Source organism: Danio aesculapii, chromosome 23 (genome assembly GCF_903798145.1).
Source record: "Danio aesculapii chromosome 23, fDanAes4.1, whole genome shotgun sequence".
NCBI classification, from domain to species: Eukaryota; Metazoa; Chordata; class Actinopteri; order Cypriniformes; family Danionidae; genus Danio; species Danio aesculapii.
In genome coordinates, this window is record NC_079457.1 from 36379755 (window position 1) to 36523933 (window position 144179).

General features: G+C 37.5%; 1 protein-coding gene, 1 long non-coding RNA gene and 2 other non-coding genes across 4 annotated transcripts; 1 reads left to right on the top strand and 3 right to left on the bottom strand.

Annotated features, from left to right (window-relative positions):
• Positions 1-3095: 3095 nt before the first annotated feature.
• On the bottom strand, positions 3096-90634 carry ntsr1 (neurotensin receptor 1 (high affinity)). The gene is made up of 4 exons (XM_056449991.1): positions 89862-90634; positions 50484-50685; positions 17097-17181; positions 3096-4222 (listed from the first exon to the last, which is right to left on the bottom strand). Exons 1-4 carry the CDS (start codon positions 90525-90527, stop codon positions 3973-3975), a joined length of 1203 nt encoding a protein of 400 aa, XP_056305966.1. The 5' UTR covers positions 90528-90634; the 3' UTR covers positions 3096-3972.
• trnav-cac (transfer RNA valine (anticodon CAC)) lies at positions 60945-61017 on the bottom strand. Its single transcript has one exon. It is a non-coding gene; the product is annotated as a tRNA-Val (tRNA).
• trnav-cac (transfer RNA valine (anticodon CAC)) lies at positions 62172-62244 on the bottom strand. Its single transcript has one exon. It is a non-coding gene; the product is annotated as a tRNA-Val (tRNA).
• A 42756-nt stretch (positions 90635-133390) lies between the features above and the next one.
• LOC130216902 (uncharacterized) lies at positions 133391-134008 on the top strand. The gene is made up of 3 exons (XR_008835838.1): positions 133391-133536; positions 133636-133702; positions 133925-134008. It is a non-coding gene; the product is annotated as an uncharacterized LOC130216902 (long non-coding RNA).
• Positions 134009-144179: the final 10171 nt, after the last annotated feature.

The window sequence follows — 144179 nt, forward strand, 5'->3', positions numbered from 1 at the left end:
AATGAGGACAGAAGGCCTTCTCCTGTCATCCACAGTCATTGCTCATTCTCTTAACCTTCATTTGTGGTGTTCAGGAATGGTGTAGCAGTAGCACACCATGACATATAGTAAAACACCACCTGTCCTCACATCTCCCACAACTATCTGCCTTGCTTCACTCATCACAGTCAGATTGAAAATCAGGAAAGTGCAACACACCCAGCAGTTGACCCTCCTCAAGAGTATCCAAATTTAGTCCTGGAAAGCCCCATTCTTGCGTAGTTTTAACCGTTCTAATGCTTTGTTCAGACCACAAAATTGTGATTGTCAGTTACAACAGACCCATGGCATTGGTGTGGTACAGGTATTACAATGAAATTGTGAATTATGAGGACATTGCTGATATATATATATATATATATATATATATATATATATATATATATATATATATATATATATATATATATATATATATATATATATATATATATATATATATATATATATATATATATATATATATATATTTCCTGTTGTGGTCGACGTGTTCAACATGCAAAGAAATATGGATAAGACCAAGGAAGCACTTTTTGAAGGCAAGTTTCAGTATAAACAATTAATGTCTCATTACCAGGCTCTCCAGCGTTTTCTCCAGAGTTTCATCTAATTTTGCGCGTTTAATTTTTAACTTTCGACTTCTGTTTTAATGGAATTTGATACCGCATGGCAAACGGAAAGAAAAACCTCCACATTTCCTGACTCTAAGGTCCTTTAAGGTAATCAAAAATCGCTTCTTACATGGTAGACTCTTAATAAGAGTATTATCTTAATCATATTAAAATCGGAGTATTGGTGTCCATGTAAATGTACTCAGAAAGTGCCAGATGAAGTCGCGAGCTGTCAAAGACAAAACCTTTCAGCATGCGCCCTCCAATGTTTTAAGTTTGGTGTGTTTCCCCCTTAAATGCAACTTTTGTAAAGTTTTTACAAAAGCGTCTGCTTCGCGTTGTCGTGTCAGAATCCTTTTAAAATACAGCCATATTTTAGAACGCTTAGTTTAAGAAAATTTGATGAACGCAATTATGCGTGTTGAATCCGAAGGGAGTTGCTCCGGCTGCTCTTTCCTGCGAGCGTTGTCTGTGTCTGCGCACGTGCGCGCGTTTCTTAGCAACTACCCAGCCTAAACCTGCCTAAACGTCACTGTTCGTAGCCACTAAATCAAAAAGTTATGAATTGTTGAGAGATTGCGTTGCACTCTCAGCTCACATCATTCAAAAGAAAAGGTCCACATTGTCCCCCGATAATGTCAACAGACTGGACTGTCTTAGCAACTGGCTGATTGAAAGGAGGACTAAGCAAAATTGTTTCTACTTTATAATTAATGTTCTCAACTCACAGCAATACAACTTTACAATGAGTACAATTGTATTCAATACTTTATTGTTATTATAATTTTCCATATCTGCAATGCCAATATTTTGGCATTTTTTTGCAGTCCATTTAGAATCCAACAAGGAAATATATTTTTTTATTGTTGGCATTGATTGTTTTAAAATTCAAATGGCATTAACATGCCTCTGTTTTAATTTCTGTAATAAATATGGCTGTCAAGCCAGGATCTTGATGGTTTATTGTGGGTATGTTGTTTACATAAAGAAATCTGTGTTACAAGTTAAACAAACCTCCTGCTCTCCCTCGGGAAGCCAATACGGAAGTAACTGAAACTGCAATTCATCAAAATTCCGCTAGTCCTGGCTCCATAATAGAGCAAATTGCAATTGAGCCCACTGTTAGAATTGCCAACTTTACAGCAGAAAGTGACGTGCGAACAAAATGGCGACGGTTGGCCAGGCCTACTTGTAGCTTCTTTTGCAGTGTTTAGAAACCTATGGGTGACATCACGGATACTACGTCCATATATTTTACAGTCTATGGTGTGGACGCTACTGCACTACTTCACTAATAAAATAGCTTCGCTACTGAAAAGCAATTTTATTAAGAAAAATACTACTTGTAGCGACGCTACTGCCCAACACTGCCTGTGTGTGTTTTCTCAAATTCTGTGCCAGCAAGAGGTACTTTTGGAGTTGCAGAAGCGGTTTATCAATGGCTGTAAACAAAGCAGCCCTGCGCTCACATACGTAACGTTACTTAAAATTAAAATTACAATGACACATTCAGCCATATAAAGTTTCCTACATTGCATTGTGAAAGACAGAAGTGATTTGATAATTTACATGATAATTCCAGTACTCACCAGGCTGCTGAAGCACCTCCGCTATTGTCGCCAACATTTATCTTTTTATTCTGTCCTAGTAGTCCCTTGATGACACAATACAAGCAAGTGTACTTTTGCGATAACTCCACAAAGATTTCTTCCATTTTATGTCCACCTAGCAGCATGGTCCTCTTTCTTTCTTTTTGCCATTGTAAAAGCTGTGTACCAAACGATATTCTGTGATCCCATTGGTCAACATCACTCATGTGATGGACCCCGTTGTTGATGACAGAAAAAAAAGTACATGCTAGACTTGCTGCTTTGATGTTATGAAGCATTGCAGACATGGCATCAGTTGTCATTCACTATGGAAACCTACACAAGAAGAAACAGTTGAATTTGTTGTTTATAACAAACCTACCTCAAGCAAATTGTGCTGACATTGAGAATAAACTGTGTAATCTACAATGCTTAAAAACTCTTTTGTCTCTTCTGGTCTAAGGTGTATTTGAGTAAGGTTGAATGGAACTCTACATTAATGGCTTTAACTTGGCCATCATCTGCCCTTAACAACATTACAGAAGTGATCAAAAGTGGACAAAAGAATTGGATTAATTCTCAAGGTGTAGATTAGAATATGTGTCAATCCATCTTAAAATGAGGTGTAAAGATTGAGTGTTTCTCTTCTGCATTTGAAAATACATTAAACCTTCCCCTAAACCTAACCGATAGTGATAACATAAGGATTTGGCTGGCTTCTGCAAGTCTTTAAACTCTTTTATGATGACTCATGCCTCACGGAAATCCTATCCAAGCAGTCAAATATGTGCAATTCTGTAGCAGATGAGCTACCAACCAATATTATAAGCTAAAATAAACATATAATAATAAACAGGACAGAAATATTTGTAGGCAATAGTATTTTGAGGTCATAACATAGTATTGTGCAAGCAACATGAAGTGTATCTATCATAATCTTACCCCATAAGTTCTGTGAAGAGAAAAGAGGCACTTTTCCCTCAAATGAATGTTAATGCTATCTGAGGACTCTCTTTTCTCTCTCTGCAAACTGCAGAACATGGCAGTGTTTAAATGTAGCTGCTTTAGATTGAATGAATCAGTTATGCTCGTCATCCCGTAGAGCATTTTTCCCCATTTGCACACAAGAGCGCTTTTTTGTGTGTAGACTGTTGCTAAGGCGATGGAATAGCGACAATTTCTCTGCGCATTGTGAGCAAGAGTCACTTCTTTGACAACATAGCAACCTCTGCTTTGAAAGTCCCTGGTGTGCGCCATTGAATGAAATAAAATCATAAAAGAGAACGTCCTTGTGTTCACAGTCATTCCACTCTTAGCAAATTACATAAGCTGGATATAAAGATTCTGTGTACACAACAGCAACTGTCTGAAGTCTTTTTGCTTTTCCCCCTCAATTATTTTTTTCTCTTTTCACTCTTTTAGCTGTACAGCATTATTATATTTAGTTTTTTTGAATGTGAAATGATGGATTTACATTTTTTTGTACTTACATTCTTTCTGTACATTGTACATAGATTTCTGTGCATATTCTGTGCTACATTTCCTCTCATAAATACCTAAGTGCCTCTGGTGTCAACTCTGCAATGCTTAATAGCTCAGTATGTTGATTCAGTAGCACAAACATAAAAAACAAATCTTGTAATAATAACTCAATATGAAAGCATGCTTCGCCTCATCGGTCTCTCCTTGGTTGGGTGAAATCGTGGAATGGAATGACTGAATCTTGACAGCGTTCAGTAAATGGTTTCTTTGATGACATTGGTGGAGAAGGTCTGGTTGCTGCAGATGCTGATAGAGTGTCTGGTAAGACCGCGCTTCTGCTTCTTATGGCGGCATGGCAGGATTAGGTAGCGAAGCGTGGAAAAAAAAATTTGCCTGTAGTTTGCTGAGACGAGGTTGTAGAGGATGGGGTTGATAGCCGAGCTGACATAGAAGAGCACATTGGTGACCATGTAGAAGTAGTGGTAGAAATCATAGAGAGCACTGTTGAAGAGAAAAAAGACATTTGACAGATAAATTTTTTGGTGCAGATTTGAACTCTAAATCATCCTAGAGACCACTTTTAAACAAAATAATGAATTTATTTTTTAAATAATTTCCTTAATCTGATCAGTTCAAGACTTGGCTACGTTTTGTAAGTTTTCTATCTAAACGCACACAAAAAATAGGACTCGATTCAACAAATTCAAAAATGGCTTAATTTGTCCTTTGTAGGAAATGAATAGGAAATACCAAAAATCTAAGCTTTTTTATTTTCCCAATAGACATAAATAAAACCAACAGATTAGATCAAACATACCCTCTAATGAAAGACTGAGCCTATACAGCATGCTCAAGTGTCAAACACACACATGTACATACACCCCCAAAGAGCTATATGCAGTCAAATAGAGGCATTGTAATTTCTAAACATTTAAGCATGTAAACATGATCTTTCATATGTCTGGTTTGGTTGCTTTGATATATTCAGGGTCTATTTACTGTCACCTTAATGATGTTCATCATCAAACCTATCTATTTAAACCTTTACATAAAGTAACAAAAACAAACATCCTGCTTCATGGCTTGTATGAGTATTTATTTGAACATTTCAGTTTGCTGTTCAGCTGTCATCAAGAAATTACAGTGTTCATCTCTACCTCTCTGTCAATTACTGCACACTTTATTGCAGGTAAAAGCTTTAAACTTGAAGCCTGTTTTTTTTTCTTCTAATGGCTGATGGTGACTCATTCTTAGTTTAAACCATATTTTTTTTTCTTTTTTTTTTCATATTTTTTAAACGTTCTTTTCTCCTGGTCTTGGTTTCCTCACAACTTTTAGAAATCCATGTTCATTATTTAATGTACATATAAAATATCCTTCTGCCTGTCTAATTTCAATAGATAGATAGATAGATAGATAGATAGATAGATAGATAGATAGATAGATAGATAGATAGATAGATAGATAGATAGATAGATAGATAGATAGATAGAGTACATGAGCAATATCACACGAGTAGCAGTATATCGGCTATGGTGGGAGACGTGCTTTGGCTCGAGGCTGCAGGCCGAGTGCCTGCCCCATAGCCATATTGCACTGCTATAAGTGTGATATTGCATTTATACAACAGTTTGACTGCATAATCGTATGTATAAAAAAGAAAATCAAACAAGGAGACTCTCAAAAACCCTTTTGACTGAGGAAATACTTTCTTCCGCCATTCATTCACATCTGCAGCTGACATCAGAACAGCAGAAACCATTACCAGTTCACAAACGTCACTTTAAAGCTAATATTTGGATGATTCTCCAGCGTTATGTCTAAAGTAATGACAACGCAGATTTTGCTGACATTTTAAGATTTTAAGGCTGAACGAAATGAAATGCCATCAATCTACAGAGATTTCCCAGTATTTCTCTTTTGCAATCAGGAGATCACAATAATTAACCCTGTAAAAACAGAGCAAAGCAAACACTACCAATTTCTGTGGTATAAATACAGCACTACAAAATACAACAGAGAGAGATCGACTCAAAATGTCACTAACCTGATTTATAATGATTTGTTTAGTTGTAGTATGAAATTTACACTGAGAGAATGCTGATTTTCTCCCCTAAGCACTTATTATGCGTTCTCTGTCGCCATCTTGTGGTGGAACGTCAACTGTCACTTTCTTTGGTTTGCTCAGACAGGCTGATGGCGACCGATGCACTGAATCCAATGTTCCAAAATTATAAATAATAAAAATACGGGTGAAAAGGATGTACTAGTGCTGTTATTTGCAGAATATTGCACGGCTGTCAGTCAATCAGATTCAAGAACCAGACAGAACTATTGTGTGTGCGTATGTGTATATGTATATGTATATGTATGTAATATACATTATATACATATTATAATATATATAAGGGCAGCATGATATTGGAAAAATTTAACAGTGCCGAATTTTTTTATTCTGCGATATGAATACAATTTCACTAGGGGAGTTGAATAACTGTTTGGAAATAATCTATAATTTTAGATTTACTGGGATGATTCTGTAGGGAGTGCATGAAATATAATAATCTATTAATAGTTAATAATCTTTTAATATATACAATATTTTATTCAAGTTACAAAATAAAAGCCATAAATTATGGAAATGAATCTATAATTTATGTACTATATTTTCACCACTGAAATAAATAATGTATCATGTCAGTAGGATACCTAAAAACTGAAGTAATGATGCTGAAAATTAAGTTTTTTTCCACCACAGAGATAAATTACATTTTTAAAAGTACATTAACACAGAAAACAAGAATACACTTTAAATTGTAATGTTTTTTACATAATCAAGCAGCAGACGGGTAGACGTCTAATACTCATTTCAAAGAGCATATATAAAGGATTCCACTGTATATTCATAAGTGAATATGTACCATAAAATGTTTATTTATATATAATTAGAAATCTTATTGTGTGTGAGTTTTATACACTACATGATATTCGATTTGTTTTGCAGGGTGAGAGTATACTTTTCTTAGAGTGCCTGACAGATAAAAAGAGAGGATTTTGCAGAGGGAGTTTAGTGTGTGTTTGTGTGTGTGTGGGTAATATTGGTGTGAAATGCTTAAAATGAAGGCCCCGGTGCAATCTCACCAGCAATCATATATCCCCTGGGTTCCTGTCTTGTCATCGCCCACAAAAAGGAAATTGGGTTTTGACTACACGAGGCAGACGTCATATTCATAATCCATTATCCCAGTGATATTTGATCACATCAGGATTATGATATGTAGCATTTCCACAGACAAACCACTATGAATTTCTTTCAACTCAGCATGGGTATTGACATTTAGTGCCAGAATCCATGCAATTTCTGGCAGTCTAGTTATTCCATGCAAATGGAAATTGTAGTATCCTGGAAATTTCTATGGGGCCTGATAAAAATCTGTGCAGTAAGAGAAATTACATGTATTTATTATAATATATAATTGGGTAAATATGTGAACCTTGATAGTTTAAAGGGATAATTCACCCCAAAATTAAAAATCCGTCATAATTTACTCACTATCTACTTGTTTCAAACCTGTTTGAGTTTCCTTTCTCAGTTAAAAAAGTTAAAATCTGGCAACCATTGATTCCATAGTATTTAAAATAAAACAAAAGCAACTCATAAACTTTAAGAACCATTAAAATGTAAGTAAATGATGAACACATTTGATTTTTTGGATGAACTATCCCTTTAAGTGCAAAAGAGAAGTTTTTAATACTCATGATGTGTGTACTCATTTTTAAAGTTTAAAATATGTACATATTCACATTCATAATGACTAAGAACTCCAATGTCACAAATGGACCATAATATGAAAACCGAACAGCTGTATTGTTTATTGTTTTTGTATTGTTATTGTTTTTGAGTGTCTGAGGCACAAGCTGTAAATGCTCCATCAATTTTTGAAAAAGGTGAGGCGAGCAGCAGCAGCTCATTTGCCCTTAAAGAGCATGTTTTTACTTCCACTTAAAAATAGGCATTTATAGCATATGTGGGCTATTTTGTGCTAAAACCTGGGATCTATGTATAAAGGGGCACAATCTATCCCCGTTAAATGTATAGATCACCCATAAATAAATCATCATCATTCTTCATCATCTGAATTAATCATTGGACTTTCAGCAGTAAAAATTAAACTACACTGAACTAAACTAAACTTCAAGTCTGAAAACTGAACTGACACAGTGTCAAACTTCTATGTTAAGCCACAATCTTGTAAAATTGCTATAGAAATAAAGATGATTTTTTTCTGTTGAACACAAAATAGTATATTTTGAAGAATGCTGGAAAGCAGCAGGCATTGACTGACATATTTTGTTTTTGTTTGTACAATAAAAGTCAATAGCTGTTGGTTTTCCACATTCTTCAGAAAATCTGAAATTCTGTTCAATGGAAGAAATTAATTCATACAAGTTTTAAATTTGCATGGAATAATTTACAAACAAGGTTGCAGTTTAAAGAACTGATTTCATTAAATGCTTTTAAAAAGAGTATAACTGATTTAGAAATTGAAACACAGGCTTGTAGATGTTTTGAATAGTTTGTTTGTCAGTGTGTGATTCAATGTGTGTTAACTGTCAATTGTTTTTTGTTTGTTGTTTGCTAGACCCATGTGACATGTATGCTGCCCAATCTTGGCTCTTGTAAAAGAGATTTTTAATCTCAATGTGTATTTTCTTATAAAGGTTATGATAATAATAATAATAATAATAATAATAATAATAATAATAATAATAATAATAATAATAATAATAATAATATAGCTGCAAGCAGCCAAGCACAGCAAGAATGAGCAAAGCATGCAAGAGCCAGAATGAGCAAAGCAGTCCGGAGGCCAAAAACGGTGGCGGAGTTACAAATTTAATGTGTTGTCATCAGTGTTAGGTGACAATGAAGAACCTAAAGTTGGATATCAATATATTTAAGCATTGCAGAGAGACAGCCTCAGATGCAGTTTGACATTATACCAGCATATTTGTCGATTTGTCGATGCTGTAATCAAAAACCGTTTTGCCTATTGACATGAATTTAAAGACACTTAGTCATCATGGTCTGACAATGATCCATGTTAAATTTACTGATAATTCGGTATACGGTCTAGCTGGAGTTTGCAAAATAGTTTTTTTTTTTTAAACAAAATCAATATGTCGGACAGGAAGTTTAGACAAATATGGCATATTTGGTATCAATGTTCTCATCATGACCCATGGAATAAGTTGAGATCTTTTTTTATGTCAAAAAACTTATGCAGACTAATGTTATTAGCAAATTTATGAATCATTATTGATGGTTAGTAAACGGTTTATAACTCGTGACCACTAGGTGGCACTGTTACCTTTTTTTGAACAAAATCAATATTTTGAACAAAATTTGGTGAAAAAAAAAAACGGTCTAGAAGGAGTTTGAAAAAATAGGTTTTCAAACAAAAACAAAATGGTGGACAGAAAGTTGAGTTCATTTTGGCATTTTTGGTATCAATGGACTGGGCATGATCCAGGGAATATAACAAGACACATGTCATGTCAATAAGCAATGTTTAGAAAAAGTTATTAGCAACTTTTGGCTACAAGGTGGCACTGCTCCATAACTTTTTGAGTACCTTCAGGGCATGGTGTCGAAGATGCATACCATGTTTTGTAATGATACGTAAATACATTTGTGAAATATAGCATTTTTTGCCAAAAATCTAAATGGGCGAAGCCCAAAATGACTGACCTGGGAAAATTTAACATTATTCGACTCGGCATGCTCTGTTGGATGTGAAGAGACAGTTTTACGAGTTTTGGACGAAGGGCTGAGAAGATTTAAGCAAAAAGGGTATGACCACTAGGGGGCAGTGCACCGAAACGCTGCAGATAACCTCAGATCATGGTTGTCATAACACACACCAAGTTTGGTGTAATTTTGTCAATGCATTACAGAGATTTTCGCAAGTTCTACATTAGATTTGTTCGCAAGTTAAAGAAAAACAGTTGGTCAGATCAACTTGAATTCCATAACTTTTGGTCATCATGGTCTGTAGACCATGTGATTCAAATCGGATGAACATCGGTGAAAATCGGATAAACGGCCTGGGACAAGTTCAATCAAACAGGTTTTGCGAAAAATTCAAAATAGCGAAAAAATTTTCATGATGGAAAATGACGTCATAGGGTGCGTTTGAATTAATAAACATTAATAAACATAAATGTAACTTTAGACAAGTGGTGGCGCTAGAGAGTTTGAGTTAGACACTTCAGGTTTGCTGTGGTTCATGCTGACAATGCCCTCTATCATTGCGTCAAATTATACAACTTTCTTGTGTACGGTTATATGGGCTGCCATTCAAATCCGGCGGAAGAAGAAGCGGAAGAATAATAATAATAGGAACGCTAACAAAAGCAATAGGTACCTTGGCAGCTTTGCTGCTTGGCCCTTAATAATAATAATAATAATTAAAAAATCACTTGAGTGGAGGAAATTGTGAGGAAATTTTATTTTTTTGGGTGAAGTATCCTTTGAACATCTTTCCATTTATCTGCTAACAAAAAGCACTGCATATATTTGTGAAAGCAAACAGAGTGAAGAAAATAAAACAATTTGCATCACATGCATCTGTTTAGGAGACAAATAGACTAAACAATCAGCAAAAAAAAAAATTATAAAATAAATAAATAAATAAATAAATAAATAAATAAATAAATAAATAAATAAATAAATAAATAAATAAATAAATAAATATTAATTATGAGACTGACATAGAACTGTATCATAGCTCCCAATAATTTTTTTTCAATATGTTGGTAATTTCAAGACACTTGTTAAATGTACACAAATGTACACAAAAACAATGTCACTGTTGCTTTGAAAGTTACATGATCTTCATATAGTAATAATAATAATAAACACATGGAACAAATGTGAAACAAACCTGAAATACATAGCTTTACATAAAATATCTCAAGTAATATAGGGATTGCACTGTAAGGTTTTTAAAATATGAGCACTGTTCTTTCAGTTTGAAGACTTTTAGAGTATAAGTAATGTGTATAACAATTTTTATGCAGTATATCTATATCTATAGAGAAGCTTATTAGTTGGTCATCTGAGTTCTGATGTTCCCCCTAAGGCAACATTGAGCCCTGCACAAGAAAAACAGCACTTACATTAAGAAGATTCATTAATCTAACTCTTTATCCTCTGTGATTTTAATGAATGATTGATGAAGTGTTGTTTAGGAGTTCCTCCATGGGGATTTACTGTAGCTTAACTTGTCACATTGAAATACTGACATTTCCTGAATCTTCTCTAATACTTTTCTTATAAATGAAAACACATGAATGACCGATATTCATCCATATTCTCCATAATTGTAATTTAACATTGATCATGTTGATTCTTTTGACTACTACTTTCTTATAGTTCTTTCAGTAACTTTCCAACACACCTCTCCTTCATCTCTCCCAAACCTTAATGCTGCCTTCCAAAACATCTTCAGTTCCTTCACTTCTTATATGTTACCTTTTCATTTTCTTCTGCTTTACTAAAACATCAAATGTGCTAAGACATCAAGTACTGCCTCAGTTCACTGGCACATATTAAAGGACCTCCGCTGTAAAAAATGTAAGCCTTGCAATCAATACCACAGCAGGAATGTATGGATTCATCTCATACCTACTGTAGGTATGGACATACATTGCTATTGCTACAGCTTGTGTTTAGGTTTAGAGATTTTTAAACAAACACCTGACATTAAATATTGTTTATAAATTTTGACCTATAAATAGCATTACCATCTGTGATTGAAAATAACATTTGACAGTTTTCACTTAGAGGCACAGTTCACTCCAAATTAGAAATTTAATCTAATTTTACCCAGACTCAAGTGCTTCCGAACCTTTATGACAACAAATACAAAAGAAGATATTGTGAAGAATGTTGAAATGTGGTTTTAACAATTGCTGTATAAAAGCGAACAATTCTTTGGAAGCCAATAAGTACCAGTTTCAAGCATATTTTAAAATATGTTCTTTTGCATTCAACAATAAATAAATAAACATATTTGGAAAATATGTAATGTTAAAAAAAAAGTTGATGACAGAATTTAAAATTATGAGTGAATTAGCCTTTCAAGCAAAACTAAAACTCTGCTGCTAAAACTCCAGACCAAAACTACTTTAAAATTATCCAAAAAGATTCAGATTGGAACACCCTAGCAACCACATAGCAACACACAGAAAACACAGCATATACTGTAGCATCACACTAAAATTAAGAGTTACACTTTACTTAAAGTGGGTGTTCATAAGTTTGTGATACCTTTATATGATCCTGACATGACACTGTGAAAATGAATTTATAAGATTTTATTTCATTAAGTGTCATATTCTCTTTTAAATGCATTTAAAAGCAAAAATGATGTTTAAATGAAGTTGATTTATAAACTAATTTCGAGAGGATTATGTGCTTATGATTGCTTGCGGCTGGTTCTGCATTATCCAATTTATGATTCACCAATCAGATGATTCCTAAGCCACTATAAATACCCTAAGTTCCATATAACAGCCATCTTTGTTTTGAAGAGTCCTCCCTCCACCCCTACTCCTCCTTTCCTAGATGGGTGGCATGGTGACCCAGTGGTTAGCATTGTTACCTCACAGCAAGAATGTCACTGGTTCTAGATGGGTGGCACGGTGGCCCAGTGGTTAGCACTGTTGCCTCACAGCAAGAATGTCACTGGTTCTAGTCCTAACCAAGCCAGCCAATGTACACTTTCTCTCCGTACTCACATGTGTTTCCCCCGGGTTCCCCAGTTTCCTCCCACACTCCAAAAACATGCAACTTAAGTTAATAGGCTAATCCAAATTGGCACCACAGAAATGCTCCTAGTAAGTAGTTATCTCTTAAGAGCAACCACTATGTTTATTAGCTACTACAACAGGGGAGTTCTCGCGTTCTACCTGAGCTCAAACTCACCTCTCGCCTTGCAAATGGAAAGGAGCCCCGGGCTCGAAGATCTTATGAGCTCAGGGCTCTTTCCTGGGACAACATGTTAAACACGCTTTATAATCAATCACCAGCTAAGTGTGAACTCTTGAAAATGTCTTTATCACAACCTGAGATAAACAAATAGATCATATCCTGTCTTTATGATTGATATTTATTTGTTAGGATAAACCCCTTAAGATGTACCATCTCATTTTCAAGGAGGTCCCACAATTAATCACAATCACATAATAATAACAACCAGAAGACAAAAACAAAACAAATTACACAACATCCAAAAATAAATAAATAAATAAATAAATAAATAAAAAGAAACATTAACAAAAGGCAAAGTAGTATACATACATACATAGTACAAAAAGATCAGTGAATCAAATCAAAAGTACAGTCCAAAGTATAATATGACAGCTAGGTTTGCTTAATCACCTTAAATAATGCAATAGATCAAATTTTAGCTGGTAAATTACTAATCTATTAGACCCTTAAAAATAAAAGCTCTTTTACCAAAATAATTTTTAAAACATAAGTCTGAACAGAATGCCTTACACAACTTGAGATTACCATGATAACCTTGTCATAAATCTGTCATAAACATGATTGTCTTGAGGTCATTATAACTGTCATCAACATTTTTCTAATCACTTTCATTTCTCATTAAGTGTCATTACTCTGACAAATAAATTTATAACAGTGCCATTAATATCTAATGACAATTAATTCATTAATTGTCATAAAGACATTTTTATGACAAATTCAATTTGAACCACTGTAGCTGAGGTCAAGAAAAATATCAATGAAGCTGTTATAAAATTAATTACACAATTATGATTGTCTCATGATATAGCAAATTTATGACAAGCTTTGTTATCTTGGAAATGCTAAGTTGCCATAACAAAGACATTTCAAACAATGTCACCTCAGCATTTAAAATGGCACAATGACACTTAATCGTTGTTATTTAAGCATGAATAAAATATCAATCACATTCATGACATATGTCATGTCTTGATTATAAAGGTTTCATGACTTAATTTCCTATGAAAACACCTTCAAATAAAGTGTTACCCTACTTATATGTATGTTAGTCAGATTATTTTCTAAATCTAGCTGAAACTAATGCTTTTTTGATGGCATGCATTTTCTAGATGTTAGACTTCCACTTAAGTGACTTGTGCTTTGAATCATAAAAAATTCTCACGAACTTATCTGCATATGGTTGAAGTAGTTCACGCCTGACAACCGCAGCATAAATCTGTGTGCAGCCAGCTGCTGATTACAGTTTTTTACAATCGTTTTGCCACAAATTTCAGAACTCTGGTGTCAATTTTCAAAACTCTTCACAACCATTCCAAAATTCACAACCATTGCCAAAATTGCACATTTTTGCAAAACTCTTAACTCTTTATTCAAATGCTTGGATACAATACACACAAGTCAAAGATGCTTTGTTCATTGAAGTAAGATCTCCTTTTCAATATAACACAATTAAACATCAAACTGATCCCATTTCAAAATGCAACTCAAACATTACTTTTAAAATAAATGCGTATTTATTTACTTAACATGATGCTATTATCAACTGATCAAAAATACAAATAACTGTTGCATTACTCTTGATGCATAGAAACTGATGTACAATATTACATGTTTAGATGATGAACATTTGAGGATAAATCAAATGACATCAGACACCACAGAAGACGACCCAACTGGACTACATTATCTATAGAATTCAACTTTATTCATCCTCATTTCGTATTTATGGTTTCTTTGTTCCATGTACCACTTTTACAGACAATGTTTTCATATTTGAGATTACCGTACTGTATGTAAGAAAGCCCAATCAGACCAATGTCAGGCCTGGATTCACATCGACAGAAGGATCTTTCCAAGATTTTTGAGTAATGAAAACACCACTGTGATGTAGAGGAGAACCTGTGCCCAAATCTACAAGACCAGACTGATTGAAACACAGATCTCAAAATATAAATCTGATATATAGAAATATATGCAAATTACATATGTGACATAATAGTTCATATGAATTTTAAATATATAAAATATGTCATACATGTCAAAATATTGCCATTTTTTAAACTATTAGAATTACAATTATGTACATATATGTTACGTAAATATATTATCTTTTATGTTATATATTTTACCCCTACAAATATATTACCTATAATTTGTATAGGTGTCCATATGGCTGTATATAAACACACACACACGCACACACACACGCACACACACGCAAATTATTGACTATTATGAGATTTTATATACAATATGTGGAATCCAATTGTAATTTGCATATGTTGCCATATATCATGCCATATATCAGATATGGGGACATGCAGTGACAAAAACGTTACATTAAACCTACATTATGATGGAATAAATAAAACTACTGCAGTGTATCCACTGTCTGTACTGTTCCCTCTACACTTATGTATAAACCATAATGAAACCTGTATCATACATTTTAAACAGCAATATTTAATGATTGTTAAAGATTGTTTATTGAAACGATGTGCATCTTGTGTGCTGGTGATCTAAAGTTGTGTTGCTGTAGTATTTGTATGATGAAAGGATCAAGTGAATCGATGATCCTGTAAATGCAAGACTTCTTTAAGAAAATAAACGCAGAATGCAGAGTTTTGAACACTGGAGAGCCTGTGTTAGAAGTAGTGACTGTTTAGAGTTTTGTGTCTAGAGTTTTGAAAATTGACATCAGGGTTCTGAAATTTGGGGCAAAACAATTGAAAAAACTGTAAAATCACGTGTACAAGCTGACCTTTTCGAATTAGCTCACACCTTGTTTGTAGTTCTGCTCTGTATAAATTATAAGACGAACATATGGCACATATTTATTGATCCATCTCTAAATCACAGAAGGACTCCCAGAAATCCCTTCCACCACCAGATGCATCATGATTTATATGCAGTGCTGCTGGTGGGCGCTGTTCAGAACAAAGCATTGATTTGTCGAGCTACAGTGTATGAAAGTAGTTATAGATTTTGCTTTGTGACATTCTATGTTATTATATATTGTAAGCTCTTTTATAAGTTATTTATTGGAAGCTTCCGGACTTCAGCAACTCTACATCTATGTACATGCACAACTTGCTAACAGCCAATTGTCACTGGTGGGTGATTTGTGGTTTAAAGAGTTTACAAAATTCCAAATAAAGAGTTCAGAAGAAAAACTTTATTGTAAAATGTCATATTTGCTTCTAAAATGAGCATTTTTCTAAGACTCCTGTGTGTAGGTTTAGTGATTGTACTTTTATAGTGAGGGATAAGGTATTTTCATTACCTTTAAAGGGAAATGACTGAGCATAAACATAGGAGGCTCATTTATTTTTTGAGTTTATATAGAATTTTACTATATTATACTGTAAAAGTTGGTAAAATCTAAATATGGAAGAAGACTGTTTAGTTCCATTCATTCAATTTCTTTTCAGCTTAGTCCCTTTATTAATCCAGGGTCGCCACTGCGGAATGAACCGCCAACTTATCCAGCACATGTTTTACGCAGCGGATGCCCTTCCAGCCGCAACCCATCTCTGGGAAAGACTGTTTAGTTTATTGAAAGAAATTAAATTAATAGTAGAAATTAAATTAATAGTAGTGTAAATGTTTGTTTAGTTTTTTTGGTAGTGTTTGTGTGTCTATTCTATGTTTACATTTTATTTATTTGTATTATTAGTTTGTATTATTATCTCATTGATTTGATTATTATGTGTGCTCTGTTCTGTAAATGTAGATGAAAGTTCCTAATCAAATTTTGCATTATTGTATTTGTGTTATAATGCAATAAAAAAAAAACATAGGAGGCTGAGAAAAAAGCTTAGTTTAGGAGAATTTAAGACAGCATTTAGAGGTTTTCTAATACTGCATTGTAAACATGTAATGTGATGCACAGCACTGTGATCTTTTGACATAAGCAGCTCATGATAAAGAGTTCACAAAGTAAATGACCAGCACAAATGTCGATTTGAAAATGCAACATGTGATAAATAAATGTTTTCCCAAATGTGGACAACAGATGAGAAAAAAAATACAAATAATAAAAAAAAAATGTTTTCCTGTGGTTTTACGCCAAAATAGAAGATCTAGGCTAAATAAAACACAAAATTAGACGTATATACCTAATTTCTTCACCCTATTATTAATAAAATAATGAATAGAAATAAAAAATATATTTATGGCTAGAAATTTTCTTGACCATTGCTAGCATGAGAAATTCTATCTTTATGCTGTGTCTTAGCTGATCTAGTCTAGTATGAGAATGCAAAATTTCCTTTCATCTTTATTTATATTTTAATAAGCTTTTAAATTAAAACTCACGTTGTCCATTCAGTGACATAGCAGTACATTAGTCTCCGGGCATGGTAGGGCAGCCAGCACACCACAAAAGCAATGACCACGGCCCCTGTAGAGAATAAAATAAAAGAAAATTAATAGGTAAAACTGAGTCATAATAAGCAGCAGTATCACATATGTAAATGAACCATTTTAGAAGCCCCGCCAGTGTAATAGTCACATTCACTAGAAGCAGATTTGTTTCCCTAATAGAAATGAATTTGCATCTGCCAATTTTATATGAGCGATTTATTATTTTGTCCCCTGATCTGTCTCACTTCATTATTTCACAGATCCCATTTCAGTTTATCCTTTCCCTCTGGCTCTGGTCTGAGTCAAACAGGGATTGACTCGGTAATCTCCACTGTGACTATTGATTTTTCACATAGTGTGAGGCGGTGACAGATCGCTTCTGCTTCCTCCTGCTGTCTCAGTGCACTTCCCACACTTCATATGAAGGCTTTTTGAATCTTACTCTCTTTTTTTATTGCTTCAACTTAATAAATTCTATCTTACTTGTTAAGTCTGCCTTCGTGTACCACATTTTTTGTAGAATATTTTAATGGATCTTTATTAATAAATTATCCTTGGTTTAAGAGAAAATTCCTTTTCCAATATAATCTGACTCCAGGAAACTGTGTGGGCAGCAACAGTTATCTCAAAAGAACTATTTAAAGAGCTGAAACAGGTGTACAGGCCAAACGTTTACTATAGACAACTTAGTGGACAACTAGAAATACAGCAGCTAAGGACATTTAGCAGGTGCAGTCTCCATCGACAACATTTCCACGTGGGGTAACATGCCTAACTACACCTGCATTTCTAGAGTCGGCTTCTTTATGGCAAAATGGCAGAATGTGAATATGTTTATCTAACAAAGTCTAATAAACTGGCATTAAATCCTCTTCTAAAGCAGTTTATTTTGATCAAGAATTTTCCACATTTCCAGGTGCAAATGCTCTATTAGTTTCCAAAGGTGAACAACAAATGGTAACTAGATTATTAAAGTTTGAGGACAAACTTTGAGGCTGGCTTGTGAAAGTCTGTCGGTAATAGTTTATTTAGTTTAAACCCGTTTTAAAAAGTGTGAATAGATAGATAGATAGATAGATAGATAGATAGATAGATAGATAGATAGATAGATAGATAGATAGATAGATAGATAGATAGATAGATAGATAGATAGATAGATAGATAGATAGATAGATAGAACGATTAGCATGTCATTAGCATGATTCTACCATGAATTAGCATGTTATTAGCATGATTCTAGCATGAATTAGCATGTTACTAGCATGATTCTAGCATGAACTAGCATGTTATTACCATGATTCTAGCATGAATTAGCATGTTACTAGCATGATTCTAGCATGAATTAGCATGTTACTAGCATGAATTAGCATGTTACTAGCATGATTCTAGCATGAATTAGCATGTTACTAGCATCATTCTAGCATGAATTAGCCTGTTACTAGCATGATTTTAGCATGAATTAGCATGTTACTAGCATGATTCTAGCATGAATTAGCATGTTACTAGCATGATTCTAGCATGAATTAGCATCGTTCTAGCACGAATTAGCATGTAACTAGCATGATTCTAGCATGAATTAGCATGTTACTAGCATGATTCTAGCATGAATTAGCATGTTACTAGCATGATTCTAGCATGAATTAGCATGTCACTAGCATGATTCTAGCATAAATTAGCATCGTTTTAGCATGAATTAGCATGTTACTAGCATGATTCTAGCATGAATTAGCATGTTACTAGCATGATTCTAGCATTATATAGCATGATTCTAGCATGAATTAGCATGTTACTAGCATGATTCTAGCATGAATTAGCATGTTACTAGCATGATTCTAGCATGAATTAGCGTCGTTCTAGCATGATTCTAGCATGAACTAGCATGTTACTAGCATGATTCTAGCATGAATTAGCATGTTACTAGCATGATTCTAGCATGAATTTGCATCGTTCTAGCACGAATTAGCATGTAACTAGCATGATTCTAGCATGAATTAGCATGTTACTAGCATGATTCTAGCATGAATTAGCATGTTACTAGCATGATTCTAGCATGAATTAGCATGTTACTAGCATGACTCTAGCATAAATTAGCATCGTTTTAGCATGAATTAGCATGTTACTAGCATGATTCTAGCATGAATTAGCATGTTACTAGCATGATTGTAGCATGAATTAGCATGTTACTAGCATGACTCTAGCATGAATTAGCATGTTCTTAGATAGATAGATAGACAGACAGACAGACAGACAGACAGACAGACAGACAGACAGACAGACAGACAGACAGATAGATAGATAGATAGATAGATAGATAGATAGATAGATAGATAGATAGATAGATAGATAGATAGATAGATAGATAGATAGATAGATAGATAGATAGATAGATAGATAGATAGATAGATAGATGAAAACAGTTTGAAAAAGGATTGATAGATAGATAGATAGATAGATAGATAGATAGATAGATAGATAGATAGATAGATAGATAGATAGATAGATAGATAGATAGATAGATAGATAGATAGATAGATAGATAGATAGATAGATAGATAAAAACAGTTGATAGATAGATAGATAGATAGATAGATAGATAGATAGATAGATAGATAGATAGATAGATAGATAGATAGATAGATAGATAGATAGATAGATAGATAGATAGATAAAAACAGTTGATAGATAGATAGATAGATAGATAGATAGATAGATAGATAGATAGATAGATAGATAGATAGATAGATAGATAGATAGATAGATAGATAGATAGATAGATAGATAGATAGATAGATAAGTATGTCAGTCTGATGGAAAGCTATGAGGTCACAAAGTTTGATCTAATGTTAAGTCAATGACAGTCTTTTGCAATGGAAGTCTATGGGACAGTTGTTGCTAGGGTGCAGTATCTAGTTGTTAGGGTGTGGCTAGAAAGTTAAAAGCTCATCAGTGATTGGCAGTTTGGTAGTCTGAGTTAAATGAGCCCAGTTAGAAGTCAGTGTGACACTCTGATGCAGAGTTATGAGCTCACAGAGTTTGATTCAATGTTAAGTCAATGACAGTCTTTTGCAATGGAAGTCTATGGGACAGTTTCTAGGGTCCAAAAGTGGTTGCTAGGGCGTGGCTAGAAAGTTTAAAGGTGATCAGTCATTGGCAGATTGATAGTCTGAGTTAAATGAGCCCAGTTAGAAGTCTGTGCGACAGTCTGACGCAGAGTTATGCGCTCACAAAGTTTGATCCCATGTTAAGTCTATGGGATTTTTCCGGTGGTCCCGGGGGTGTTTTCGGAAAACCGAAAGTCGGATCAGTCGGAAAAGATATAGCAATCCGAGTCCGAATAGTTCGGAGGTCTGGTGCGAGTTTGGTGGTCATAGCTCGAAAGCTCTAGGAGGAGATAGAGTTTAATTTTTAGTCTCAGAAGAAGAAGAATAAAAAAAAAAAAAAATAAATAAAAATAATAAGTTTAAATAGGATAACAGTAGGTTGGCTTTGACAAGCCAGCCTAACTAGATTATTAAAGTTTGAGGACAAACTTTGAGGCTGGCTTGTGAAAGTCTGTTGGTAATAGTTTATTTAGTTTAAAGTAGTTTTAAAAAGTACGAAAAGATAGATAGATAGATAGATAGATAGATAGATAGATAGATAGATAGATAGATAGATAGATAGATAGATAGATAGATAGATAGATAGATAGATAGATAGATAGATAGATAGAACAATTAGCATGTCATTAGCATGATTCTACTATGAATTAGCATGTTATTAGCATGATTCTAGCATGGATTAGCATGTTACTAGCATGATTCTAGCATGAACTAGTATGTTACTAGTATCATTCTAGCATGAATTAGCATGTTACTAGCATGATTCTAACATGAATTAGCATATTGCTAGCATGATTCTAGCATGAATTAGCATGTTACTAACATGATTCTAGCATGAATTAGCATGTTACTAGCATGATTCTAGCATGAATTAGCATGTTACTAGCAAGATTCTAGCATTAATTAGCATGTTACTAGCATGATTCTAGCATGATTTAGCATGTTATTAGCATGATTCTAGCATGAATAAGCATGATTCTAGCATGAATTAGCATGTTACTAGCATGGTTCTAGCATGAATTAGCATGTTACTAGCATGATTCTAGCATGAATTAGCATGATTCTAGCATGAATTAGCATGTTACTAGCATGATTCTAGCATGAATTAGCATGTTACTAGCATGATTCTAGCATGAATTAGCATGTTACTAGCATGATTCTAGCATGAATTAGCATGTTATTAGCATGATTCTAGCATGAATTAGCATCGTTCTAGCATGAATTAGCATGTTACTAGCATGATTCTAGCATGAATTAGCATGTTACTAGCATGATTCTAGCATGAATTAGCATGTTACTAGCATGATTCTAGCATGAATTAGCACGTTACTAGCATGATTCTAGCATGAATAAGCATGATTCTAGCATGAATTAGCATGTTACTAGCATGGTTCTAGCATGAATTAGCATGTTACTAGCATGATTCTAGCATGAATTAGCATGATTCTAGCATGAATTAGCATGTTACTAGCATGTTTCTAGCATGAATTAGCATGTTACTAGCATGATTCTAGCATGAATCAGCATGTTACTAGCATGATTCTAGCATGAATTAGCATGTTACTAGCATGATTCTAGCATGAATTAGCATGTTACTAGCATGATTCTAGCATGAATTAGCATGTTACTAGCAAGATTCTAGCATGAATTAGCATGTTACTAGCATGATTCTAGCATGAATTAGCATGTTATTAGCATGATTCTAGCATGAATTACCATGTTATTAGCATGATTCTAGCATAAATTAGCATGTTACTAGCATGATTCTAGCATGAATTAGCATGTTACTACCATGATTCTAGCATGAATTAGCATCGTTCTAGCATGAATTAGCATGTTACTAGCATGATTCTAGCATGATTTTGCATGTTACTAGCATGATTCTAGCATGAATTAGCATGTTACTAGCATGATTCTAGCATAAATTAGCATGTTACTAGCATGATTCTAGCATGAATTAGCATGTTACTAGCATGATTCTAGCATAAATTAGCATGTTACTAGCATGATTCTAGCATGAATTAGCATGTTATTAGCATGATTCTAGCATGAATAAGCATGATTCTAGCATGAATTAGCATGTTATTAGCATGATTCTAGCATGGATTAGCATGTTACTAGCATGATTCTAGCATGAACTAGTATGTTACTAGTATCATTCTAGCATGAATTAGCATGTTACTAGCATGATTCTAACATGAATTAGCATATTGCTAGCATGATTCTAGCATGAATTAGCATGTTACTAACATGATTCTAGCATGAATTAGCATGTTACTAGCATGATTCTAGCATGAATTAGCATGTTACTAGCAAGATTCTAGCATTAATTAGCATGTTACTAGCATGATTCTAGCATGATTTAGCATGTTATTAGCATGATTCTAGCATGAATAAGCATGATTCTAGCATGAATTAGCATGTTACTAGCATGGTTCTAGCATGAATTAGCATGTTACTAGCATGATTCTAGCATGAATTAGCATGATTCTAGCATGAATTAGCATGTTACTAGCATGATTCTAGCATGAATTAGCATGTTACTAGCATGATTCTAGCATGAATTAGCATGTTACTAGCATGATTCTAGCATGAATTAGCATGTTATTAGCATGATTCTAGCATGAATTAGCATCGTTCTAGCATGAATTAGCATGTTACTAGCATGATTCTAGCATGAATTAGCATGTTACTAGCATGATTCTAGCATGAATTAGCATGTTACTAGCATGATTCTAGCATGAATTAGCATGTTACTAGCATGATTCTAGCATGAATAAGCATGATTCTAGCATGAATTAGCATGTTACTAGCATGGTTCTAGCATGAATTAGCATGTTACTAGCAGGATTCTAGCATGAATTAGCATGATTCTAGCATGAATTAGCATGTTACTAGCATGTTTCTAGCATGAATTAGCATGTTACTAGCATGATTCTAGCATGAATCAGCATGTTACTAGCATGATTCTAGCATGAATTAGCATGTTACTAGCATGATTCTAGCATGAATTAGCATGTTACTAGCATGATTCTAGCATGAATTAGCATGTTACTAGCAAGATTCTAGCATGAATTAGCATGTTACTGGCATGATTCTAGCATGAATTAGCATGTTATTAGCATGATTCTAGCATGAATTACCATGTTATTAGCATGATTCTAGCATAAATTAGCATGTTACTAGCATGATTCTAGCATGAATTAGCATGTTACTACCATGATTCTAGCATGAATTAGCATTGTTCTAGCATGAATTAGCATGTTACTAGCATGATTCTAGCATGATTTTGCATGTTACTAGCATGATTCTAGCATGAATTAGCATGTTACTAGCATGATTCTAGCATGAATTAGCATGTTACTAGCAAGATTCTATTATTAATTAGCATGATACTAGCATGATTCTAGCATGATTTAGCATGTTATTAGCATGATTCTAGCATGAATAAGCATGATTCTAGCATGAATTAGCATGTTACTAGCATGGTTCTAGCATGAATTAGCATGTTACTAGCATGATTCTAGCATGAATTAGCATGATTCTAGCATGAATTAGCATGTTACTACCATGATTCTCGCATGAATTAGCACGTTACTAGCATGATTCTAGCATGAATTAGCATGTTACTAGCATGATTCTAGCATGAATTAGCATGTTACTAGCATGATTCTAGCATGAATTAGCATGTTACTAGCATGATTCTAGCATGAATTAGCATGTTATTAGCATGATTCTAGCATGAATTAGCATCGTTCTAGCATGAATTAGCATGTTACTAGCATGATTCTAGCATGAATTAGCATGTTACTAGCATGATTCTAGCATGAATTAGCATGTTACTAGCATGATTCTAGCATGAATTAGCATGTTACTAGCATGATTCTAGCATGAATAAGCATGATTCTAGCATGAATTAGCATGTTACTAGCATGGTTCTAGCATGAATTAGCATGTTACTAGCATGATTCTAGCATGAATTAGCATGATTCTAGCATGAATTAGCATGTTACTAGCATGTTTCTAGCATGAATTAGCATGTTACTAGCATGATTCTAGCATGAATCAGCATGTTACTAGCATGATTCTACCATGAATTAGCATATTGCTAGCATGATTCTAGCATGAATTAGCATGTTACTAACATGATTCTAGCATGAATTAGCATGTTACTAGCATGATTCTAGCATGAATTAGCATGTTACTAGCAAGATTCTAGCATTAATTAGCATGTTACTAGCATGAATCTAGCATGATTTAGCATGTTATTAGCATGATTCTAGCATGAATAAGCATGATTCTAGCATGAATTAGCATGTTACTAGCATGGTTCTAGCATGAATTAGCATGTTACTAGCATGATTCTAGCATGAATTAGCATGATTCTAGCATGAATTAGCATGTTACTAGCATGATTCTAGCATGAATTAGCATGTTACTAGCATGATTCTAGCATGAATTAGCATGTTACTAGCATGATTCTAGCATGAATTAGCATGTTATTAGCATGATTCTAGCATGAATTAGCATCGTTCTAGCATGAATTAGCATGTTACTAGCATGATTCTAGCATGAATTAGCATGTTACTAGCATGATTCTAGCATGAATTAGCATGTTACTAGCATGATTCTAGCATGAATTAGCATGTTACTAGCATGATTCTAGCGTGAATAAGCATGATTCTAGCATGAATTAGCATGTTACTAGCATGGTTCTAGCATGAATTAGCATGTTACTAGCATGATTCTAGCATGAATTAGCATGATTCTAGCATGAATTAGCATGTTACTAGCATGTTTCTAGCATGAATTAGCATGTTACTAGCATGATTCTAGCATGAATCAGCATGTTACTAGCATGATTCTAGCATGAATTAGCATGTTACTAGCATGATTCTAGCATGAATTAGCATGTTACTAGCATGATTCTAGCATGAATTAGCATGTTACTAGCAAGATTCTAGCATGAATTAGCATGTTACTAGCATGATTCTAGCATGAATTAGCATGTTATTAGCATGAATTAGCATGTTACTAGCAAGATTCTATTATTAATTAGCATGATACTAGCATGATTCTAGCATGATTTAGCATGTTATTAGCATGATTCTAGCATGAATAAGCATGATTCTAGCATGAATTAGCATGTTACTAGCATGGTTCTAGCATGAATTAGCATGTTACTAGCATGATTCTAGCATGAATTAGCATGATTCTAGCATGAATTAGCATGTTACTACCATGATTCTCGCATGAATTAGCACGTTACTAGCATGATTCTAGCATGAATTAGCATGTTACTAGCATGATTCTAGCATGAATTAGCATGTTACTAGCATGATTCTAGCATGAATTAGCATGTTACTAGCATGATTCTAGCATGAATTAGCATGTTATTAGCATGATTCTAGCATGAATTAGCATCGTTCTAGCATGAATTAGCATGTTACTAGCATGATTCTAGCATGAATTAGCATGTTACTAGCATGATTCTAGCATGAATTAGCATGTTACTAGCATGATTCTAGCATGAATTAGCATGTTACTAGCATGATTCTAGCATGAATAAGCATGATTCTAGCATGAATTAGCATGTTACTAGCATGGTTCTAGCATGAATTAGCATGTTACTAGCATGATTCTAGCATGAATTAGCATGATTCTAGCATGAATTAGCATGTTACTAGCATGTTTCTAGCATGAATTAGCATGTTACTAGCATGATTCTAGCATGAATCAGCATGTTACTAGCATGATTCTACCATGAATTAGCATATTGCTAGCATGATTCTAGCATGAATTAGCATGTTACTAACATGATTCTAGCATGAATTAGCATGTTACTAGCATGATTCTAGCATGAATTAGCATGTTACTAGCAAGATTCTAGCATTAATTAGCATGTTACTAGCATGATTCTAGCATGATTTAGCATGTTATTAGCATGATTCTAGCATGAATAAGCATGATTCTAGCATGAATTAGCATGTTACTAGCATGGTTCTAGCATGAATTAGCATGTTACTAGCATGATTCTAGCATGAATTAGCATGATTCTAGCATGAATTAGCATGTTACTAGCATGATTCTAGCATGAATTAGCATGTTACTAGCATGATTCTAGCATGAATTAGCATGTTACTAGCATGATTCTAGCATGAATTAGCATGTTATTAGCATGATTCTAGCATGAATTAGCATCGTTCTAGCATGAATTAGCATGTTACTAGCATGATTCTAGCATGAATTAGCATGTTACTAGCATGATTCTAGCATGAATTAGCATGTTACTAGCATGATTCTAGCATGAATTAGCATGTTACTAGCATGATTCTAGCATGAATAAGCATGATTCTAGCATGAATTAGCATGTTACTAGCATGGTTCTAGCATGAATTAGCATGTTACTAGCATGATTCTAGCATGAATTAGCATGATTCTAGCATGAATTAGCATGTTACTAGCATGTTTCTAGCATGAATTAGCATGTTACTAGCATGATTCTAGCATGAATCAGCATGTTACTAGCATGATTCTAGCATGAATTAGCATGTTACTAGCATGATTCTAGCATGAATTAGCATGTTACTAGCATGATTCTAGCATGAATTAGCATGTTACTAGCAAGATTCTAGCATGAATTAGCATGTTACTAGCATGATTCTAGCATGAATTAGCATGTTATTAGCATGATTCTAGCATGAATTACCATGTTATTAGCATGATTCTAGCATAAATTAGCATGTTACTAGCATGATTCTAGCATGAATTAGCATGTTACTACCATGATTCTAGCATGAATTAGCATTGTTCTAGCATGAATTAGCATGTTACTAGCATGATTCTAGCATGATTTTGCATGTTACTAGCATGATTCTAGCATGAATTAGCATGTTACTAGCATGATTCTAGCATGAATTAGCATGTTACTAGCAAGATTCTATTATTAATTAGCATGATACTAGCATGATTCTAGCATGATTTAGCATGTTATTAGCATGATTCTAGCATGAATAAGCATGATTCTAGCATGAATTAGCATGTTACTAGCATGGTTCTAGCATGAATTAGCATGTTACTAGCATGATTCTAGCATGAATTAGCATGATTCTAGCATGAATTAGCATGTTACTACCATGATTCTCGCATGAATTAGCACGTTACTAGCATGATTCTAGCATGAATTAGCATGTTACTAGCATGATTCTAGCATGAATTAGCATGTTACTAGCATGATTCTAGCATGAATTAGCATGTTACTAGCATGATTCTAGCATGAATTAGCATGTTATTAGCATGATTCTAGCATGAATTAGCATCGTTCTAGCATGAATTAGCATGTTACTAGCATGATTCTAGCATGAATTAGCATGTTACTAGCATGATTCTAGCATGAATTAGCATGTTACTAGCATGATTCTAGCATGAATTAGCATGTTACTAGCATGATTCTAGCATGAATAAGCATGATTCTAGCATGAATCAGCATGTTACTAGCATGGTTCTAGCATGAATTAGCATGTTACTAGCATGATTCTAGCATGAATTAGCATGATTCTAGCATGAATTAGCATGTTACTAGCATGTTTCTAGCATGAATTAGCATGTTACTAGCATGATTCTAGCATGAATCAGCATGTTACTAGCATGATTCTACCATGAATTAGCATGTTACTAGCATGATTCCAGCATGAATTAGCATGTTACTAGCATGATTCTAGCATGAATTAGCATGTTACTAGCAAGATTCTAGCATGAATTAGCATGTTATTAGCATGATTCTAGCATCAATTAGCATGTTACTAGCATGATTCTAGCATGAATTAGCATGTTACTAGCATGATTCTAGCATGAATTAGCATGTTACTAGCATGATTCTAGCATGAATTAGCATGTTACTAGCATGATTCTAGCATAAATTAGCATGTTACTAGCGTGATTCTAGCATGAATTAGCATGTTACTAGCATGATTCTAGCATAAATTAGCATGTTACTAGCATGATTCTAGCATGAATTAGCATGTTATTAGCATGATTCTAGCACGAATTAGCATGTTACTAGCATGATTCTAGCATGAATTAGCATGTTACTAGCATGATTCCAGCATGAATTAGCATGTTACTAGCATGATTCTAGCATGATTCTAGCATGAATTAGCATGTTACTAGCATGATTCTAGCATGAATTAGCATGTTACTAGCATGATTCCAGCATGAATTAGCATGTTACTAGCAAGATTCTAGAATGGATTAGCATGTTACTAGCATGATTCTAGCATGAATTAGCATGTTACTAGCATGATTCAAGCATGAATTAGCATGTTGCTAGTCATTGCTAGCATGTGAACCATACAGGATTCATGGTGTGCTAGCATGAGTCAAATAAGCCAACCCCCGCTTCTCTACGATGTTCTGATACTGAGATATAGCTGCTGTTATATCGTTGCTAGGTTAGTCTGTTTTGTTGCTATGGAGTTGATTGACAGCTTAGACTGATGATGTATCAAAGCTTCTTGCCAGTATGAACAGTTAAAAACAACCCCCATGTCTCTATAACACTGCAGCAGGACGATATCAATCTGGGCCTCTATAATGGCAGTCTATGGGACAGTTGCTAGGGTGCAGTATCTGGTTGTTAGGGTGTGGCTAGAAAGTTAAAAGGCCATCAGTGATTGGCTGCTGGCTAGACTGAGTTAAATGAGCTCAGCCATTAGTCTTTATGACAGTCTGATGCAGAGTTATGAGCTCACAAAGTTTGATCCAATGTAAAGTCAATGAGCATCATTTGCAATGGAAGTCTATGGGACAGTTTCTAGGGTCCAAAAGTGGTTGCTAGGGCGTGGCTAGAAAGTTTAAAGCTCATCAGTTATTGGCAGTTAGGTAGTCTGAGTTAAATGAGCCCAGTTAGAAGTCTGTGTGACATTCTGACGCAGAGTTATGAGGTCACAAAGTTTGACCCCATGTTAAGCCTATGGGATTTTTTCGGTGGTCCCGGGACGTTTTTCGGAAAACCGAAAGTCGGATCAGTCTGAGGAGATATAGCAATCCGAGTCCGAATAGTTCGGAGGTCTGGTGCGAGTTTGGTGGTCATAGCTTGAAAGCTCTAGGAGGAGATAGAGTTAGAAATTTAGTCTCAGAAGAAGAATAATAAAAAAAAATAAAAAAAAAATAATAATAAGTTTAAATAGGATAACAGTAGTCTGGCTTGCTGCACAAGCCAGCCTAATAATAAGTTTAAATAGGATAACAGTAGGTTGGCTTTGACAAGCCAGCCTAATAATGTACACCCACAGTGTGCTTCAATATGTGTCTTTTGTAAATATTTAAAATATTGGTGTCTGGGATGGAGAGACCTATGTACAAGATTAATTTGAATGTGCCATACAACTAAATAGTGATCATAAACAGCTATAGAGACACTTTTCTAGAAACAGTATTCCACATGTCACAACTTAAGTGGATTAATGAAACAAAAAAATATTTAATAGTTTGGCAAGCTGTCCCGGGAGAGAACGCTGAGCCTAGATGTAACTGAGCCCTAGGCTCCTGCCTGGTCAATAAACATATAAAGAGGGTCCGGGATCAGGTACAGTATAGGTCTCGAGAGCTCCCCTTACAAAAGGGAGAAAAAGGAGGAGATGGGGTGGAAGAGGGGATCATGAAAGTTTATGAAACTTCATTTGTCGAAAATATTTTCGTCAACTAATAAATTGAAAAAAAAAAAAAGAAATCACAAGAAAGCAAGAGAAAGAAATAATTTTCCTGAAAACGCTGCTTTGAATTCTTAATCTCTTCAAATTACAGTTAAGGTTCAAACTCCAAAAAAAAAAAAGGACTGCCTAAGCACTTTGTTTGCACCATATTTTATCTGAAATGGCAACACAATCTCATGGCAATTCATAACTTTTTGATTTAGTGGCTAATTCGTATGAATTGATACGATCTCATTTGTACAATTTTGTATGATTTGTTTATCCCCCAATTAAGTTGAAGTGCATGTTCTCCTCTTGTTTGTGTCAGTTTCCTCTGGGTGCTTCAGTTTCTCCCACAGTCCAAAATCCAAAAAAATGCTGTAGGTGAATTGAATAAACTAAATTGACCGTAGTGTGTGAGCGTGAATGTGAGAGTGTATGGGTGTTTCCCACACTGTAAAAAATTGTGGTTGCCTGAAATTTTAAAGCTGAATCAAATTACCCTTATGAGTCCATTGAACTTATATTATGCTAAACTGACTTAAAACAGCTTGTGTAACTTACAAAATTAATTTAGAACATGATTAACTTAGTTCATTAAGTTACAATGACCTAAAAACATATGCTGTCAGGACTATTTGATCATATAATTTTTTACAGTGGGTTGCAGCAGGAAGGGCATCCCCTGTGTAAAACATTTGCTGGATAAGTTAAGTTGGTGGTTCATTATGCTGTGGCAACCCCTGATAAATAAGGGACTAAGCCGAAAAAAAAATTAATGAAGGAATACCGGGCCTGTAACGGTAAATTTTAACATTATTTCTGTAATATTGGGAAAGCTAATGTCAAACTGATTATTGTAAAGGATGCCTTTGCTGACAATGTGATCAGAAGTTATATTTTAACGTGTATTTTTGCATATTTGAAGCTCTAAATATAGCTGTATTCATTTATTTGTTTTTAATTTGACTTTTATCACATTTATACAAACATGAATTAAAGAATGTTCTATAGAAGTAAAGAATGAGATTTCTGTTGACCCTTCAGATTGTGCAAACTGAAATGACAAATTTTAAATGTATTTTTGTAGATTATTTTCTCTTTTTCACCCAAAAATGAGATTGTTGACTGAGTATTGTGTAATGGGATTTCCCATTATTTGGTGTGCAGCAAATAGTGGAAAGTTACAGTGTTTACAATAAATATAGAGAACATGAGATTTATATTTATTTATTTTTATTACAATAAAACAGCAGTTCAGCTCAAGCAAATCCATTTGTTATCGAGCAGTGGGCAGGGAGAAGCAGCTCATTTGGATTTAAAGTCACAGGCTACAAAAACAGCTACATAGTCCTCAGACGCTGTAAATATATGAGAACATTCTATTTATTTACTTTCACTACAATAAAACAATAATTAAGCTCAAGCAAATCCATATATTACCAAGCCATACACAGCTCCTTGTATTCTTTATCTCTCAGTGCCAAAGCCGAGAAGTGCTAAAACCAAAGCCATTTAATTTCTTTCTGGATCAATCTAGTCACCCATTTGTCACACAGATGGGGATTTAAATAGCTGTGTGTGAATAAGTGCATGTGTTTGTCTGCAAGAGACAGAGAGAGAGATTTATGGAGGGATTCCTCTTTTCTTTTTGAAATGTCAGCAAAAAATGCTGACTCAAATTATCTCTGCTTTTGTGAATTATATCAACAACCAACGTTCTGTTTTGATCTGCGTTCCTCATATGATTAAATCTTGCCCAGGGGTCTTCTAGTTACACAAATTGAATTTGTATTTCTTTATATGAAGCTGCTAGAAGCAATTAAAAGATAAAGCCCAAGAGAAGGAAGTGGGAGACTGATAAATATTGGTCTCAGCTTGTTTCTTTTAAAAATGCCAATCTGTCTCAGAGGTTTATCTGGGATTTCCAGCACTAGCAGTCACACTCAAGAGAAAGAATTGGTCCTTATAAAGTGTCGACACTTTATTGAGAAGCATGAAAATGCTGAACAGTAAAATAACAAGTGCAAAAAATTCTTATCAGTGCTCTCTGCCTTCAGAACTAACATTAGAATATAAATGTTTTTTCCATTGATAATGTGGCGTTAATATAAATGTTGCTCTGAACCTTTCAGCACACTGCAGTCAAATGGCTGACTGCATTAGGAATTTAGGCTGTAACACTTTCACTGAGGTTAAATTGAATCCTTTGCTGCCACTCTAAATGATCTTGTTTACTTTGATGAATTTCATTTTCTTCTCATTCCACCTGTCCGTCTCATCACCTTACCCCTAATGGAGTTGTAAACGAATAAGTCACTTTATATCTCGGTGTTAATGTGTGAGGGCAATGTTGGCACACAGCCACGAATGAAATCTGTGAAATTTAACCATAGACACACAATAGTCTGAAAACGCACACACATGCACACATTCCCTCACACATGCAAGCAGGCACACACGCACGTACGCGCACGCGCACGCACGCCCGCGCACACACACACACACACACACACACACACACACACACACACACACACACACACACACACACACACACACACACACACATATACATATACATTAACCATAACCCCCTATTAATATACTTTTAAAAGATGACTTGTTCATCATGGAGGGTGGAGGAAGAACAGCAGCTGCCTTTGTTCATCATTATACTGAATAAACTCTCTTTATTTGAACTGCAACCTCTATGTTTTCTGTCCGAGCCTGACAATGACGGTCTCTGATAAATCTAGATGAATTAAAAATAAAAATATAGAGTTTAAATGTAAATATACAGTGTTGAAATTAAGAGATGGACGAGAGAGGTGGCTGAGTTTTCCTGGGTGTAATAAATACAAGCCTCAGTAAGAGAAAATATCCACATGAACACCCAACAAGAAACTGGTGTCTTATCAAATGATTTATTTGTGTAAAAGAAATATGAATGTATTAACCCTTCCAGATGAATCACATGCAACGTTATTTTGTATAACATTGACAGCCATTATTTACAATATTTAAAGAGTGCTCAACATAAATGAGTACATCCCTCAGAGATCTCTCTTTTAGATTAGTATTTTCTATAGGATGCTTTCCAATGATATTTTTGTGCATATACTGTACATTAGTTGGTACCAAAACCAAAATTGTAACTTGTAATTTAAAATAAAATAAAATAAACTTATAAAATAAAATAAATAAAATAAAATATAATTGCAATTTAAAATAAAAATAATTATTTTGCCCATTGAATCAACTTTTGGAAGCTGTTTGGACAGAACTGTGTGTAAATATAGTATCCACTCTCAGATTTAAGTGATAGAAACACAAGTCTCTTTTTTTAAATTACTGACATTAAAATAGAATCCAAATAAGCGTGATTTTGAGGCACACCACAACGATATCGCAAAAATTTATATCACGATATATTTCCTAATTTCGGTTGATACGATATATTTCCAATATCGATATTAAAAAGCCAGGAAAAAACAGGCAAGACCAGACACAATGAATTTCTGTACCCACAAATGTCTGCAAACTGAATTTGCAAAGTCTATAATAACATCCAGACTCTTATAACTTCTTAAAAAAAAACTGTCCAAAAAAAATTTATGTTCACTTTTTATTTAGCCTTTAGCTTGATATAAACTATCAAATAAATATAACTGTCATATATATATATAAATGTATAAATAAATAAGCTGAGGGTTTTATCTGTCTATTTCTATTTGTGTATAATTACCTAATTAAATTAAAAGGTTTAACATAAAATATTTCTTATATATTTTAATACCTCTATTAATCACATTGTTTCTATTTCATAAGCTTTACAATAACCTGATTCCTGATAAATGTTTGTGAATTTTATTTTGTATGTTTGCGCGAGTGCTATATGCCACCGAGTTTGTGTAGAATGTGTGTTAACTTGGGTGTTTATGCGAGGATCGATTATATGCAAGCATCGAGTTTATATGTATGTGCATGTGTATGTGGGTGTATGCATGCATCAAGTTTATATGAATATGCGCAAGTGTCATACATGCTTTGAGCATTCAATAGTATAGGTGTATATGCACATTACATGTTTTATGAATGTGTTGATAAGCGAAGTTTGATTGTAATCCTACACAGCGTCTCAAAGCATCTGTGTTTGCTTCATTACCTTCTCTTCTGACACCGCTGGTTTCGGTGTCGGGGAGGTTGGCTTAAACTTTTATGAAACCTCATCTTCTGACTCTTAGTATGTTTCATCGGGTGGAACTGCTTCAAATGGTGGAACAGATTTGATGTGTTCCCCATAGTAGTCGGCACCAATCTCCGGCACATTTTGCAGAGCACCGAAACTAAAAGTTTTTTTGGAACTTATAAAGCCGAACCACTTCCACACCACTGCATAAGTCTTTCCTCTCTTATCAACTAATTCATTTGCATTTTTACTTGGGGAAAGCTTGTTCATTCATATCTGTATTCAGGGCACACTTCAGGGCAAACTTTCTGCGACGGAGCTTAACCAACTGCTGCTGAGCGCTGGCAGCGCGTGTGTGTGATGTACGTCATCACGCAAGTGTCATCACGCTCTTTCTGACCGCTGAGCACTGAACATCATTCAGCAACGAATGATAATATATAAGTTACTATACAAATAATATATATGTATTTGCAAATTTATATCGAAATACCGGAAATGGGTTTAAAACTCTACCGTGAAAAAAAATCTACCGCGATATATATTGATATCGAATTATTGTCCAGCCGTACCGCAACGTGATGTAAGAGTGCGATTTTCCCCACCCACCAAATTGACAGGTGCCATGTCTCCATAATAACATGTATACACATGTCCACAGAACATTTTTTGCAAAGAAACTGGGATTAAAACATGTAACAACTCTCTGCAATCATCTGCACCTCAATAATTATTATTTATAAATTTAAAACGTTTTTAAAACAGAGCATGTTTGTAATAAAGCAATAATTTGAAATTGCAATAATTTGAAATTGCAATAATTCTTAACCGCTTTAATCACCACTGCCACATGGTGTCAGTAAAAGCTAATATGTGTGTGTGTACTGCAAACGGCATTTGTGTGTGAGACTCATAATTTCATAAAGGCTTGAATAAACTCCACCACAAATACATCAAATAAACTTACTTGGTGTTTTTGTCTAATGAGCTGTATTTCAGTCTCTATCATTGACGGCTGTTTGTCTGACGTAAAGCAGACATGCACGTCAGTCTGGTGGGCAGGGAGAAGCAGCTCATTTGGATTTAAAGCCACAGGCTACAAAAACAGCTACATAGTCTTCAGACACTAAAATAAGCAGATTCTATGTTATATAATAAAGAATCTGATGGGTGTTTTGAGCTGAAACTTTACAGACACGTTCTAGAGACACCAAAGTCTTATCTTGTAAAAGAGGTAAAATAGGTGCCCTTTAAGAACACAGTCCAAAATTAGTACACCCAAATTAATATGTTGGGGAAAATAAAATATATGCAAAAAATAAAATAAAAAATAAACAAAAAAACAGGAACAATCAAGGAAAATAATCAATTAATGATAAAATTAATTGAACTTTTGAAGATTTTTGCTAATTTGAATTTAAAGGTTTTATATTTCTATTCCCAAAGATGTTTGATGACCAAATTTTTATTTTAATGCATATAACTGGTTAATAAAAAACGTTGTTTTTTAAAATTGAATCAAAATACATTGGGAATTTTTTTTTGTTTTAAAAAGATGTACTCATATATGCTGACTATGTATATATGTCACCTGTAAAAAATGCAGGGTTTCACACAATTCATTCATGGTGTCCCAAAACAAATTGATTAAGTTAACTCAACACTTTTAACAAATGCATGTGGATTGAACATAAAAAAATTAAGTTGTGTCAATAAAAATCTCAAGAATTATTGATTGAGCTTATTTAAAATAAGTTTGAACAAGCAAAAATTTTTTTTGAGTGTATGTATGTATGCATGTATGTATGTATGTATGTATGTATGTATGTATGTATGTATGTATGTATGTGTGTGTGTGTGTGTGTGTATGTATGTATGTATGCATGTATGTATGTGTGTGTGTATGTATGTATGTATGTATGTATGTATGTATGTATGTATGTATGTATGTATGTATGTATGTGTATGTATGTATGTATGTATGTATGTATGTATGTATGTATGTATGTATGTATGTATGTATGTATGTATGTATGTATTATGTATGTATGTATGTATGTATGTATGTGTGTGTGTATGTGTGTGTATGTATAAATGTTTTGTATGTGTATGTATGTATTGTATTTATTTAAATGTTTTAACCATAATGTAAGTGTGGGTGGTAGGGTGTCAGTCAGCCTTGTTTGTTCTCAAAGCCTGGTTGATCCCACTCCCACCAATGGCAGTGGATTTACATGGAAACATAAATACAGATCAATGACAGATCACGCAGCAGAGGATTATGCTTCTATACCGCAGTGAAAACACAGACTGCTTCAGACAGCGCTGTCGACACAAATAAAGATGTGTACAGCATATAAACAAACACAGAGAATGTTGTGTATTTGTCAGGTGCTAAGTGAAAGCAAAATAAGCTTGTCCATCTCAGGTCATTATACAGTACCACGCAGTCTTGTTTTCATTTGTAAACAGTGGACGCATAATGCATTTACAAATGACAAAATCTTGCCCATTTCTGTGCTTTGATAAGCCCTAATTAGTTCTATTCTTTTAGGTTGTGAATATGGTAATTAGGCGGTTCCGTTGAGTATTTTGCCCATTAAATTGTGGCCCCAAACCCACTTTTATTCTTTTGGGGGGAGGGGGGTCAGTCTCATTTAGCAGATTAAGACTCGTTAACTAAATGCAACTTGAATTATTCATAGAGCTAGTATAGGGCATATTTGTGAGAGAAGCAACACAAAAATGGTGAGCAATATCTGTTGGATGTGATTATTAGCATGTGAAAAGGCCCAGAGATGGCACTTCCTCTTCTCAGTCAGACTGAGACCTGTCACAGTTCTTACACAGGGTCAAGATGAGCTTATAATCACACTAAAAGCCAATGAGAATAGATCTTTCTCCATTTTTACTCACTCTACAAAGGTAATTTTAAATCTACTGGTGTACAGTATCTTGAGCGTGCTCTCAGTCTACAAACGTAATTTCATATACGCATGTCTTTTGATCCAAATGCTGTTTAGGACATTGTTTATCTATAGTAAATTAAATTTAGTAATTAGACTGATAATAATTATATAGATAGATATACAGTATGCTCATAATTGTGAAATTTAATTACAATGTATTCTGTATTATGTCTTCCGTGTCGTACTCTGCAGTAGTGTTTGTGTTTTTGTTAGTTTGTCCTGTCTCGAGTCACATTCCTACAATTAGTTTCACCAGAGACGAATTGTTGGACATTCGGGCACATACACCACCGAATATTTTTCCATACCTGGATTTATCTGATGTTCTGTTGGACATTGTAGTCGGCGGAGCCGCGGTGCTACTCAAACGCTTTCAAGCGCGCAGACGAGGAAAGCGTGCAGGTGCGCTTGTGAAACTCAGACAGCGCGGATTTCTGACCGCGCTGCCTAGCATCCATCTAGCAAATCTCCGCTCTCTACCCAACAAAATAGACGAACTCATTCTGCTCTCTCAGACAAACAGGGATTTTCTGCATTCAGCTGCTCTGTGTTTCACGGAAACCTGGCTGAACGACACCATACCGGACAACGCACTTCACCTACCGGGCTATCAGCTGTTTAGAGCGGATCGCGACGAAGAATCAACGCGGAAATCACGCGGTGGCGGGACGTGCTTTTACATCAATGAAAGGTGGTGTACAGATGTAACAGTTTTAAAGAAGATGTGCTGTCCAGATCTCGAAGCACTGTTTATTAACTGTAAGCCTTTTTACTCCCTGCGCGAGTTCTGCTCGTTCATCCTCGTCAGTGTTTACATTCCTCCACTCGCGCACGCAAGCCTGGCGATACAGAAACTAGCTGATCAGATCACGATGTTAGAGCAACAACACCCGGACTCTGTTTTAATCATTCTAGGGGACTTTAACAAAGCAAAACTGTCCCGTGAACTGCCAAAATATAGACAGCATGTTACAAGTCCCACAAGAGACAGAAATATACTGGATCACTGTTATACTACAATAAAGGATGCATACCGCTCCGTCCAACGAGCAGCTTTGGGACACTCTGACCATTGTTTGATTCATCTCATTCCAACCTACAGGCAGAAACTGAAAACAGCCAAACCTGTATTAAGATCTGTGAAAAGATGGACTAACGAAACAGAGCGGGATCTACAAGCCTGTTTCGACCTCACTGACTGGAGTGTTTTTGAAGCTGCTGCAAACGATCTGGATGAGCTCACAGAGACTGTAACATCTTATATCAGTTTCTGTGAAGACGTGTGCATTCCTACCAGGACTCAACTCACATACAACAATGACAAACCATGGTTCACTGTAAAACTCAGACAGCTACGTCAGGCCAAGGAGGTTGCTTACAGGAATGGGGATAGGGCCTTGTATAAGCAGGCCAAATACACACTGGAAAAGGAGATCAGAGTCGCAAAAAGGAACTATTCTGAGAAACTAAGGAGTCAGTTCTCTATCAGCGACTCTGTCAGTGGATCAACAGCTTCCTAACGGACAGGCAGCAGCTGGTGAAGCTGGGAAAATTCTCATCTAGCATCCGCACAATCAGCACTGGCGCCCCCCAGGGGTGTGTCCTCTCCCCACTGCTCTTCTCCCTGTACACAAATTACTGCACATCAAAAGACTTCTCTGTCAAGCTCTTGAAGTTTGCAGACGACACCACACTTATCGGCCTCATTCAGGACGGTGACGAGTCTGCTTACAGACAGGAGGTTAAGGAGTTGGCTGTCTGCTGTAGCCACAACAACCTGGAGCTCAACACGCTCAAAACAGTGGAGATGATAGTGGACTTCAGGAGAAACCCCCCTGCTCTCCCCCCACTGAGCATCATGGACAGCATTGTGGCAGCAGTGGAGTCATTCAGGTTCCTGGGCACCACCATCTCTCAGGATCTGAAGTGGGACACTCACATTGACTCCATTGTCAAAAAAGCTCAACAGAGGCTGTACTTTCTTCGTCAGCTGAGGAAGTTTAACCTCCCAAAGGAGCTGCTGAAACAGTTCTACACCTCCATCATTGAATCAGTCATCTGCACATCAATAACTGTGTGGTTTAGCTCAGCTACTAAATACGATCTCCAAAGACTACGTCGAATAGTTCGGACTGATGAGCGAATCACTGGTACAACCCTTCCTACTCCCCAAGAACTGTACTTATCCAGAGCGAGCAGAGGGGCTGCCAAAATCACTCTGGACCCCTCACACCCAGCACACTGCCTCTTTGAACTTTTACCTTCTGGTCGACGCTACAGAGCACTGCGCACCAGAACAGCCCGACACAGAAACAGTTTCTTCCCTCAGGCAATCCATCTCATGAACACTTGATGATAATAATTGCGAAACCAACATCACTACTTGCTATACACTTTTATACACATATACACTTATTTAACAACACACTTTACATGCCAATTTGCACATAACAGCTGCACATATAACGTTGTATATAGTAATAAACATGTACATACACTTGTCAATCTGTATAATTGCACTCACTACTTACTTCTATTTTTTAAAACATATTTATAATCTGTTTTTTGTCCTGTCTCTGTAATCCTGTTGCACTGTAGAAGCTCTGTCACGAAAACAAATTCCTAGTATGTGTGAACATACCTGGCAATAAAGCTCTTTCTGATTCTGATTCTGACCTCAAACACATAGGTGAGAACATATTTGAAAGCTATACAAAATAAATACAAAATCACCTAATTTAAATATGGTTTGATTCAGTTTTCATGAACTAAAAATTAAAATACTTCTAAAGCATTTAATAGTCTGAATGGTAATTTTAATATTACAATTACATTATTAAAACAAGCTATTATACCATTATATAACAGACCAGAGCTAACATTAACTAATAAAATTCAAACATTTATATATATATATATATATATATATATATATATATATATATATATATATATATATATATATATATATATATATATATATATATATATATATATATATATATATATATATTCATTCATTTTTTTTGCAGCGTAGTCCCTTTATTAATTAGGGGTCACCACAGACGAATCAACCACCAACTTATCCAGCATATGTTTTACGCAGCGGATGCCCTTTCAGCTGCAGCCCATCACTGGGAAACATCCATACACACTCATTCACTACAGACAATTTAGCTTACCCAATTCACCTATATGAAATGAAAACTTGTATTGTGAAATGTCAGCCTTACTTACAACCATAGTTTGTGTTGTAAAGTTGTATTTAATAAAAAACAGTAAAGTTGTGACAATATGTAAAAAGTAATAAATACATTGTACCATTGTACAACAAAAACATAACAGTAGTGTGAGCCAAAGTTTGAAGGAGCAAGCTGCGTTTTTGCAAAATCATGTTATTTTTTCCTTAAACAACAGATTTAAAAAAATTATTTGTTGTGAATTATGGCAAATTTTTCTAACTCTGTTCAGGTGTAACTTGTAATAATAAATTATAACAAATAATATAAATATTGCCTGAAAGTGGTTCTTAAAGTGTGGAATTCAGTGTATGCTGTGAGATACATTTTGGAGCTTCTGTTATATCAAGAGAAATGCTTTTGTGGCTTAGAAATTATTTCAAAAGTTAATCTCAGATCCTCCTGCAGCCACTGACTATATTGTTCATACAAAACAGCATTAATATTATTATTTCAAATAATTTTCTAAATGATTAAAGGGTGGTACTATAAGAAATGGAACTACTGCTTTATAATAACATGAAATGCCATTTAAATAAAAAAATTTTACAATGAGCACAAACTTTAGACTTGAGCTAAACACTTTAAAATACATATAAAAAGATATTTATTCCAACTGTCATTGTTTTGTTTTTTTAAATAAGATCTTAAAATTAAATTTGCAAATGCATTTTGTGTTTTCCTATTGTATATGTGTGATCCTTTTTGTCTAAAGACAACAATTTATAACCCCTTTCTATATAGACAATAAAGCTTTTGAATTAAATTGAAGGTTGTTAGTAATAAATTTTTGGTGGTCAAGTGAACTTAAATCCCTGACTAGCCTACAAAAGGATATCTTTCTATCCTTCTGTCTCATTATAGATCCTTAAAACCAGTTCATCACCAGAATTAGAATGAACCTGACTTCTTCAAATATCTCTCTAAGTGCCCGCTCTGGATCCAATTCAAGAATGAAAGTGGGCAATTCTACTTCTGAACTTTAACAGCACTCTATATAAATTCAAATTCTGCTGATGCTGAAGCGAGTGGAGCCGGCGTTAGATAAATTGTGAAGAATGGATAAAAGCACTGTAAAAATACTCTGACCCTATACAAACCTTCTGGTCACAAGAAAGTGTCCTCTGCAGATTAGCTTTAATTAGAGCTTTTCAGTCACCAATCTGCAGGACTGTACATTAACTATGAATCATGCTGTTTCAAAGACAGATGAAGAGTTTTAGGGGAAGACAGTTTGATTCTTGGAAAATTCACCTGGATCTATTAAGAGAAGGTGAACAACCCTTAATGCGCTGTGGTAATAATTGCTTGAGGTTGGGTGAACTCCTGCATTTATGTATTCACAGGCACTTGATATCAGATGTTTCTTTATTGTTGACATTGTTGTTGTTCTTTAATGGGTGCTAATGGTGATCCTGACAATATATGATAACACCTTTTTTTTAAGTTTACACACTGTAAAAAAGTTTCACACAATCCCTTCATATTGTCCCAACACAAATTAAGTTAACTTAATTGTTTTTGCTAATTTAAGTGGATCGAGCATAAAATAATCAAGTTGTCTCAAAAACCCCTCAAGAATTGTGTTGTTTCAGCTCATTTAAAATAAGTAGTTTGAACATGCAAAAAAGATACTTTATGAGTGTATTATTCAATTTTTTTAGACAGGAAAAATATAAAGAGTTTAGATGCAAAAACCTCTAAATCCATCAGACCTTTCTTGTAAATGAGCATTTTCTATCAGGCTCCTCTGATAAGGTTCAGAAGTTTCATTTTATATGTAATGAAAAGGTGATTAGCTAGTAAATAAAATACCCTTTTTTCAAAAATGTCACTTTAGACAATTCTCTGTTTTTTAACAAGGTAAATTATCCACGTATGCTTTTTATGCAAAACCCTCTAAATCCACTTATTGGAACAAGACAGTGTAATTAGTTGAAAATAAAGATGTCATTAGAAATTATTTTACCAAACATAAAACACATTACACAAACCACCTGAAATTTAAAATATATAAATCTGTCAAGTAAGTGGCGGTTCATTCCGCTGTGATAAACCAGGGAAAAAGCAGAAGGAAAATGAATGAATGAAATCTGTCAAGTGCATTAATCAATAACATTAAAACTGACATTGATTAAATCTTAACAATCTGTTGACATTTCTGATATTTAGGATTTAGATTTAATGTAGGTAGAGCAATGTAAACATTGCAAACATTGTAAGCTAAGCTTGGTAGATTCAAATAATGTAGCGTAAAACATTGTGAAACATCAATATCTGTGCATTGTCCATTATTATAAAAAGCTTACTGCACATTGTGTTTTCTTTTTCTTATAATGCACAGAGTTTTGAGGTAAGGGATGTTTTCATTTGCCATCCACTGACAGTCGGACAGGTTCATCCAGTTCACCAACCTCCATCTTTTAAAAATCGAAAACGGAATATGTCTCCTCATAAAAGCCAGCGTACCAGCGCTCTGCTACATTGAAAACATGTGACTCGATTCACGCTTCTGATTGGTTCTCAGCTTTTAGCAGCTTTTGCTGTCAAAGGCAAGGGGCGTTTAGCGGCTTTTGCCAACAAACTGTTATTTCTGAATGCGCTGACGCTGCGATTTAGATAATTTGAAGCAAATCTATTTGTTGATGGTGTAGTATGTGCCTAAAGCATTCACTCAATGTCATTAGCTCAGTGGTGTTTAGCGGCCTTTGCATCTGAACTCTTCATATATACTTGGTCAAAAAATTTGTGAGTATTTCAGTAGACATCACACTATGAGGTGAAAGTGTAAGCTACTCTGTAAAAAATCAGGGTTTCACACACTACTTCATGTTGTCCCAACACAAATCGATTAAGTTAACTTTTAAGCTAAGTTTTCTACAAATTTAGGTTGACTGAACATAAAACTATTAAGTTGTCCCAAAAAAACTCAAGAATTGTGTTGATTCAGCTCATTTTAGTTAAGCAGTTCGAACAAGCAGCAAAAATATTTTTTGGAGTGTAATATTGTGGCACAAATGATATATAATACATTTTTGAATTTATGAGGAACATGTACAAAATCACAGTAAACAAACTGTTGTTGAACAAATTGTATAGAAAGGCTACGTTTGATAACAGGATCTCATTATAATGCTATGCATTGTCACTAATGAGCTAGCTAAATAATTAAATGATTCTGCTAATACTTTAAAAATGTTTATTAATGTTGATTACTGTGTTTGTAGAATAAAAAAAAATATCTAATGTATATATAAAAATGTCTTTGTAGAAATGGCACATCATATTGTGGCTATACATTGAGTCTATAATCAATCACTGATGCTCAATGTATCTCTTATTCGCATTTTTTCACACAGCATAAAAAACTTTTCTGAGATGACTAATTTAGTGGCTGATGCATTTATAAGTTTACCAAAAACTTGTGATCAGTACTGTCGCTCCCTATACACAGAGTACGCAGAGTACGCAGGCTGCGTAGGGCCTCAACTCCGGAGAGAGGCACCATCTCGGTTTCTCAAAAAAATTTATATTTATTTAATAATATTAACATAAACTGAGTGTAAATAAAATATATATTTATAATACGTTGTTAAATACATTTTTAAAAAATCATTGTATGAAGAACACAAAAACAAACATGTGACGTAATTTTTTTCTGTGTACGGGCATAGCCCAATGGCATAGCGGCGTACACACAGCGTGGTCTGGTCTACTTATATTTGTGGCTGTAAGTTGCAGCTCTATGCCCAGGAAAAGACAACAGCTGTCTGGAGCCGAGAAGAGGAAAAAAGTACAACATGAATCGCGTGCATCTCTTTCATGTCCATGAATCTGGAAAACATTATATTTTTGGTTGTTCAAGAAAATTGTTCAACAAGATTTGTTGTTGCTTATGTTCAGTTTCTTGCTTTGCTGCTGTGCATTGTGCTTTAAACTATGATGGGACATGCTTTACACATCCCCATGTTGCTGATAATTACACAAGCTCAATTATTAATATTAACTTCTGCAATACTTTACAATTCTGTTTGCACACCAGCTACATACACATGCACGGCACAATTATTTCACTGTATGTATTATTTATTATTATATAGATATTTTATTATATAATTATATATTATACAATTCCTTGCAGGTATCATTGCTTATTGTTTTTTCTATTTCTACACACACATCGGTGGATTGGTGTGTTTTTAATACGCTGGTTTTTCATTTTTGTAAATTACTGTATGAAATAACAAAACTGACTCATTCTGTGATTTCTGAAAGATCAATAATATAAACTGAGTCAAATTCCTGTAAGCCACAGGCCAGAAATAATTTTTATTGCATGAATTCAGTAATGTTCATTTTTTTCTTAACAAAGTGTATGTTTAAAAATACACTTAGTAATTCGTAAAAAAACGCAAATGTCTTTGATTTATACTGACAGCAAGGGTCAGCTTTTTTCTCCATAGATTATAGTGCAAGTTAAATCCACATTTCAGTTGTAGTTTAGACAAATTATAAAGAGTGCTGACTAGCACTCTTTATAATGGTATGTCATGAGTTTTCTTTAAATGACTAATTTCTTCTGTATTGTACATGGAGGTTCAATGCTGAAATTTGTCACAAAAGAAGATGAGGTGGCATGACCACCACTGCTTCAGAGGCACCAGCAGCTGCACAGGTACAGACACAGGATGCAGCACTGAGGACCGGTCCATCTCTACAGGTACAGAGAGGGTTTTATTTTTTACGTTTTGTAAATTTTTGAAATTGGGAATGTTTCTGCAGAAGACATGTCTGTGTTAATTTTAATGTAAACTATTATTTTGTGTTGGCGCAAGTAGTGTAGTGGTTAGTGCGTCAACACATGCACTCCGGTGCTCACGGCGACCCGAGTTCGATTCCCGCCTTGCGGTCCTATGCCGATCCTTCCCCTTCTCTGCTCCCCATGCTTTCCTGTCAATACTCTCTACTGTCCTATACATTAAAGGTGAAAACCCCGAAAAAAAATTAAAAAAAAAAAAAAAAAAAAAAAACTATTATTTTGTAACGTAAATATTGGAATGTTTAAGTATAAATTTGTGTGTTTATTTGCTTATGTATATAAATAAACAAATACATGTTTAATAACATATGGGTGTGTGTTTTTGTTCCACTGCGGGGGCACCACAGTAAAATTTCGCATAGGGCACCCTTTTGGCCAGCAGCGACCCTGCTTGTGATTGTTTGTAAAGCTCAATGCTGCAAATGGCAATGCATAAAATAAAAAAAGTGCAGCTCAAATATAATTGCATGACCTGATGCTTTTCATTCATTTTCACAGTTCACTATCATAATAAACATTGTTTATTTACTGTAGATTAATTGTGCTTTTTTGCCCCATCTTGAATTTGTGGATAATTTTGTAAAATTTAGTAGCATTTTCCCCTCCCAAACCCCTATTTTTAACCTTTAACCATGCTTAGAATTAAACCCTGACCTGTTAAAAAACTGAATAATAAGCTAAATAATAATGTTTTTGGAAACTGAACTGAAGCTAAGCAGGGCTGTGAACGGTCAGTACCAGGATTGTAGACCACATGGGAAAGCTTGGTTGCTGCTGGAAGTGGTGTTAGTGAGACCAGCAGGGGGTGCTCAACCTGCGGTCTGTGTGGGTCCTGTCACCCCAGTATATGGATGGGCACTCTATACTGCTTAGTGAGCATCATCTTTTGGATGAGACGTTAAACTGAGGTCCTGACTCTGTGGTTGTTAAAAATACCAGGATTTCCTTTAAAAAGAGAGGTTTAACCCCGGCATCCTGGCCAAAATTGCCCACTGTCCTCTGTTCATCATGGCCTTCTAACCATCCCCATATCAAAATTGGCTTCATCACTCTGTCTTCTCTTCACCAATCAGCTGGTGTGTGATGTGTGGTCTGGCGCAAAATGGCTGCCGTCGCATCATTCAGGTGGATGCTGCACACTTGTGGTGGATGAGGAGATTTTTCCCTAAAAAGTGAAAAGCGCTTTAGGTGTCCAGAAAAGCGCAATATAAATGTAATGAATTATTATTATTATTATTATTATTATTATTATTATTATTATTATTATTATTATTATTATTAAGTATACAACAGGACCCTAAAAATAAAGCCCTGCACCCCTGCTCAAAATTCAGTTGCTGCAGCATCATCAAGTTCATGCGTTTACAGTTTTTCTTGTTTTCTTTGACCTGGTTAAAAAAAACTAGGATCCACTCCATTTTCCTCATCACTATCCCAGCAGAGCAGAAGACATGTCTTGCAAATATGTAAACCCTTTCTCATTGGATTGACACATTTTCTAAACATTTTTAAAACACGTATGTCATTCAAGCAGTCCAAACCCTATTGTTTTAGCTATGGAAACCAAACAGATACCATCTATTCCTAACTATTAGAAACTATCAAGATTAGTATGAAATCTATAAAGCACCGATTTGACACTCCTTCAAACAAATCTTCAATTTGTAATCAGTCTGCAAACCTCATAAAAAAGCTGGTAGGTCAATAATGGCTATGTCTTATACTCCTTATAGATTTTCCTTTATTTTGGTTTACATGTGTTTGCTGCAATATTTACAGTATTTAATTGGGTTCTTTATTTATTTATTTATTTTTTTACAGTATTTCAGTTTTTAGCCACAGTTTGAAAAAATGTTATGGATTCAATCAAATTTTAATCAAAGCATTTCTTATTCTGGATCCAATTCTTTGCAAAAGGGATAATTTGGCATAGCCTACATTGAAACAACAAACGGCTACAATGTCAAGCAATGGTGCACTGATTCACACCGAGTTCTGCATTTTGTATTTTGTCCGTTGTGTAATGATTGATTTAAAAGAGCTCATATACATGTTTGCAATTTGTGTTGTTTAAAGGCAAAATTTGCTTTTGTTGCATGTTTTAAATGTTTTGGCACAGTTAGACCTTTTCAAGCAAATTATGTCATTTTGACCATGAGTACCACTGTTTCGGCCTGTCTGTAAATGTTTTGAAAATGTGAAGTTTCAGTTGACGGCCGCATCAAAGCAATCAAGTAAAACTGTAAGAGTTCAACACAACCAAGGGCACTTCTTTTTTTACTATATCACAGTCTAACATCTTTCTTTCATGAAATAATGATTTTTTAAATATATATTTTATTTAATCTAATTTGCACAGTCCACCAAATTAATCAAGTTAAACTTGGCACCCTTGTGGTGCTTCAGGCAGAAATTTACCTCAAACACACACTTATGAGGCAGAATCAAATTAAATGAACAGTATGTTTTAAAAATGATTGTCTCCCCTATGGTGCTGAAAGCTGGTGTAAGAGCAGTCAAAAGTTTTACACTCACCCTTTAATGGAGTCTGCAGTCAACTGGCAAAACAAACTAACTGTCGAGTCTTCCCTAGAGAATATATCTCAACTGCATCTCTAATGGAAAAATGCATGTTCTTCCTGTTTATTAGAAGCCCAAAGTGACTTAAATGGCTTTTTAAATGAATTTAAACCGAACAGCTGTGGCAGAACATATTTTTAGCTCTTGTCTATCAAATTTTTCCCTTGTTAGACCGGCACAAAACATTTTCTAAATCCAAACTGCAGGATGAAATCAGAAAAAGTACTGCAGGAATAAACATTTTTTCTGCTCACATGAGATATTTAGCTTTTATTTCTTTGTGTAAGGACAAAATAAGTAGTATGTAGAGAAAATAAAGCAGTTCATCAATTCAAGTAATGCCACATGATATTTTGGCACAACAGATTTGATGTTTGGTGTTGTGGTGGTTTTGTAAATGGCAGTGAATGTTTGTATGCAATATTAGATCATTTTATCTCATCATAGACAAGCAAGGCCAATGTTCAAACAGAAGAATTTTTTTTCCACAATGTGTCCATCACATCTGTGATGTTGCCCAGTAACAGCACACAACCTTCAAGCATGACAATTTATTCAATAAAATAAAAAAAGATGTTTATTTATGGTCTTGTTTCTAGAAGCCAGTCACAATTTCATTAGTTCATAGCATTGTGCATGTCATTTAAACAGAAAATGGCTCCTTTGGAAGACACTTTTAGTCTGTTTCTCAGTGTCAACTATGCAAAGTTTGACTTTTTTACGCTGTAAAAAATAACAAATTGAGTTAACTAAAAATTTTAAAGCAACTGGCTGCAAAGAAATGTTGAGTGTATTAAGCTTCAGTGGTTGAAGTTGTGCCAAATTATTTGTTTAAGTTGACTGAAAAGGCTGGTTTAAGTCAAGTATAATTTACGGAATAATTTGGCACAACTTCAACCACAGAAGCTTAATAATCTCAACATTTCTTTTTAGCCAGTTGCTTTAAATTTTTAAGTTAACTCAACTTTTTATTTTTAACAGTGGTAAACACTCAAATGAAGAAATCAAAATTTAAAGTCTCCTCAACTGATTTTTTTTTACTTTCATTGAACAAACAGCTCCAAACATGCAGTAAATTCAACTATGAGCTCAAAAATAAGTCCACCTAACTAACAATTTTAAACAGAGTTAACAATTTGTATGTTGGATTTTTTACAGTGTGGCAAGCTTGACTCCTACACTGCACAAAATGCTGTTCTTACCAAGATATTTTGTCTTGTTTCTAGTCCAAATATCTACATATCCTTAAATCAAGAAGCATTTTCTAGACAAGCAAAATGTTTTGTCTTGTTTTGAGAAATGATGTGCCAAAATTGAATGAGTTTTTCCTTAAAACAAGCTAAATAATCTGCCAATGGGGTAAGAAAACTTAACTTGTTCAATTTAAAACAAGATTGTTTTTCTTACACCATTGGCAGATTATTTTCCTTGTTTAGAGAAAAAACTCACTCAGTTTTGCCATATTATTTCTTAAATCAAGACGATAAATTTTGCTAGTCTAGAAAATGCTTCTTGATTTAAGAATTTGTAGATATTTGGACAAGAAACATGACAAAATCCCTAGGTAAGAAAAGCATTTTTGCAGTGTAGGTGTTTGGTAAAGGCTTGGGAAATCTCTATTACTATTATCATTTTTTTTTTTAGTCTCTGGAGTTTTCCATTTAAATTTAACAGTGAATTCCCACCACTTTGATAAACAGACTGACAATCATCTTTGGAAAATGTATAATCCTTGTATAAATGTCTAATCCTTGGCTTGGTCTGAAGTGCAGGCAAAGAATCACCTGTGAAGCATATTAGATTAAATATTTATTTGAACTTTAATTTGTTTTATCTGGCAAGGGAACATGGTAATGTGAGAGTTATTGCCTCTACATTGTAAATTAAAGGAGTGATCCAATAGGATATCACATTTTAAACATTAATTTACAGTGTAATGTAAATGTGTGAGTATAAACAACATCTGTGACATTTTACTACTTAAAGTTCAATGCAAAAGGAGAACTTTTTTTACAGGGTTAACATAGCAGAGCTTTCAGCAAATGCTGTTTGGGGATTGCAGTGAAGTGTATTGTATTGTATATTGCTTGGCCAGGAAGACTCAATGACGTTTTGGCATACTGTTTAAAGTATATTGTCTTCATAATTGAAAAAAGTATTCTTATTGACTTCAAATGTTGGTGGTAGAGTAGGGTAAACTGTGACTACTTAAACCTATGAGTAAACTGTATATAATATACATTTAAAGATTCCCAAAATTTGAGATTTTTTCCCACAAATTGTATTATTTAAAAGCGTTGAAAAGCTCTATTTGATTTCAAAATATTTAACAATTTCATTTTATGGACATTTTAGTAGTCTGAAACATAAAGTTCTGGGTTGGTCGTGTAAATTACAGTACAAAAACATTAATGAACAGTTATTTCGCATATTTATGTCTATTTTTATTGTTTTTTATACAATATACTATTTTAATCTACTACATATATATATATGAAAGTCACTTTGTTAAAGTGTAGAGTAAACTTTTCAACATCAAAATTGTCAGAACAGAGATTTAAGGTTCAATAATGCAATTATTAAAGTCGCAAATAAACAGGAAACACCTGTGAATTATGAGAAACTGTTTTAGTTTATAATTGATTTTTTTTTACAGTTTAATATTGTTGAAAGTCTACCTACCTAAAACAAGTGAGTTTATTGTATTTAGTTTGACATCATATACTTGAGAAATGTAATGTACTCACGCAGAACCATGACTCCATGGCGCATTGACTGGGCACGGTTGGGCTCAACAGCGACACTGAGCATGGTAGCATTGCCTCCGATAATACAGACGCGATTGTCCTGAGCAGATTCTCGAAACATGCGCAGCAGCTGACTGGCTATGACTCCATTTAATGCTGAGATCAATGCCATGGGGACCACAAATGACAGGAAAGCATTCACCTTGAGGAGATACAGAAAATAAAGAGGGATGAGAATACAATGGGCAGACCCTGAACGGCACAATGCTTTTTCCATTTGGCAAGACCTACTATGGAAATGTGCATGAAAACAGGAAAGAAGCTGGACTGAGTTTGAATTATAATTCCCCTGTTATTCTATATTAAAGGTTCCTAAGTGTATTTTGTACGTCTTCTACAGTTGTTTTTTATTAATTTAAGGTCAAACACACAATGATCTTTTAATAAATTGCACTGCAGCATTACCTCTTTTCACAGAGAAAAAAAAAACATTTTTAGAGAACGATGCTATGACTTTTGTCTTTTCGGCATGTCAACAACATGACCCCAATTCATTCAGGCCTCAATGGTTAATACAGTGTTTGTGAGTCAAAATACATTGCTCACAGGAAGCAAATGTAGGCAGATTTGATAGAAACTTACATAGGTTTGTGCACATACTGAAGCCATACTGAAATTACTGACAACTTGTTTGAAGCTGTTCACAATCAGTTCTTAATTTTGAGAGGCGATTTTTGTAATTGGACATGTGGCATGGGTCATTTATTTTATCCACTGTTCCACCTTGATGATACATTTCTTTTTGACACCTCTTAGTTTAGTTTAAACTTTATTGTCCGTTCTACTTAGCACAGAAAGGAAATTTGTCTTTAACACAACAACTGCGTACAACAATCACACAATAGCAATGTAAGAATGGGTTTTAAACCAGTAGTTTTGCTGAATGACTAAAAAGTTATCAGTATTGATGGTAAAAAAAACTGTACATTCTAGTCAAACCATTCTTCTGCAATCTCATACCAAAAACGGAAATAAAGGCAGTATTAATAGCTATAGATGTGGGAGAGCATTGATATTATGTGATTTTATTGTATTGCAATATGGAACAATTAAATGTTGATGTTAAATCAAAAGTAATTCTTGAAAGAAATACTTGAAAATGAAATGATTTAATGACAATAACTTGCTATGGTTACAACTGAATTAATTACAAAAAAACTGTATATAAAGATAAAATATGAAATGATAAAACATATGATATAAATTGTACCCAGCTTAAATGTAAACCCAAGCCTCACAGAATACAATCTCAATCTTTACATTTTCAATTCATTTGACAGTTTTACATTTTCATAATTCAATTTTACATTTGAGATATATCACCTCTTTTCCTCATGGGACCAAAAAAGCCCCCTCAAGATCAACATTGGCTGTTATTGCTCCACTTGTGGGTATATTTGGTCCCCACAATGTAAGTAACATAGTAACATAAGGCACACACACACACACACACACACACGCACACACACACACACACACGCACACACGCATACACGCACACACACACACACACACACACACACACACAATGGTGTCATGTTAGCACTGAAATCTTCTTACAAGTAAACTCTGCAAATGTTTTTAAAATGCTTTTTAGTCCTGTTTGGTTTTTAATTACAACCCCTGGTTCAACCTTGTAGCAACAAGCAAAAGGAAATTTTCCTCCAGAATATGTTGAGTTCCAACATCTCTGACCTCCCTCATTAAAGACTCTAAACATTCTCATCCTCTTTTCCTTCAATAGGTTTTTGATGTGTTAAAAAAACCCAAGCTTTTCCTGCAGTCCTCTTTTATGTTTCTCAGTCTGGAAGAAACAGTGCCGGACTCTTAACTCCAGTCATCTGCTGAACACCAATTTAACATGACTGCCTAAACCAACACCATGTTCTTTTACATTAGTGCTGAGAAGTATTTCAATAGTCTTGGCTAAACCTCTGTTTTTTCATGTGGCGCAGATGTCAGAACACATGAGATTAATCTGCTTTGGCAACAGCAAAAAAGAGGAAAGGAACAAAAGACCAGCCAGTGCAAAGTGAAGCGACAGATCTAGGAATGTGACCAGTTTAAGGAAACCTGCAAGACCTCCACAGCTTACAATAATAATTATGTGTGTGTGTGTGTGTGTGTGTGTGTGTGTGTGTGTGTGTGTGTGTGTGTGTGTGCGTGTGTGTGCGTGTGTGTGTGTGTGTGTGTGTGTGTGTGTGTGTGTGTGTGTGTGTGTAAGTGCTGGTCTGTGTGGTTACGAAGACAAATTTGTTTAAATTTTGATGCAATCTCACAGCAATTCATAACTTTTGGTTTAGTGGTAAGTTCATATTACAGTTTTTTCCAACAGCTTACACACAAAATCTTTTCTTGTCACACAATTTCTGAGATCTTTCATTCAAATGCAAAACTACATCTCAAATTCCCCAAGCCATAAGCTCTTACTCAGCCTTGAACTCAATTTTCCATCACATAAAACACTTTTCTCAAAACACTACACACAACGCTTAACCTAAAACACAAAACTCTAACAGGAAACCACTTGCTTTCCTTTCCTTTTACATACAGTATACATATACAGTATATTTATGGTTGTGTTGTATGCTAATGTATACACCAGTAATGTTTGGTCTAAAAAATATTTTCTGTTTATACATGTAATGGTGTTTACAGTGTACCTGTTACCTCTCTCAGCAAATAATTTTTTACTGTAAAGCATCGTATTGAAATGTTGATATAAGCCTACTGAGCAAAGAGCTTTCGATTTAGAACAACAGTGACTACATTTACATGGACACCAATACAGTGTTTCCCAAGTGTTAACACACAATTACTTGTACTAGACACAATGACTACAACATGTAACTGATGCACCAACCCCCTTAACCAATTCTGCTAAACTACAAGCACAATTCCTGCTTTACACTCAAATTGCAGGTTTAAAACACACCTTTTTTAAAACACTGCACACAATTCTCTGCATATGGCACAATTTTCATGCAGAAAATCTCTTGTTTTCACAAGGAACACACGGTCATTCAAAATTGTAAAGTCAATTGCCCTCCTTTGCATACTAACTCATCACATGAGTAAACACCGGTCACACATAAATGTAATTTAGAAATCAGAGCTCATCTGCTTTATAACTGGTTCACTGCCCACCCACATTTTTTAGTTGTTTATCTCCCTCCATATTCTCCATCCCTTAAACCTATTGAGGAATTTTTTTTCTGCCTGGGGATGGAAAGTGCATCACCAAAATCCACACACACGTATACCCCTTTTCCAAGATATACCAGTTGATGCTTTTCATAGCTGGATTCACCATGCAAGGTGACATTTCCCCCCGCTGCTTGGCCAGAACAAAACAGATAAGAGGATGCAGTGTAGCTGTTTTTTTGCTTGTTTGTTTGTTTGGTTTTTTTACTGTAACTGTATTCAGTAAATACTTCTGTTGATGGAATATTTAGACCCCCTTTTGTGCAACTTTGTGTTGGTTGGGATGAACACTGTGTACACTGTTTTTGTGGGAAAAACACAGAAAAATATATTTGGTACAGTGTATTTGTGTGTTTTGTATAAAAACAATATTCTGAAATATTTTACAATGCACTTCTGTGGGCCCGTGTACTGTCTGTAGTAAGTGTAACACTGAACAAAAAAGGCTTACAGTAAGTCATTATGATCAATGGAAAAGAAGTAGTCATAGTGTTTTACATTTAGCACATCAGTGTTCACCTCTTCTTATAAATGCCTATTCATGTGATGGCTTGTGTGTGTCATTTGAAAACAAAATACCAATTTGAGAAGAAATCACATTGTTTTGAACGTAGAGTTTCTTTTTGCAGAAGAATTGAAGGGTTTTGCCCAATGTGTGTGTGTTTTGTGATTTGTGTGTAGAGTTCTGACAATATGAGACATGCTTTCAAAAAATGTGTGTAAACAATTGGGAAAAACTGTAAAGCAACAGTCTTCAAGCAGTTTATAGCTGCATCCAATATCTCGTTTGTCACAGGGGGGCATGCCCGAATGAAAGTGAAAGTGTCAAACTGCAGTTAAAGTCGACAAATTAATAATAAAACACCCAAAATTACATGAACTCATGTAAACACCTTAATTTTATTATTGTCTTAATTAGATTAAGGCAAATATTTTGATTACTGATGTCCATGTAAACGTAGTCAGTGTTTACATGGTTTACCGAAACATTTACTATTATGAAAAAGTGTTTGACATTTGATGCAGATGCTTCATTCTGATGCGTGTTTATGGTATTTCAAGAGTTCACACTTAGCTGATGATTCATCAAAAGCTTGTTTGGCATGCTGTCCCGGGAGAGAGCCCTGAGCTCAAGGGATCCTCGAGCCCGGGGCTTCCTCCCGTTTTGAAATGGATCTCAGAACTCCCCTTCTGCAGTAGCTAAGGGAACACATGAGGAAAAAAGGGGGCTAGACAAATGCTTGTTTGTTATGCATGATGTATACTGTATATTTGGATGGTGGAAGGAAACCGGAGAACCCGGGGAAAACCCACGCGGACACGGGGAGAATATACGAACTCCTCACAGAAACACCTACCGACCTGGCAGGACCAGGGCTGGCAGTGTTCTTGCTGTGGGGCTAACAGTGCTAACCACTGGGCCTCCGTGCCGCCCGATCTATAGTGAAGGAGGAGAATGGGGAGGAAGGGGGGTTTCTTCCAAACGAAGATAAAGTGGACTGAAAACTGTGGTTATTTATAGTAGCTTATGGCTCATATGATTGGATGATACTGATTAGCTTAATCCGTGACCGGCTGTGATAAATCATAAGCACGTGATCCTCTCGAAATTAGTTTATGAATAAACCCCACTTTGAATGCAGTGTTACATTTTGAAAGAGATGTAAGGCATTCTGCGTTTTGTGTGTGCAGTTTTGAGAATTGTGTCTAGAGTTTTGAAAAATGGTGACACTGTTTTGAAAACGTGTGTAAGCAGTTGGAAAAAAACTGTAATTTGTACAATATCATTTGGACATTTCTGTATGAATTTCTCATCTTCTAATGAGAGGTCTGGTTATCCAGGGGTTTGGAGGCACATTCTATTAAATAAATAAGTTTACATACAAATGATATTGTATGAATTTGTACGAATCATCCACTTTGTATAATGACATGGGTGTGACTGTATAACAATGTTACCGTGGTTTATGAGGACAAGCACTGGAGTATGAGGCGCCGTGTAGGATTTAAATCAAACTTTGCTTATCAACACACACATAAACACGTGCATATACACCTATAAATTACTCGCATATACACCTATACTTTTAGATGTTCAAAACAACATATATGAAACTTGTGTATATACATATAAACTTGACACACGCATACACACACACACACACGCACATACATATAAACTCCATTTATGCAAACACACCCACACACACGCGCACATACATATAAACTGCATCTATGCAAACACACCCATATATATATATAGTGACTTGTGTATATACATATATGCAAGTGATTTCATACGGAGTGCGCATGAATTTTTCACTTTAAACGGAAGGTATTTCAGTATAACAGGAAGTTATCTCAGTTCATAAAAAAGAAGTCATTTCAGTGTAAAAGTCACAGCCAAAACGAAATATATCATTATTTATAATTATAAGCATGTATCAGGTAATTTCAATTAGCCGTGTTGTAGTGAAATCTATCCTATCTTCAAGCTTATGAAATATAAATGATGTGATTAATTGAGGTATTAGGTCTTTTGATTATTGAAAACATGACATGACTGCTCCAGCAAAATGTTTATTAAAAATCCTCAAATAAATGAAAGCAGTAGGTTTAATCAATACACGGTCACACATGAAGTATATAATATTATTTATTATTAGAATAAATACATTGTTGTCTAATATTATTTTCTGTATGGTGTCGCAATCCTTAATGGGTTATTTTGGGTCCACACTTCAGTCCAGACGGTGGCAGGAATGCACATTGTTGGTTTGCCAGCTGCCATTAATCAGAAAATAAGACGAAGTAAGCTATTTTGCCACGTTTCTCCATTTGAATGACCATGATGAACAGTGATAGCGCTAACGTTACAGCCGCAACTAACATTTTGCGAAATGTTCTTGCTTCGCCGACTATAATAAGATCCATATCTAATTCAGTGGAGTCAAATGTGTCCCCTTCAGCTGAACTGCAAACAGAATCTGAATTGCGCAATTTGTTTCGCCATCAAGGCCCGCAGTTCAAGACTGCGGTCACGCCATCTGCGGTTCAGAGAGAGACGGTCACGCTACCTGTGCTTTAAATTGTAGTGCGCGTCTACTCTGTGTTTTGCGGTAGATTAAAGACGCGTGTGTTTAATGCGCTGCAGTTTTATAATCTTGTTTCACTTTTATTCGCCTGACTATATCATCCTCATTGCAATTAGCACAAGTAAATAAAGCACCGAAAAACGTCACGGCTATCAAGATCACTCTGAAATTCATGTTGATTTGCATGAGAAAAAAAATTACTCAATGCCTTCCGTTCACACTGAAAAGTTAACGCACATCCACATATAAATCACCTGCAAATATGCACAACTTTGTATACGTTTGTGTATCTTGTTTTGGATGTTTGCACGACTGTTTAACGGGTGTTTATGCATGCTGGGAGTTGTATGTGTGTGGGTGTGTTTGCATAGATGGAGTATTTATGGATGTGCGTGTGTTAATGTGGGTGTGTTTGCATAGATGGAGTATATATGGATGTGCGTGTGTTAATGTGGGTGTGTTTGCATAGATGGAGTATATATGGATGTGCGTGTGTTAATGTGGGTGTGTATGCGTGGATGGAGTTTATATGTATGTGCGTGTGTTAATGTGGGTGTGTTTGCATGGATGGAGTATATATGTATGTGCGCGTGTGTCGTAGTGTTTGCATAAATGGAGTTTATATGTATGTGCGTGTGTGTGTGAGTGTATGCGTGTGTCAAGTTTATATGTATATACACAAGTTTCATATATGTTGTTTTGAACATCTAAAAGTATAGGTGTATATGCGAGTAATTTATAGGTGTATATGCACGTGTTTATGTGTGTGTTGATAAGCAAAGTTTGATTTAAATCCTACACGGCGCCTCATACTGGAGTGTCTTCATAATTCAAAACTTAAAAATCATATTTAACAGGGTCATTCTTTTAACTTTTGGCATTCACAATTAGCCACATATTTTCTGTTAGGGTTAGATTTGACAGTAGGGCAATATAATAAATGTTTTTTTAACAGTATAACATATATTATGCCTATGGAGAGTCCTCATAATCCATACTGCAAATCCTTACATCTGACAGTTTTAAGGATGCAGTTTTATACAAATAACGTACTTTTGATATGAAAGCTTAATATTTATATTTTGCATATTCACAAGCTGCATTTTTACCAAATAGTTTTTAAACTGATTTTAAACTGATTAATTTCTGTTATAATACTTTGTAAAGCTTTACAGACCTTATTGGGATAATTAATTATGTATTACATAACTGCAGACTGGGTCTCACTAATCATTGTTAGATTCTTACCCTGAACAAAAGGAAACCACAGAGAAGAATCATTTATGTTTATAAAAACAAACAAACAAACAAACAAACACACACACAAACAAACTCAAGCATTTTGGTCAGCAATATGCAACCCATAGATGTATTGGCATACTAATTTTTTAAAGGATGCTTTAACTGAGTTCAGTGAGACGCAAAGTTTTGGAATGATAGCATTCCATTGGGCACACACACACACACACACACACGCACACACACACACACACTCTGTACATACACATAATCCATACGTATGCACACATGATGCATATGCATTCCATACATATGCACATTACACTCTATACATATACACAATCCATACATATGCAAACATGATACACTCTATACATATTTACTCATAATACACCCTATACATATACTCAAATGATACACTACACACTCTATATATATACACATGATACATTTTATATATGTATATATATATATATATATACATATATACACACACACTCTATACATATACAGACTTCATACATTTGCACAAATGATACATTTTACACATATACTGTACACACACACACACACACACACACACACACACACGATACACTCCATTCATATGCACACATGATACATTCCATACATATACACGATACACTCCTGTCAGGGTCTGGAATAGAACCCGGGTCTCTGATGTGAGAGGTGAGCCACGTAACCACTGAGCTACTGGAAGTTGATGAAACTCACCAAAAATCTTATAAACACATGATACACTTCATACATATTAACACATGGCACACTCCATACATATGCAAACATGATACACTCTCCACATGTACTCACATGATCCACTCTATACATATACTCTCATGATACACTATACATATACACACTCTATATATGCACACATAATACACTCTATACATATACACACACACGATACACATGCACACATGATACACCACAGACATATGCACACATGATACATTCTATAAATATACACACATGATACAGTCCATACATTTACACATGACACACTCCATACAAATGCAAACATGATACAGTCCATACATATACACATATTATGCACTCCATACATATAAATGATTCACCCCATACATATACACATATTACACTCTATACATTTACTCACATGATATTCTCTATACATCTGCGCACATGATATATTCTATACAAATACACACAGACACACACACACTGTTCTAAACTACACTGTTCCAATTTACTATGACCTTTTATGTGAAGCTGCTTTGACACAATCTACATTGTAAAAGCGCTATACAAATAAAGGTGAATTGAATACATAATCCATACATATGCACATTACACTCTATACATATACACAATCCATATATATGCAAACATGTTACACTCCATACATATATACAAATGAGACACTCCATACACACATGAAACTCCCTATACATACAAATGATTCACCTTATACATATACACACTCTATACATATACTCACATACGCAATCATGATACACTTCATACTGTACATATGATACATTTTATACATATATTCACACACACTCCATTTTGTACATATGCACACATGATACATTCTATACATATACACACACTCTATACATATACAGACTTCATATATATGCACAAATGATACATTTTACACACAATACACTCCACCCATGAAACATTACATTCATACAGACATGATACGGTCCCGTCAGGGTCTGGAATAGAACAGAATAGAACTCTGGTGTGAGAGGTGAGTCACATACCCACTGAGCTACTGGAAGTTGATAAAACTCACCAAAAATCCTATACACACATAATACACTCCATACATATACACAAATGATACACTATCCACATGTACTCACATAATACACTCTATACATATTTACTCATAATACACCCTATACATATACACTCATGAAACTCCATATACATACAAATGATGCACTATACATATACACACTCTATTTTTGCACACATGATACACTCTATACATCTGCGCACATGATATATTCTATTCAAATACACACACACACACACACACACACACACACACGCATGCACACACGCACATGCGCACACACGCACACACACACACACACACTTATAAATGACTAAAAATAAAAGATGGCAAAAAGTGTTCAGTTTAGTAGACTTTACTGTTCTTTAAGCTGTAGAAGTGTCTTGAAAAATATCTAGTCAAATATTATTTACTGTCATCATGGCAAAGATAAATCAAATTAAGTTATAAATAAGTTATTAAAAATGAGTTATTAAAACTATTAAGTTTAGAAATGTGTTAAAAAAAATCTGCTCTCTATTAAATAGAAATTGGAGAAAAAAATAAACAGGGGGGCTAATAATTCAGGGGTTTATTAATTCTGACTTCAACTATATGTATAGGTTTTTTTATTATTATATTTTTTATGGGTTTTCAGTACATAGTTATACAAATATAAAAACAACACCTTTCAATTTTTTAATTTCACATTTTCTATATTAAAGATCAATCAAGCAATCACTTTTTTACTTCGAACAGGGGACCTTTCATGTGTAAAGCAAACGTAATAACCTCTACACTACGGAAACCAATATGACAGTACTGCTTCAAGTTTTTATCGTCTTTTTTAGAGAACTGTCTTGTTCCGTCAGCATCACAAAGGGCCAGCAAACGCACTGGCCACCTGCTCATGCACAACACAAAGCTAAAAGAAATCAGATTCTATGCAAGTTTGTGACACCACGAGTGCAAGTATACACTGAGTTAAATTCAAATTGTGCCTCACACCGCTTTGCAGAAAGGATGTTTTCAGGGAACGTCAGTGCTCAACAGAAGCCTGATTTGACAACTTTCATAAAAGCCAGATGTTGTTTCCACCCAGTTTCGAACTGGGGACCTTTCGCGTGTGAGACAAACGTGATAACCACTACACTACAGAAACCTACTGAAGTACTGGAAGCAGTTACCCTTTTTGCTTGGGTGCCTGTTGACGATCATTCAAGCGGTGACTCTTGCTGCTATTGTTTTCTTGCCAAAAGGAGAGCACTGTTTCTTTTCGGTTTCGAACCGAAGACCTTTTGCGTGTTAGGCGAACGTGATGGCCACTAAACTACAGAAACCCCACAAGTACTTTCAGCAGCGAAGTTTGGCCTGCAAGGATAAGACAATGTGCACGATTTTGTCAATCAAGCGGACAAAGCCTACTCAGTGTGACAAGCTCCCTGCAGGTTTTAGCAAACACACCATTTGCCTAGCTCGGAGCAAGGACGTTGTAGAGTGAACTATCCAGAGAGCAGAAAGCCAACTCAGAATGTGCAAATCTGCATGTTTCCACCTAGTTTCTAACACCTTGTAAAGCGATCGTGGTGATCACTGGAGCCTCCGGTAAGGGTGTGAGCACCAACTTGTGGTGCCATCGCAGAGAGGCTATAAGTCACTTTCCAAAATGTTTTCACTCAATGTTCCAGGCTGGTGGAATCGTCTTCCTGTTCCCACTCGGATTATGGATACACTGGTATCCTTCAAACGACAGCTAAAACCCATCTCTTCCGAGTACACCTGAACCCCAGTGAATATCCCTCTCTCTAAAGAAAACAAAACTCCTACTCCAGCACTAAATTGTCTGAGCACAAACAAGTTACTTGGAATAAATAGCACTTCTCCTATGCATTGCATCGTCTTGTTGAATCGCTGAATACCTCCTCTATTGTAAGCCACTTTGGACAACAGTGTCCGCTAAATGCATGTTTCCGCCCAGTTTCGAACAGGGGACCTTTCGCATGTAAAGCAATCGTAATCACCTCTACACTACGGAAACCAATAAGACAGTTCTGCTTCAAGTTTTTATTGTCTTTTTAGAGAACTGTCTTGTTCCGTCTGCATCGCGAAGGGCCAGCAAACGCACTGGCCACCTGCTCATGCACAACATAAAGCTAAAAGAAATCAGATTCTATGCAAGTTTGTGACACCACGAGTGCAAGTAAACACTGAGTTAAATTCAAGTTTGCCTCACACCGCTTCGCAGAAAGGATCTTTTTAGTGAATATCAGTGCTCAACAGAAGCCTGATTTGACAACTGTCATAAAAGCCAGATGTTGCTTCCGCCCAGTTTCGAACTGGGGAGCTTTCGCATGTGAGGCGAACGTGATAACCGCTACACTACGGAAACCTACTGATATGCAGGAAGCAGATACCCTTTTTGCTTGGGTGCCTGTTTATGATCATTCAAGTGATGACTCTTGCTGCTATTATTTTCTTGCCAAAAGGAGAGCGATCTTTCTGCTCGGTTTCGAATCGAGCACCTTTTGCTTGTTAGGCTAACCTGATGACCACTACACTACAAAAACCCCACTATTGCTTTCAGCAGGGAAGTTTGGCCTGCAAGGACAACACAATGTGCAAGCTTTTGTCAATCAAGCGGACAAAGCCTACTCGTGGTAATCACTGGAGCCTCCGGTAAGGGTGTGAGCGCCAACTTGTGGTGCCATCGCAGAGAGGCTATAAGTCACTTTCCAAAATGTTTTCACTCAATGTTCCAGGCTGGTGGAATCGTCTTCCTGTTCCCACTCGGATTACGGATATACTGGTATCCTTCAAACGACAGCTTAAACCCATCTCTTCCGAGTACACCTGAACCCCAGTGAATATCCCTCTCTCTAAAGAAAACAAAACTCCTACTCCAGCACTAAATTGTCTGAGCACAAACAAGTTACCTGGAATAAATAGCACTTCTCCTATGCATTGCATCGTCTTGTTGAATTTCTGAATACCTCTTCTATTGTAAGTCATTTTGGACAAAAGTGTCCGCTAAACATATGTTTCCGCCCAGTGTCAAACATGAGACCTCCTGCGTGGCAGCCGCCAATAGTTAAACGTAACTTTCCTTAACTTTTCCCATTCATTCTCTATGGTAGTGCTTAACAATACCGATGCAATATACTTTTGGCCACGCATAGATTCTTTGGCGCTGTTTCTTCATTTCTGTGGCGGGGAATTTAAAAAGCCGAGTGTTGATGATAGGAAAGGTTTGTTTACTGAATTGTCAGGTAAAAAAAAGTCTTGTGTTGTACAACAAATAATTGCTGTCTAAACCATCTTAACACAAACTTTGCATATGGTGTTCGCTGTTTTAACTAACGTGATCAAACAGAAAAGGTAAATATATAAGTATAAATATTGTATATTATATAAATATATATTGCATAATGAAAACATAGATTATTAAACAATAATAGAATGTAAAATGGGATATTGATTAATATTAATTGTATAAATATCATGGAAATTATATAATTATATAATTATAATAAATGTTTTGTTTTCAAGGAATTTCGCTAAATAAATATACTTTTTATTGATACATTTAGAGTATGTAATTTATTGAAAGTTTCATTGATACATTTATTATTTAATTATTATCTATTACAATCATTACTTAAAAAGTAGTTGCATTAAATGAAGAAATTAATACAAACAAAAAAAAAACAAAAAACTAATAGGTCACATATAGGCCAGAAAAATATAGGTCACATATGTAAGAAACATACATGTCAGATATATGCCAAAAACATAGGTCACATATACAGTTGAAGTAAGAATTATTAATCCCCCTTCAAATTTTTATTTCTTTTTTAAATACTTCCCAAATTATGTTTAACAGAGCAAGGACATTTTCACAGTATGTCTGATAATATTTTTACTTCTAGAGAAAGTCTTATTTGTTTTATTTCGACTAGAATAAAAGCAGTTTTCAACTTAAAAAACATTTTAAGGTCAAAATTATTAGCCCCTTTAAGCTATATTTTTGGATAGTCTAAAGAACAAACCATCATTATACAATAACTTACCTAATTACCCTAAACTGCCTAGTTAACCTAATTAACCTAGTTAAGCCTTTAAATGTCACTTTAAGCTGTATAGAAGTGTCCTGAAAAATATCAAGTCAAATATTATTTACTGTCATCATGGCACAGATAAAAGAAATCAGCTGAGAGAAATGTGTAATTAAAACTATTGTTTAGAAGTGTGTTGAAAAAAATCTTCTCTCCATTAAACAGAAATTGGGAAAAAAACAAACAGGGGGGTTAATAATTCAGGGGCACTAATAATTCTGACTTCATATGGCAGAAACATATGTCACTTATATGGAAAAAACACATTTGTCACATCTATGCCAGAAACAAAGGTCACGTATGTCACACATATGCCTGAAACATAAATGTTACATGTATTCCAGAATAATATATGTCACATATATGCCAGAAACAAATATGTCACATATATGCCAGACACACATGTGCCAGACAAATAAGTCACATATAAACATATAGAACATATGTATGTCAGAAACATATAGGTCACATATATGCCAGAAATATGTAAGTCACATATGTGCCAGAAACATCCAGTATATGTCACATACAGTATGTTCCAAAAAATTATGTCACATAAACACCAGATACATATAGATCACATGTATGTCAGAAACATAGAGGTCACATATATGCCAGAGACATATAGGTCATATCTGTCAGAAACATATAGTTTACAATTATGTCAGAAACATAAAGGTCACATATATGCCAGAAACATACATGTCACATATATGCCAGAAACATGTAGGTCACAATAATGTCAGAAACATGTGTCACATATATGTCGGTCACAGGTATGTCAGGAAAATATAGGTCACATGTATGCCAGCAGCATGTCACATATATGCCAGAAACATGTAGGCCACATGTATGCCAGAAACATATATGCAACACAAATGGCAGAAAAATATAGGTCACATTTTGTAAGAAACATACATGCCACATACAGTATATGCCAGAAACACACATCATATATATGCCAAAAACAAATATGTCACATAAGCGCCAGAAACCTACATCTCACTTGTATGTCAGAAACATAAATGTCATATTTTTGCCAGAAACATGTCACATATACCAGAAACATGTAGGTCACATGTCAGAAACCAATAGGTCACACATATGCCAGAAACATATAGGTCACATACTTGTCAGAAATATATATGCCAAGAAATATACATCATGTATAGGCCAGAATCTTACATGTCACATATATGTCAGAAACATACATGTCACATATATGTCAGAAACATAAATGTCACATCTATGCCAGAAACATAAAGGTCACATGTATGCAAGAAACATACATGACACTAGGGGTGGGCGATATGACCTAAAATTAATATCACGGTATTTTTCATCTTTTGAACGGTGACGGTATAATATCACGGTATTACTTTCAATAGCAAAATAATATACATCTCAAGGAAGAACGGACAAAAGAAAGTCTCACTTCTATCGCTCTTTAAAAGTTTTGGTTTGGTTCATTGTAAATGCTCAGTCTCGTTATGAGCTGATCTTCATTTCTCTGTGTTGGTGGAATAAAGCAGGCGAGTCAGCCGCACCAATTTATGAGCAGACAGAGCAGGATTCTCATGATGACCACCAGCGCAATTCCGCTCTTTGTTATGAGCTGTAGTTTCAGTGTAAACTTAGTAAAGGTGAGTTTCTTTGGCGATGATGTCTACAGTATTAGACTTTATATTTAGCGGACATTTGCGCTGAACACGCGGTGAATGCAACGCATCGAGATTCGGGCACCTTCTCCGAAAACACTCGATTGATCTCAGCTGGCGGATCAACATTTACCTCATGTCATGATCGCTTTCATCTGCGCCATTATTATTATTATTATAACTTTAGGTGAGGTTTCAGGATTGTATAGAAAAACAGAATAAACTAAATAAAAGGAATAAAAGGCCTGCCCTGAGTATTTTCCACTTAAATTACAAATTTAGATTACAAAACGAAAACACTGAATCCTTTTTATAACCAGCATAGGCTGTTATTATTTTAAGCTTATTTTAATAAAGCAGACCTACTAACTCAAATCAATCGCTCCACAGAAAATAAGCATTTTTAACGCACCGCTGTAATTTCTATATATCCCAGTCCCTTTATCAACATTTTTTAATACAAGTCATTATTTTAAAGATTATGATTTGAGAATATGATTTTACCTCAGCGCTGCACTTTTCTCCTTCGTTTAAGTAGTTAAACTCTCCTCAGTTTAATTTACAGTGTCAAACTGGCACAGGAATATCAGTATATTAATATAGGCTTTGCTAAAAGGCTAATCAAATGTGGGTCTTTTTTTACAGAAGCTATAAACAGACGCGCATGCTGCGACTGGTGATGAGTCAACAATCGCAAATATTTTGACTTATTTAAAGTAGGCTATAGGCTATAGCATATAATAATTTTGTGTAAAGACATTTATAAAAAAATGTAGCTAATATATCACAGGGGTTTATATAGCAATTACAGTGGAGCATTAATTAAATCCTTTTTTTCCTGTGGAGCGAAACAAACACACAGTTGTGTAGCGGATGGGGACGCACAAAAATATACAATTCAGATATTTTCGTCGGAAGAAAAATATTCTTTGAACGAATTTAGTTTTGTACAATTTGTATCTTAGTTTTTGTCGGTCAGTTATTTACAAAATAAACAAGAATAACTAATAAACTTTGAGGTGAAGCGATGTGCCTCAGGGTCCTACAATACCTACATTTGACCAGCATTTTAGCAAAGCCTATATTAATATACTGATATTCCTGTGCCAGTTTGACACTGTAAATTAAACTGAGGAGAGTTTAACTACTTCACAACACTCCGTCACCTGAACTCAGTGGGAGGGAGAAGGAGAAAAGTGCAGCACTGTGGTAAAATCATATTCTCAAGTCATATTCTTTAAAATAATGACTTGTATTAAAAATGTTGATAAAGGGACTGGGATATATAGAAATTACAGCGGTGCGTTAAAAATGCTTTTTTTTATATATCTGCGCGGTTAACCGACATACCGCATGATTTCTTCCATTACCGTCACAGCCCTAATTCAGACACACAAATGCTCCCAAATATAATATGAGGGCGCATAGATTAAATTTCGGGCGCTCATGCGACCAAAATGGTTGCAATTTCGAGCCCTGTAGTATAAGGACATGTATTCAGACCACAACTGAATGTTTGAAGAAAATTGAATGCCTTATTATTTAGAATTAGCTATTATTGATGTAAATGCAGCCGTTCAAGGCGCATAATTGATTTATACCGGTATTGACGGTATTAGAAAATCCATGTCGTGGTGCAATGTCACACCGGTGATGACTATGACACCGGTATACCGCCCACCCCTACATGACACATATATGCCAAAAACATGTAGGTCACAAGTGTGTCAGAAACATAAAGGTCACATGTATGCCAGAAACATATCGGTCAGATATTTGCAAGAAACATACATGTCACATATATGCCAGAAACATATAAGTCACATATATTCCAGAAACAATTATGTCACATACAGTTAAAGTACAGTTATTATTTACAGTTATTATTTCTGTTTAACGGAGAGAACATTTTTCCAACACATTTCTAAACATACTTGTCAGGGTTCTGCCACTCTGGTCTTGTAAATTCTTGTTTTGGTGGCAGAGTCCAGACACTAGCTCTGTCTTGTCCTGTCCTGTTGTGCTCGACCTGAGTTTTCTTGGGTCGAGCAAATGTTTTGTCATTTTGTGTGTCTCTGGGTGCGCGTCGTCATACGTGCACGCTCCCGCTTGATGCGGGCACGCAGGGTCTGCGCGTCCTTGGGACGTGCGCTCTTGTACTCATGTTTGTGTTTTGTTCCGTCAGCATCACGCTGTTTCATTCTCAGCGTCTCCGTCTAGTTGGTTTTGGTTTTGGTTGGTGCTGAGATGAAACATGCGCGTTGCATTTGTGTGAGCGCACGGTAAGGTGTTTTTACCTATCGTTTGCTCGTGTCTTGCGTCTGTTGTCAGAGCACGTGACTCTGTGTTTACATTGTGGTCGCGTGCTTTTGTATGCTTCAGTGTTGTGTTTGTCTTGTCATACGAACGTGCGGTTAATGAGTTCTCTCATTGGCTGCGTGTTCTAGTCTTGTTATGTGACCACATAGCTTGTGTTGTCTCTTTGTCATGTGCTCTCCCGTCTATCGTCTAGTCCCACCCTCCTTGTTAACCCATTATTAGTTAATTATGTTCATCTGTTTGTGTGTTAATTTACTCCTGCTTATATTCTCCTCATGTCTGCTGTCCTGTGCCAGTTCGTCATCCTATGTTGCCTCATCGTATGTCATTGTATGTTACCTTGTCGTGTCTGTTCCAGTCCTGATCCCTGCCAGCCTGCCCAGTCTAGTTTGTTGTTTATTTGTTTTGTTAATGTTTTCCCCCCTCGGGTTAGTTTGTTTTGCTGTTTTTGCCTTTTATTTAGTTTTATTATTAATAAATACTTAATATCTCTGCCCTTGGGTCCTCGCCCCTTTTTCCCCTCACCGACTGTGACAATGCAAACTGGCCAAATGAGGACCCAGCAGAGTGAAGACCGCCCATTCTCCAGCCGCATGCTGCAGCTCATCAGTCTGCAGTCGTTGCGGCAATGTGGCATGAAGGTGGGAAGTTTTGCAGCTAAATTTTGTGTGGCAGCAGAGGGGCTGGGGTTCAATGATCAAGCCCTGGTGAACCTCCTCAACTATGCCCTCGACAAGCCCCTCAATATCCAACAGATGCTTGAGTTGGGAGGGCTACCTTACCATCAGTTCGTGGAGCATCTGGTTCGTCAGGCTGCTCATGGTGAAACTCCTGATCTTGGCTTTCTGCTGTCCTATGCTCTGAAGCAGAGAGGAATTAGGCCATCTACCACAACAGCCACCCACCCAGTCACGAGCGAGCCTGCTACAGCACTTCTTCTTGAGGAACTCATCCTAGACCACTCAGCACTCCTAGAGTCGGGTGAAGTTAGTGGCCAATTTATGGATGAGTCTAGCCCTGTGACTCCTTGCTCGAGGAGATGGAAGAGGAAAAAGAAGCTAGCGTCAGCTCCAGCCCCAGAGCGCCCGCCAGTGTCGGCTCCAACCCCAGAGCGCCTGCCAGTGTCGGCTCCAGAGCGCCTGCCAGTGTCCACTCCAGAGCGCCCGCCAGTGTCAGCTTCAGAGCGCCCGCCAGTGTAAGCTCCAGCCCCAGACGTCTTACCTTGCCGGTACCACCCAGATGTCTTGCCCTGCCAGCCCCAGCCCAGCCGCCTGCCCTGCCTGCACCATACAGACGTCTTGGCCTACCAGTACCACCAAGACTCCTTGCCCTGCCGGCCCCAGCCTGGCTCCTTACTTTACCGGCACCACACTGACGTCTTGCCCTGCGGGCCCCAGCCCGGTTCCTTGCCCTGCCGGCACCTCCCAGACGCCTTGCCCTGCCGGCACCTCCAAGACGCCCTGCCGGCTTCCCTTGGGCCTCCAGCCCTGCCGGCTCCCCACAGGTCTCCAGTTCAGCCGGCACCCACAAGCCTTTAGTCCAGCTGCCTCCAGCCCTGCCGGCTCCCCACGGCCCTCCAGCCCTACCAGCTCCCCTCAGGCCTCCAGCCCTGCCAGCTCCCCACAGGTCTCCAGTTCAGCCGGCACCCCACAGGCCTTCAGTCCAGCTGCCTCCAGCCCTGCCGGCTTCCCTCAGGCCTTCAGTCCAGCCGGCTTCAGTCAAGCAACTTTCAGCCCTGCCGGCTCCCCACAGGCCTCCAGTTCAGCCAGCACCCAACAGGCCTTCAGTCCAGTCGCCTCCACCTCAACTGCCCACAGACCTCCTGCTTTGACCTACCCTGATCCTCCCTGGGTCGTCCCTCCTGCTCCTCCCTGGTGTGCCCTTCTACCATTCTGGACGGACACTCCGGCTCCACCCTGGTTCCCTGCCGGGGCCCCTGACCCATTAAACCCACCCTGGTCTGTCCCTCTGGTCCCGCCCTGGACTGTTTCTCCTGATCCTCCCTGGTCTTGCCCTCCCATCCCTCCCTTGTTTGTCTTGTTGGGTCTGGCTTGGCTCCCCTCCCCTCCCCCCCTTCATGTTGTCTTGCCTATTCACTTCCCTGTCTTGTGTTTGTTGCTGTTGTCTGTTTCTTGTCTGTCTTGGACCTTGTTCTTGTTGGATGTTCTCTTTAGGGACGCCAGGTGGCGTCCCTTTTGGGTGGGGCTAGTGTCAGGGTTCTGCCACTCTTGTCTTGTAAATTCTTGTTTTGGTGGCAGAGTCCGGACACTAGTTCTGTCTTGTTCTGTTCATCTGTTTGTGTGTTAATTTACTCCTGCTTTTATTCTCCTCATGTCTGCTGTCCTGTGCCAGTTCGTCATCGTATGTTGCCTCATCGTATGTCATTGTATGTTACCTTGTAGTGTGTCTGTTCCAGTCTTGATCCCTGCCAGTCTGCCCAGTCTAGTTTGGTTTGTTTGTTTATTTGTTTTGTTAATGTTTTCCCCCCTCAGGGTAGTTTGTTTTGATGCTTTTGCCTTTTATTTTGTTTTATTATAAATAAATACTTATTATTTCTGCACTTGGGTCCTCGCCCCTTTTTCCCCTCACCAACCGTGACAATAATAATTTTAATAACTCATCTCTAATAACTGATTTATTTTTGCCATGATGACAGTAAATAATAATTGACTAGATATTTTTCAAGAAACTTCTATACAGCTTAAAGTGACATTTAAAGGCATAACTAGGTTAATTAAGTTAACTAGACAGGTTAGGGTAATTAGGCAAGTTATTGTATAATGATGGTTTGTTCTGTAGACTATCAAAAAAATTTGCTTAAAGGGGCTAATAATTTTGCGTTCGGTTTCCCCCACAGTCAAAAGACATGCAGTACAGGTGAATTGGGTAGGCTAAATTGTCTGTAGTGTATGTGTGTATGTATAAGTGTATGGATGTTCCCAGAGATGGGTTGTGGCTGGAAGGGCATCCGCTGCGTAAAATTATGCTGCGTAAAATTCATTCCGCTGTGGCAACCCCGGATTAATAAAGGGACTAAGCCGAAAAGAAAATGAATAAATGAATGAATATGCTGCCTTCTTATCCAGGGACACCCATGGATATTTCAACAAGACAATGCAAAACCACATTTTGCACAGATTACAAAGTCCTGGCTGCAAAAGAAGAGGATACAGGTACTTCACTGGCCTGCCCGCAGTCCCAACCTGTCTCCAATAGAGAATGTGGGGCACAATTTGAAGTGCAAAATGCAACAACGAAGACCCTGTGCTGTTGCCCACTTTAAGACTGGTTTGCAAGAAAAATGGGACAAAATTACACCTGAAACTCTTCATCACTGTAAACATATATGCCAGTAACATATATGTATCTTTATTTATGTATAATACTATAAATTCACATAAACAGTTGAAGTCAGAAGATTTAGCCCCCTCTGAATTTTTTTCCCTTTTTTAAATATTTCCCAAATGATGTTTAACAGAGCAAGGAAATTTTCACAAAATGTCTGATAATATTTTTTCTTCTGGAGAAAGTTTTATTCATTTTATTTAGGCTAGAATAAAAGCAGTTTTTAATTTTTAAAAAACCATTTTAAGGTCAAAATTATTAGCCCTTTTAAGCTATATTTGTTTTCGATAGTCTACAGAACAAACCATCATTATACAATGACTTGCCTGATTACCCTAGCCTGCCTAGTTAACCTAATTAACCTAGTTAAGCCTTTAAATGTCACTTTTAGTTGTATAGAAGTGTCTTGAAAAATATCTAGTTAAATATGTACAGTCATCATGGCAAAGATAAAATAAATCAGTTATTAGAATTGAGTTATGTTTAGAAATGTTAAAAACAGAAATTAGGGAAAAAATAACTAAATAACCGGGGGCTAATAATTCTGACTTCAACTGAATGTATAAAACGTATATATGTGCACATCTGGCAGAAAAAAAATATGAATATCATGGATAAATAAAAACACACAAAATATAACTCTTTCATTCCTGGTTGAGTTTAAAACCGATTGTTATGCTTGTGGTTGCAATCAACTTAAAAATGGCCAGTTGTGTTTTGATACAATTCAAACTGATTTAAATGATTGATCCGAGTTGACTGTATATTTTAATCCAGGACATATTATTAGTTCATATTTACCAAATGCAGTTATATGTGCAAAAGATTCTTAAAATAGATGTACAGTATGTTGTTGTGATTCGTGTTTAATTTCTTATCAATTACTTTTATATTGATGATTTCATTGATGTATACGCCATCTATAAATTCAAGCTTTATCTAGAAATGTCCAGAAAAATTACACTTGCATATCATATCTTCATCAAAGCTTTCTAGCAGGTACCTTTACTTAGGGAACAGTGCACATGCACACTCGAATAAGCAAAGAAATCATGTGGCAAATCAAATTCCACTCAAGTGTTTGCTTTAGAGGTCCCTGTTTTTATGTTCCTGCAGTCCTGTGGGTTATCTATGCCTTGACTTGCAGATGCTCACAATATGTGCACATTTAGTCTGAACCTGAAGTAGCCTACAGATTTCATAATGTTCCACACATACTAGAGTTGCATAATAACACAATTTATAAAAATAAAGTGATTAGGGTTGTGTATCAATAAAGATAATAAAGTAAAACAAATTCAATTATTTGCTAAATCAATTAATTGACTGAGAAAAGAACCCATATTAAGATTCAAACACATTAAATGAGAGATAAAAAGTGTATTTTCTTTTGTGGGTCAGTTCTTTCAGAGCAAGTGCACATTTACTCTTAAGTACTGTAAAGAATCTGAAGACTCAATGCAAAAAGGTTAGCAGGACAATCAAAGATATTTGATATAGAATTTTCTATTTGAAATTATCCATAAACTACTCAGGATTTCGTGGTTCATGACAAAATTGTATTTTCATCAAGATTATATAATAAAACAACATGTGATTTTTGGAATTGATCAGTGTCGCCACATACAGCTGAATTTTCCAGCCCAAAAGATGTCCAAAACCTGCCCAAACACACACACACCAATAAAAGCCCAAAATATTAGAGTAACATTTAATAAAATTTTAATATATTTAAATTGAAATTCACCTAGTTATTTTAACTGTCATATTTTTAACGAACACCAACAGTCACAGAACCACAACTTAACCGAATCACATCGAAACACTGCCCCCTCTCACCCACACACTGTACTTATCGTTGTGTAGATCCTAGGCGGAGGGTGAACAAACTCCAGGGTAAGGCTAGCATATGCGCTGCCCTTTAATGCATTTAAAAAGATTTGCGACCGACCAAGAAGAGGTTTTAACAAAAGCACCGCCTATCAACAAATGTCTATTATATTCAACACGCACATTAACTAAGTTTATTAAACTCACCCACTGATCTACACTACCGGTCAAATGTTTGGGGTCAGTTTATTTGTTTTTTATTATTTTTACTTTTATTTAAAAATCTAATTAAAATTATTCTGTTCATCAAGGCGGCATTTATTAAATATTTAAAAAATTGTTAAATACTTATTTATTAAATATTTATTTATTACTTACTGTATGCAGTTTCAAAGGAAATTATTACTCCTTGTTGCAGTGTAATATATTATTATACCCCTCTCGTAATACTCATATGTCGTTTTATTACTTATATCCTTGACCAGCAAATCAGAATAGTCCGCTGGCCAGCAGTTTTGGTTTGGTTTTCAGAGCAGCTGAGAACTCCAGTAATAAACAGCGCTCATCAGTGCAACATGCGGGGTTGGACAATTCCATTTCTGTGCGGAGGGGGACTTTAAATTTGATTGACAAACTTACAATAGCTAAAGTGTTGTGTTAATCATCAACATTAAATTACATTTATATTACTCCTTACACCTGTTACATATTTTCAATGCATTTTTTTCTTTGCTGCTATCTCCGTGGTCTCTGGCCAGGGGGAGGCTAAGCCTTCCCCAGCCTTACACACGCTCCACCTATGGTGTAGATTACACTACCCACTGTATTAGAGTATGTTTTACTTTCAAAATGGGGTATAAATTTGTCCCATTTGGCGTTTTAAATTCTTTGAAACATAATTAGGTGCTGCTTGTCAATCAGACATGCGTCCATGTCTGTTCTTGCTGTTAATTGCGGGAAAAAAAAGATTGATAAGTGTTATAATAAACTGCTGTGAGTTCAACTGCAGGAGCTGCGTGATGCGCATACATGCGAACGGGAGCCAGATTTGTTCGGGGAGCCAGATTTTGATACAACTTTCCTTCAACTTCTCTTGTGGGTGGGCCCATGTGGTTTGTGCTATGCACTGGTCACTACTAACTGAACGGTGTAGGAACACACGGTTATATTTTGTTAAATAAGTCGCATATAAATGTACATTTTAAAGCTGCCCAAATTTTGTCAACCCTCCTAAGCCACTTTTACCCGCAAAATCAAATTCAAAACCACCCAATCTGGCAACACTGGAATTTATGCTCATGATTAAATTTCATTTTTGAAATAGAAAATGAAGTTTATCAACCGTTTCTTAGATTTTGTTTCTAGATGTTCGAAATTATTTCCCCCCATTGCCCAAACTAATGCGTCTATGTGCACCTAAACTGGGGTGCACTTTCAAAAACCAACATTAGCCAACTAAGGTTGCAAGTTCCGTCGTTAAAAAACATAGTTTGTTGATTTAGTGTTTCCCAAATCCATCACTCCAACGAACATTCAAAAACTGCGTCTCAAACTTGTACGCTTGTAACTACACCTCTACAGCTGTAGTTAAGCATAGTTCCTGGTTGTGTTCTATTCCCAGTAATCCCCCCATGCCCTATTCATTTAGAACGTTCCAACATTTAAACTCTCAATATTTAAATAAAAAACATTATTTCTTAGGTGTAATTTGCAAAGTTTTTTACAGTTTAGTTTTAGCGATCTTCATATTGACAGTTGCGCTCCCTTCACAGTGCACTTTGAAAATATTTAACATTTTGAACGCAGCCGTGGCTCATGACGAAAGCTATAGGTGACCTATTATTTAAAAAGCGGAATTTACATTACAGTCACAGTCACACAAGGATGGTTATCTCTTTTAGTCAGTCCATCAACCACCAGAATATAATAGTTACTTCCCTTATTCATGGCATATGCATCCACAGAGAAGAGAAACGTCCATAGGAGAAGAGAGACATCCACGGAAGAAGGCAAGTGGGGGAGAAGGTGAGGTGAACCATCCGACTTCAATTCCAGCCAATGAGTGACTGGAATAGGTGAGTTTATATTAGGCATGGGCTGGTATAAGATTCTGACAGTATGATAACCTTGGATAAAAATATCACGGTTTCACGGTATCACACTGTTGTGCTCACTGCTCTAAAATAAATTCTTTTTAAATGTCTGGGTAAAAAAAACAAGACGTTTTTCGCCTTTGAAAACAATATATTCTATTTTTTTAAGATTTATGATATTTTGGAGCAGTAAACATGTCAGGCTATATAATTCAAATGAATCATTGACTTCTGCTGTCTTCATTAGCTTCAAAACAATCTTTCTTTACAATTTAAAAGGCATCTTTGGATATTTTTTGTTCTGCTGGAGATACTGTTCTAAAAACAACAAAACAAATGTAAATAGATTGATCTTACACATACTGAAATATTTGTCAGGTTTTGTTGCTCAATGTGTCACTCCAGTCAGCACCTGTTACCTTTGGTTGGCATTTTTAACATGTTGAATCAATGTTATGTTTGGTTTGTGAGCATTCTTTATTTTTTATATTCCACTTATATTCCACTTATAACTCAGAAACATACTTTAAATTAAATGTATGTATTTTTTATGCATTCAATATATGCATTTTTCTCTGAAGTGTTTTCTACCCTTGTTAAATGCTAATTTCAAAATTATAATTCTGATGGAGTTTCATGAAATTGCTTGTGCAGGCCTCATAATTAAATTAAATTCCCTCTTATCTCAGATAACAGGACTTTTAAAATTGTGGCAAATGCATTTTGAGGTGCAAAACAGATCATCTGCCTTTTTCATTTTTGTTTTTATCATCAATGGTTCTCTAAGCCAACTCGCTCAGTAGAGCAACTGATCCCACAAGTCATGCACATCAAGCGAAAAAAACCCAGAGATGATGGAAATACAACAGAGAGGAGAGGTACTTATGAACAGATGATAAGCAGACTAATGAAGCAACAGGCACAGTAGTGTGTGTTAATAAAACACAGTTGTAGCACTGTAATAGTTTATTCAAATGAGCTCTTTGTGCCTTGTACACATTCGTTCTAGTCGAGCACTGTTTGATTTAACCAATTAATGACCCTTAGAGGCGCTAATGAGGTAATTAGCTAAATCCTGGGCTACAACCTGAAAGTGTGGCCCTTAAGGGATATGAGTAACTTTAATTCATATTTGTTCACTTCACATAGCAGGACATTGTGTGGATTAGTGAGATTTTTGTCAGCACACTGTTTGTTTATACAGTATTTGTGCATCCTTCTTTTGTTTTCTATTTTCATAATCTTATTTTTATTTATTTGCTAATTTTAAAGATTGTTTTTTAATAAAAGAAGGTTGCTAAAACATGGTCAGTAAATCTGACATGTTCCTTTTTTATTGCACTGAACAGTGCTTTTCTTTAAAGAAAAATACAGTTTTTAAAGACAAATAAAAACTCTTTCATGTTGTATCAAACCTGTATGATTTACTATAAGCCAACATCATGAAATACATTTTATATGAAAGAATTATTTATTCATTTACTTTTTGGCTTAGTCCCTTTATTAATCAGGGGTCGCCACAGTGAAATAAACCGCCAACTTATCCAGCATATGTTTCATGCAGCAGATGCCCTTCCAGCTGCAACCCATCACTGGGAGACACCCATAAACTCTCATTCACACACATATACTATGGACAATTTAGCTTACCTAATTCACTTAAACCACATGTCTTTGGACTTGTGGGGGAAACCGGAGTACAGTGAACTGGAATAGGTGAACTGTGAACACAGGGAGAACATGCAAACTCCACACAGAAATATTAACTGACTGAGGCAAGTCTCGAATCAGCGATCTTCTTGCTGTGAGGCTACAGCACTAGCAGCTGCCCACCGCGCCGCCTGAATTAATTATTTATTCATTTATTCAAGTTCCTTTTGCTTAGTCCTTTATTAATCAGGGGTCGCCACAGCGGAATAAACCACCAACTATATATGTTTTACACAGCGGATGCCCTTCCAGCCTCACCCCAGTACTGGGAAACACCCATACAGGACTTGAACCAGCAACCTTCTTGCTGTGAGTCAACAGTGCTAACCACAGAGCCTATGAAGATTTCATTTAGGCATTTACTCACATACAAATACACACACATTGTGTATTGAGTCATTCTTATGGCTTATTTTTACAGCACATGTATAACCTTTTCTGGATTGTATGGGGAAAGAAATATTACTCGAAGGACAGAAACTGCTCATGCTTCCAAAAAATATTTTGCTAAAAAAGATTATTATGGGTCTAGAACATCATGAAGATTTAAAAAACGTGTTTTGGTTGATTTATACAATTTAATAAAAATGTATTAAGTATGAGTATTTGGTACTTTGCTCTTTTAAAAAGATTCTGAAATTGAGTTTTCATAGGGGTGCCTCAAACATAATCTATGAATCTCCTTCACAAATTCAGTTAAATTCAGTTAAATAATCGAGATTAGTGGCATCACACTGGTACAGTGAGTAGGACAATCGCCTCACAGCAAAAAGGTCTCTGGTTCAAGCCTCGGCTGGATCAGTTGGCATTTATGTGTGGAGTTTGCATGTTCTTGCCGTGTTCATGTGGGTTTCCTCCGGGTGTTTCCCCCACAGTCCAAACACATTCGATATAGGTGAATTTAATAAGCTAAATTGGCTGTAGTGTGTGAATGCAAGTTTGTATGGATGTTTCCCAGTGTTGGGTTGCGGCTGGAAGGGTATCTGCTGCGTAAAACATGTGCTGGATAAGTTGCCGGTTCATTCCGCTGTGGTGACCCCTGATTAATAAAGGGAATAAGCTGAAAAGAAAATGAATGAATGAATGAATAATCCAGATTGTTTTGATTTTGTAAAATGCCAATAACTTTTAGTTGTAAGAGTAATTCTGCATCCAGATAGATTAAAGTTAAGCCTACTTTGCTCAGTTATATCAATGAGCAAACAGTTTAAACATGCTTTCAATTCCTTGCAGAAATATATTCATAGTCAAAAATACTACACCATCACAATAGTCAAACATCAGATCAACTCATTGTTTTTTTTTTTTGTTGTTGTTGTTTTTTTGTGACAAAAGAGCTAGCAGTACCCATGATGTAAGGCCCAAAAAACTTGTCAACACTTTGTCTATTTCTATGTCATTTACTGACTGAAAGTTAACATGTTGAAAGTATACTTTGCCTTCTTTCTTTTGGCTAGGATTTCATCCCTCCTCCTCTTTTTGACGAAATCTCTGCTGCGCTTTCTTTTATCTTTCCGTCTGTCAGTAGCTGCTGCCCTGATGTCTGTGAAGGTGTCTGGAGTAAAGACAGCTCCTTTGATTGCTTTGAAGGACTTTGACTGTATAATTCACACTTTGGACATGATGTTGGACAAAAAGAATAACACACCTTGTCGCTAAGGTCCACTGAGGATTAACTCAAAGTGCAATTGACTGATGTTTTACAGATTCAAGAAAGTCTGCTTTCAGTTGACAATAACTTCATAACTCCTTCATTTAAGCACACAAAATGACAAACTCTTTGGCTATGTTTTCCTGGCTGACCACAGATTGAAAAGAAATATATGCTGATCAGTAACTCATAAATAGTGTTTTATTTATTTTTTTTCTTTCCCTAGAAAATTAGTCCTATATGATATTGCACACTTGTCTGGAAAACCCTGCATAAATCCAAAGAATGGACCAAACAAACTGCTCTCTGTCTTATGTCTTACTCTCTGCCGCAGACATACCAGTCAGTAAAGTACATTGTGAACTTTTAGTACTCTGTGAACATAGACATCATGTCATCTCTCCCTAGCTTATTCCTGTGCTCACTGACTTGTGTCATCTTACATTTATTTCCGGTTCTGCTCAGAAACAAATATATTTTTGTGGGGGCAGACATGGGCTAGTTTTGACATGATTTTTGTTGGTTGCACTGTGTCTCAAATTAATAATTATATTATCTATAAACAATAATATTAAGAAAAAAAAGAAGAAAAATAAACAAAATATATCTCCAAAAATAAGATTTACAAATGGCACTTTCTTATGGTAAAGGATGACCAAAATGAGGGCAACAGTGAAAATAAAACAGTCAAAATATTAAACAGTGCATGTACTTGTTAAAAAAATACTTATTACTTATTGTTTCATGCTCCAACCATTCTTTAAAAATAGAACTAAATAATTGGTCCCATTTTATATTTGGTAGCCTTAAAAAATAGGTACTTAAATCAATGTCTACTGTAGGTAAATCCAGTTTTTCATTATCTGGCGCTTTTAAGGGTGTGTTAAGGTTTTAGGGATGGGTCAACAGTGTAATTGTAAACTCATTTATATGAATGAATAATTTATTAATTTTCCTTTGGCTTAGTTATTTATTTATCAGGAGTTGCCACGGCGGAATGAACTACCAACTATTCCAGCATATGTTTTACGCAACAAATGCCTTTCCAGGTTGTCAGATGCCTCTCCTGTGCGTGCGCAAACACACACACACACACACACACACACACACACACACACACACACACACACACACACACACCCACACAGATTATGCCCATTTAGTTTCTCCAATTCACTCATACCGAATGTCTTGGGACTGTGGGGGAAACTGGAGCACCCAGAGGAAACCCATACAAATGGGAGAACATGCAAACTCCACACAGAAATGGCAACAGGCCCAGCCAGGTCTCGAACCAGTGACTTGCTTGCTGTGAGGCAACAGTACTCAGCACTGAGCCACCATGCCGCCCATGAAGATTAGGGTGTTAGGGATGGGACAACAGTGTAATTATAAATACAATTACAGAAATTGATCTCAGATATAATTACATAATATAAGATATAAAAACATGTATTTCATGCTGTAAAACATGGATTTCAATTTCATTTGTTTCACTTAATTTTTAAATGAATTAGTTTTGTTTACCTTGTATTAATGAATTACCTTACTTATTAGAAACCTTTAGAAATATGTTTTTGAGAAAAATTGGTGTGGTCAATACTTAGTTTATCCACTGTATGTGCAGTTGAAGTCAGAATTATTAGCCCCCTATTTTAATTTTCTTTTCTTTTTTAAATATTTCCCAAATGATCTTTAACAGAGCAAGGAAATTTTCACAGTATGTCTGATAATATTATATATATATAATATATATGTTATGAAGCGGACAGGAGACAGAGGTAAGGAAACGTTAGGGTGTTTATTAAATGACAACAAGGAGCACATGAAGGATAGCCAGGAGGATCAGGAATGATGTTGGGGTCTTTTCCTCCGTGGCTGGGTAACAGGAATACACGAGGATGGACAGCACACACCAGATACAGCTGACAGAGGATGACACAGACTTGGAAGGACTGGAAGACAGGACGATTCGGGAGGACCAGGAAGACTAGGAGGAATACAAAGAGAACAGGTAAGTAAATCGTTTGTTTTAGCTGAGGATGACTACGCTGAGTGGTCGCTCAGTTGTCCGCTTTCGTCGAGACGAGCCCGGACAATGAGCGACTGGAGTGCTGTGCTTTTATCTGGTGCTCGTGAATGTGATGCAGCTGTGTGCTCATTAGAAGTCAGGTGATGGTGATCTTCGTGAGTGGGGGTCGTGAGAGCCTGACCAATCCATGACAGTACCCCCCTCCCCAGGGCCCGCTCCTGAGGGCCGACACCTCCGACGCCGTGGTGGTCTCCCTCTGCCTCTAGGCGCTGGGAACTCAGGGTGGCTCTCATGAAACTCCACCATGAGACTAGGATCGAGAATATCAGCTCTGGGAACCCATGTCCTTTCTTCGGGGCCGTACCCTTCCCAGTCCACCAGGTACTCCAACTGGCCACCACGACGTCGGGAACGCAAGATCTCCTTCACTGCGTAGACGGCTCCTTCTTCTAGGAGCAGTGGAGGAGGGGGTTCCTCTTCGTGGTCAGGCTCTGTGGAGGGAAGAACAGGATCGTGATAGGGTTTCAGGAGTGATACGTGGAATGTAGGGTGAATACGGTAGTGAGAGGGTAATTGTAGTTTGTAGGTGACGGGGTTAACCTGTTCCACGATGGTGAAGGGACCAACAAATCGGGGACTTAACTTGCGAGAGGGCAGTCGCATGCGTATGTCCCGGGTGGATAGCCACACCTTTTGTCCGGGTGTGTATCTGGGTTCTTCAGACCTTCTCCTATCGGCGGTTACCTTGCTTCGACGGACTGCCCTCTGCAGATGTTGATGAGCCTCGTCCCAGACTCGCTCGCTCTCCCGGAACCAGTGATCCACTGCGGGGACATCAGATGGTTCGCCATCCCAGGGAAAGAGCGGTGGTTGGAAGCCCAGGACGCACTGGAATGGCGTGAGTCCGGTGGAGGGTTGCCGCAGTGAATTTTGGGCATATTCTGCCCAGCCCAAATACTGGCTCCAGGAGTTCTGGTGACCACTGCAGAAGGTCCTCAGGAACCGTCCCACCTCCTGAATCTTCCTCTCTGTCTGCCCGTTGGTTTGGGGATGATATCCAGAAGAGAGGCTGACGGCCACACCTAGGAGCTTGAAGAAGGCTTTCCATAGACGTGAGATGAACTGTGGACCTCTGTCCGACACAATATCTTCTGGAATACCAAATGACCTGAAGACTTGATTAAAGATATTGTCGGCAGTTTCAAAGGCTGTGGGAAGACCTTTCAGAGGGATTAGTTTGACAAACTTTGAGAATCTATCTACTATGACTAGAATACAGGTATTACCTTCTGACGAAGGGAGGTCAGTGATAAAGTCCACTCCTAGGTGTGACCAGGGACGGTTCGGAATCGGCAAGGGATGGAGCTTTCCAGCGGGTAGATGACGTGGGCTCTTGGATTGGGCACAGTCCTTACAGCCCTGAACATATTGCCTCACATCCCTTGCCATGTTTGGCCACCAGAATCGTTGGGATACTAGCGAGAGAGTATTGTTGATCCCTGGATGTCCAGTGCCTAGCGAGGTATGTAAGGAGTGGATCAGATCTACCCGGTGTTCAGGTGGTATGAACTGCCGATGAGGAGGGCATCCCGGCGGAGCAGGGGCTTCCGGAGTGGCAACGACTGGAGGAGCGTTCCAGGTGATCGGACAAATGGAGATGTGTTCGGGAAGAATCTTCGTTGGGAGTTCTTCATGATCGTGATGCTCGTGTAAACGAGAGAGAGCGTCTGCTCTTAGATTCTTGGGTCCTGGACGATAGGAAATGGAGAAATCAAAACGTGAGAAGAAAAGTGACCATCTGGCTTGACGTGGACATAGTCTCTTGGCCTCTTTGATGTATTGGAGGTTTTTGTGATCTGTGATCACCTGGAACGGATGTTTGGCTCCCTCCAACCAGTGACGCCACTCCTCCAAGGCTAGCTTGATTGCTAGAAGCTCCCTGTCTCCTATGCTGTAATTCTGCTCCGCCGGGCTCAACTTCCGAGAGAAATAGGCACAGGGATGCAGTCGGGGCGGTGTATCATGATGTTGAGATAATACTGCCCCGACGCCGGTGGTGGATGCGTCCACTTCCACCACGAAAGGAAGATTTGGGTCAGGATGAGTCAGGAGTGGGGCCCTTGTGAACTCCTTCTTAAGAAGGCGGAAGGTTGCGGCTGCTTCTTTGGTCCACTCCAGTCCTTTGGGTTTACCCTTGAGGAGATTAGTGAGAGGTGATGTAATCCTGCTGTAGTCCTTGATAAACCGTCTATAAAAGTTAGCAAACCCAAGAAACCTCTGGAGCTCCTTAATGGAAGTGGGTTCTGACCAGGATAGAACAGCCTCAATTTTCTTCCCATCCATACGTATACCGGTTTGGTCAATGATGTATCCCAAGAAATGAATCGACTTCTGGTGGAATGAGCATTTCTCCGCTTTGAGGTAGAGGTGATGTTCTCTCAATGTGTGTAGGACCTCCGCAACGTGTTGGCGATGTTCGGCCTCACTCCGGGAGTAAATGAGGATGTCATCTATGTACACTATTACACAGTGGTGAAGAAACTCCCGGAGGACTTCATGAATGAAGTTTTGGAATACGGAGGGGGCGTTGACCAGACCGTAAGGCATGACCTCATATTCATAGTGGCCAGTAGGGGTCACGAATGCTGTCTTCCATTGGTCCCCCTCACGTATTCTTATCAGATTATACGCGCTGCGGAGGTCCAATTTAGTGAAGACTTTAGCTTCTCGGAGCTGTTCCAAAGCGGCTGGTACCAGAGGAAGGGGATATCGGTATTTTACTGTACCGTTATTTAGGACCCTGTAGTCGATGCATGGACGCAGCCCTCCGTCCTTCTTGGCCACAAAGAAGAAGCTTGAGGCGGCTGGTGATTTTGAGTGACGTATGTACCCCTGACTCAGAGCTTCCCTTATGTAATCTTCCATTGCCTGATTCTCTGGAAGCGAGAGCGGGTAGATCCTACCTCTTGGCAACTGGGCATCTGGAACTAGGTCGATCGCGCAGTCCCATGGCCGATGCGGCGGTAGCTGGGAAGCTCTCTTGGGGCAGAAGACATCATGAAAGGAGCTGTACTCCTTAGGAATGTGGATAGACTGCTTCTCAGGAGGGCTCTCGACCGATGTTGCAAACAAAGAAATGGGGTTCCGACCTTGAAGAGGGAGATTTGGAAAACAGGCAGGTGTACATCCAGATCCCCATTTCTTTATCTCTCCTGTGCCCCAAGAGATGATGGGATCGTGCTTCACCAGCCACGGGCGCCCTAGAATGATGTCCATATTTGCACCCTCCAGAACCAGAAATTGAATCCTCTCTTGATGTAACAACCCCACTTGAAGAAGGATGTCTTCGCATTGTCTATGGATACGGGTCGAAGATCGAGTGCACTGGGTTATCGGTTGTATCTGGTATATATGCGAGGACGCCTCAGTACGGAGGTGGAGTTGACGACAGAGGGATTGGGAGATGAAGTTCCCTGCTGACCCGGAGTCGATGAGGGCTGTGACAAGGAGAGAAATAGAGGCAGTAGTTATTTGTACGGTGGTAGTAAGTGGTTTACATTGTTCAATATTCGTACTGAATACACTCACTGAAGTCCGAATGGGACGAAGGGGACACTCCATACGGGTGTGTCCACTGACACCGCAGTATAGACACAGACCCCGGGTCAGCCTCCTCTGTCGTTCCGCTGATGTCAGTCTTCCAGACTCTATTATCATGGGTTCTGGTTCTGGAGAGGCTGTTGACTCAGGCGATTGGAGGAGTGCAGACGAGGGGGTGATGGTGTCCTGTTGATAGGAACGGAGACGATCGGAACATCGGAGAGAATGTTGGATGAATCTCTCCAGACCCATTGTATCATCTAATGTGGCCAGTTGGATTCGGAGAGTGGGTTCCAAGCCGAGCCGGTACGTGGTCAACAACGATCTCTCATTCCATCCACTTGCAGCTGCTAGAGTGCGAAACCGGAGAGCATATTCCTGTGTAGATAGAGTACCTTGCTTTAGATGATACAGCTGCTCTCCAGCGGCTACTTCCCCATCAGAACGTCCAAACACCTCTTTGAAATACTCCGTGAAGGTAGTGATGGAATTCATGACCGGCCCGGCTTGGTTCCAGATCGTCTCAGCCCATTTAAGTGCAGGTCCAGAGAGTAGAGATACGATGTAGGCGATCTTCGACTTATCTGTGGGATATAGAGAAGGTTGCATTTCGAATATGAGGGAACATTGTAACAGAAAACCATTGCACTCCCCCGCTCCGCCTGAGTAGGGCGCTGGTCGGGCCATGGGACTGGAAGGAAGGGCCGAAGAAGAAACTGTGGAGGCGGAAGTGCTCGGTGCTGGTGGTGCGTTGGAAAGTGGAGCTGGTGGCTGTAGAATCCGCTTCAACTGGTCCACCAGCTCTTGAAGGTGATCGGGGGTGCTCATGTTGTCGTCGTTAATGGTCCGGGCTTCTGTTATGAAGCGGACAGGAGACAGAGGTAAGGAAACGTTAGGGTGTTTATTAAATGACAACAAGGAGCACATGAAGGATAGCCAGGAGGATCAGGAATGATGTTGGGGTCTTTTCCTCCGTGGCTGGGTAACAGGAATACACGAGGATGGACAGCACACACCAGATACAGCTGACAGAGGATGACACAGACTTGGAAGGACTGGAAGACAGGACGATTCGGGAGGACCAGGAAGACTAGGAGGAATACAAAGAGAACAGGTAAGTAAATCGTTTGTTTTAGCTGAGGATGACTACGCTGAGTGGTCGCTCAGTTGTCCGCTTTCGTCGAGACGAGCCCGGACAATGAGCGACTGGAGTGCTGTGCTTTTATCTGGTGCTCGTGAATGTGATGCAGCTGTGTGCTCATTAGAAGTCAGGTGATGGTGATCTTCGTGAGTGGGGGTCGTGAGAGCCTGACCAATCCATGACAATATATAATTTTTCTTCTGGAGAAAGTCTTATTTGTTTTATTTCAGCTAGAATAAAAGCAGTTCTTAATTTTTTTATGAACATTTTAAGGTCAAAATTATTAGCCACTTACTAATACAATAACTTGCCTAATTAACCTAATTAATCTAATTAAGCCTTTAAATGTCACTTTAAGCTGAATACTAGCGTCTTGTAAAAAATAATAAATAAATAAATAAATTATATTTATATATATATATATATATATATATATATATATATATATATATATATATATATATATATATATATATATATATATATATATATATATATATAAATGTTTGAATATGTATGTATTGTACTACGTGTACAGAAAGTTAGAAGTACAACATTTGTTTGCGTTATAATTACTATAACCTTATTACTGATATTATAACCTTACTACCATCCTTGCTGAATAAAATCAACTTGTTTTAAATTCCATTTACTTAGATACACACTTTTGACTTTAATAATAACAATAATAATAATAATAATAATAATAATAATAATAATAATAATAATAATAATAATAATAATAATAATAATAATGCTTAAACAGACCTATGTGTTTTACCTTCTGTAAAAAAGTGCTAGAAACTAGTTATAACCCCTGATTATTATATCAAATTTGGAAAGAGCCAACCCATGAAATGTAACCAAAAATTAATTGTACCAACTAATTTTATTTTAAAATGAACAAAACATTTGTGACCTTTCTATTTTCCAATATTAAATTTGGCATGCTATTTAATCTACCGCTCAGCCATGAAATCTATTTGCTATTTGTTTCCACCCCCACTGGTGTTTTTTGCAGGTGTTCTGTTCTGTTGACTCCAGAAAGCTGTGCTTCATGAATGGTGTTGTGCAGTTGAAAGTGTCAGAAGCTGAAAACTTTGACTCAACCAATCTTCTCTCCTTTTTATGGCAAGAAGAGCTCTAAACACATGCCAGAACGCAGTGCCAGACCAATATCAGCTATCAGCTACATATCCTCGCCAGCATCACCGCCTGCTGCTATATATATGTCAGTCTCATTTTATTTGTATATTTGTGTCCATGCACTTTCAAGTGCAGCACAGGATTAGTTGCAGGCGCAGAATGTGCAATAAGAAAGATCACAACAACAAACAGAAGAGGGCGAAGCATTAGAAAGGTGAAGCGCAACAGTACAGATCATATTCAGATTCCTATTCAGCAAACATTACCAAACAGAAAGCCTTCAGAAAACATACATATTTATGTCAGTTTACACTTCTTGGGTTGAGGTTAAACCACATCTCCAAAAAAGTAATATAAGACCATTTACGTTTTCTTTCTGCAATCGTTCTGTGCCCCACAGGGCACTCAAATACCAGGTATTGCTATAGAAATATACAACACTGAATCATATTTTATATTTCTGTATATGAAAGAGGACAGCTTGGGGTTTTCTGTGGTAACCAATTTGCCATGATCGAAACATGATAAACTGTTTGTACTGTAGCAAACAGCTATGATTGCAAAAATCTTTCTTTTGGCTGGAGGATCTCAGGATGATACACACACTCAGCAATGACTGACTGAACCAATTCATCCCTTATCCGTTCAGTCTTTATTCTTTCTCTCTTTGCACCACTTGGGTTTTTTTCTGCATGTTTGTTTGTGTGTGCCTATATACTACCTGACAAAAGTCTAGTCACCAATCCAAGTTTTAGGAACAACAAATAATAACTTGACTTATAGTTGATCATTTGGCATCAGAAGTGGCTTATATGAAAGGCAAAGACTTCTAGATTACGCTTATTTTACCAAAATAAAATATGATCATGCCTTGATATTTAATTATTTAATTAATTTAATTATTTTCTCACTTGACAGAAATAATATACAGTTTAGAATATAAAGGCATGGTGCAGTGGAAAAAGAATGAATATTATGTATGACTCCCATGAGCTTGGAGGACTGCATCCATACATCTCTGCAATGACTCAAATAACTTATTAATAAATCTCTAGGAATGGCAAAGAAAGTGTTCTTGCAGGACTCCCAGAGTTCATCAAGAGTCTTTGGATTCATCTCCAATGCCTCCTCCTTCATCTTACCCCAGTCATGCTCAATAATGTTCATGTCTGGTGACTGGGCTGGCCAATCCTGGAGCACCTTGACCTTCTTTGCTTTCAGAAACTTTGATGTGGAGGCTGAAGTATGAGAAGGAGCTCTATCCTGCCGAAGAATTTGCCCTTTCCTGTGATTTATAGTGTAATGGGCAGAACAAATGTCTTGATCCCTCAGACTGTTGATGTTACCATCCACTTTGCAGATCTCTCACATGCCCCAGTACTGAATGTAACCCCAAACCATGATTTTTCCTTCACCAAACTTGACTGATTTCTAAGAGAATCTTGGGTCTATGCAGGTTCCAATAGGTCTTCTGCAGTATTTGTGATGATTGGAATGCAGTTCAACAGATGATTCATCAGAAAAATCAACCTTCTGCCACATTTCCAAATGATCAACTAGAAGTCAAGTTATTATTTGTTGCTAATACAACTGGCATCGACGACAAGACTTTTGTCAGGTAGTATGTACTCCTTTTCTATTTTACAGTAATGCAGAGTGCTCTCTCAGATTCAGATTGTGACTCATTAAATGAGTCCGCTATGCTATAGGTATAATTATCATCAATCATTTCAAGAGTCAAATGCTGTAATATTATGCCATTTAGAATTAAGTATAATTTTGATGTATTTATAGCATCTTGTGTTCGAACGCCAATGGTGTGCTTGTGATTTACTCTCATCCTGTGTGTATTTTCTGTTTTTGTTCTGAATGTACAGAGTTATAAATCTGAGCGTTAAAAGCAGAAGACCTCCTGTCCTTGTAAATGGATTGTGTTCCAGTCTAAATTAGATTCACTGGTGTAATAGAAAAGAATAAGGTAGGCGCAAGGTTTAGGCTGCAAGGACAATTTTCCAAGAATCAAAGCATAATGTCTGCATTTCCAGCCAATCAGGATTTACTTTAGGCCACCGTGAGTGCATTCCATTTTGGAAAGATAACAAACCTTTATTTTTGAAATCCTGACATCCTTATATAATTGATTAAAACGTACATTTACAAGAGTGGTTAAATTCATTAGAATCAATGATTTGTTTTGACATTCATGACCAACAGTGCTTACAACAAAATCAATAAGAACCCTACTGCTCCTCATTTTAATGGGTTTGAATAATCAAGACATCACCAACTCATTTGCAATTCCAAAATAATCAAACAGGCATAATGCATGTTAAATAATGTAACCCCTGATTATGTCCTTCAGAAAAACAAACACAATACAATGCTAAATGTTTTCAGTATGACTCAATCAAGCCGAATGCATTAGGTTGAACGCTTCAGATCCTTATTTAAGAAGAAATACAGTAGCTTCTTAAGGTAAAAGCTCAGCCTGTCAGCCTGTTTTGTTCATTCCAGTAGTACCTTCACTCTGACACCTATTGGGCTTCAGCTCATGCTGCTTGTTTGGGTCTTCTATTTCAATCAGCATGTCTGGACTTGATGACATTTTGTCAACTTGGACTTGTTTTGTTGAATTTTGTTTTCATTTCGGATTTGTACAGCACATGACACACATGATCCATGCTGATTTTAGACAAGGCTGTTTACTCAGAATTCATTACAAGAAATTATTGTCTTACTACATATTTTTGTCTTATTTTCAGGAATAAATACCTAAAGCTTCTTAAATAATGTATTTAGAAAAATAAAATCTAAACTAAGTGAGTAGGTATATGATTAAAACAAGAAAAACTGGCATTTTTGTTAACTAGAAATTTTTTTATTAACTTTTTATGTAACTTTGTTTTCCAAATCAACATATCTTAATATTTTATAATAACTTTATAATATATAATTCTATTATATTTTATTATAGAAATGGTGCACATTTGTTTTATTTTACATAGCATTTTTCGGTTGTTTGCTTTGTAAATTGTCTAAAAGGCCTGAAAGCGTTATTCTTTACTGTACATACATATATTAGCATAAAGATTATTTACATTTAAAAAATATTTAATATTTGCACATATAATACAAACAGTAAGACAAATTTTAAATGCATATTTAAATGTAGTTTTATGTATTATTTAGTACATATTAACTTTTTTTAAACAATGCCGTTATTAGTTAAATCAGCATGAAAATGTTAGGTTACGCAACAGGTTGCGTCCCTATATACCGCATGCGTAATAAAGCCAACACAACACCATCGTAGCTATTATGTTGAAATGTAAAGACATTTTCACCCCTGAAAACATAAACAGCGCTTACCTGTAGGACGGTTTTAGCAGTTATCGAGGATACGATGGTGGTGCATATATATTCATCGTTCATCAGTTGCTGTCCCATAGTGAAGAGCATCGGAGTGGCGAGGAAAAATGAGGCGATCCACATGGCGCTGATGAGTTTCTTGGTGCGGCTCCGCGACATGATGCTCTTCGCCTTGAACGGGTGACAGATGGCCATAAAGCGCTCCACGCTCAGGCTGGCGATGTTGAACGCCGTCGCATACGAGCAGCCGTCCCGGAGAAAGTAGTAGCCTTTACATACAGCCTCCCCAAAAGCCCACGGGTGGTGCACCCAGATGAAGTTGTATAACTCAATAGGCATGCAAAGGACCAGGATGAGCAGGTCGGATATGGCCAGGCTCGCCAGGTGATAGTGCACCGTGCTCTGGAGGTTTTGGAGAGATTTCTTGGTGAGAAGTGTGTAAAGGGTGATCGAGTTTCCCAAGCACCCAATTAAAAACAACACCACGTAAATCACAGTGACCAAAACTTTAGAATAGATGTCTGTATTCACGTCCAAATCTTCCTCGGATATGCTCTCTGTTTCGTTGTCCAGAAATGTCTGGGACCGGTTCGCCGAAGAGAGAAGTTTCTGCGCCAAGAAGCGCAGGTCTAAGTTGCGTTTTGACAGAGTACTATTAACCTCCATGACAGTCTTTAAGCATCAACACTTACCAATAAATCGCAAATTAAACGCGAAGTGTGCCAGATTTGTACTTGAGCTGTGCGTAAAGCTGCGGTGGTCACTGCTGCGAACTAACTCTCAAAGGTCTGCACAAGCGCACCGTTCAGCCGCTTTTATATGATGAGGAGGCGTACAGACGCGAACCTTGAGCAGTGACGCAGTGCCATTCAACGATTGGTGTATTTCTAGTTATTAATATTTTTTTTCTGTGAGGCAGTGCTGTAACCTTGGACATATGAATTGCCTCAGTTTTCAGTGCTTTATCTGAAATGTCTTGATTTTGAAAAATAAAAATAAAAAATAATAATATCTTGAAATATGTGGGATGCTGAATTCACATTTTTTTTGCCAGTGTAAACCTTTATCATTATGATCTAGCTTTCCAACTGCATTTTTTTTTTTTTTTTTTGCGATTTCTACTCCATTTTATGCTGTTTCTGTATTTTTCCACGAGGGATTGATTTAAAAAATGACTACTAGCTGTCAATTTTGCATTATATAATATATAGCATTATATCACAGTAATGTGTGTTTGAGTATTTATTAACCCTTGAGCAATGCAAGATCAGGATGACTATAGATTTTTGGGCTGAAGATTTTTAGCTGAAACCATTTGGTGATTCATAAAACATAACACACTCCAAAAATGTCTGCTTAACACCCATATTTCACACGTGATCAAATTACATTGTGGGACCTTGATCTCTGCTACACGTCTGATATATACATATATGAGTTTTGTGATAACAAACTGACTTGTATTAACATTTTCAGCAGTTTTAAGCAATATAATATATAAAAAGTAACAGAAATAACTCTGTGTAAAATTATACACAAAGGAAAAATAAAAGATTTCTGTCATTTTTAGTTGGTCTCAAACACATATACAGGATCAAATTAGAAGCCTAACTGATCTGAAATTTGTTTAGATAAAATAATCAAGACATATTAATCTAATAACTACACACATGTCAGCAAGTGCCAGCGTAATTAATGACCCACACATTTAAACAGTGTGATATGTTCAAAGGTTAATAGCATTTAATGTTACACAATAACAGTCTATCAAAGCGTCATTATGGGTCAAGCCTGTCAGGAATCAAGGGAATACAGTAAATGGTGATGAATGATCATAAAAGGACATTTGCTGTCAGGCTGTTCTCAGTCTTGTGATCTCTTTTGTCATAACTCCATCTCTTGTCTCCAGAATAATGGTTTCTGAATGGGATTAATGAATCTCTTCAACAGCTTTCTCATTCTGGCTGTCGTGAAGAGGACGAAGAAGATAAGACCATTCTTAATGTGCTTCATCACATCTTCATTAGTAGTCACATTATGGAAATCATACTTTTATGTATGGCCATTTTTAAAAAGCTTTAGTATGACACAGTGTGTTTTATTTCAATACTTTACTTGCATACTCTAATACTGCAATTAAACAAACAAGTATGTTAATGTAATCTATTCTTGGTACAGTTCGTTGTCTTGGAATTATAAGGTTCTATCTGTGTTCCAAATGATTTTGAGCAATTGAGCTTCAAAGCTTTTGCATTTCATATAGCAAACAATACATGTGTAAAAGTTCTGTTTCATTCAAGCATGACAGAGACCCTAAAAGTACTCTAAATGTAAATTGTCAAAATTCTCTTAAATTTGCAAATTGGGGTAAAAAAACAGGGCAAATGCAGATAGGTCCTTCTAATTCTAAAAAGTCATTTTCCACTTCGAATTATAAGGTTCTGTCTGGCAGATAATTAACTAAAGCTAAACAGCTCCACAAGTCCTGAACCATGCAAGCCAGTGGTGACAGCGGCGAGGAACAAACTTCACCAATTGACGATAGTGAAGGAAAAAAAAAAAACCTTGAGAGAAACCAGGCTCAGTTGGGCACAACCATTTCTCCTCTGGGCAAACTTTTTTTAGAGAGCAAACTTTTTTTAGAGAGCTAGCCATGCAGAGGCTGGAGAACGCTGGTTGTTCAACATGTAAAAGCTGCAGGTGGGAGAGGTCATCGGCTGATATACAGGCTCTCCACTCCTCCATGACCACCACAGCAGCTGCTCAGGTGATGGCCTGGTCCAGGATTATGGAAACCTCGGGAATAATAAAAACTGACTAATATAAGTGCAGATGCCATTCAAATTATAACACCTTTTGGGAAGTGTTCCCAGCTTCGGTTACCCTAAACAATGCAGACTAATTATCAATATATATATATATATATAATCATTTAGAGGATTTGGATTTTAAAAGCATTTGTGTTTTATGTGTATGCTAATGCAAAGAGATGTGTTTTTAATCTAGTTTTAAATTAACAGAGTGTGTCTCCTTCTCGAACTGTGCTAGGAAGGCTGTATCAGAGTTTAGGTGCCAGATATGAGAAAGATCTACCACCTACAGTTGATTTAATTAATATGTTAATATTTATTGTTGTAATTAAGACCCCATGAATTAAATTATTTATTTGCCCTTCAAGGCTTAATATCAAATTTAAAGACTTTAAGACTGGGGTGTCCAAACTTGGTCCTGGAAGGCCGATGTCCTGCAAAGTTTAGTTCCAACCCCAATCAGACACACCTGGGCGAATCAATCTTTTACTAGGCTTTCTAGAAACATCCTTGCAAGTGTGTGTAGGCAAGTTGGAGCTAAAATATGCTGAACACTGGCCCGGACTGAGTTTGGACACCCCTGCTTTATAAGAAAACAAACAATTGGCAAATTAGTTGTTTAAAGTTTAATAAAAATGTTTCACTGACTATATATACACACAAATAAAAATATTTAATATTTAATATATCATATTTTTTTTACAATGGAGCAATCCCGTGGAATTACAAAGAAAGCTGATCCTGATTGGTCCTTGTGCGTGCATTCGAAATACTGATTGGCTCACAGAAAGAACCTAGCTAGAGTTCAACATTGTAGATAAAACCCTTTTTGTTTAATAAAAGGTCTTAAAATGTAAACAACTTATAATACATTATGAATATGTGATTAACTCAAGTTTGACACAAATGTCAGATAGAACCTTATAATTCTAAGGAGGTGAGATGTGTTGTGGAGGTTTTTAAATTGCAAGGTTTGTTCAAGCTAGGCAGAAGTAGTTAGATTCAAGCAAACTGTAATGCTGTTTGTGTTAGTAGGTGTGAACTCTTGAACCTTGATGTGCAGCAAATAAGCAGAACGAGACCACTAAAAAAAAAGGTCTCAATTTGCTTCCAAATAAGCTCTGATGTTGTTTGACTGAAATATGAACATTTCCAAAATGCACCAAAAACAAGAGATGAATATAATGAAAAATAAATAAATAAAATAAAAAGACTGCTCAAGAACACGCAAGAAGCATAAACACTCAACACTGCAAATCAGGACTAAATATATCATTTTGGGTTATGGACTGAACCCGTTAAACAAGAGAACTGGACCAAAATGTGAAAACACCCTATAAGTCTTTGCAAGCTTGTTAATAGTATCTCTCTGATAAATTGCATCCAGAATTTTCTTTTCCCTGTGCTTGCAAGCCATCATTATGGCTTTCCATAAAATCATGACTCATGAGGTTATTCTATTCTCCCTATCCTTTTTTTTGTAATAACTTTTGTCTCCTGCAATCATAAATCATGCAGAAACAAACAGAGGAAGAAAAACAACCAAACCACATTATATGAGAGATAAAAACAAAAAACAAGCATAGCACATGTTAGTTAGTGTTTCATCCATTCAATCCATAAACTGTATAGCATATTCACTTTAAAAAATCAGAATCCAGAGAGCTCATACTGTAGCGACACTTTTTTTTTGCTTTGGCTCTAATCCAAGTAGATTAATTACCATTTAGATGTAAATGTTCTCCCTTTTCTCATGTTAATTAGATTTCACAGTGATCAAGTTTGTAATAGTTCTCAATGGCCCACTCCTTATAATCATTTTATAATGTATGGCTGTTATTAAATGTGGAGTAATCCAGCGATCACTTCACTTTCTCACAGCTCTTTTACCCAGCAGAGCTTTTAACTGTAGTTAATACAGCTGCTGCATGTAGTTGACTCAGGTAAAATATTATGTATTAATAAACAAAACCAGCACAGGTTCTTTGGAACAACATGCCTCAGCCTATATTTTTGTAAAAATGTAAAATACCCTGCTTCAGGTACGTTGTGTTGCACGTTTTAGAAGTCCACTAGAGGTACATTTATTTGCAAATCTGAAATATATTACTGATTGTACGTTTCAGATACATGTTCCTCTTGTACATGTTCATGAGTAGACGGGCTTGTCCGATCACTCAGCAAACCACTGACTGGATAAACTGGTGAGGTATGTTTTTGCGGTTTTTCAAAAAATAGGCTGAAATATTGAGCTGCACAAATCTCACGTTCTACTCAATTTCAGGCTCCCTCTAGAAATAGGTGAAAACTTAGGTATTAAAACAAATTTCAATAATTAGCCAATTATTATTTAATAAGTAGTTTTTCCTCAATTTAAGTGAAGCGCTTTCACAATAGCTCTCAAAAGATGCAAATCTCAAATCTGTTCAGACTATTAATTGCTTGAACATTTGTCTCTGTGTTGCCAGCACGTCATTTTGTTACTCATAACTTGAGTTGAAAGGAAGTTTTCCAATGGGAGCTGTGTAATTTCCTCCTGAAGTGGCAAAGATTATTGAAGTTTACCACTTGAGACTAATGTGGCAAGCATTTGGATCCTATTATTGATCTGTGAATAAAAGTGTTATGCGACATGCAGATGTTTGGTGTGCACTGCACCTCATGATCTATAGTGTTTACATGTTCTTAACTTTGTAGCACTTAGATTACAGGAAAAAGCAATCATGTTGTCATGGGTATATGAGAACAATATGCAACATTTGGGGAATAAGGGTAGAATAACTAGCAAATTATGAAGCATTTGAACTGTAAGAATTCATTACCCAAGGGACAATACTGAAATTAAATTGTATGACACACAGACCCCAATTTTTCATATAAACATAACTTAAAGCTGAATAAATTCAAGTCTGAAATTACTCATACACCTGGCAAAATCTGACTTCAAGTTTTGGCAAGTTTTTTTTAAATCAGAATAATTTTTACCTTTGAACTAGAAGTGGCAGTCAGAATTTGCCAGAAGCATTAGTGATTGACTGCTTACACAGTTTGACAAAATGTACCATTTTATATTAAAGTAGGTTTGCATGTCTGTTGAAATAGCCTATCAGAGATTACTATATAAGTGAGAATCTAATAATTTACCTACATTTTGTCTCAAAAAGCATGATTACCTAGAAAAACTGAAAACATACTGTGCAACATTTTGAAGTAGAGCAAGTTTCTTTACTATGATGCAAAAAAAAAAAAAAAAAAAAAAAAACAACAACTTTATTTTACACATACTGGCTATGTAGTATTACAACATTTATCTTACATAACATTTACATTTACATTTAGTCATTTAGCAGACGCTTTTATCCAAAGCGACTTACAAATGAGGACAAGGAAGCAATTCACACAACTAGCAGTGAACAAGTGCTATAGACAAGTTTCAGGTGTGTAAAGTCTAAGAAGCAAAGCATTAGTAATGTTTTTTTTTTCTTTGAGAGAGAGAGAGTACAGTTAGTGGTATAGCCAGAGAGGCAGTTAAGATTAGGAAGGAAAGTGCTAGGGAGTTCATTCCACCAACTGGGCAGACTAAATGCGAGAGTTCGGGAAAGTGATTTCTTCCCTCTTAGGTATGGAACCACGAGGCGACGTTCATTCACAGAACACAAGTTTCTGGAGGGCACATCAATCTGCAGAAGTGAGAGCAGATACGAAGGAGCAAAGCCAGAGGTCGCTTTGTAAGCAAACATCAGAGCTTTGAATTTGATGCGAGCAGCAACTGGCAGCCAGTGCAAACGGGTGAGTAGCGGAGTGACATGTGCTCTTTTGGGTTCATCAAAGACCACTCGTGCTGCTGCGTTCTGAAGCAGCTGAAGAGGTTTGATAGAATTAGCTGGAAGCCCGGCTAGTAGAGAGTTGCAATAGTCCAGTTTGGAGAGAACAAGAGCTTGAACAATGAGTTGAGCTGTATGTTCAGATAGGAAGGGTCTGACCTTTCTGATGTTATAGAGTGAGAATCTGCAAGATCGAGCAGTTCTAGAAATGTGGTCAGAGTAGTTTAGTTGGTCATCAATCGTTACTCCAAGGCTTTTTACCATTTTGGAAGCAGTAATGGTTGCCCCAGCCATCTGGATTGAAAAGTTATGGTGTAGAGTCGGGTTGGCAGAAACTTCAAGCATTTCCGTTTTCGCAAGGTTAAGCTGAAGATGATGATCTTTCATCCAGTGTGAAATGTCTGACAGGCAGGCTAAAATGCGAGCTGGAACCGAGGGATCATCAGGGTGAAAAGAGAGGTATAGCTGGGTATCATCAGCATAGCAGTGGTAGGAAAATCCATGTTTCTGGATGACTGTTCCTAAAGATGCCGTGTAGATAGAGAAGAGAAGTGGCCCAAGAACAGAGCCCTGAGGTACCCCAGTGTTTAGATGCTGTAGGTTGGACACCTCTCCCCTCCAAGACACCCTGAATGACCTGTCCGAGAGGTAAGAACTGAAGCATTGAATAACAGTGCCTGCGACGCCCAGTGACTCAAGCGTAGATAGCAGGATCTGGTGGTTTACAGTGTCAAAAGCAGCTGATAAATCCAGCAAGATGAGGACAGATGATTTAGAGTCTGCTTTAGCCAGTCTGAGATCCTCCACGACCGAGAGCAGGGCAGTCTCAGTTGAGTGCCCTTTCTTAAAGCCAGATTGATTGTTGTTGTTTGAGTAAGAAAGTCCAGGACTTGATTGAACACTACTTTGTCCAAAATCTTGGCCATGAAAGGAAGCAGGGATACCGGTCGGTAGTTTTCAAGTACCGTTTGATCCAGGTTGGGTTTCTTTAGCAGTGGGGTTACCCTAGCCTGCTTAAATGAAGTAGGGAATAGACCAGAGTCAAGAGATGTGTTAATTATGTGAGTCAGTGTTGGTATGACTGCAGGAGAAATGGCTTGCAAGAGATAAGAGGGAATGGGATCAAGCGGACAGGTGGTTGCGTGGCTAGATAGCACGAGATTGGACACCTCAGACTCAGAGAGCTGGGAAAAAGAGGTGAGTGTGTGTGGTGTTGGTGGTGTATCTTGCGTGTTTGTTGTAGGTGCAGCAAATTGAGCACTGATTTTTGCAGTTTTGGTGCAAAAGAATGTAGCAAAGTCATCAGTAGTGAGTGTGGAGGATGCTGGTAAAGGAGGAGGATAGAGGAGGGAGGAAAATGTTTTAAAAAGTAAGCGAGGATTGGTGGCACTGTTGACTTTTTGACAGAAGTATGTCTGCTTTGCAGAAGTAACCTCAGCCGAGAGAGAAGACAGAAGAGTTTGGTATGTTATGAGCTGTTCAGGATATTTAGTTTTTTGCCAAATTCTCTCAGCAGCCCGAAGTTTTGAGCGATGCTCACGGAGAACATCAGAGAGCCAGGGTGCAGGAGGACTGGCACGGGCTGGCCTGGATTGATGCATATACTGTAGTATACTACATTTGGACAGTGGACAGGCCAGGACAGTGCAGCGGAAGTGTACCTGAAGCGTGGAGCTGCGGAGGACCTAGAGTGTGGAGGTGCAGAGGGTCTGGAGCATGGAACTGCAAAGGGCCTGGAGCTGCGGAGGACCTGAAGAGTGGAGCTGCGGTGAGCCGATGTATACAGATGCATACAGGCAATGCAGAATCATAGTCAATAGGCAAGCAGATGGTCAGAGGCAGGCAGGAATCATCAAATAAATGAGGATCAAAAAACACAGCAAAACAAGCCAAAGGAAACCTCGCTGTAGTGTCACATAAACAGTAGATATGATTCGGCAAAGAGGTGTGTGTGCGTCGCACGCACGCACGCACGCACGCACGCACGCACACACACACACACACACACTGTATTTAAAGTCCATGTAATCAGTTTGTAACAATCCTCCAGCTGTGTGTATGTAATCAGTCATGATCAGGAGCCAGTTGTGTGTGTGTGGAGCATGACTGAATATGTAGTCCTTGTGGATTTGTAGTCCGTAAGAGATCTGTGTAAATACCAGCGATCTGCACGGGCTGGATCACTGGTGACAGTGACTACATTATACTACCACGCTGTCAATTCTGTTTAATTACTTTGCACGCAAACCTTAAGCGTTACCATCCTATTGTTGCTTTAAAAACAACTTTTAAAAAATTGATACTGCACTGTTGAGACATCAGCATAAATATCACAACCTAAAGTAAAATGAACACTCACTAAGTGCCAAATGTGAGTTAAAGTTGGAATTGGCAAGTATGATAGTGTTACAGTGTTACTTGCCAGCTGGCTAATAACAAGTAGCTTTTATTAACTCTAACAGCATCAGGGAATGTGACATGTTTCAGCACAAGTGTATAATCCTGAAGAATTAAAAAAATAATAATTATTTATAGATTTTTTTGTATGCGAGCAGTTCGTGATTACAGTGTTTTCAGTGCTTAACTTGTGTTCGTTTCAGTATTGATACTTCAGTTCTGCTACAGCTATACTAATACTAATCTCTAATAATGTAATAAATTAAACATGATAATTATATATGTGTTTACACAAGTTCATACATTTTTTTACATTACTGTTAATAAAAATGCTTTCAAAATGTTTTCACAAAACACTAGCATTATTTGAATGGATTTTAATCTCCAGAATGCTTTAATTGCATCTTCATCCAGCACTGGGCGAGTGAGCCTTGACCTCCTGGTTTGTACTAAATGTTACTGCCAAAAATAAATCTAATTTAAGATGCAACATGGCAAGGGTCATCGAGATAAACCACTTCTATTTCTGTGGTCATTCATGCATAGCTGTAAAAGTAATTGCTGCAAGATAAGAAATATTTCAGACAGTTATTTTGTGCCACTAATACCCTCCTCACTTTTAGGAATAACAGGAAATTAACATAATATACATAATAACATAATAATTTATATGTATTTTTATAATCTGGGTAAGTCATAAGACAAAAAAATGTTCGACCAATTAAAAACCATCGGACCGATAATTCCAATAATTCTGATACGTAGCCCAAACTGTCTGTCAGCAGATGTAAATTTGAACAACTGCACACCCGTTCACGCAGATCCACTGATGCGCATTCACGTGCGCCACAGTCACATGGACATGAGTGACATTGCTAAAAACAAATGCTCAATCAAAACTTTTTCAAATCCTGAATCAATATTGGAGTTACTTTTGCACGCTGGAGGAAGGACGACACATGGCTGAAGTATTCATTTAAGGCAGGTAATGTTTTAAAACTAGTCATGCAAAGCTGATGTAGATTTTGTTGTTTTATGAATAGGTTATATATATATATATATATATATATATATATATATATATATATATATATATATATATATATATATATATATATATATATATATATATATATGCACAAAAATGTTGTTCAGCCACTGAAATCTTTGGGTAAAGGATTGATGTGACAATTTTCTGTTTTTTAAGGTTCCTTTTACAGCATCGATAATGTAGATTTTTATTTAGTTTAACAACAAAACATAAGTAAATAGAGCTATGTAGCAGGACAAGGTGATTTTTTATTTTTTTTTTCAGATCTGAAAATGCGTGAAGTGCCTAGCCTGTTTTACTGAGGTGAATATTCAGTCTGAAATAGCATGTAAGTATGGCTAAGTAATAAGTGTACTTCCTGCATGCCGCTGGCCAACCCCTAAGCGTTTAGTAATCGCTTTAGGACAAAGTGTGTAAGAGAGTGAGACTGATACAATGATGACAATTTTGCTTGCTAACTACCTACCTACGTACACTACCTTGTAAATATGAGCATCATAATCATGTCATATTAATGCAGAGCACGTTAAAACATGTTATGTAGCACAGCTCTTAAGATTAAAATTATTCTATTTAATAATCTTTTTATAAAAAATGTAATTGTCAAGTTATTTTGCCAAGCTAAATCATCAATTAATATCCCCCCCCCCCAAAAAAATAAAAATAAATAGACAGTGTCTGTGGCTGCAGTGAGTCATTTGTATGAATATCAATTGAGTTGAGTGACCTGTTGAATCAGAATCACTAACACTGGCTTTACCGACTGTTTTCACGATTGCAAGTGTTAAATGCCATAACATAAAGGACTATAAATATAAGCACCTTTGTCCATCTCCTGGTTGTTCTCTGTCCCTTTCTCTGAATGAATGAATAAATCTCCCTTAGTGAGACACTAGCCGAGGTTTGCCTTTGCTCTTTGGCTCCTTTTGTCTGAACGCCTCATGCGCTGGCATTTCATATTTCCTCCCCCTGAATGCTTTACCACTGGCATGAATAATTCATTTTGGTTACATTCTGTGGGTTGTTTATTGCTTTTTTCATTTGCCCACACAACTGAACTGTTCAGGTATTAAATAACAATGTTAAGTGTCTTTTCAGCTGGCATGAAATGCTACCTTAAGGTCAGCATGCCCACTTGAAGATCAAAAGGTGGTGGTTTACTGAGACAGATGTGAATAGCAAATTCAAGTTCAATATTTGCTCTGTTGTTCTGAGATTTAATGACATGATGAAATGTTTCAGGTTTATTAAAGACATAAAGTTTAAGCTATGCGAAAAGCTTTAGAAGAGCTATATTTTGCTAACTTGTGGATATACATTATCCCAAATGTTTCAAAGAATGTTCAAATCTACATTTTAATGACACGTGTCCTTTGTCACTACGCTAATGACGCCATACATCATTTCTTTCCAGTTTGGATTTTTTAAAAAACGGAATCACCAAAGACACTTTAAAATGTTGTGTGTTTTATTAGACTGAAGAAAGCATCATTATAACAGAATCTTAAAATTCTATTCAGTTCAAGACTTCACACTTACTGATGATTGATAATAAGACTTGTTTGGCATGCTGTTCTGGGAGAGAGCCCTGAGCTTATGAGATCCTCGAGCCCTGGGCCTCCTCCTGTTTGCAGGGCGAGAGAGGAGTTTGAGCTCAGGTTTCTTATTTCTGGCTAATGACAGATGTAGGATGACTGAGGGGAGGTGTATTTGCTAAGAGCTTGGCTATGATATCAATTTGGTACTTTACTTAGATTGCGTGTTTTTGGACTGTGGCAGGAAACCAGAAAACCCAGGGGAAACCCATGCGAGCACAGGGAGAAAGTGCAAACTCCGAACAGAAATGTCAATTGGTTTGAAGAGACTTTAACCGGAGACATTCTTGCTGTGAAGCAACAGTGCTAATCACTGGGCCGCCGTGTCGCCCATCTGGAAAGGAGAGGGGGTGGGTAGGGGGGTTTTCTTCAAGACGAAGATATTGATATAACAAAAAACTCTGGTTATTTATAATGAGTTAGGAATCATCTGATTGGATAATCAATCGTGAGCTGATGTGGACCAGCTGAGAACTATCATAAGCATGTGATCCTCTCGAAATAAGTTTATAAATAAACTTCACTTCAATTCATCTTTATTTGTATAGTGCTTTTACAATGTAGATTGTGTCAAAGCAGCTTAACATAGTACATTGGAACTGTGTCAGTTGAAGTTCAGTTTAGTTCAATTCAGGGTGGTTTAAATTTAACTGCTCAAAGTCCAAACACTGAAGAGCAAATCCATCAATGCATAGCTCCACAAATCCCAAACCAAGCAAGCCAGTGGCAACAGCGGCGAGGAATAAAACGTCACCAATTGACAAAAGTGTAGGAAAAACCTAGAGAGAAACCAGGCTCTGTTGGCCACGACCATTTCTCCTCTGGACAAACTTCTTGTGCATTGAGTGTGGCCAACTGTGGCATAATAATAGAAACCATTTTGTGGCATAATATTTGTTGTGAATGGGAACCCTCACCTGTAGCAGTTAAAATGACATTCTGTGCCTTTAAAGAGATTGTGAACTGAGAAATCTAAATTTCCTTGATGTTTTGATATATAATAAACCATTGTACTATAAAAAACATTGAGTTCATTTTGGAATTTTCTTGTTAGTCATTTAACAGTTTATATTAAAGCAAGGCAAAATTACATGAATAAGAAACTTTTTTATGTAAAGTGTGGCTAAACCCTGCCTCCATCAACACTCACCGCTACATCACTGCCTGTTTAGCTCTGCCAACTGATTCACACTGTAGTAGGTGCTGTATATAATGAGAGGAATTACAGAAATTATATGATAAACATGCTCATAAGACAACTAGATGCGTTTGATTCCCACATTAGGAAAAGAGTGGATGAAATTTATTGGAATTAGTTTCTAGGTCATGTCAGTAAGATTACTGACAATTTTCAAACGCACAATTTTCAAATAAAATAAAAATAAAAAGATGCTGAGTCGACCACATTTGATCTGATAGGATTGCTGCACCAGTAAAGTGTGAGTAGTTGATTTTATCACATTGCTTATTACAGATCATTTGATAGGTACAGGACTGGTTATTTAAATATTTTTAACTGAAATCACAGCTGTGTCCATCTATGAAGACTGTGAAATATACATGCAGAAGTTTACATTTGTAAGCACACAGCTGTCCTTTACAATTTTGGGAGCTTAACAAAGTATTACAAATATTTAAATGATCAATTTTTAATCAATCATAGAACTGGGCATTTACCTACAACCCAGCGAGCACCTTGAATTCAAAACAACATCAAATTAACAATGACATCAAAAATGAAAATCTATTTCATGCCAATACTTTGACATCCATTTGACAGCCACAAATTGATGCTCTTTTCACCACCAAAAAGTATTTCAAGCAATGTTTTATTCATCTGAAAGCTTCAATTTCAAGTTTACACTGGATTTTGTGTCCTTACAATGCATGTAAACTACCTCGATGTCAAAATGACAACAAACAGCATCTAAAATTGGCATCAAAAAACATGTCAAAAGTCAATTACAGGACAGTAATCAATATTTGATGTGTTTTTAATGACACACTGTTAACATTTTTTGTAAACTGCACAGTATTTAACTGTAATATGAACTGTATTTACTGTAGGACAGTTCTGCAGTGTTACTGTATTTTAGAGTTGAATTGTGAAAATTACTGTATATTTTACAGTAAAAATATTCATACAATTCTGTAAATACATATACAGCAAGATAAATGGTACTGTAAATGTAAATACAGTATTTTACTTACTTATGCCCTCCATCCCTTCCAGAGTATGGGTCGCCAAAGGTTGATTTCCAGAGTTATCGGTCCTGGGCCATTCTTTCTACTTGTCTCCAGGTGTAACCCATTTTTGTGATGTCTGCTGCTAGGTTGTGTCGTTAGGTGTTTCTAGTTGAAATTTTGTATGTTGTAATTTTTTTTTTTTTGCTAAATTTTGCTTGAATTTATTTGTATTATCTTTCAATTTCTAAATATGTTTGGTGACTAAAATATTATTTTAATAAATATATTGTTTAATAAATCTGTTTTGTTTGAATGCACTAAAATACATTGCCTATATTCACTGAGAAATGGATGAAAATATTCCTTTTCAAAATGGGGTGTACTCAACTATGCTGAGCACTATGTATTAGTGGAAGTATTTACCAGATCTTAATTGTGTAAAAAAATTGATTCTTAACATAGGATCATTTAAGCTAGCATAAACTGGGCCCTTTAATCATTTTTTTCCAGGTCCAACAATTTAGTTTTTTTCCCTACCATCATAACTGGATTAGATGCTCAAGATGAGAATCTCATTAGTTAATTGCAGCTTCAGGACATTTTCCTTCTGCCAGTTTGGAATGACTCACCTGTTCATAAATCAAAAACCGACAGCCCCTTTTTCCCATTCATTCCTTTATTACAGCTATACAACACTCACTGTCATTATGCTAATATCAGATCTGCAACATGGCTGTTGTGTACACTGATAAAATCCAAACTATCAAACTAATAAAACACATGTAATGTCTGACCATGAATCATTGTACTAAATTAGAAAACTCATTTGCACAGATGGATCTCAAAAGCACATCTCTATTGCTATTGTTAGAGGAAAGTGATAATCTGTTTTAGTGTAGGAAGCTTTTTGTGGCAGCTTCCTTTCCTTCACCCATCTGTAAGTGATTTGCAATTGTATGCAGAAAAAGAAGTCTATGAAACAATTCACACAAATAACTGTATTAAAATATTCTGCCAGCCACAAAAATATGTGCCAACACTTTAAACAGAAAATAATAAGAGGTTGCAGCTGCTGTCAGATTGTTTGTCGAGTAGATCAGTGAAGCACTTTTTGCTATTAAAGGGGTCCTATTATGCCTTTTAAGTCTTGATTTTATTTTGGGGGGTGCACTAGTAGATGTTCGGTGGTTCATTGTTTTTCACATAATTTACATTTTACAATAACTTTCTCCCCAGCATGCACAAACAGCAGTTTGTTTCAGGCTTGATGAAAGCCCACCTTCCGAGAAATAAAATGTGTTGTGATTGGTTAGCTGTCCCAGTGCTTTTTGACTGGAAAACATCTTAGTGTTTCGGTACTGTTACATTCCTTGCCAAAGCAGCAATCTCCATCTGTTCCAGTTAAGCATGGCATCAGTATTGCCAAGTCAATTTAAGCCAGATTCAGACCCGGAGAAAACTGATTAAAAGGCTTGGAGAACCTTTGCAATCACAGATTTTGCATTGAGAGGTTAAAAAAAATAGTGAAGGAGAGAACGTGAGCTTGACAGATGGATTGGTGCAGCGTCCATTGTGGTAAAGAAGGAGCTAAGCTGAAAGGCAAAGCTCTTGATTTACCAGTCATGAGCACACGTCCTGATATTGCAGAGTTGTAAGTGTTCCAGGGTCAACATGGGTGGAGCTTATGATACAATGTTTCAACCAATCAGATGTGGGTGCCTGCGGTAGCATCATGTTTAGAGTGTATCATGTGTGTATATGTTTAGAGTGTATCACGTGTGTATATGTATAGAGTGTATCATGTGAGTATATGATGCACTCTATACATATACACACATGATACATTCTATACATATACAAATATTCACTTCTGTCAGGGTCTGGTATAGAACCCGGGTCTCTGCCATGAGAGGTGAGTCACTCAACCACTGAGCAAGTGGAAGATGATGAACCCAGACAACGAAAGTCAACTTGCGTCTTTGTCGAAATTTAGTGAGAACAAAAAATCTTCAATAAGAGACAAAGTTAAGCTGCAGTCACACTAGAGTTTGTGTGTGCGAAATTTTGTCGTACGGCGCTGCGAAAAGGGGCAGGATTAAACAAGATTTTTGACATAAAAAAGCGAGCGATTGCTCCATGTTTTAAATTTCTGTCCAGACAGGTCATGTTTTGATCCTCGATTGGTCACACACAGTCAAGTGATGCGATTTCGCAGGTCAGAGTTCACCGCAGCGAACAGCGAAACTTCATGCATGACCCTGCGTTTCCGGTCTGACACATTCGCATGGGTATGAATGGAAGTCTATGGGAGGAAAAGCCCAGTGTGACCGCAGCTTTAGGCAAGGCAAAAAAATGCCTCAAGTATGCGTCAAGTTTATATGTATTTACACAAGTTTCATATATGTTGTTTTGAACATCCTACAGTGTAGGTGTATTTGCAAGTAATTTATAGGCAGTGTTGAGGAGTAACTAGTTACATGTAACGGCGTTAATTAATTTAATTACAAAATGAATGTAACAGTAGTTTGTTACAGTTACTGAGCAAAAATGTGTAACTAAATTACAGTTACTTATGAAAATGTTAAAACTTACAAATGGGGTTACATCTAAAAATATTCTTTAAAAATCTGGGATATATTGAATAATATTCATCTGTTGCTTTGGCTGTTTTTGATATGCACGATTCCTTCTGCTAAAGCCATTTATTAAAGCGGTGCTATTCTAATGCTTTTGATTGGTTTTCCGGTTTGAATTTGTGGCGCACCTCCTCTTTGCCTCTGAAAGCATTAGGCTACTACAACCAGTCTGAGAGCTGTCACCATGGCGAGTGATAAAAATACGTTTTAAAATTTAAAAATCATTTCACCCTGAAATCTGAGATAGGCACATCTATAATCGTTCAGTGCAAAATTTGTTTGCCAGCTGTTAAAATACGTTCAAAATCAAAGGTTTCAATGTCGAACCTGAGGAAGCATCTGCAGGCAGTTTAGTTAACCTACACTCTGTACACTCTATACATATTCATACACCCTATGCATATGCACACATGATACACTCTGTACACACACATATATATATATATATATATATATATATATATATATATATATATATATATATATATATATATATATAAAACGGTGCATGAGCGCAAGATCCCAAAGGGTGCTCCAGCGGGTGAGGTGCTTACATCTGTGAGGTGCTCAGTGTCCGTGAGGTGTGTCTGGGAGGCCGATCAGTCACCAACTGCTGCCTATAGGAAAGAAAGGGAAAATAAGCGTTACTGCTCTGTTTCATCTGCATCCTTCTCTCCTTCTGGTTCTTTCGGCGTGGCTTATGTAGCCGGTCTTGGATGAGTTGCAGCTGGTGCTGATTAGTTGGGAACGAGAGGGGCAAGGTGTTCCTCGTTCCTCTCCAGGCTCGTCACACTGAACCCAACCTCACCCCCCCCCCCCCCCCCCAAGTGGCATCCGGGTCCTGTGGATGATGGAAGACGGTAGGGGAGAATTAGGGGGTGGGTGGGGACCCCTGACAGACCTGCAAAAGCTGCCTAGATCCGAGAGAGTCCATCAGCGTTGGCAGTTCCGGCCCGGTGACGCACAATGAAGTGAAAGTCCTTGAGTGCAAGGAACCATCCTGTCACCCTGGTGGTTGTGTCCTTCGCCCTGGCCATCCACTGCAGAGGTGCATGATCAGTAACCAGGGTGAACTGGCGGCCAAGGAGGTAGTACCGCAGCTCCAGGACTGCCCACTTGATGGCAAGGGCTTCTTTTTCTACTGCAGCGTAGTTTCTCTCGGCTGGGGTCAGCTTTCTGCTGATGTATAGGATCGGATGCTCTCCCCCTCCTGAACCTGTGACAGAATGGCTCCTAGTCCTGTGTCAGAGGCATCCGTCTGCAGCAGGAAGGGACAGCCAAAATCAGGAGCTCGGAGTACTGGTTCTGAGGTCAATGCTGTCTTGATGCTCCTGAAGGCTTCCTTGGCCGCCGGCGTCCATTTTATCTTCTCTGGCTGCCCCTTCCTGGTAAAGAGGAGAAGTTAGGGATGAAACAGCGATAGTACCCTGCCAACCCTAAGAATGCTCGTACCTGGGTTTTGGACTCCGGCCTGGGTGACAGCTTCAACCTTTTTTTCTTGGGGTTGGATGACTCCTCTTTCCACTTGGAAACCCAGATACTTCACTTCAGAGAGAGCAAGATGGCACTTACGAGAGTTGGCGGTGAGTTCAGACAGCACCCTCCGTAGACGGTCCAGATGATCCTCCCATGCCTCTGAGTGGATCACAATGTCATCCAAGTATGCCGCGGCATATGCGTGGTGGGGCCGGAGTATGATATCCATCATTCGTTGAAATGTGGCAGCGGCCCCGTGCAGGCCAAAGGGAAGGGTCTGGTACTGCCAATGGCCGCTGGGGGTGGAAAAGGCAGTTTTAGGTTTGGCATTCTCAGAAAGTGGTACTTGCCAGTAACCCTTGGTTAGGTCAATGGTAGAGATGTACCGGGCCCTTCCCAGACGGTCCAACAGCTCATCCACTCGAGGCATGAGGTAGCTGTCAAATTCTGAGACTTTGTTAAGCTGACGAAAGTCATTGCAGAATCGGAGGGTGCCATCAGGTTTGGGGACCATCACGATTGGGCTGGACCATGGGCTAGATGAGGGTTCTATCACCCCTAACTTTAGCATTTGTTTTATATCCTCTTCTATAGCCTGCCGACGAGCCTCAGACAACCGGTAGGGCCGCTGTCGTACGATGACTCCTGGTGGTGTTCGTATATCATGCTGGAGAAGGTTGGTTTGCCCGGGGAATTAAGAGAACACATATGGGAACTGACCGATCAGGTGCCGTAGATCTCCCTTCTGAGAAGCTGAGAGATGGGAGTTGATGTCAACAACCACGGGTTCAGAGGTGGCAAGGGCAGCGAGTTGGGCCCTAGTTTCAATCCACTTCTTTAGAAGGTTAATGTTGTACAACTGATCTGCCTTCCGTTTTCTAGGTTGTTGCACCCGATAGGTCACCGGTCCAATTTTTTATAATACTGTGTAGGGGCCCTGCCATGTGGCTAGGAACTTACATGTTGCGTTTGGGACTAGGACCATGACCCGATCTCCTGGTTGGAATTACCGTGCTTGTGCTGCTCTGTTGTAGTGCCGTTGTTGGGCCTGTTGTGCTGTAATCAGATGCTCCCGGACTAATGGCATGACCCGGTCAATTTTGTCTCTCATCTGCTTGACGTGTTCCACCACAGACCGATGGGCTGCAGGCTGCTGCTCCCAGGCCTCCTTTGCCACATCCAGGAGGCCGCGGGGTTGTCGACCAAATAGAAGCTCAAATGGGGTGAAGCCAGTTAAGGCCTGGGGGACTTCACAGATCCCAAAGAGAATGTAGGGCAGCATAAGGTCCCAGTCACACTTGTCCTCCGCGGCAACCCGTCTCAGCATTTGCTTCAGTGTTTGGTTGAAGCGTTCAACCAGGCCATCTGTCTGGGGATGATAGACAGTGGTCCTCAACTGCTTCACCTTCAGCAGCTTGCAGAGGTAAGCTATTAGCCGGGACATAAAGGGGGTACCCTGATCGGTCAGGATCTCTGTGGGGATGCCGTCTCGGCTGGAGAGCAAGAAGAGCTTCTGGGCGATGGCTTTGGCGGTGGCTTTTCGAAGGGGCACCGCCTTAGGGTACCGGGTAGCCAGAATGTGCTCATGTCCCCGGGCAGACTTAGGCAACGGCCCTGCCAGGTCCATCCCAATATGCTCAAAGGGCACCTCAATAATTGGTAATGGAATCAGCGGACTTTGGGGGGGGGGGGGGGGGGGGGGGGGGGGGGTTTGGGATTGGGTGGTGTCCTCAGTGAGGTCCATTGGCAGGTGGGGCAGGCCTGGCAGAACCGCTTTACATCTGCCTCTAGTCATGGCCAGTGGAAATGGTCCCGTATCCGCTGGACCGTATTGGCCACCCCAAGGTGTCCTGCCATTGGATGGGAGTGGGCCAGCTCCAGTATCGCCTCGTTCTTGGATCGTGGTACGACCTGCAGTAGTTTTTCCTCCCCCATCCGCTGCGCGACCCAGTAGAGCAGGCCATTCTTGACAGCAAAGTGCGGGAGAGGGAGGGGACCAGGCTGAGTTTCTTTTCCCTCTATGACTCGGACTTGAGTCCAGAAATCTATCGTCTCCCTGTTGTTCCTTGGCAAATGAGCCCCCTCCCGTGACCTGCTGAAAGACATCATAGAACAGGTTAGTATTATGAGGGGGGGACTCACCATCTCTCCCGCTGTCTGATGCCAGAAGGACGGGCTGCTGACGAGGTCTTCGGTTGGGCTTTCTACGGTGACCGCTCCCTCTGGGGCTGGCAGGTTGGGAAGCGGCAGCTAACAGGCTCTCTAAACCTGGCCATTCTCTCCCAAGGAGCACAGGAACTGGCAGATCTCTCACCACTCTTACCTCGACTGGCCAGGTATCAGGGCCGGCTGAAATGGTTACATGGCGGGCAGGGACCTGACGTGTGTCACCGTGGACACAAGTGATAGGCAGATAGGTCTTTGAACCAGCACGGGGGGCCAAAATCCACGCATGTACCAGACTAACCACACTACCAGAGTCAAGTAGGGCACGGTACGGTTTTCCGTTGACCTTGACATCGGCTTCTGGGGCTCCTTCGGGTAGATCTCTGTGTACAATGCAGCCTGCCAGCCAGGTCCGTGAGGGTGGTGTTGGAACCTCTGTTGGCATGGGCTCATCCCGTGGAGAGGGAGGCAGATGGGGCTTATATGTCCACTCAAAGAATTGTTGCGCTGCACATGTGGATGACAATGCCATATGGGCCATGATTTCCCATTTCAGGTTCTGGTAAGTGGTAGCTGCACCAACAGGGAGAGAAAAGTAGGTGTGCTGAGCCTCACCAGTCAGCAGGGGAGCCAAGACCTGCGGCCAGTCGTCGACATTCCACCCTTCATTCGTAGCGGTGGTTTCGAACATTTGTAAATAAGACTCAATGTCATCGTGAGGGGTTAGCTTTGGAAGGAGTTGAGTGGCTTGGGCGCGAGGGTCTGGTAGCGGAACGCGTTGTGCAGCAGCCAGACACAGGGCAAAAAGTTCTTGTTCTGTCTGGTCCTGACGAGCTGCCAGATGCTCGGCCACTTGCTGCTGGTGGATGCTGACCTCGGTGAGTCGCTGGAGAAGTTCATCCATCCTGTTGGGGGAGTGAGCGCTTGTCAGCACACAAAAAGAAAAGAGAAAAAAAATAAAATAAATAATAATAATAATAATAATTATTATTATCATTATTTTTTTTTTTCTAATTTAATGAGTGGGAGTCTGAGTGTCGATGATTCTTCACTCTTTTGCCCGCATTCTCCACCAGTGTGGCGGGGTGAAGAATCACACGAAAAGAGAAATCAAGTTTAGATCACAGAGGGTGGATTTATTTACAACGGTGCAGATCCCAAAGGGTTCTCCAGCGGGTGAGGCGCTTTCATCTGTGAGGTGCTCAGTGTCCGTGAGGTGTGTCTGGGAGGCCGATCAGTCACCAACTGCTGTCTATAGGAAAGAAAGGGAGAATAAGCGTTGTTGATTAGTTGGAAACTGGTGCTGATTAGTTGGAAACGAGAGGGGCAAGGTGTTCCTTGTTCCTCTCCAGGACGATGCTGATAGGTCCATGGGATGCTCGTCACAATATATACACAATACACTCCATACATATGCACACATGATACACTCTATACATATACACACAACCCACTCTATACATATACACACATGATACACTCCATACATACACACATGACACACTCCTGTCAGGGTCTGGTATAAAACCCATGTATCTGGCGTGAGAGCTGAGTCACATAACCACCGAGCGACTGGAATTTGATAAACCCTCTTCAATAAGAGACAACGTTAAGGCCCGTGCACACGGGACGCTTTTTGCTTGCATTTTCTGTCGACGTTTAACACCTTGTGACTAAATAAAGGGCACCAATGTGATCGTGCACACCAACGCGCAAAACGGCAGGCGTTTCTTCATCGCTAGAGCTAAAGCTGCTACTTGAGCCATCCATAACAACAAGCGTGTGAACTTTGCCTTCTTCTTCTTTGTTACAAGCATGTGTCAGAAGCTTAAAGTTGTGTAGCGCCATCTAAAGTCAAGGAGTGATTTTGCATACATTTCTGCTCGACGACAGTGAAAATCGAATGGGTTTGAATCTGGAAAAACGTCTCGAAAAACGCTGACGATAAACGCAAACGAAAAGCATCCCGGTGTGTACGAGTCTTTAGGCATGGCAAAAAAAAAATAAAAATACACGATACACTCTATACATAAAGAAGTGAGAACTTTTTTGTCGAAACTTATTGAGAACAAAAAAAATCATCAATTCAATTCATTTTATCTTTATTTGTATAGCGCTTTTACAATGTAGATTGTGTCATAGCAGCTTCACAAAGAAGATTACAGTAAATTGAAACAGTGTCAGTTCAGTTTTCAGTGTTGAAGTTCAGTTTAGTTCAGTTCAGTGTGGTTTAATATTCACTACTGAGAGTTCAAACACTGAAGAGCAAATCCATCGCTGCGCAGCTCCACCGGTCCCGAACCATGCAAGCCAGTGGCGAAAGCGGCGAGGAAAAAACTTCACCAATTGGCGAACGTGAAGAATTAAAAAACCTTGAGGGAAACCAGGCTCAGTTGGGCACGACCATTTCTCCTATGGCCAAATGTCTTGTGCAGAGCTGCAGTCTAGGTGCCGGAGGCTAAAGAGTGCTGGACGTCCATCGTTGAGAAGCTGCAGGTGGGAGAGGTCACTGGCTGGCGCACAGGCTGTCCCTTCAGGATCGATGCGAGGACTCGTCTGTCACTGGGGTCTTACAAGGATCAGTCTCATGCTCTCCACTCCTCCATAACCACCACAGCAGCTGCTCAGGATACGGCCTGGTCCAGGATTATGGAAACTTTGGGAATAATAAAAAAACACTAACATAAGCGCCGATGACGTTCAAATCATAATGTCTTTAGGGAAGTGTTCTTAGCTCCGGTTGCCCTAAATAATGGAGACTAACAATCCTTTAGAGGATTTGGTTTTCAACAGCATGTGTGTTTTATGTGTATGCTAATTCAAAGAGATGTGTCTTTAATCTAGTTTTAAACTGACAGGGTGTGTCTGCTTCCCGAACTGTGCTAGGAAGGCTGTTCCAGAGTTTAGGTGCCAGATATGAGAAAGATCTACCACCTACAGTTGATTTTGATATTATAGGAATAATCAATTGTCCAGAATTATTTGGGTGTAGTGGACGTGAGGGGCTATAATACACCAGGAGCTCCCTCAAATACTGGGGAGCTAAGCCGTTCAGGGTTTTGTAGGTATTCAATAAAATTTTTTAATTTATGCAATATATTTTTGACTGAAGTTTTGACTGAAGCCAGCACCTATTAAGGGGCGCAAGACATTGAGGCGTGCACTCGAGTAAATTTTGATGACGATTTTTATGCATTCACTAGAGGGAATATGATTAACGTTAGCTCCACAGCTAACTATCATGCACCTGTAGAGTTAATGCGTTCCAGTAAAATATACACAATTAAAATGGAATGGGTGCTTTTTAAAATTAAGGACGGTTAAACCGGTGAGCCGTCTGACAAAAAAGTGCCCTTCTTAATCAAATCAGCAGCATGCCCATCTGGATCTGTCACTTACTTTGAAGACAATATTGACTATGTTTACATGGACATCAGTTATTTGCCTTAATAAGACAAGAATATAATTAAGGTGTTACGTGAAGTGCTTTTTAAATGTTGCATCACCAGGCTATTCACGTTTCCTGCAGAGGCTCATGTAATTTTGAATGTTTCATCTTTATTTTTCGACTTTACTGCAGTTCGTTTTAAGTTTCACTTTCACTAATGAACATTTCATTCATGTCCCCGTGACAAACTGTGGTATTAGACGTCCCCTTGACAAACTGGGGTATTTGACGCGAATATAAAGTAAGGACTGGTGGAAGAGTGTTGTTTTAATGGAAAGCCGAATGGAAAAAAAAACCTTCGCATTTCATGATGTGTATGTGTGCTTGTGCTGCCCTTTACTGACAGCCATGTGTGTGGATCTTGTCACAAAAGAGTGGTGAAAAGTCCTACACGATGGTAATAGTTTGATTGCTGTGTTTACTTCAATAATGCCACTAAAATCTGTATACTCCACATGTCTTAATTCCATTTCTGTTTAGTTCAATTATGGCTTTAGTCAAATTAAGGTCATCAAAAATAGTTGTTTACATGGTAGAGTCTAATCAGAGTATTGTCTTAACTTATTCGTATTAAAATCAGAGTATTGGTGCCCATATAAACATACTCAATGTTCGACTCAACCACACTGTCAGGGCTCTGCGATCTTAGCTTTGCGAAGCAGCAGTTTCTGTATGTACGTACATCAAAAGAAAGTATGCTCTGGCTCATGCTTATTGACAGTGGAAGATGATTTATGGTTAATCGTGTCAGGAATCCAACCACAGATTAGCATGTTGTCCTCACAGAAACAGGCTCAGCCATCACACTGTATCAGATAAGCTGTATATCTGAATATTCAATGTAATTAATGCTACGCACTTTAAACGCAGCGTTTACACATGTATTATAATGGGCGAGTTTGACGTGTGTTCTAAAAGTTTGAAAACCCCTGCAGTAAGGGACCAAGAACTGAGCCTTGTGGTACCCCACCTTGTACTTTTGATTTATATGATGCCTCTTCATTAACTAATACAAACTGATAACGTTCAGATAGATAAGACCTGAACCAGGCCAATGCAGTTCCTGTAATACCAACATAAAAGGAGAATATTATGATTAATTGCATCAAACTAAGCACTAAGAGAAAAATGCAACCACGATCGGGCGAAAGGAGGAGGTCATTTGTAACTCTTAGGAGTGCTGTTTCTGTGCTATGAAATGCTCTAAATCCAGATTGAAATTTTTCATAAATATTGTCTCTTTGTAGGAAGGAACATAGATAAGCAGATACGATGTTTTCTAGTATCTTTGATAGAAAAGGCAGCTTTGAAATGGGTCTATAATTTACTAGTTCTTTGGGATCAAGCTGTGTTTTTTTTTTTTAAATAAGAGGCTTAATGACAGCTAGTTTTAGTTTAGACAGCTAGTTTTCTAGTTTTAGCAAGTTTTAAACAAATTCGAAACGTATCCTAAAAGTAGGGATAAATTCAAAACGTTAAGAACAGGTTCAGAAACTTTTGAAACAATTGTTTTAATAATTTGGTCGGTATAGGATCTAGCATAGACGTTGTTGATTTGAAAGAATTGATCAGTTTAGACAGTTCTTCCTCACCTACTGTTGAAAAAAAATTGAAGTTTATCCATTAACGCTCTACAGTGCTCTAATTGGGACGATGCTGTAGGAGGCAGATTGATGGTGCTTATTTTATCTCTGATATCATCAATCTTGCATGAGAAAAAATTCATAAAGTCATTACTGCTTTGTTGAGAAATACATGTTGATGCTTTATTTTTAGTTAGATTGGCTACTGTGGTAAACGGGATTCTAGGGTTGTGTTTATTTTCTTCTATTAATGTTAAAAAATAGCAGATCTGGCAGACTTAGTTGGAGGTGTACTTAGGTGTACTTTCTTTCCAGGCCAGACGAAAAACCTCTAGTTTTGATTTCTTACATATACGTTCTATTTTCCAGGCTGCTTTCCTTAAGGCACGTGTGTGTTCATTCTGCCATGGTGTTCGATTTTTTTTCCTAATCTTTTTGAAATGTAACGGAGCAACTATGTCTAAAGTGCTAAAAAGGACAGAATCAATAGTTTCAGTTGCAATGTCAAGCTCTTCTGGGCTGCCTGAATGCTATGGGAATTAGAAAGATAAGGTAGATTACTGACAAAGTGATTTTTAGTTCTAGCGATAATCATTCTACCATATTTATAAATAGAAGATGATTTTGTAGACCTATCAATGCACAATAAACAAGAGATTAAATTGTGATCTAAAATGTCGTCACTCTGCTTCACAACTTAAACATTATCAATATGGATACCATGTGATAATATTAGGTCTAACGTATGATTATGTTGATGAGTAGGCCCTGAGACATGCTGTTTCACTCCAACGGAGGCTAGTATGTCTAAGAAGGCCAGACGTAAAGCATCTTATCTATATGAATATTAAAATCACCAACAATTAAAATTTTATTTGTATCCAGAACTATTTCAGATAAGAAATCAGCTAATTCTTTTGTAAAGTCGGTATGGTGCCCTGGAGGCCTATATACAGTTGCCAATATAAAATTAGATTAAAATTTATTGTTTAAATTACACACTGAAATATACAACACTATTACTTCAAATGAATTATATTTGAAGTCAGATCGCTGAGTAACACTAAAAATATTACTGTATATTATGCCAACGCCTCCACCTTTGCCTTTAAGTGGCGGCTTGTGTTTATAATGATATCCTTCAGGTGAACACTCGTTTAGGGGCATGTAATCATCTGGTTTTAGCCAGGCTTCTGTTAGACAAAGAGCATCTAGCTTTAGATCAGTTATCAAATCATTAACAAAAAGAGTTTTAGAGGAAAGTGATCTAATGTGCAATAATCCGAGTTTTGTCTTTTGATTAGCTTTATTTATTATTTGATAACCATCAATTAGATTGTTACCTTTGAATGGGGTTGGGAGTTTTTTTTATATTTAGAGGTTTGGGGAACAGACACAGTCCTTATGTTCTTTAATCTAGGTGGCTCTATGTGCTGCAGATTATTTGAGTTAGGTAAACTGTGGTTTAGCCAATCTGTCTGCTCCCTGACCTGGGCCCCAGTTAGTCAAATGCCAACATTAAGATTATATGCCAGATTACTAGAGAGGAGAGCTGCTCGAGATTGAGTGGGATTAAGACCATCTCTCTTCAACAGGTCAGGTCTACCCCAAAAACGTAGCCAATTGTCTACAATTGGAAAACGATGTGGAAAACGATCTTACTGTAACGAAGGAGCTGAGGCGGTGTTAGAATCCATGTGCAGAACTTTATTTAAGGGGTTAGGCAGAGATATCAACGAGTGAACAAGCAGAGAGTCTGCAACATATAAGCAATCCAATCCAAACAACAAACACAGGGGCAAATCCAGGCAACGTAGTATAAGAGCAGGCAGAAGTTCAGTAACACAACAATCAGTCCAAAACAGATCAAAAGGGCAATGACAGAGAACGTACGTGATCAAGGCAGGATCATACACAGGATAGCAGTCATGAAAGTCACTAAGGAACAACGCTTGGTAAGGCAGGATAAACTGGCAATACTTCGCAAAGAAGCACAAGGGTAAATCACTTAACCACTGAGCTATTGGAAGTTGATGAACCCACACATGAATACATATACACACATGATACACAACCCACTCTATACATGTACACACATGATACACGCTATACAAACACACACGATGCACTCTATACGTATACACATACACACATATATATTTACACACATGATACACTCCTGTCAGGGTCTGGTATAGAACCCAGGTCTTTGGTGTGAGAGGTGAGTCACTTAACTACTGAGCTATTGGAAGTTAAAGAACCCATATACACTCCATACATTTACACACATGAAACATAACCTACTCTATACATGTACAACATGATACACTCTATACATATACACACACATATACATATGAACCCATACATGAATACATACACACTCTATGCATATACGATGCACAACCCACTCCATATACATACACACATGATACATACACATATTATACACTCTATAGAAATACACACTCTATATACACACTCTATACATATACACACATGATACACAACCCACTCCATACACACATGATACACTTCTGTCAGGGTATGGTATAGAACCCGGGTCTCTGGTGTGAGAGGTGAGTCACCTAACCACTGAGCTATTGGAAGTTGATGAACCCAGATGAAAGGCAACTTGATACATTGATACACCAGTGGTACGCGGGCTTCCTTCTAGTGGTACGTGGAGAATCAATTATGTCATATGTACAAGCTACATTTACAGTTGAAGTCAGAATTATTAGCCCCCCTGTAAATTTTTCCCCAATTTCTATGTAACGGAGAGAAGATTTTTACGGAGAACACATTTCTAAACATAATAGTTTTAATAACTCATTTCTAATAACTAATTTATTTTATCTTTGCCATGATGACAGTAAATAATATTTTACTAGATATTTTTCAAGACACTTCTATACAGCTTAAAGTGTCATTTAAAGGCTTAACTAGGTAAGTTAGGGTAATAAGGCAAGTTATTGTAAAACGATGGTTTGTTCTGTAGAGAACCACTGAGCTATTGGAAATTGATGAACCCAGATGAAAGGCAACTTAATACACTCTATACATATACACACCCCACTCTATACGTATACACACCTCACTGTATACATATACACACTCTATACATATACATGATACACAACCCACTCTATACATAAACACATATTATACACAACCAACTCTATACAAATACACACATGATGCACTCTAATCAAACACTTGATACACTCTACATACACACACATGATAGACTCCATACATTTAAAGACAACCCACTCTATACATACACACATGATTCACTCTATACATATACACACCTGATACACTCTACGCAAATACACAATCTATACATATACACTCTACGCAAATACACATTCTATACATAAACACACATGATGCACAACCCACTCTATACATATACACTGTATACATACACACGATACACTCCTGTCAGGGTCTGGTATTGAACCTGGGTCTCTGGTGTGAAAGGTGAGTACCTTAACCACTGAGCTATTGGTAGTTGATGAAGCCAGATGATTGCTCGATATTATAAATTCCTGTACAGAGAGGTCATATTTTGATTTGGTCTCACGCAGTCACATGATGTGATTTCGCAGGTCAGAGTTCACAAAGCTTCAACTTTCCAACTCAGCGATCTGCGAAACTTGACGCATGACCTTGCGTTTCCGGTCTGACGCATTTGCGTGCATACGAATGGAAGTCTATGGGGAGCAAAGTCCAGTGTGACCGCAGCTTTAGTTGGTTTAGTTGTGTTTGATAAGTGTTTGAGCTAAACTCTGCAGGAAGATAGATCTCCAGGAGTTGAGCACCCTTGTTCTAATGAGTTGATCTGTGACATCATTTAACCAGGAAAACAACACTGTAGTTCAAAAATGAACCATTTATTGTAGTTCTAGAAAAAGAAAAATTTAAAAACAAAATATCTGCCTTTGGAGTAGACTTTAAGTTTTGTAACTTTCTAGATCTGTTTATGTCCAAACAATTCAAAATGTAAAAGCATAATCGGACCCCTTTCATCTTTTTGCATATTCCCAGTGTAAATTTCACATATGGAAAAACTGAAGCTGAAATGTTGAAATTGAAGCATTTTTCACTTGTCTGTAGGACGCAATCAGCTCACAATTTTTCATCTGTCACAACAGTTGACATGATGTCCTAAAAGGAAGTTAGAGGAAGATAAACAAGCTGAAAAATGACAGGACCAAAAAAAAAAAAAGACGAGGAAGATGCCAGAGGACATTTCAGTGATGTTTTTACTTCCATCACTGACAGGGAGGGAAAGGATCAGAGAGCTTGAAAGGAGATGCGACTCCAGTGGAATGCCATAGCATACTGGATTGTAAGAAGGAAAAGCTTGTTTTGGTCAAAAGGTCAATTCACACCAGGCAGCATTTTAGCATTTACACTAATAGGTGATAAGGTTAACTTTAACATGTTTTCTGTCATTTTTGACTGTGTCTTTGAAACTAATTTTGATTCAATGTAAATACCTGTTCTTCTATAATTGTTTTTTGACATAAAATAATACAGGGATGTTGCTGTAGAGCACTCTGAAATGGGATATTCACAAATACATATGAAACAATGTAAAACAGACAAATCAATACTGCCCATAATGAAAACACTGTTACACCCCAGATAGCATACGGATGTGGGCCACTTTTATGCACAGTTATGCAGCATTGGTGGTATTCCTTCGGCCCAGACAAAATAAATGTGAGCCTGAAGTGGCCCACCTGTACAATGGCAAAGGGGGGCAAAGATTCAAATTCATATATGGGCCATTCAAGGCAAAGATTTGGCATTTATGGCAAATCGTAATCTCAATGTGAGCATAATTTGGCCCAAATGATGGAGGACAAATGTGGGCCACAGTTGGCAAAATTGTGGCATAGTCATTTACGGATATAATCTTGGTCTAAACCTAAAGTAGCTTACACATTTAAGTGCAAATGTGGCCCAGTTATCTTAAGACGTTTGTGTGCCACTTTTGGCAAATATTTGGCACAGTAAGCTCTTGCTATTGTGGTTGTGAGTCTAATGTGGCCCAGAGAAAATATGGCAAATGTGGCCCAGTTATTTTAAAACATACGTGGACCAGTGTGGCAAATATTCGGCACAGTAAACTCTGGCTAATGCAGCCATTAGCCTATAGTGGCCCAGAGAAGATATGGAAAATGTGGCCCAGTTATCTTAAAACATATGTGGGCCACTTTTGGCAAATATTCGGCACAGTAAGCTATGGCTAATGTGGATTTGAGCCTATAGTGGCCCAGAAAAGATATGGCAAATCAGGCCTAGTTATCCTAAAACAAATGTGGGTCAATTTTAGCAAATATTTGGCACAGTTAGCTCTGGCTAATGTGGCTGTGAGTCTAACTTTACTGCCAAATCCAATGTATTCAAGAATAGATTCTGAATTATTTTCAGTAATACTGAGCTGTCCTGTTTAAAGACAACTTAATAATAAAATTAAGTAAATAAACAGAAAAGCAATTTAATAGCAGATCTAGAATATTATTTCAGAAAATTACAACAGTTGACAAATACCTGACTGTAAACTGATGTCCATTTTTTCTGAGATATTACATGACTCTTACTACTCTGCTGTTTTTGCTCAGCTCTTCATATTAAAAAGCATCACACTTTTTTCTGTCTAGTTTTTCATGTCCCAGTTTACCATCATGTATCAATGATGTGGTGAAAAGAATGCAAAGAAAAATATGACTTTGTGCATTTTGTGAAAGAAGCATTTGCATGTAATGACAAATGAAAAGAGGAAGTCTTAGAAGTTGAAAACACATACATAATTGAAGCTTGAAAATTTGTGGCGTATAACCTGAACATTTTGGAAAGATCACAAAGACTATAAACAGCATGGCTGAATGTGTTCGTGTTCTTTACAGCTTCTTCTTTTTCTTCTTGTTATTATTTTATTTTTTATTACTTTTTTAAATATAAGTGGACAGGGAGCACAGATTGGCATACAGCCTTCATTCATGTACACATTGTAGGTAAAAGTACATTCTACCTCTGCTTCGACGTCCCTTTTTTCCCCACAATTAATGACTAATTTACTCAACTGATTCATTCAAAAAGATTGATTCAAGTCAAACTACTACTACTCTTTTTTATTTCTCACATATATGTTGAAGAAAAACCATATTATTGTGCTGTTCCAAATTTAACCAGTTTAGGAATCACTCTTTTAAAAAAATTGTTCAAGTAAATTAAGATGTAATCAATTTGTTAACTGAAAAAGCAGAAAATGTGTAGAAAAAGGTGTATAGATATAATATAATACTTGAAAACTTACTAAAATGTGAGTAATTTATACAAACCTATAATGGTGAAGTAGGTGATGCAAACTTCGGTCTAGAAAATACACCCCCAGTGTAGCACATGGCAGGGGTCTCTGTAAATGTTTGGAAAAAGCAATAATGTAAAAATAAGTAAAATGCTTAAAAAAAATAACCAGATAGAAAAATCTTTATATTAATATAAATAAAAATATATACATTTATTAAAACAGTGATTTATATAGTGTATAATGTTGAACCATTTGGTGCGATCTCCACAGATCAATATGCATATGGATTTTAATGAATATTGCGTTTTTTCAGTTTCGATTTACAATTCAAAACTTGCATTTTACATTTCCTCCATTCATTTTATTACTCTCTGAACTGGCTCTGTGCTTGTTAGAATGTATGTCCATCCGCGGAAATGCAGCTACCTATGAGTTAATATCCTATCAATGTACACTAAAGTAGGAAATTGTGTTGTCTGTAACTTTCTCATTGTGCTGCATATGTGCTGAGTCTTAGTACAAACATCTTATTCCTGCTGTCTGTGCTTTTATTTAACAAATAATTTAATTAATGAATCAATCAAACAATAATGGATAATGAAAGCTGACTGAATAGCTGGCTCATTAATGGTTAACATTTATTTAATGTATATACCACATGTGTCAAATCCAGTTCCTGGATGGCCACAGCTCTGCACAGTATGGCTATTTCTCAATTCCAAGAACGCAGAGAACGGACAGGTCAACTCAGAAGAACAAACTCGGGAGACCGTGAGAACAGAGAACGCATCCTGTGAGAAATCTTCCTGATGGTCACATGACCTTCACACATTTTCAACCGAAAATTATTTAAACATTACAGCATTCATACCGGTGGAGGTAAACAGTACAGAAGTCACAGGACGAGATAACAGACGGGATGACAGGCCAACTGGTGAGCAGACAGACAGACAGACAGACAGACAGGCAGGCAGGCAGACAGGATACAACGACAGGTAAATGCTATCAAGCTGATGAGAAATGAGTCCAGGTAGTAGATCAGACAGTGAATAAATGTGAATGTTCCAGGCTTATGTAGTGTGAGTGGTGATGAGCAACAGGTGAAGGTGATTAGTATTCTGGTGATTGGGGCTGTGCAGGTGCAGTGAATGATTCTGACGGTCCGAAAGGATTCCTGACAGAGTGTGAGTGGATGTTTCCCAGGCGGAATCCATGGGTTGCAGACAAAAGGGCATCTGCTGCGTAAAAAACATATGCTGGATAAGTTGCCGGTTCATTCCGTTGTGGTATCCCCAGATTAAAAGGGACTAAAGGAAAATGAATGAATGATTTTGCTTGTAGAGTGCATACCAAACCGTGACCTAAAACCACAAACCAAACCGAACCGTGAGAAGTCTGTTTTGCTGCACCCCTAATTAATATTTATATATAATTATGTTATTTATAAATATTTATATATAAATCTAAACATGCATGTTTATATACTGTGTGTAAATACATACAGTACACACACAATAATTCTAAGCTACATCATTGCGATCTCTAATGTCATTGTGGAATCACAATACACAAAGAACAACAGTGATAAAGTTGTTAAAGAACTGAACTACCTTTAATAAACATTAACAATAACAGTTCTGTTTGGCTTCAAAATTATACACTTCAGCTTTACCTTGCATTATTCTGATTCACTGATTAAATATATCCCCGTTCACTTATAATCCACTCCCGGCTATGAATTATCAATCAGGGATTAAATAAGTGGGTCTTGGCTTCAAGTGGCAATTGTGTGACTTTGAGGTTTATAATGAGATCCTTAACCCCAGTTAAAAGAGCTGTTTCAAAAAGCTTTTGAAAAATTAATTCTGCTCTTGAGTTCCTTTTTTGGGGGGAGCGGAGAAACAAGATGTTGCTATTGTCCAAAGAGAAGGACCATTGTAAATGAATGCTGATAAGAAGAGAGCAATCACTGAGAGAGAGAGAGAGAAAAAAAGGAGATGGGGGAAAAATAAGAGAAAATAAGAAAGAAAGGCTCATTTTTAGTTTCATTGTCATCTCCACACTCTGAGCTGTTTTTATTTCTTTCATCCTATCTCTCCATCCTTTCAAGCCTTCTGTCTCCCTTCCCACGTCCTTTTGCTGATGCATAAAAGGATGAAAACAAAGGTGGACTTGATGCACTGGGTAAAAGACCAATTTCATGATGCATTAAAAAGCATCAACAGAGGAAGGAATTTTATCAGGTGAAGGATGACTAACAAAGTCCATATGCAAGCATGTCAGAGGTTAGTCTGGACTGTAATAACTCTATTGATTCAGGCTTCCTAAAAGAATTTATTTATATCCAATATTTATCACACAGATATGCAATGCATTACATTTGTTGTGCGGTGCATACAGAGTGAATCTGAGAAAGGAGCGGTAACGTGGCCCTTATTTATCTAATTCAATTACATGAACAGACAGCTCTCTTGATGAGGCTGTTTCTCAAAACATGGCTGAACCTTTGGTTTATGGAGACAAGGTTTAGGTATTCACCTCTTTATTTACTTTGAATTTTCAACTCCCATCGAAAATTAGGATGATATTGATTATAGTTGATCTGTCAGCCATGTTCCAGGGTTCTGAAGCAATGTAATCATCAAACCAATTCCAATTTAAAAAATGACTCTCTGGTTCAACACATGAGAGAACTGGATTGTTACTTTGTTGTTATATATAGAGCCACATCTCGAACAGCTTACACTGAGTTCTCTTTTATGTTCTCTTAGGCTTGAATGGACAAATATTGATCCAATCCATACAATTCATACAATCAATTAATTAATTCATGCACCCGTCCGTCCATCCATACACCCATCCATGCATCCATTCTTTATTACTCCCATACATCCCTTATTACTCCCATCCATTTATCCATCCATCCAACCATCCATTATTACTCTCATCCATCCATCCATTACTCCTATTCATCCATCCATCCATCAATCCATTACTCCCATCCATCTATCCATCCATCCATCCATCATTACTCCCATTCATCTATCCATCTATTCATCCATCATTCTTTGCTCCCATCCATCTATTCATCCATCCATCCCTTATTATTTCCATCCATCCATATATCATCCCTTATTACTCCCATCTTTCTATCCATCCCTTATTACTCCCATCCATCCATCATTACTTCTATCCATCCATCCGTCCATAAATTCATCCACCCATCCATCCATAATTACTCCCATCCATCCATCCATCCATCCATGCATCCATCCATCCCTTAGTACTCCTATCCATCCATGCATCCATCATCCCGTATTACTCCCATCCATCTATCCATCCCTTATTACTCCCATCCATCCATCCATCCATCCATCTATCATTACTCCCATCCATCCATCCATCATTACTCCCATCCACCTATCAATCCATCCATCCATTTATTACTCCAATCCATCCGTCCGTCCAGCCTGTCCCCGCTTCCTTTCGCTTAGTCCCTGATTTATCAGGGGTTGCCACAGTGGAATTAACTGCTTATTGAGACAACAATAATAATATATCTATTTTGGTGTGTATTCTCATCAACAAGGTAGTTTAAGCTTTAAGCAGACTTCAAATTTTGAGACAGAAATGCAAGTGTATCAATATATTGGGTCTGTGCATTAGGTCTTAAAGGGATGGTTAACCCAAAAATTAAAGTTTTCTCATATTGTCACAGAAGGAGACGCTGACAACGGAGATGTGAATCCAAATGCCGGATTTAAAACGGTAACAAACTGTAACATACAGGCAAATCCAGAAGAGTGATCAATAGCAGGCGAGGGGTCGATCAACATTTGCACGCGGGCGGCAAACAACATAACAAAAAAAGCAAAGAACGGTACATGGCAAGACAAGGCAAAGCAAGGCAAAACGCATGATGTTCACTTGACAGCTTACAAGACTCAGCAATGTGTGTGTGTGTTTGAGAGGTGCATAAATAGTCTGTATAATTAGCCCTGAACAGCTTCAGCTGTGTCTGCAGTCATGGGGAATCTAGGCGTGTGAGTGAAGTGCATGATGGGATTTGTAGAGCAGTTATCCAGAGTGTTATCCAGCAGCCTGCAAGAGCAACACTGCTAGTGATCATAACACATATACTCACATTTCGGTTAAACACAAAAGAAGAAATTCTAAAGAACGTTGGAATTAACATCTATAGTAGGAATAAAAAAAATACTATAAAACGCAATGCATTTTTCCCCATAACATTCTTCAGGCTATCTTCTTTTGTGTTCAACAGAAAGAAGTAACTCAAACAGGAATATTTTTTTTGGTGAACTATCCCTTTAAAGGACCACGTTACTTTGACAGCATTCAGTAGAAAGCTAACTTGAAACTGGGAGTTTTCCCACTGTATAACTGAAAACACTGCTACATATGGCCCATTAATTCAGGGCAAATCAAAGAACCCTAAATTTAGCGAGATGCGTCATTTAACAGATGATGGCTAGTTCGATATTAGCGTGAAGCTACCTTATGTGAAATGTAAATAAACTTTTAATTAATTTAATTTAAATAAACTTTGTATGTTTACAGCACAAAATGAGTGGGAACCCTATAGTAATAACTGCTATTTCTAAGAATATATTAGCTTTATAGTGCAATTTATAAAGTTCTTTTAGGTTTTGTCAGCTGTATTTAAAAGACAGCAAACATTTTCCTTCTTTTTGTTTTGGACTGTAAATACAAGTTGTAAATGGCTACAAGAGGTCACTATGGATGGTTCATTTTCACTCACCTAATTCAGGTTAATCACTTTAAGGCAAACCCCGGAACCTGTATAATCATACTACACCACACTCATCAAAACACTCTCATCTCAGAAGCTTGGTGATTAAACTCCTGTGACAAATGTAAGTTAATGCAATTTCTCTAAGCACAATGATGTGCATTATAATGTAGTTTGTTTTTGTTGCATTGTCTCATGTTTACCATTCGTGTGTACTGTTTAGCCAGATGACCATCACTAAACTAAGAAGCTACGTGTTTAAGCTAGCACCCCTTGGTGAGCGGAGTGAGGTGTGTAATTTATATTTGTGTTTCAAATTATGATGTAAATGTCTAAATTGTTTATTTGTGGAAACTGTTGTGTTTTGAAATTGTCAACTAACTGAATTATTGTTTATAGGTTGCTTTACATAGCTCTTTTGCTGTGCACTGCGTGCAGATGCATGACAATGCACTGTAAATGTGTAGTAATTCATTGTAAATTTGCTTCGTGCAATTTGTGTTTACTTCTAGTTTTCAAGGTGTTTATGCTGGTTCCAGAATAAAACTCAGTACACCCGTCAGAGACTCTCTGCTTCGTTTAAAGGAAATCTAGGGCTGCTACAGTGAAAACTCACCGCTGAGCCATCCACCAACACAGACATCTTTAATCAGCGAATTGAAGAACATCTGATACTATGCACACCATCTTTGTGTGGATGACACAGCTGCAGGGAGAGACTTTGGCTGAATAAGTGGGTAAACAACCAAAGATACAGTATACATTAAGAACTGCTATTTTCTATATAATTCCAAGGAGGATTTTCGAAGTGCAGGACAAATACTGTAAATGCTATATCTGTAAAGCTGACAAGTAACAAGTCAAAGAGTGTGGCTGAGGTCATTGTCACATAACTATCTTAATTGTTGAATCTAACAATTCTTGAGGGCAAAAATTGTTGTGAATTATCTACTGTATTCTCACTTATGACATTTGCATTGTCTCTGTTTAACATCTTGGGGTGTTCATTAGTGTAGACGTCTTATTTAAGTGGTAATATAGTGAGAAAAGTTTACCACTCATTCTTTTAAGTCTAGATGTAAAATACCATAAGACCTTATAGTATAAACAGATCCACTATAACAGTACAATGTCATCCACGCCTGAGAATACAGACAACCTTTCAAATGCCCCACAGGTCAGGTCGAGCTCCCGTGAATGTACTTTTACAGAAAAGGGTCAAAGATTACATGATCAGGAAGCTAGAAAAAATGAAAAGGCATTCATCAAAGCCTATGACTCTTGGAAGCTTATAGCAAAGGAGGTTAGAGTAAAGCTGAAGGCATTCTGCTCAGCTGAAGACCTTGATAAAATGCAAACTAATGTAAAATCTAAACAAGCCATAGTACACCAAAATTATGAGCCTATTCGACGCAATCATACTACTACTCTAAATATTGTAAAGAAAATGGATGCATGTGACACTCTTACAGCTGAGATATGTGACCTTGTTAGTAAACGTATGGAAAACATAGACAAGGCTTTCAATGACCAACTACAGAAAGAAAGAGTGAGAATGGTGCTAAATAAAGAAGAGTATGGGTCAGTCTTTGGAAATACAAAAACAGAGACCGTAATTTCAGAGTTATTACAAGAATCTGATCACAACTCAAGTACTACCTCCAGGTCCTCTAGCAAACATGCAGATGCAGAAGCAGACTTGGCTGCCAAAGTAGAACAGGCAAAAGCTATGCAAAAAATACACATTCAACAAGTGAGACTTGATAAACTGGAGAGTGAATGGAAATTCAAAGAAACTCATATTTTAGCTGAAATCAAGAAAAAGGAGGCTGAAATGAAAGTTAAGTTGGAAATGGAAAAAACAAGGTTACAACAGTTACAAGCAGAAAATGAAGTGAAGGTAGCAGCAGCGCGAGTAAGAGCGTACAACAATTTTAATGGTCATAAAAAGTTTAGAAGAAGAAACTGACCACAAAACCCAGTATAGCTGCCAAGATGCTACTCTCCAAACTCCACTAAATCCACAAGCATTACCATTCCAGCCTCATACTGCACCTTTCAAAACGCTAATGCCTCAGGAGGAGGTCAGTCTTGCTCAGGCAATTGCGAGTTCACTTACTTTAAGCCGACTACCAGTCCCAGAACGAACCACATTCACTGGTGACCCCTTAAAGTTTATAGACTGGAAAATATCTTTCATGGTCCTCATAGATCAGAAGCCCTTCCCAGCTAGTGAAAAAATGCTATATCTAAAGAGTTATCTTGCCGGAGAAGCGCGCAAAGCTGTTGAAGGATTTTTCTACAGAAACTCAGAAGAGGCATATCAGGGTGCCTGGGCAGTTTTACAAGATCGATATGGAAGCTCTTTCGTTGTCCAAAGAGCCTTCAGGGACAAGCTCATGAAGTGGCCAAGGATATCAGCTAATGACCCCATTGCCTTAAGAGAGTTTGCAGATTTCCTTCAAGGTTGTGTCGAAGCCATGCCTCATGTTAAGGGTTTGGGTATTCTAAACGATTGTGAGGAAAACCACAAGCTCCTTAAAAAGCTGCCTGAGTGGATGATGCGCCGCTGGAGTCGTATTGTTGTAGAAGAGCTAGACATATCTGGAGAATATCCAAGTTTTGTGCATTTTACACAATTTATGCAAACTGAGCCCCGCATAGCTTGTAACCCCATTGCCTCCCCACTTCTAATGAGCGTTAAAAATACAGACGAGAGGCTTCATAGGAGAACTAAGGCACTCAACACAGGCGTTCAAACCAAAACTTCCATCTCAGGTTCTCCTGAAAATTTGCCTTAGTTTGTAAAGATGAAACGCATGGTGTTGTTAAGTGTCCATCCTTTGCAGCAAAGACTAGGGATGAAAAGAAATCTTTTATTCATGAGAATCATCTATGTTTTGGATGCTTAAGGAAGGGGCACACTACCAAAGACTGTAGAAGGCGACACACCTGCAGTACATGTGGTCGATGTCATCCAACCTGCTTGCACATAGAAAAGGATAGAAACCCTCTTGAATCGACAAGCAAAGATTCCATAGCAACTGGAGGCCACTCAAGCAAGGAAATCCACAAAGTCATGGCGCATGCATTGACACAGCATGTTTCTGCCACCTCTAGCATAGTACCAGTTCTTGTGTCATCAATAAGAAATCCCCAGAATGAAATTGTCACTTATGCCTTGCTTGACACTCAAAGCGACTCAACTTTTATCTTGGAAGATTTGGTGACCAAACTAAATGTGAACACCTAGTCAGTGCAACTTAAACTTAGCACAATGACGGCTGTCAACACAGTCATAGCAAGTAAGGTTGCCTGTGGTTTACAACTTCGGGGACTTAACTCTGAAACTTACATCCAACTAAAGCAGACCTACACAAGAGACTTTATTCCAGTTGAGAAGTCTCACATCCCTACTAAAGCTACAGCCCTCCAGTGGCCTCATTTGAAGCATCTAATGAACAAGTTACATCCACTTCAAGATTGTGAGGTTGGTCTGCTAATTGGTTATGATTGCCCATCAGCACTGGCTCCTTTGGAGGTTGTCACAGGCAATGAAAATAAACCTTTCGCTCAAAGGACAACGCTAGGCTGGAGCATAATAGGGTCAGCCAATCCCCACCTGGATAGATGTGGAAACCAAACTTTTGTGCATCGTGTCACGGTGAAAGAGAAGCCTCTGGCCATCGATGTGCTGAAAGCACTGGAATCAGACTTTAATGAGAGGAGTTATGAGGAGAAGTATGTGTCACAGGATGAGGTTTGCTTCATACAGCTTCTAAATGGAAAAATTAAGCAGAAAAGGGATGGCCACTTTGATATCCCACTCCCTTTCAAGGGTAGCAGTCCGCCAATTCTCCCAAACAACAAGAAACTGGCTACTGTTCGGTTGCAACACCTAAAGAAGAAGTTAATGAGCAACAAACAGTATTTTGATCATTACACAGCCTTCATGGAAGAAATTCTCAAGAAAGGTGATGCTGAGCCAGTACCACCATTTTCTGATGATGAGACTGTGTGGTACATCCCACATCATGGTGTATACAACCCCAAGAAGCCAGACAAATTGAGAATTGTGTTTGATTGCTCTGCAAAGTTTCGTGGGATCTCTCTAAATGATACTCTACTCACAGGCCCTGACTTAATTAACCCTTTGGTGGGAGTTCTTTGTCGATTTAGAAGGGAAGCAGTTGCTGTGATCTGTGACATTGAAAGGATGTTCCACCAATTCAGTGTCTCACCCGAAGTTCGCAACTACTTAAGATTCCTCTGGTGGGAAGGTGGACTGTTGGAAAAGGAACCAAAAGAGTACAGAATGACAGTCCATCTTTTTGGGGCTGCATCCTCCCCTGGATGTGCCAACTTTTGTCTTAAGTATTTGGCACAGCAACACAAGGTGGAACACCCTGCTGCTTCAGTATTTTTGGAAAAGAACTTCTATGTGGATGATGGGTTAACCAGTGTCCCAACTGTCAAAGAAGCAAAGAAACTAATTGTGGAAGCACAGGAACTGTGCAAAGGAGCAGGCCTACTTTCTGCACAAGTTCAATTCAAATCAAAGTGAGGTCCTCTCCTGTGTAGCTCCTTCAGAAAGGGCAGTAAACACTGATCCTCTTAATCTTAAACCTTATCCAGCTGCAGAAGCACACATACTTGGCATTCAGTGGTCATCAGAAAATGACACCTTCAGCTTCGACACTAGTGCAAAGGATCATTCCCCAACACGCCGTGGACTCTTATCTGTTGTAGCATCTCTGTATGACCCACTTGGGTTCGTAGCTCCTTTCATACTGAGTGGCAAGCACATTCTACAAGAACTGTGTTGTAGAGGTATTGGGTGGGATGATCCTATTCCTGAGAACTTGTGCTCACGGTGGGTGGAAGAATGGTTTGCAGAGTCTAAAGGAAATTGCAATTCCTCTATGTTACTATCGACAGAACTTTGGTGAAATTGTTAGAGTGGAATTACACCATTTCGCTGATGCCAGTAATGCAGGATATGGCTCATGTTCGTATCTCAGGTACAAAAACAATAGAAATGAGATTCATTGCAGCTTTGTAATGGCCAGAGCGAGAGTTGCACCCACAAAGATAACAAGCATCCCAAGATTGGAACTCTCAGCTGCAGTCACCGCAGCCAGGATGAGTGTTATGCTGAAGGCAGAACTTGAGATGAAGATCGAGCAAGAATTTTTCTGGACGGACTGCCAAGTTGTACTTGCTTACATTAACAATGAGGCTCGACGGTTCCATGTATTTGTGGCGAACCGTGTTCAACTGATTAGGGAAATTACAGACCCAAATCAGTGGAACTATGTGGATACAGCACAAAACCGAGCTGATCACGCCTCTAGAGGTCTTTATGCTTCAGCCATCACTTCATCTAGCTGGTTATCAGGGCCTGAGTTTCTATGGAAACAGGAAGTGCATCCTATGCCTAAGCCTTTTACTGAGTTGCTAACAGGTGATCCAGAAGTCAAATCCATTCAGGTGTTGGCAACCCAAATCAGTGAAGGGAAGGACATTCTTAGCCGCCTGAGTCGATTTTACACCTGGACAATGCTTGTTAAAGTGGTTGACAGGATGAAAAGACTTGGGTCCAAGCTAAAACATCATGGTAAAATTGTGACTGTCACGGAACGTAGGAAGGCTGTGGAAGTGCTGTATCAGCTCGTTTAGCAGCAAGCCTTTCCGTAAGAGTTGAAGGCACTTCAAGGGAACTTTCATGGGAGTACTATTCCAAAATCAAGTCCTCTTTTTGGACTCAACCCCATTTTAGATGGAGGACTTCTTCGCGTTGGTGGAAGACTGAAAGGATCACCGCTCAGTCTAGAACTAAAACATCCTATCATTCTCCCAAAGGACAGCCACATCACCAATCTGCTCTTGGCTCATTATCATGCCCAGGTCTGCCACCAGGGTCGAAGTCAGACCTTAATGGAGCTACGGGCCAATGGATTTTGGGCCATAGGTGCGAATAAATCAGTCTGCAAGTTAATACATAGATGTGTGAAATGTCGGAAGCTCAGACGACCAACTGAAGAGCAACAGATTTCTGAACTCCCCAGAGATTGCTGTGAAGTCTCCGCCCCTTTCACTTTCTGTGGAATGGATTGCTTCGGCCCATTTGTCACCAAGCGAGGTCGCAAAGAGTATAAGAGATATGGACTGATTTTCACATGCCTGTCTTCTCGTGCAGTCATCTAGAAATGCTTGATGACATGTCAACGGACGCATTTATTAATGCTTTAAGGTGTTTTATCAGTCTTAGAGGAGCAGTTGGTCATCTACGCTGCGATCGGGGCAGAAACTTTTTGGGTGCGAAGAATGAGTTTAAAGAAGCTCTTAAGCAATGTGATACAGAGGCTTTAAAGGCTTTTCTGGCAAATAGACAGTGTGAGTTCACTTTCAATGCTCCATCAGCCAGTCATGCAGGGGGTGTGTGGGAGCGACAAATTCGGACCATTCGAAGTGTGCTGAATGCTACAATTGCCCAGTGTTCAGGTAGACTAGATGATGCCTCTCTCAGAACACTGTTTTACGAAGCAATAGCTATTGTCAACAGCCTTCCATTAAATGTTGATAGAATCAATGATCCCATGGCACTAGAACCCCTGACTCCAAACCACCTTATCTTGATGAAATCAAAGGTGGCATTACCACCTCCCGGCAAGTTCATCTTGGAAGATATGTACGCTGTAAAGAGATGGCGCAGAGTACAATATTTAACTGAACAGTTCTGGAGCCGGTGGAAGAAGGAATACCTCCTAAACGTGTCCACAAGGCAAAAGTGGCATGTACCCCGGCGCAACTTGAAAATAAATGACATAGTCATCATCAAGGAAGATTCACTTCCAAGGAACCAGTGGCAACTAGGACGAGTGGTCGAGACAACAGAAGGGATGGATGGCTTAGTGCGTCGTGTAAAAGTACAAGTTGGGGAGCGAAGATTAACACAGAAACAGACCCATTGCTGTAAGCCCACAATCATTGAACGACCAATCCAAAAGCTAGTGCTCCTCCTTGAAGATGAATGATAGTCTGTCAGTCTTGTAGATACACTTAAATCAGACATGTTTGTCCAACAGATTTAGGGAGACCCTAATCATATTTTTGACCTATATACCAGCTCTATAGCTAGTCATTCGTTATTGCTTAAAAATCACGTATAAGTAACTGTGTTTGTTTTGTTTAGTTTTTCCTGCTAAATTCAATTATCATAACATGATTGGTGGGAGTGTAAATGGCCACAAGAGGTCACTATAGATGGTTCATTTTCACTCACCTAATTCAGGTTAATGGCTTTAAGGCAAACCCCGGAACCTGTATAATCATACTACACCACACTCATCAAAACACTCTCATCTCAGAAGCTTGGTGATTAAACTCCTGTGACAAATGTAAGTTAATGCAATTTCTCTAAGCACGATGATGTGCATTATAATGTAGTTTGTTTTTGTTGCATTGTCTCATGTTTACCATTCGTGTGTACTGTTTAGCCAGATGACCATCACTAAACTAAGAAGCTACGTGTTTAAGCTAGCACCCCTTGGTGAGCGGAGTGAGGTGTGTAATTTATATTTGTGTTTCAAATTATGATGTAAATGTCTAAATTGTTTATTTGTGGAAACTGTTGTGTTTTGAAATTGTCAACTGAGTGAATTATTGTTTATAGGTTGCTTTACATAGCTCTTTTCCTGTGCACTGCGTGCAGATGCATGATAATGCACTGTAAATGTGTAGTAATTCATTGTAAATTTGCTTCGTGCAATTTGTGTTTACTTCTAGTTTTCAAGGTGTTTATGCTGGTTCCAGAATAAAACTCATTACACCCGTCAGAGACTCTCTGCTTCGTTTAAAGGAAATCAAGGGCTGCTACACAATTCACAATCACATTGCATTGTGGGACATATAGGTGCTGGAATCTACATAAGTGTATCTATATTAAATTCACACCGTTAAGACAATGTCATGTTATTTTATGTCATTGTTTTGTTGTACCTGAATGCTAGACTTTTATAAACAGAAAGACAGACAAACTGTGTTTATTTAATTTGTTGGCTACCTGTATTTGATTGTATTTAATTGTGCTTTTGCTAATTTGTTCATATTTATTTAGTTGTTCTTAATGAATTGCACACTGTGCACTTGTCTTTAACAATGCTTGAAATTTGTAGTGATTTAAATAAATGGAAAGCAAATAACTGCATTTTTTTCTGATCAAAAGATTTGTCAAATCCAAACATGAATAGGATAATATGATCTGAAGTGTCATATTTGGTTGCACCCCTATTGAAAAAAAGCATGCCACCCTGTTGCTTGATGGTGGTAAATGTCAGAAGAAATGGGCCATTTTGCACACTATGTTTTTTGCACCAGTAATTCTCCACAGCTTCGGCTTCTTCTGTAGGATTAGTGAGTGAAAATGTGATTGTGTGCAGCATATTGTATTAACACACCAGCAGTGTGTTCTGTTTACTCTCACCGCTGTGATTCTTGATAATGGAGAATCCATTAGACTGCTCTGAGGCATGCAGGTTAAAATCAGCAAGATTCATAAAAAAACATTGCTTTTTTTTTGAGAGAGAGAGAGAGAGAGAGAGAGAGCATTAACAGTTTGTGGCATCAAAATTATACTTCATCAGATGAACTAAGAGATATAATATGGGGCTACTAAAAGAGGGACATCTAAAAAAAAAATGTCACACTATGGCATTTTCACACATTGCACTAAAAGACATACAGTACTGTAGTATCCATTCCAGAAAAAAAGCACAAACCAACACTATAAAAACTGACATTAGTAACACACTGATACAACAAGTTATATTTAAAGGGTTTGTTGCAATTTGTTGGCCCATAGTCTAAATGACCTTAAAATTGTTATTCATAAAATAAATTCTTGAAACATTACTTAAAGGTGCAGTAGGTGATTGTTTTCAGAAACATTTTCACATTCAAATAGTACTGATTAAATTAAATGATCTAAATGTATGTATATGTATTTTATATTCTGGGTAAGGCATAAAACTAAAAAATGTTCAACTTGAACAACTGTGCATCTCTGTTCATGCAGATCCACCATTTGTTCATGTGCAGATGAGACAATCACAGTGGTAAAATCAAATGCTGAATCAAAACTTTTTAAAAACCTGAATCAATATTGGAGCTACTTTTGCATGCTGGAGGAAGGACGACACATGGCTGAAGTATTTCTTTTAGACAAGTTATGTTATGTTTTAAAAGTATTTTAGTCACGCAAAGCTGATGTAGATTTTGTTGCTTTACGAATGGCTTATATGCATGGAAGTTTTGTTCAGCCACTGAAATCTTCCAGTGAAAGATTAATGTGACTATTTTCAGTTTATAAGAGACTTTTTAGAGCATCGATAATGTCGATTTTTATTTTAAACTCCAGTGCTATTTTGGGATTTCCGCCTGGATTTTGCCTACCCAAATTTAAAAGCTTAAAGCTTAGCATAAGGTAAGAGATGACAGCTGTCTGTGCTATCTGGGGCTGCTTATTGATCATAAACGTATTGTTTTCACTTCTGCGCCATGGTAACACTGCGATTCATTCGACAACTGTTCGATATGTGAATATAGTTCAGTAAAAAGAATGCTAGAACCGTATGACCACCAGCAAGTGCTTTCATTTGAGCTATAACTTGTACATGTGTCATATATGAATCATATGAAAATGAACCAATGTTCAATACCCAGCTCGGGTATTCAAAATACTGTGTATTTAAGTGTAAATAACTCTTGTACAGTAGGATAAAAACCAAAGTGATGCATATGTGCATAAAATATAGCTTCTACACTTTCAAACGAAACCACTTAAGGGGGTCTGATGCAATGCTTGCCCTTTAAATCTTAAAGCGAAAGTCCGGGTCCGCAGAGTTTAAAACATAAGTACACATCGCTATTACGCCTACTGAGGTGAAGTTGGTTTTATATTCACATCACATTGATTTTTGATCAATGACAACCTGTGACGCGCTCCCTATATTGTTTACCATGCTACTTTGAATATTCGGTCTGAAATAGCATGTAAGTATGGCTTACTAATAAGTGTAATTCCTGCACGCCGCCAGCCAACCACTAAGCATACAGTAATCACTTTAGGACAAAGTTTATAAGAGAGTGAGACCATTATCACAAGTTTTTCTTGCTATACACACCTGAAAACGTGCTAGATATGATACAGTTTTTCATTCAGAGCTGCAGCATTATGAAGTACTATATAGTTTTCTAACTGGCGAATGACATGAATTAGTGGGTTGTCTGCTGTCATCTTTAAGGTTCGAGCGTCCGTGTTTCAGAAGGAGTGGCTTTGAATGGCAGGGGAGGGATTGTGTTTCAAAGATAGTACGCTTGCTAACCCATTAGCATTTTTGCAGATCACCTACAGCACCTTTAATAAACCTCCTATAATGCTTTTATGGCAACCTCCTGATTGAAACTTCATATTTTGGGGTGAATATTTGTAAAGCAAAGTTTATTACCTTTATTTTAAAAAAAGTTGTCTAGTGAGCTGAGAAGAACTTTTTCATGTATTGTTCTTTCTTATCTTCTATGTGTCACGAGCAATGAAGAGGTGAACTCAAATGCAGAAAAACAAAGTCTTTATTTAAGGAGCGGGTCTCAGGAAAAGTAACAAAACCAAGGTAACCCAGTTGGGTGAACGCTGAGGGTGCGTCAAGGACAAAACCCAGAACAACAGGACGCTCGCTCACTGGCAGTCCTGGACACAAATACAAGGTGAGTAACGGAATGCTTCGCACAGACACACAAGCAACAACATACTGACAAACATGAAAGGAAATGACGTGCTATAAATAGGGGAAAAAGGGAATAAAAGGCAGGTGGAAAGAATTAGCAGAAATGACCGGTGCTCCTGTGACTGCAAATAAAAGCAGGTAAAAAGAGATTATCTGTAATGCAAGGTAGGAAAAGAGAGCAAGAACGCGAGGTACGGTGACACTATGTAGTTATACAGAAAAATACAGTATATACCCAATATTTATACAAAATACAGGAATAAATGTATTGTGTTTATGACATATTTACTGAGGGATCTATTTGTTTGTTTGCTTTTTGTCATTTATTTTAAATACATTTAGATTATTATTTGTTGTTGTTAGCCTACTTGAGTAAATAAAAGGGAAAAAACTGTTTAAAAATGCCATAACATTTGACTTAATATTATTTGTTTTATTGATATTGTTGGACATATTTTCTTCATAAAGTTTTGAGCATATTATTAAATGCACACCAATGCAATTTTATTAGTAGCTAAATAACTTTTATTTGTATATTGTTTACATTTTCACTTTAAAGTTGTATTATATACTAACTACTCGTTTCTTTTTCCATTATTATTGTTTTTTATTTTTATATATGGTTTTTAGAATTTTTTTTTTTGTCTAATAATTATTATTGGATTTTCCACACATTTACAGGATTTAACTTCAGCAGGTTTCAATCTTCAAAGAAGCTCTCCTTGCATAGCACCGAGGTAGTGATAATAAAAGAATTCTTCACCATGTCAAACTGTCAAGCAGGACAACATCTCTAAAAACCCTAAAGGAATCCGCCAGAGTGGCAGGTTCAGGCTTGTACCCATTATGATACTTGTGTTTGTGTTTGTTTCTGACACAGCGGTGATTGATCCCAGCACTTGATCCCATTACGTGCTCTTCAGAAACGCTGTGACTTTGAGATAGAAGCAGCAATCTGTGTTTCTCAGAGCAGTCAATGAATACATGACGTTCCTCCAGCTGCATGACTCATTATTATTTATCCACAGGCCACATGGGTCGCAAAAGCCAGACACAGATATTCTGTGTGCATTGGTTGTAGTTGTTGGTCTTGGGGAAATATATCTGGCTTAGCACAGATTTAGTTTTATATCTTGGGAAACAAACATTCGTTGCAGAGTCTTTCAGAGATAGATGCTGTTATGCTGAATTCATGACACTGTTTGTCGTATCAATCCATTAAATCTTGCATTTATTTTTTTAACCCATTATGAGATTTGGTAAAACATTTTGATTGCTTGCCACTGTCTATCTTGTCCCTGTATTTTTAATGCAAAACACTATAGGTAAATGACACATATATTTATTGACAAATATATGTAATGACACATATATTTACTTTTTCAAACATTATTGAGAATATTACATAATCTATTCTACTTTTGTAAACAAAATATGAAGCCAATAACATGTAATCTCACACTGAAAACAGATAAAATAATTAATATTTATTTGTTGCAAATAAAATTACATTTGGTTTTAGAAATGTAGTTTTATTAAAGTGTATTATTTTATTTGAACGAGTCTTATAGTTTTTACTTATTTAAAACAGTTGCTTCTTTCACACATACAGATTTTTCCAGGAAAATTCATATCATGTGTGAACAGGCTCTTTTTGAAAATATGGGTAAATTTGTTCTGGCAATTGATTTGCCAAAATGCTGCTCTGTGTGAATGCAGAAGGAAAATTGCCGGAAACCGTGTTCATGTTTAAAACATGCTAACATGAGACGTTTACTCCAGCCAATCAGAACATTCAGATGCATTCTGCCTCCTTTATAAAAACTTTGAATACTTTTCCAGACACATTTAGCTGCTAGTTGTTAGTCAGATAACATTTCTCTGTTCATTATTAATGCCAACTGCTGTGAGTATACCTGCAAGCCCTGTGTTCAGCTGCATGGCGCTCATGCACATGAAGGAGTGCTCCGGTCAGTGTAGCCAGATTGGGCGGTTCTGAATTTGATTGTGCGGGTAAAACTTGGCGGTTTTAAAACTTAACTTTTATATGCACCTTATTTAACAAAATATAGCTGTGTGCTCCTACTCGATTCAGTTAGTAGTGACCAGTGCATAGCGCAAACCGAGTGGGCCCACCTGCATGAGGAGGTGAAGAAAAGTTGTATCAAAATCTGACTCCCCAGACAAATCTGACTCTCCTTCGTGTGCACACGCATCACGCAGCGCCTGCAGTTAAACTCACAGCGGTTTATCATGACACTTTTATCGATCATTTATAGACACATTGTCTGATTGACGAGCAGCACCTATTTATGTTCAAAACAATTTAAAATGCCAAATAGGACAAATTTATAACCCATTTTGAAAGTAATCTACACAACAAGTGCAGGGTGAGAAGGGGCAGTGTTTCGATGTGATCCGGTTATGTTGTGGTTCTGCTGGTGTTGGTTGCTGTATGGTTAAAAATAATGACAGATAAATTAACTAGGTTAATTTCTATTTAAACAAAATAAAATAAAATGTTATTGTAATATTTTGAGGATTTTTTTGTGCATTTTGGCAGGTATTGAACAGCTTTTAGGCTAAAAAAAGTCAGCTATATCTGGCGGTGAGTGCTAGCACACAAACAAATGTACGTCTTGATGTGCAAAAGCATTACTCAATATGTTTACATCAAAGTTGTTCACAATACTTATCCATCCACAGAATTTGTAATGTAGTCAAATGTGTAAACATTTAGCTGCAGTAAGCGCTTTTACGTTTGGATATATCTCGGACAAAAGCAGCTGCATGAACGCTAAATATTTAAAGGGCACCTAGTTTACCCCTTTTTTAAGATTTAATATTAATATAATGGTTCTTCTAGTTTAGGTGCTAGTTTAGTTTAGGTGCTAGTTTAGGTTCAGTTCAAAACACAAGTCAGTTTTTTTATTATAATGTGTTAAAAAGTGTCATTTTGGGGGCGAGTACACAGGTCGTTGTTTTAGGGGTGTGTTGCTTCACATGAAAATTAGTTTTGACTTCCCACCCAAATTAACAAGGGGGCGGAGCCAAGAGCTTCCCCGCTTTGTGTTTGGCAACAGACAGGCAGACAGAGAGAAGCAACATGAGTGATAGGACCAGCATTCAGCCGTACATGTACGACTCGGACACAGACCAAGCAGAGACTACTGTTGAGGAATCAATATTCCTAATGTGTCAGAATGTGTCAGAGTGGTAGTTACAAAATCAAAATGTGTCTTTGTATAGTTTTACAGCCACTATGTAACGATGCATGTGTCATCCGTATAGGGATGTAATGATTAACCGGTTTCACTATTAACCGCGCTTTAATTAGTCACAGTTAATTAATCATAAAGACTTGGTGGATCAGCTGTTTTTAATGGCCTGAATCTCGATACGTTGCGTTCACTGCATGTTCAGCCCAAATGGCAGCTAAATGTAAAATCTCTGTTGCTCATACGCAGGAAGACGATGAAGGCTCTTGTGTTGAGCCCAATGAGCCTTACATCCAAAAATAGAGCAAGGGTGTTCCTTTGGTGACATCGCTTTGACTTACACGCTGAAAATGGCAGACGTGAAACAACAAACTGAGTGCCTGTCAATCAATATTGGTGGGCAGGGGGACCACACTCCGACGTCAAGTTGTGGTTCGTCTTAAAACCGCTCCAATTGGTTCACCGTTTTTATGTTGTTAAATTGAAATAAGACGGTGTGTTTATATCACCCCAATATGACGGTCTATACACTAATCCAACCCACATGTCTGTCCAAACAGCTTGAAAAGCAGATTTTTCACCATAGGTGCCCTTTAAATAAAAGTAAAACTATCAACAAAAGCCTGACCCCTATTATGTTTGCAAATATAAGTGCAGCCAATTAGAGGCCATTTCTGGGTAATGATGTCAGAATTTACTGGTATTTTGGAATAGATGTGTGAATGGTCTTTTTCCGAAAAAAATTCGGAACATTTTTGCCTGTGTGAACAGCGCTTTTTTAAATTTACCTGTGAAGTCGTTCAGAAAATTTTCCGGATATCACTGTGTGAAAGGGGCGAAAGCAGCCATTTTAATGCAAGTTAAAACCATTAAATAAAAGTTTGTTTTCAAGGGCTTTGGAAATGCATATAACTGATATAAAATATAACTGATAAAAAAAATAACAATTTTAAAAGCAAATTACATAAAATGTAAACAATATACAACTTTAAGCTTTCAAAAAAATTTAAAGTAGATGATGAAGTGTTTGAAAGAAGTAGGGCATGAGGGTGTTACTCAGAATAGAACACAGCCACGGACAAGTTTTTTATTTACAGGTTTAGAGGTGTAGTTTCAACCACACAAGTTTGAGAGTTGATGATATGATCACATAATGATAAAACTTGCATTCTTAGTTGGATTATGAGGGTTTTGGGAAACACAACCTTTAGGAGTACCATGCTAGTGGATTCAATAAACTTTATGTAACACCTACAACATATATTTAACCACTATCAATTCAGAAACATCTTGATGTAGTCTAGATGTGACATCTTCTTAATACGAATTTGGTTTTTACTTTTGAGCTATTCAATCGCAACTATTATTTCTGACATTTTAATTGCATTAGATGCACTTGTTTTGTTGTTTCTGGAGTGTCAGAATAGAACGTAAAAGCTCTGCCCTCTTCTGAAAAGCAGCATTTGCATTTAAAGGGACACACATAAAATGGCAAGTTTGCTTAACTCAAATAGGGCCTAACCCAAATCGGGGCAAATTTGTAATAATAAACGATCTGTGGTGTATTGTGAGTCGAAACTACACAGACAAATTTTGGGGACACCTAAGGAGCACAACATATCCCATTTAAAGGTGCAATAAGCAAGATTTTTTCATTAAAATATCCAAAACCCACTATAACAGTGTTATATATTTTGCTGACTTGTGTACTTACATTATTTCAAATGTTTTGAAGAATGTTCAAATCCAGAAAAATAAGCAATTGTATAAAGTGACACACACCGTGTCCTGTGTGGTCTTGCTAATAACATCATAGAAATTTTGGTTTGGTTTCAGGGAAACACCAAAGAGTTTATGATATATGATAGATATGTAGTGTGTTTTATTAGACTGCAGAGAGTAGCATTATATCAGAAATATAAAATACATTTAGTGCGGAATACAGCGCTGCTCCTTCTCCATGTGAGCATGACCAAAAGAACCAGAAGCGATTGACTATGGCATAATTAACACTTTTCCTGGGGGTCTCTCGTATTTCACTCATCTCCTGCCACTCTCCCATTTTGTTATTTCTCCCAGGGAAACTTCCATAATTAGCCAGATGTTGTATGAAGCTCATACCCTCACACTGAGGTAAATAAAATTTACCTAAATTTGGCAACATACGTTACAACTCAGTTGGTTGTAGATGTGGGATTTTAATGGTGTCAGTAGCAACGTGAGTAGTGGTAGAGAACCCCTCCTCTTTCTCTCTCTCTCTCCCACAATGTCGAAGACAAATGTTGGCAGGTATGGTAACACTTGTCTCTTATCAGCAATTAATTCAGCGGCTTTCAGTCTAACTCTGCTTCAAAATGGCATGATAATAAGTTTTGAATACTTAAGCTCTGATTTCCGCTAGAGACCCATAGGATGTAATGAAGACCACAACTCCCATGATTCCACACTCATTCAAGCCCCTTTGTTTACTGTGAATATGCACCCTTTAGAGGTGAAAATTACATACTGCAACTTTAATAGCCTCAAGATATACATCAGTTTGCTGGAAATCAAACTAGCCATCTAATGTGAGATGATGATTCTCACTTGAATCTCTTTCCATTGTGAGGGATTGATTCACCTCAAACCTAAATTTAAATGGCCTTCTCTGAAAAGGTCATTTCAGCTCTCAGCCATTGGTATGCGTTCAAGCAGTTAAACTCTTGTGCATTATTTCAGAGAGGGAGGATCCATCAGGGGAAAGCAGCCTCCGCTTGAGTCTGTGCCATACTGGTGCTGGTCAGACACTCCACCTCTCATTTGGCAGCAGCTACTGTACACGAAAGACTCATCTGTTTCTCATAGGTACAAACCTCAGATGAGTCTGGCAATAGACTTTGGCAACAAACAAAAAAAAGAAAGAAAATGAAACACTATTGTCCTGCTTTGCAATTGTGAAGAAACAAATGAAGCTCATCAATCAAGCGACTTGAGTTGCTGAATGCCCACATGAATGAGTGAAGTAAGGAGGAGGATGGCAGAAATACAAAAACACCCACAAAAGGAATAAACAAAAACATTTGTCTAATAATTATTCATGAGATTTAGTTTATGTTAAATGTAAATCAGTTTTTTTAGTGACATCTGCTTGCCCGGAGATAATAAATTGGATTGGGGTGCATGAAATCGGAGGAACGCAGTTGGCCATGACTTACTGTAGTTTGTAGAAGTGGCTGTCAGATGTCAGCGGCAGGGAGAGGAGATGAAGCAGAGGTGATTTTAAGCTGGTTTAGAGGGAATATGAATTATCTGACATATTCTACCATCAGTTGGTTGCACACGTGGAATTTTTCCCCTGTCCTCTCTGCCTCAGTTGTCAAACTAAATTATGATTATGAAGACTTTTTGCATTTTTTATTAAGCCAAAGACCTGCCAGATTCAAAAGGAGAATTTGAGCATGCCATGATTTTCTCATGAAGCATTTCTGATAATTATCAATGGTGTTGCTTTGTATTTTTGTAGAAATTGTGACATGGTGGCTGAGTGCTTACCTTCGTGTGGAAGGCTTTTCCGCTGTTACCAGTTTGTCCGGTAGCTCGCCACGTACATCTGAGGATTTGAGACGCAGAGCAGAGTTGACCGTGAGGACGCGTTCGAGTCCTGTAAAAACCAGTTCCAAAAAGCAGGCACGACAAAAATAAAATAAACAAGTAAATAACAGTGAAAATGTGGTAAAATCAGAAAAGGGGCTTTTCTTCATCTGGACCCACTGTCGGTTGGGTTTAGGGAAATGGGTGGACGCTGGTCAATTGGTGCTTTTTAAAACACTATCGGTTAGGGTTATGGAAGATGGAGGTTGGGTCAGTTGATCGGTGAGTCAGTCAGTCAGTCGACAGCGGCCTCTGGTGGATTTATGCGAGAACAGCAGGCGTGAATGGCACTCACGAGAGAAATTTGAGATCTAGGGGCTCTAGCAGATTTGCGAAAACAAAAACTGCAAAAGCATATTTGGTGCTCTCCAGACATGTATATAGGGGTACATAATCAAAATGAGCTTGGGT

Bases quoted from the DNA above. Each gene is read 5' to 3' on its own strand.
- ntsr1 (XM_056449991.1), bottom strand. From the start codon at position 90,527: ATGGAGGTTAATAGTACTCTGTCAAAACGCAACTTAGACCTGCGCTTC. The intron at 50,686-89,861 runs GTAAGCGCTGTT...TATCTCCTCAAG, and splicing joins CTGCTAAAACCGTCCTACAG to GTGAATGCTTTCCTGTCATT. The intron at 4,223-17,096 runs GTGAGTTTTAAT...TCTCTTCAACAG, and splicing joins TATGTCACTGAATGGACAAC to TGCTCTCTATGATTTCTACC.